The 143,316-nt window shown below is 52.1% G+C and overlaps 1 protein-coding gene across 2 annotated transcripts; it reads left to right on the forward strand.

The window, feature by feature from the left end:
• Positions 1 to 48,186: 48,186 nt before the first annotated feature.
• On the forward strand, positions 48,187 to 101,857 carry TMEM132E (transmembrane protein 132E; the record flags this gene model as incomplete). Of its 2 annotated transcripts, XM_081028179.1 has the most annotated exons (9): positions 48,187 to 49,681; positions 88,918 to 89,848; positions 91,337 to 91,483; positions 91,749 to 91,941; positions 92,812 to 92,955; positions 95,426 to 95,631; positions 97,431 to 97,719; positions 98,622 to 98,813; positions 99,747 to 101,857. In XM_081028179.1, the coding sequence occupies 9 exons, from the start codon at positions 49,615 to 49,617 to the stop codon at positions 100,791 to 100,793; spliced, it is 3,216 nt and encodes a 1,071-aa protein (XP_080884305.1). In that variant the 3' UTR covers positions 100,794 to 101,857. The 2 variants fall into 2 exon arrangements, with proteins under 2 accessions (XP_080884305.1, XP_080884304.1); XM_081028178.1 differs by lacking the exon at positions 48,187 to 49,681 and having other exon boundaries at positions 88,824 to 89,848.
• Between the last annotated feature and the right edge of the window lie 41,459 nt (positions 101,858 to 143,316).

Raw genomic sequence — 143,316 nt, forward strand, 5'->3', positions numbered from 1 at the left:
CACAGGGCAGAAGCTTGTCACCTGGTTCCGAGCCCCAGGCTGTGAGTCAGGTTCATGAGCAGTCAGCCCCGGTCCATTACTCAGTTTCCTCTCCACTCTCCTCACTGCCCCACAGCCGAGCAGTCCCTAAGTTCTGCCCATTCTCACTCTGCACCACCGCCCTTTCTGGGGATGCAGGCATCTTTTAGCTGCAAACTGGCCACTCTGCCTCCGTTATCATCCCTACTGCACCGGCTTCATGCCTGTGTACATCTGTTACTTGGTTTACTCAATACCTACTCTGTGCCAGGACCTACTATGTGCCAGCACCCATACTAGGCCCTGCATACCAAAGTGGAACATGTAGTTCCTGCCTTCCAGTTGCTCCCAGTGTAGCAGGGGCACCACAGGAGCCAACAGACGTGTGAATGAACCGTTTCAGAAAGGTGTGGTGAAAGTTAGGATATGGTAACACAATGCTCTAGGATAAAGGGGGCATCAGAAGGCATCCCAGCGCAGGGAGGGAGGTATGAGTTCAGTCTTAAAGGATGAATCAGAGTGAGGACGAATCACCTGGACTTTCTCCCCTTCCCTATTTTCCATTTGTTAAAATTCTGCTTAACCAACAAGGCCCAGCTTTTGAAAGGCCCCTGATTTTTGAAATCAAAAATTTCTTTGATTCCCCTTAACCCAAACCAGTCCCACTTGCGGTGTTTTCTCCACTTCACCATAACACATGCTTCTGTTCTTATTAGAGCTCAGGAAATAGTACAGTGCACTGCTGGCTCAGGACAGCCATTTCTAGGATGACAGGTGAGAATAGCGCCCTCTAGAGTTCTGCAGTGCACAGCCCGTACAACCGTTCGCCACAGTCCTGGGGCCAGGAGTGATTTCTCAGCCTCAGCCCCACCAGCATTCCCACAGCAGAATATCAGATTAGTTCTCACTTTTGCCACTCTGCTGCCCACCCTCCACTCTGTTCATTCCACACAACCCAATAGGCCTCTCCACTTCCTTCCTCCCTCTACGACCTTACCTCAGCTTTCAATGGTTTCTGCTGATATGGCCTACCATGTTTAAACTGGTGACCGCAGTAGTTCTGCCCCATCTATGAAGGCTTCTCCTTCAAGCATGATTTCAAAAAATATATCGATTCATGAAATCAGGAAGCGTTGGCACGTGTGCGTGGACTGTAAATGGAAAAGGGAAGTAACGTCATTGATCTCCCACTGCAGGCCGACCACCGCATTAGCTGCTTTCCATAACCAGGTACGGACTATTTTAAGGGAAAAGGAACATTACTTCTGTTTCAATGTTGAGGATTGAATGAAAGGGAGCAAGACTGGATGTATTTATTGAATCCACATGTTGAATACATATGTGTTTCTACATGGAAAAAACATTTCATGCTCTATCTTTTTCTAGAAAACTCCCTATTTAAGGACAGTGTCCTGTGGTCTCTAATGATAGATACAAGTGTGGAGTGAACCAGACAAATATGGGTTGGAGCCTGTCTTCCTAACAGTGGAACTTGAGCCAGTCATTTAACCTCTCTAGTGTCCTCATCCACACTATAGGGGTAACACTAGAAGCTCCTCGGAAGCTCGCAAGGCTTTACTGGCCTGCCTGATGTCACGTGTTTCACACGGTGCCTGTCGCACATGAAGCGATACCCATCAGCTACTCGTGTTATTACCATCATTATTTAGACACTAGCTGCTCTCCTTATGGGAGTTTCTATGTCAGCTCGCTGTGCAGTTGAGTGGTGAGCATGCGTGATGGCAGGAGCTGCGGCAGCTCCTTTCTCACACCCGTCCTCTTGGTTCCCAGCAACCTGGCCAGCGGAAGTCAGGGCGGCCCTCTGCCAGCTAACCTGGAAAGTACTCGCTGGGACACTTGTTCTGCCAAAACCACTTTGCGTGGAGCCACTGTCACAGCACCGAGGGAGTAGAAAGAAGCCAGGGGTGTTGATACAGCTTCCACAAGGGTTCCATTAGGCTGAACAGACTGATGTTTTCCAAGCTGTTTGAGATGATCAGGTGAAATTCCCTATATGAATATGATTCCCTAACGGATTCAAGGAGCAAAGGCGATGCCATTCAACTGACTATTTAACAGAGCTCTTTAAAGAGGGAGACTGTAGAGATCATGTTTTATGCATTAGCTGTGAAAAATTCTCTTTAAAATTTGTCTCAGTCATCTAAACACTGGAGTTCCAATAAAGTACCAAGGTTTATGATGTATGTTTTACAAGCATACAAACACACTCACACATACTCACAGGCTTCCCTGGCTTTATCCACCCCCACCCCCTTCCCTGGTCAAATCCTCAAGAGATGCATTTAATCCTCCCCCTTCCCCAAAATGTTCTAAGGCAAATATGCAATAGCATTTTTCATGTGTGCATTAATAATTCAAGCTTCACACCCACTTTTCAGACTGGATTGACTTCCTCAGCTGATGTGGAAATGTCTGGGTCAAATATACTTTAAAGAAAAATTCCTTTAATTAGTTTCTTTTGAACACTACACAAAGACCTAACTTGATAGCAAAGCAATTCATTGCCATCTTGACAGTGCTTCCGTGTTTATCAGTGAAATGATTCTATTGCATTGGAAATAGGACATCTCAGCTCTGAAGGACCTTGCAAGCTTGTGTATTTGCGACTTCTCTCTTTGGCCTGCTTCTTAGGAGGCTCTCGGCATTGTTCTCTCTGGTTTGAAGCAGGGAGCAGCCTGGCCTGGAGATCAAAGTGGTTTGGCCAAGGTCACAGAACAAAGGAAAACCAGAGTTAGTTTCAGAACTCAAATCTTCCTGTGTGATTTTGGCAAGTTGCTCCATCACTCCAAGTTACTGCATCACTTCATCACTGCCCAGCCTGAGTTTTCTCATCTCTGAAATGGGAATAATGTTGATAGCTCTTTGGTAGTGTTGTGTGAAGATAAAATGAAATTACGAATGTTAAGTGTCCGGCATGGTAAAGGCTCGAAAAACTTGAGCGATGATAATGATGACAATTACCATCAGTTTCCTCCCAAGATGTTTTCTCTCTCCATGCCTGGAATTCTTGCATTAAGACCCTCTCCAATGCCTTTCCTATGATGTGGAAGAAACCTGACTGCCCTCTTAAAAGAACAATATTCTGACAGCCTTGTCATCTAGCCCAGTGCTGCTCACCATTCCATGTGCACACAAATCTCCTGAAGATCTTACTAAGTGCAAATTCTGTATTTCAGTAGGTGTGGGGTGGGGCCTGAGATTTCTGCCCATCTATTGGGCTCCTAGCTGGTGCTAATGCTACTGGTCCACAGACCACATTTTGAGCAGCAAAGAGTAGCCCACAGAGTAACCAGTTATTTCTAGAAAATGTACATGGTGAAGAGATGGATGGAGGAAAGAGGAGGTGCTGGTCTTTTTTCTCTCCTTCCTTCCTCCCTTCTTCCCTCCCTCTCTCCGTCCCTTCTTTCCTTCCTTGCTTGCCTTTAGGGTGGTTTTGAGATCAGGCCTTCACAGGCTGGGCCTCCATTGTCCAAACAACGGAGAGCTGAGAACCAGTCTAAGCCAGGACAATTCAGTCATCCCATCCAAGCCTCTTTCCTTCATCTTTCAACAAACAGGAATTGAAGACACACTACGTGCCAGATGCTGCACACAGAGAGAAGGCCACAGAAACCAAATCCCCTCCTGTAATCCAAAGTATTTTTCCAGTGAAAGAGGTCTTGATGGCTGAAAGGCTCTGGGTCAGATAATTAAATGATCATCTTTCAGAAACTTGGGACCAGTAAGGAGATAAAGCCCCCAACATCGGTCATAGCAGTTATTGTTTCCATAGCCACTGTTTTCACCCGATTAGGGGGTCAGGGGTTTGCAGCCTGTTTCCAGGGGCTGTGAGGGGCCAAGGGAGGAGAGGAGTCGTAGTCACATTGACCCACATAGTGCTGTCTTGTAGGAAAAGCACTCACTGGGGACAGACAGGCCACGGGCCCCATCCCAGCTCTCCACTTTCTCACTGGTGCCTGGATCTTCCTGAGCCCTCTTCCTCATCTGTGACAAGACAGTAAGAGCACTTTCCTCACAAAAATACAGGGAGGGTGAGGCAGATCATGTGTGTCCGGTGCAGTGCCTGGTACGTCCTTCTCTCTTCATGTCTGTGCATTCCCTTCCCCATCCATCGAGGGAGCTGGGGATTTAGTCGGCAAGTGACAGGTTGAACAGCTTTGAATCATAGGGGGTTGGTTCTTTTGTTTATTTCTCATCACAAGCCTGTCTGCTCAATAATTCAATTCAACAAGCCCTGGCTAAGCCTAACCTCATTCTAAGGGCTGTACTGCACATTAGAAAGGATAGAAACATAAAGATAAATAAGACTCCATCCCTGCTCTCAAGGAACTTCCTGTTTTGGCAGAAGGAAGCTAGACACACATACAGACCCCTGTTCCCTGGAGGGGGCAACAGTAGCCGGTTAGAACCTCAAAAACAAATGTCACAGTGCATGAAATCAGCTGTGGGTATTGTAAACACTAAAACTAATTCTATTTGCTTTAGAAAAGGTTAAAATTTTCCAAATTTGTATTAAGGAAGAACGCAAAAACAGAGATTCTGAGTGGTCTCTGATTAAAAGGCCAAGGCATCCAAGATATCTAAGCATGCCTCCAGAAATATACTCACCACGTAATAACTCTGGTGTCGGGTAAATTGAGATCAATGCAATAATTAAGCCCTCCACCCAAAAGCCCAGATATTTGGTGACAATCACAACTTCGAATATTCCATATTCTGTTGTCTCCTTAGGTACATGAGCTCTTGCCAGCCCCGGTGTCCTGACTTGGGGCTGGAGAAATGTAGTTGCCATAACTATCAAGGATAGTCAATACCCCCGGCTGTCTTGGTTTGCAGCAACCTGCACAGTGTAGCATAACCTACTGCTTACCAGTCTCTCCCTGGGTTTAGGCTGGATGCTCCTGGAAGGATGGGCCTGGGTCTTTTAACAGTGGAGGCTCTGTGCCTAGGGACTGGACACAGGCTGCTTTTTAAATCAAGAAACAATTAAATCACAACTAAATGCAATAGTCAAGGCCATTGCATTTGGCATTGGTGAGTGACCAAATAAAGGGAGAAAGGTAAGAAGGAAGGCAGGGAAGGATGAAGGGATTGAAGAGAATGGAAGAGGAATAGATCCTTCCACCTGGGGGAAAGTACTTCTTTGAAGAGATGGGAGTTGTGTCCGTTTGTGATGATGATAGAGCCGACTTATTCTGGCAAATTCCCAAACCTCTGCCTTTCTCCTCCACCCCAGTACCTCCCCCTGTTAATGATTAAAGTGATCAGGGTAACAACGCTTTTCTCTGTGAGTCCTGGACAGCCAACACTGCTGGAGAGAAAAAGGCATTTAGAGACACCTGCAGCTCGCAAACCACACTCAGAGCCTGGGATGCTGGGAGATTTGTATAGCAAGGGGGGTAGGGGGACAGGCAAAAGCTAAGATCCCAGTTACAAACCCAGCACCGTGCCCTCTGTGACTCTAAGCAAGTCGCTACCCACTTCTTCTGTCTGAGCCTTAGTTTTCCCATCTGTAAAATGGGCAGTGGAGATGTGATCAGTGGGTTTCAAACTGCTCCCCACAGTTATAAGAGTTCTGCAGAGATGGCTGGAGAGACTCAAGCAGGGAGAGACCAGTTCCCACCCCACTAGAGTCAGAACAGCTCAGCTTTTATCTATCTATAGACGAACGCGGTATAAACTTTCCCTTTGAAAAAAGGGTTTTGAGGTTAAAAATAAACTGAGAATTAATGGATTGGATGTCCTCTGAGGTTTCTTTCAGCTTTGACATTCAACTTCCTGTCCTTGAATCTATTTCTTGAGTGCCTACTGCAAGGTAGGCACAATGCTGCCCGATAGGGATGGGCGGGTGAGCAAGCCTGCCCTGCACCTGAGGACCTCAGGGTTGGGATGACGCAGCCACACTCTACCTTAAAGCAGCAGCTGGTAAGTACTTAGAGGCAGGAGACAGCTCTTGAGGGCCATCACTCAACCCAGGCAAGATGGCAGCTAAACGCTTTCTGGGAAATGCTACCCAGGAGCTACTCTTCTGAAAGTGATGAGACATGTGGAAAAGACAAGCTTAGGGACCAACACATGGAAATGCCCTGACTTCCATCTCTTATTCCCTGGCATCCAGCCTTACAGGCATAAGGACATAAGGACATCAGGTGCCCACAACATACAGACCCTTTATCTGAGCTCTTCATTAACTCTTCATGATCCTGTAATCTGAGTGCTTTATCCCTCTTGTACAGATGAGAAAACTGAGGCTCAGAATAGTGACTTACTCAAGTTCAAGCAGCTGAGCCTACCGCTGCTTTACCCCTGCTTTCTATCCTCTAGGGTCAATTGCTTATTAGCAATTGGACCATGAGTAAAGTATCCCTCTCTGAATCTCAGCTTCTTTCTCTGTAAAATAAAAATGATAATATATTACAGGGTTGTTCCTCTTTTTTTTTAGCACTAGTATGTGATTTTTAATTTAACTTTTGTTTTATTCTGTTATACATGCTCACGATTTAAGCATCAAATCATTATACAAGACTTTCATGGAAAAACAGCAGCCCGTGGCCCATTTCTACCTCCCATTTCCTACTTCCCTAAAGAAAACATTTTCAACAGCTTTATTGAGATATACCGTATACCGCACAATTTACCCATTTGAAGTGTATAATCCACTAGCTTTTAGTATATTCACAGAATTGGGCATCCATCACAACCATTAATTTTAGGACATTTTCATTACTTCCCCCTCAAAAAAAAAATCCTCATCACTTAGGCACCAACTCCGTCTCCCTGTCCCCAGCCCTAGGCAACAACTAATCTACTTTTCTGCCTCTGTAGAGTTGCCTGTTCTGGACATTTTATATACTGTAAATGGAATCATACACTAGATGGTCTTTTGTGACTGTTCTTTCACGTAACATAATGTTTTCAAGGTTTGCCGGTGTTGTACCATGTATCAGTACTTCATTTCTGTTTCTGCCTAATGATAGTCTACTATATAGATATATTACATTTTATTTATTCTTTCATCAGTTGATGGACATTTGGGTTGTTTCCACTTTGGGGCAATAATGAGTAATGCAGTGTGGACATTTGTATACAAGTCTTTGTGTGGGCATATGTTTTCATTTTTCTTGGGTATATACCTAGGAGGGGAATTTCTGGGTCATATGATAGGTAATTCTCTGTTTAACCATTTGAGGAGCTACCAGACTTTTTCCACAGTGGCCACACTGTTTTTCCAATCCCACCAGCATGTCTGAGGCCCAGCGTTGTTCTTAAAAGGTTGACCAGAGATGATATTTATAAAGTTTTTAGGATGGTATCTGACAAGTGCAGGAAAAAGAGTAATTCTCCTTTCCCCTTTCCTTAGTAATACACGTAAGTGTCCTGAACACCTACAATTTTTCCTAACTAATATTTAACCTAAATCCACCCTGCTGATCTTATTCTGAATCCAAGTCAGATTTCCTCTCTCCAGTTTATGCCACATTTGGGTAGAGATGGTTTCTTTAATGCAATTCACTCCATGCACCCTGGAGACCTTCTAGGAGCACAGCACCTCAGCATATAGCACCTCACTTGTTTGTCCCCCGAACACAGTTGGGAGGGCCCGTTTTTGGCTTAGCCACACAGTCATGCGGGGCGGCCTACGGGGCCTCTGGTCCCACTCCCCACATAAGAACGCAGGACATGGTGAGGCCAAAAAGGAACACCCACAGAGCCATAGGCAGCGGAGTCACACCACTATATTCTCTCTGGGGGCCGAGCCAGACCCACACAGTAGTAGCCACACGATCCGCAGTCGCCATTCTCTTCTCTGCCTGCCAACCAACCAATCAACACAGCCCCACAGTTACATCAGTAGCCAATTAGCTAACTGGTTACAGCTGATGGCCAATCACAGTTGATGGTCATTCACTACCCTAGACAGCACCTCCCCACTTGAGGCCGAGAGCCTGGAAACTGCACTCCTGGCTCTGTCCCCACACACACTTTGTGATTATTGTTGACACTCCTCTCATTGTGTGCAGCTGCACTGCCCATGAGCACATAGAAGCCCACGTCCAAATCAAGAATCTGCTGATTTCTTGGCACTGGGGTTACAACTCAGACCACATGTGTCCTGTTTAATATCCAGTATACATAGGTAAGGCCCGTTGAACACGGCCCTTCCAGATTCCAGCTCTGACTACCTACCAAACCTCCCTTGAACACAATAGGAAGCTGTAAAATGCTCAAAGACAAAAGGACGAGATGCAAGAAATCAATGCACGCAAGAGAACAAAAGAATGGGAAATTCATTGCAAGACAACCTTTCCTGAATTTGAATCCATACACCTACCTGTACCTGGATGGCCAGTATCTGTACCTGCCCACCCCAGGTCTCTTGGAACACCTCCTGTGTAGCAGGGTTTTTATGGCCGAAAGTTAGAAAGCCCCAACTCAAGAGAGCTGAAGCTAAAAGGGGACATTATTGACTCATTTCGTGGAGGAGTCTGGAGCGGGGAGAGATGCATCTTAAATGAGATCAGCACATCAGCATTCTCTCTCTTATATTAATACATGTGCCTCTGTCTGCCACCTTATCCTACTAGAGACAGGCTTCTCCGTGAGGCTGGGTAGGTGGGTGTCCTGCGGGGCGGCCTGCGGGGTCTCTTCTCCTGCTCCCCACATAAGAACGCAGGACACGGTGAGGCCAAAAAGGAACACCCACGGAGCCATAGATAGGGGAGTCAAACCAATATATTCTCACTGGCAGCTGGGCTGGAGACACAGGAAGCAGGATCTACATAATCTGCCTAACAGCAGTCCACGCTTGCCAGCCACCATCTTCTTGCTAGCTCCCATTTCTTTCTGCTAGCGTAGCCACAGCAGTTATATTAGTGGCCAACGGCTTACGGGTTACAGCTGACGGCCAACTAGCCACAGCTGCTGGCCATCTGATCACAGTTGATGGCCATTTACTACCTGAGCCAGCACCTTTCTATGTGAGGCCAAGAGCCTGGAAACTGCTTTTTGGGGCTTTGTCCCCACAGTGGGACAGAGAAGTGGGGATAGGTGCCATGCCTCAGATATGTCTAGGCTTGAACAAATCCCATTTAGTAATCTCAGAGGACAGGGAAAGGGTCTTCTCCCCTACTGTCTATATATGAAATTCCAGGGGAGAAGTCTGATGGAGATAGGCATATGACCACCCTGAGGCTCAAATAGGGTCCTAATCCTGGGATTGGCAGCCCCACCAACACTACATGGTGTGGGAGAGGGAAGAGGGAGCGCTGTCTCCCCAAGAAGGGGATTTTGAATAGACAAACACAATAGGACTCCTTTACACAGTTTTTCAGCATTCTCAGTAAGCACCACAGACCTCTCAGTGCCTGGCTCATGTGATATTTACAGTCTGTCTCCTGATAACGATACTTTGCTCGTATCGGATGCCCAGGACCTATCGAGCACCTCTCATGGGTTTTCTCTAGTCTTCAAAACCATGCTCCAAGACCAGAGTTAGCACCCCCACTTTACAAAGAACCCGAGTCTCAAAGAGGTCAAGTCATTTGCCCAAAGTCACACAGCTAGAAAGCGGCTGGAATGAGATTCGAGCTCTACATCAGAATTGTATGCGCTTACGCCTTGTTCCTTCTCCTCGGTGGAAACCCCGCAGCCAGCCGGCATCCGTGCTCTATCTGCCTGCACAGGTGTCTTCCGTTTGCTTTCTGACAATGACTGAAAGCTTCTGAAGAATGCTCCTCTGCCTCCCTCCGTTCCCCATCATCCTCGGGCAGGCTGGTTCCCACCAGAGGAGGCTGGGATATTCATTACAAGTCTAACAAGCTTGCACATCTGTCATTCAGTCACAGCGCCTGAGTAAGCTTTGAAGACTGGCTCAGAGGGGCTGTCTTCTGCCGAGCAGGAGTGGCAGGAGGGGCTCCAACACGCGTAAGTGGTGTCTGGGTACAGCAGCAGCCGCTCTCTGGAAGAGGGGGTCTCATCCTGGGTGTCTGTGGCAATTGGTAATCATCTCCTCGGACTCCAGGCTGACAAAATGACAGTCTGGGAGGCAGGGACTTCAGATTCTATTTCGAAGAATCAAAAGGCTGAGCCAGGCTGCCTGGGTTGGAATCCTAACTCTCCCATAGATGAGACCTTGGGGAAGTTACTTCACGCTCTCTGTACCTGTTTTCTCATCTATAATATTACCATCAAGGTGTGGTCCCGAGGGAATAATAGAATAATACGGTGCTCCATAAATACTAGCCATTGCTATTCCAGTGACCCTGACCGAAGGGACAGGGAGGAAAGAGGAGGGGGGCGACCTCTTATTCTCCAGGGGAGAATGACTCGCTCTAGCTCCTCCCAGGGGCAGATGTGACATCTTAGCTAGCACCCCAGCTCTGGCTCTAAGAAGTCCTGTGACCATGGACAGTTCACTTCACCCCGAATAACTTCAGTTTCCTTATCTGCAGAGCAAAGGTAATAATAACACTTGCCCTTCTATAGCATACGCAGTACCATGTGTACTCTAAAAGATGATTAGTATTCACAGAGACGCACCAGTAGGAATGCCAGGATTGTAGAATCAGGATGAAGGTAAGCAGGACATTTGGGGCCCTGAGGAGTTGGGAAAGCTAAGACCAGGCTCTGGCATAGGGTTTTTGGGAGCTGTCATCATCATCATTCTCATCATCACCACCACCATCATCATCAGAACATTGTGCTAAATGCCTGACGGCAATGGATGGGACTATTCGTGAACTCTGCACTTACCTGTGGATAAATTATTCTCTATACCAATGGTCCTCAGTTGGGGGTAACCCCAAGGAAAATTTGACAATGTCTAGGACACTTCTGGTTGTCACAACCTGGAAGATTGTCACAACTAGTGAGTAAAGGCCAGGGACGTATTTAACATCCTACAATGAACAGGACTGCCCCAGACCAAAGAGTTATCTGGCTCGTAACATCAGTACTGCCAAGGCTGAGTCTCTGCTCAATATCTACATCCTCGGTATCGAACGTGTGACTAAGAGCCAGCATGACCTGGGAGCTTGTTTTTCAGGCCTACTGACTAAGAATCTATATGTGTATTAAAATTTAAAAAACATGGCCTTAAAAAATGCATAGAGACCACATGGCCAGCAAACCAAAGTATTAACCATGTAGGCCTAATGCAGGGCATTTGGGTTGCAGAAAACAGAAGACAGACTAATAATGGGGGATAGCAGGAAGATGGATGGATTAGTGGAATTAAGATTTATTGAACATCTAACTTATGCCAGGTACCATGCTAGATTCTTTACACAGGTTATCTCATTAATCTCCCAAACAGCCCTAGGTGGTAGGTGACTGCTGCCCACACGGGCGAAGTATGGAGGGACCAAGCCAAACCATGGCCTCCCTATCATATATCTTGAACCTTTCTAGTATCTTTCTACTACTGTTTAAACGGGATTATATAAAGACTGTAGTTTCATACATGTGCCGGCATGTAAAACTTTATTTATAGTCGGCATCTGACGTTAACTTCTTTCTCATTCAAGTAAAGGCACATCATTGTTATATGTGCAAAGATGTAGTTTTCTTCTTTGTTGTCTCTTAAAAGATCAATACACATCTTGTTTTACCTTCAACAAATGTGTGAATGCTCTACAATCCGCAATTATTTCTTTTTATTAAGAGGATATATCTAAGGTTAACAATATAATTTAGTAACATTGAGTCTTTATGGTCCAAAAGCTCAATGATTGCATCATGGGGCTATAATCACGATAATATCTCCCATTTATTAAAACACCCACTGTTTTAAATGTGCTTTAGACTAATCTGCCACACCAGCTTAGTCCTTCGTCCCATTTTTCAGAAGGAGAAACTCAGACATAGACTTGTCCACACACTAACTAACGGCCTAGGATTGGACATGAGACCTGCCTGGCTCCAAAGCCCACCTTCTCCGCCTGTCCCACGCTGCCTCTTAGTCAGAATGGCCCTTGGTTTGCCCTGAAATGTCAGCTGCCTCTAGGGCAGGTGCTCGAAGTTCTCGTTTTGCCCAGCTGCTCTCATTCCAAGCCTGAGATCTGTTTTCCCAACGCTCTTCCTCTCCTCCCTCAGCAGAGCCCACTTTCCCTCCAGCCCCACATAGCCCTGGGCTCTGAAGATGTGGCACAAGTTCCACAGTGCTAAAGCGGCCTTTGTTGACTGGGGTCAGGGGTCAGGAGACTTCTTCTGTAAAGGATAAGAATAAATATTTGGGGCTGTCCAAGTAGATAGTTTCCATCACATTTACTCAACTCTGCTGTCACAGAACCGGAGCAGCCAGAGATAATACCAAAACAAATGCACAGGACTTTGTTCCAATAAAACTTTATTGAGAATAACAAACAAGGAAGGTGAGCCAGATTTGGTCCCCAGGCTGTTTTTCTTTTTTTTTTTCTTTTTTTTTCTTTTTTTGCCAACCCCTGACCTATGTAATTTCTAGGGTTTCTTCACGCTCTGATATTTATTCTATGGCTTGTGTGTGAGAGAAAATCCCAGACTAGAAACTGAAAAATGGTGGTGTAACCCGCTTCCAGCACATCTGCAGGCTTTGTTCAGCCCAAACTGAGTGTTTGTTTTTTAAGGACATTTTAAACATACCCAGAAGCAGAGACGAGTACAATGGGCCTCCACGAACCCAGCGTTAGCAACTCTTGCCACTTTGCCGATCCCATGGGGAGCCTCACACGCATTTTTTTCCTGAACTATTTTAAAGCAAATCCAGACATCACATTATTTCACCCATACATTCTCCAATACCTCTCTCTAGCATGTAAGAACTTCTTAAGAACATAACCACACAACCATCATCACCCTAACAAAATGAAGATTAATTCCTTATTAGCATCTAGTACCTCGTGCGTATTTAAATTTCCCTAATTGTCTCAAAAATGTCTTTTTACAGGTGGTTGGCTTGAACCAGCATTCAAATAAGGTCTCTGCATTGTATTCACACAGAGATTTTAAATTCTCAATTGGTTGTCAACATGTGAAAGTTTGGATTTCACACAAACATCAGATTCTCATCTTCTCCCGGAAAAAAGATAGAAAGATTGGCAACTTGGCAGCCTCCTCCCCGTGGCAGCAGTAACGCTGAAAAGGAGGTGCCCACTAGGGTTAAGGATCTGCATTCCCCCAGAATGGCCCCCCACACTTCCCTGTTGTCACCCTACAGCACGATCCCTGCAGGCTTTAGTTCGAGCTGCCTGCTCTAGAGTTTCTAGTCTGTCTCCCACCTCACACAGGAAGTCACTTGAGCTATTCCCTGGCCCATCTTTGCCTTCACACTTAGCACCCCCACACTGTTCCTTATCATTCTTTTTCCTTCTTCACAGCAAACCTTCAGAGTCCACTCAATTCTAGGAGGAATTATGTAGCCAGGGTGAGACCCAGAGGAAAAGTTTACCCAGACTGATTGCCCAGCCTTTGGATGGCTGCCTCTAGGGCACTAGGAAAGCTCCTCTGTTCCCTGAAATATTCCTCCACGGGCTCTGTTTGTGCCTGATACTCAGAGAACACCAAGCTCATTCCCCAGGTAGAGAACAGACCAGCCTTGCATTCACTGTGTGACCTTGAAGAAATCACTCTCCCTTTCTGGACTTCAACTGCCCCTTGGACCCAATGAGGGGATAGTTGGGTGGGAAGTTGGGTAAGACAGTGGTCAAGTCGAATTCCTAGGTGAGACGTGAATAATCTTGAGCCTACAACCTTGTGCTCCTGTGATTCTGTTGGTCGTATATGGCCTCGCCACCCCATCACCAGCATAGCCAATGGGGAAAAGAGGGGAGAGGTGCCACCCAGGGCCTGAGCAGCAGGAGGAAACAGTTTGCACCCGTACTTTCCCTCTCCACTTTCTCAGGTCACCATCTTCTGACTATGGGTGCACGCTTGTTCTTGATTTTTTTTCCCTCTGGGTATTGACCGGCTCTGTTTGGCCATGTCTCAAAGGGGCACATAGAGGATATCCGCTAGGGCATGATTGATGCTGAGACATGCTCAGGCTGCCTCTGAGCCTGTGTGCATGTGTAGGGGTGGGGGCAGTCCGTGGAGAGCAGGGATGGGATGGCTCAGAGTCTGAAAAATGGGATTCCGGCAACAGCTCATCTTGGGTGCTCAGTCATGCAGAGGAGTCCACCTACATGGAAACCAGGTGGCAGTCACACATAAACTGCGGTGGGGGAGTCAAACACATAAACAAACGATAATAACAAAACGTGGTAAGTGCTAGAATAGAAACCTACATCAGGCACCTTCAGAACACAAATAGTCTACGTGTATATACGCCTCCATCTTCTTACAAAATGATTGGAAGAAGCCACCAAAGCTCAGTATGGAATAATCAAGTGAAATTAAGTAAACAAGGAAAGAAAAATCATGTAGGAAGAACAAGATGAAAGCAAGGGTAAAGTTAGTACTCAAAATAGTGGCCAAGAATTCCACAATCATGCTAGAAATGAGCCACAGGTTTGCTTCTGAGCTTCCTAGCACTCCATGCAAAAGGAGAAACTCTTGAAGATGTACAATTCAGAGTGTATCTTAAAAGAAAGCACAGGAATAATTCTGGAGATGCACCAGCCATCCTGATGCTGGCACCTGATGATCTGACGTGAGTTGGGGCATTTTAAGCTATGTCATTCGGTATCAATCATTTGACATTTTGGTCTATGTTTATTGGTTCCTGTCAATGTCATGACAAAATCAGAGAACAGAATTTAGAGTGGAACTTGCAGAACATGACAAGATTTGGGAGAACCACCATTTTGAATAAGCCCGTGGACACTTACTGGCTTTTTCTTTTTCGAAACTATTAACTGTAAAGTTACACAATAATTATTTTTCAGTAAGAATATTGCTGGCCATGGCAGAACCTTTGACAGGACATCTGACCTTAAGGCTACAAGGAAAATAAGACAATGGGAAGGTAATTATGGAAAGGCTGGGAAACACATTATGCCAAACTCTGAATTTTGTAACATCCTGACTGCCTTATTTTAGTCGCTCAAAGTCGATTATTACATTCAAAATCTCTAGTTAATTTCTAGACCAATTCAACAAACGACAGCGTAAACCTGTCACAATAAACGACAGGATTCTTCATCAGCACATGATTCTTAGGAATGAAAATATAATCATTTTTTAACATGCTGCAATGTATTATTTAGCTATATCTTTATAATATGAATAAATCTACCTGAGATTTCCAGCCTCCCACCACCAAAAAATAAGTAAATAAATAGTCCCTGGGCAATGAGACCAACGAGCAAAGGTCTCCATCACAACTGTGCACTTGACACAACAATACAACAGTAAGTTTCTCAGGGCGGGAGGAGGCAGGTCTGTCTGCACAGACCAAGGACGCCTTTCCAAAAGAGGTGGCTTTGGGCTGAGTCCTTAAGGATCGGTAGGCGTGGCCAGGCTGACGAGGGCAAGTGAGCAGAAGGACTTTCGGGCAGATGGAAAGGCAGAAGCCAGGGCACCAGATAACTTCCATTTGCCCCCACCTTGCTCTGGACCCTCTAGCTGTACCAAGATCCTCTGAGCTTGGCCAACGGTATGGTGAGGGCATGCTGAGATGCTAGTGCATTCCTTGTCTCAGCCAGGATTGACTTCCTGCCTGAACTTCACGTGGTACCCTCACACGCCAAGAGAGGTCATCTGTCTCCACATCTCTTCTTTTAAGGGCATTAATTCTATCATACAGGCCCTAACCTCAGGGCCTCATTACCTCTCAAAGGCCCTACCTCGTGTGTGTGTGTGTGTGTGTGTACATTTAAAAATTTTTTTTATTAGTTTCATGTGTACAAAACACTGTAATAGTTAGACATTTATCATTTATACCCCTCACAAAGTGATAACCTCCATCTACTACCCCTCTGACATCACACACAGCCATTACATTTCTACTCTCTATTCCTAATGCTGTACTCCACTTCTTGTGACGAGATATATATATATATATATATATATATATATATATATATATATATATATATAATTATAGTTGACATTCATTATGATTCAGCTTCAGCTTCAGGTGTACAGTGCGGTGATCAGGCATACAGCAGGCCCCACCTCTTAAAACCATCGCTGGGGATTAGGTCTTCAACATATGACTTTGGCAGCAGGGAGGGATACAAACATTCAGGCATAGCATTGAGTTGTAAACAGAGCCCCAGCCAACCTGTTCACCAAAGCTCTTAATTATGCCAACCTCAAGCCAAAAATCCCATCCTAACCCACTGAGAGGATGGAGGCGAGAGGGACACAGCCGTCTGCCTGAGTTCTAATCACAGGGCCAAATAATTCATTGCTTGTGCCGAATAGGTCAGTTCCCCAGAAAGGACTGGAATGCTTGTCTAACCCAGGAAAGTCAGAGTGGGGCCAGTCACCACACCGGAGCCTGTGGTCTCAGGGAAGCTGCTCAGAAACATCAGCGCTTCTGCTGCTCAGCCATTACATCCTCCTGACCTTGGTTTTGTGCCATCTCCCCAGATACCGCCAGGGGATGATTCCAAGACCAGGATAATAGTGGTCAGACTTTCCTGCATATCTGAACGCAGGGCGCTTGTGGACAATAGACACACAGAGGTGGTTAACAGGTGGCTCAGAGGCACACCAGAGTTTGAGTCCCCTGGACTAGAGAAGTCCTGACATGAGCTACAAGAAAGTACTTCTCTTTTCGGTGGGTATTTATTATTGTCGTTACTATTATCAGATTGTTCAATGATCGAAGAATCGGATTTTACAGCAAGGGTTTGTAACAGTCAAGTAATGGAGTGATAATAAATACCAACAGTGATAATATCGCAGGCCTTGTACCTGCCAGGTACCAGGTTCATTACATGCACTGAAACACATCCTCCTATAAACAAAATGTGGGATATACATACAGTGGAATAGTACTCAGCCTCAATAGTATTCAGCATGCTGACACAGGCTACAAGAATGAACCTTGAAGACATTATTCTAAGTGAAATAAGCCAGACACAAAAGGACAAATACTGTGGGATTCCACTAACATGGGGTCCCTAGAGTAGTCAAGTTCAGAGAGACAGAAAGTAACATGGTGGCTGCCAGGGGCTGCGGGGTGGAGAGAATGTTAGTGTTTAATGGGTATAAAGTTTCCGTTTGGGAGGATGAAAACGTCCTGGGGCTGGATGGTGGGGCTGGTTGTACAATAATGTGAATGTACTTAATGTCCTTGAACTGCACACTTAAAATATCTAACATGGTAAGTTTTACATGATGTGTATTTTAGCACAATAAGAAGAAAACACATGCTTAGCAATAAAGCTGGTCTAGGAGAAGAACCATGAACTTCAGAGTCAGGCGGGTCTGCATGTGGTTCCCAGCTGTCTCAGCGATGTTTGGCAAAGGTGACTTGACCTCTCTGAGCTTTCACTTTTTCTTCTGTGATATATGGCGGGCGGGAGGGACACAAGAACTAACGTCTTGGGGTGTTTACAACGGCAGTCATTTCACAGACATCGTCTTAAATCACAGTCCCACAGCGTTGTGAGGCGGATGGGTATCAGTAGCCACATTTTGCTGTAAAAAGAAAGCTGAGACTCAGAGAGCTTGTGTGATGTGTCCAAAGTCACACAGCTGGGGTAGAAGTGGTAAGGTTTCAAATATAAATAATATAAATAATATACATATGAATATAAATGTATAAAACTGGACTCTGTGTTCCATGCGCTGCGGTCCTCCACATACCCCTGGGAAAACCTGCAGAGTCTCGCCCTTGGATTTGAAGACTTGGGTGGTGCAAACCCAAATCTCGATTTAGGGCTTACTCTTCAGGTTCTGCTATAAAGCGTATTGTTTGTGAGGCCGTTACCCAGCATCTCTCAGTTTCTGGGCCTCTCTTATATTTACAAGTCCTATGAATGTGCAATTGACATAGGACCAAAAAATGTGTCTCTAGAATCTTAGGTGCTTGGAAATCAAAGCAGGACACAACGGCGCAGGGAGAAGTTGTTCTAAAAGCTGAAGTCTAAATTATGGGAATCACGTTGAAATCTCCGTTTGGGGCGCCAAGTTCAAAACACACCGAGAACCAGACAAGATAACCGGTATCACTGCTGACAGAAGGGAATGGAATTTCAGCAAGAGAAAAACAAACCCCACGGAATTGTCGGTGGGAGAACTAAAGCCTTCCGATGGCCGGTGCCTGCCTGGCTGCCAACGACCCCACCACTTACAAAGTTTGTGCACAACTCCAGGGGGTGCGGTGGGCATGTTCAGGAGTACAAATGGCGCGCCCTGATGGTGTGCAGTGGCGCAGTCCTCTTTGCCTCCAAGCCAGGAGGATTTCTAAGGATATCAAACACTGTGGAGATTCAAGGAGGATGGTGAAGAAAGAGCTGGGAAATATCCTGTCAACATGGACAGAACCCATGTGTGCCTCCACCTTGCTAGGCTTTCACCCATTTTGTCTCCTTTAATCCTTAGCATTTCCCGTTTCAGTGATAAGGAAAAAGGCTCAGAGAGGTTCAGGAACTTGCCCACGGTCACACAGCTGGTGAGTGGTAGAGGCAGAATTGGAACCCAGAACAGTGATGTCAGCCTCTCTGTATCCAGCCACCAGCTGAGAAGACTGAGCCAGTCTGGATTGATCTAGGCAAAACTGGATTGAAACAGCCATTGGGGGGAGGGGGAGATGTAAAGAGGAAATTAAGTCACAGAAAGGCAACCCGAAGGGTTTGGGGATAAAAAGAGTGTGAGAAGACCCAGTTCCTCGAAGCCTTGAGGACTGGGGGGACTGAAATGCCAAGCTGTGACTATGGATCAGGAAGTGTGTCTCGGGCACTTGGATCCAGAGGTAGCCTATGAGCTCAGCTCTATAAGACAGGGGTCCGAGTTCAGTCCTGCCTTGACCACTGTGGGCCTGAATCTTCCCTCTCTGAGACTCAGTTTCCTTACCTCCATACAGCAGGGGAGGCTGACTTAGATAGTATTTCTAAGCTTTTCCATCTCTAATATCTTTTTCTTCCAGAGTTCGCTTCTGCTTCAATCAGAAAAGCTAGCGGGATGCCTCCTCCAGGCGGTGGCCTCTCCTGGTCTCGGTGGCTCAGCTGTGTCCTGTCCTTCTCCCCCAGCCCCACACTCAGGCCTCATTAGCCAACGGACATGAGGAGAAGGACAGCAGGGGAACAGAGTCAGCTCGCGTTGCTTGGTCCCGACGCCTCCCTACCTTTCTGAATTTTTAAAAGTGCCTTCACTCAGTATTCATCAAAGATTCATCAGGCTTGGGACTGGCCCAAGCTTTTGCCTGAGAAGGCAAGTGGAGGTGGGATGAGGGAGGGAGCCAGGAGGCCAGCCGGCTGGGCAGGCATGTGAGGCCCCAGAGCTGCTCGGGGAGGCTGGCAGCCTCTGCCCCACTCGTTTGGTGATGAGGAGCCAGAGACAGAGGCACGCTGCCCGAGGGAGCTGGACCCAGCTCTGGGAGACCTCCCTTCAGCGATCTGGCCTCACCTTCCCCAAAGGGGAAATGTAGCCTGTCTGCCCTCCCATTTCACAGGATGTGGAGAGGATCCATGAGGCAATGGGGGGGGGGGTCCCCACTTTGTATGTTAAAGCATTTGAGGGCTGTTGGGATAGTCCAGTGTTCCAGGTGGGCAGAGGCAGGGGGCAAGGGAGAGGTCGGTGGGCCAGGCTCTCTGCTTCTGGCTTCCAAGCAGCTCCTTCCCTCTTGTATCTTTGGCTTCGACGGGAAATTCTGTTTAGAAAAAAAAGGGCACCCTTGATTTTTTAAAGTTGGCAAATCACGGACCAGTCTACCCCTTCATTTTACAGAAGAGGAAACTGAGGCCCTGAGTGACTTCAAGTGACTTGCCCAAGACCATGCAGCCAGTCAATGGCAGAGCTGGGACTAGAGCCCAGGGTCCTGGCTGCCTGGCCAGGGCCTCCCTGTTCTTCACTGGCCCTCCCTTGCCAGTACCTTTGCTGGGTGAGTCCTGGTCTCCCACACCAGCAGTGAGCTTGCAGCAAGCAGGAAGCTTGCCAGGCCACAGGAGGACATTCCCCAGGTCAGCAGGACTAGGCTGGGAGACTCTTCATCCGATGTTCATGATGGAATGTTCTGGACTCTGTGTGCCTTGCAAGTGCCCCTGTCTTGAGTCTTTCTGTGAGACACAGTGAAGTCCAGCCCCAGTGGATACTTGGGTTTCAGCTCTCAGAGCCCTGGGTCATGTGGTCCAACGGTCCAGTTTTCAGAAGAGAAAACTGAAGCCCAGAGAAGCCCTGGGCCTAATTGGCACAAGCCTCCCAGGTGCTGGGTTAGTGCTGTTTCAGCCACATCAGTGCACCTCCCCAGAGCCTTGGCCCTCCTTCCAAGTGTCCTTCGATCCCCACTGCCACCTCCTCCCCTAGGAGGTGTGACAAGGCCAGAACAGAGGTTGGACCCTCTGGGGAGTCTTCACCCCTCTGCATCAGAGAGGCTTGGCCAGCTATCAGCACCAAAACACCCACCAAGTACCTAGCGAGATAATAAAACATGATAATCACATTTTTAATAATCGCCTGGAGTTTGTTTAACATACAATCATGGCCAGCAATAAATCCAAATTAAAAGCCCAACCGGGAGGCCGGAGTTAAGCTGCCTGGTTGGAAACAAAAGTGTTGAGGGAGAGGAGGGGGAGGAAGAGGGCGGGCAGGAGGAGGCCAGGAGAAGGAGAACATCATCTTCAAGACTTGGGTGTCCTCAGGAGGGGCAGAAGTGGCCGCAAAGTCACAGGCAGGCCTGGACCCAGCATCAACCCCAGCCCTAGTGCACATCCTGCCTTCCTAACTCAAAAGGATGTCTTCAATGGCCCCAACAGAGAAAATATGTAAGTTACCAAGCCTCAGAGCTGAAAAGAAAGCATATCACCCCCCTGTCTGCAAACACACAAGCTCCATGAGGCAGGGACCTTGCTTACTCATTTCTGCATCTCCAGCCCAGGGCACCTAATCGGCAAATACCTGTTGAATAAGATGGATGGATGAATGTGAATGAATGCTTCCACCTCCATGTATTCATTCACTCAGGTTTTTTCCCCATTCAAATATCTATTGACCATCTACAGTACCGGGGGATACAGAAATGAACAAAATCCCTGCTATGTAGGAGCTCATTGCCAAGGGGGAAAAAAACACAGATGGATGATTCTAATCTGTGTGATGCCTGCTGAGAAAGTGCCCAGAGTGGGTTAGGCCAGGCCACAGGTGAAGGCAGGATTAACAAAGGCTTCCAGGGAGTTTCTGGAAGCTGAGTCCTGAAGGGCAATTAAGTGTTGGGGGGTGGGGCAGGGGGAGAAGGTCAGGGTTAGGAGGTGCTAACCTGAGAATAGTATTCCAGACCAAAGGCACAGCATGTGCAGAGGCAGGGAAGGAGAGGGGCTGTGCCCTGTTAGGAGAACTGAGGAAAATACGGTGAGATTGGAGAACAGAAATAGGGCTAAGAGAGGAGGAAGGTGGGGGTGTGGGGGGTATGAAATGAGGGTGGATGTCGGCCAGATCGTGAAGTGCCATGGGAGCATGCTAAAGACTTTGGACTTCATCCTGAGGGCAAAGGAAAGTTATTGAAGGGTTTTAAACCAGGGGATGACACGACCAGAATTACAGTTTGGAAAGAGCGCATTGGCTACAGCGTGGAGAATGGATTAGAGGTGAGGGAGCCTGGGGCCAGGCTGAGCAATTAGGAGGCTGCTGAAGTGATCCTGGATGGGAAGTGATGGCCCGGACCAAGCAGGAGCAGGGAGGTGGAGGGACGCGGCCACATCCCCTGGGAAGGGTCAATCAGGGCGGCCAAAGGGCCATGGCCACTGAATGTGGGAGAGAGGCAGAGGGGGACCCCCAGGGGTCTTGGGTGGGTGGGCAGATGGCACTGAGGGCAGAAGCAGCAGCCGCCTGGAAGAGACACTGGGTCTGCTGCAAAAGCCCCTGGGGAGGAAGTGGCCACTTGCTCCTGTGCCTGCAACTTCTAAAGGGAAGAAGGCCGGGCATAGCCAAGCCGGCAGCACAAGGCCACCGGCCTGGGGAAGGTTGACACAAGCCTTTGTGACTGAAGTAGAACCTGGGGGGGCCACTTGCCATAGTGCCTGCAACGTCTGAAGGACACACTTCCGCCTATTTGCTTAAGTCCGCCTTCTGCAGTGACTTGCCCAGGTCACCTAGTGTGTTGGTGGCAGGACTGAGAACAGAGCTCAGGTGTCCTGACTCAGAGCAGAGATGTTTCACAGTGATTGTTCCAGATCCCGGGCTTCCTGGGTCATCTTCATGCCCAGCCACACCCATGAGCACACCTGGGCTTGCAGACCTGTGCTCCCCACGGGATCAGAACACACTGACCCTGTAGCTGCACTAAAGTACATAGCCCAAGGGGCTCATTATCCTTTGGATTCTAAAGTCTAAAGTGAACCCTGGAGTAAAAAGGAGAGCGAACGGGACTTTGGGAGATCTGATCTGAGTCCTGGCTCTTCGTCTTGCACGTGCCATGCAACTTCCTGACCTTCTCTGCCTCCGTTTCCTCATCTGTAAAAGTCAAATGGGTTGGAGGCATGGAGGAAGTAAGAACATGCGTGAAAAAGGCTTTTTGAACTGTAAAACACCACAGATAGAATAGCAGCTTCGTATTTTCATTGGTATTCCTTAAACAAATATTTGGCATGTGCCTGCTCCATTCCAGAGGTGCCTCTGTACACCACGGGGGAGGCAGAGATGACGTGGGAATTGTCCCCCTCTTCATTGGCTCTGGGCTCTAGACAGAAAGAATGGGGTGCTGGAGGCTGGGGGGGTCCTCCCTGCCAGGCCTCCGTTTGCCACAGCCTCCGGGACTCTGAGATCTCACCCAGACCTATCTTCCCAGGGAGGGGACCGCTCCCCTGCCATCCAGTATTCATGCAACAAACCTTTCTCATATGCCGAGCACTGTGCTAAGCGCTGGGCTCTCTGCCCTCAGAGAACTTACAGTTGATAGGCCCGAGGTGCACAGGGGCCCCAGCTGCCAACAGACATGTTTCATTTTCAGTCAGACTTCGGATAAAAATCCCAGGCCTTCACTTGTCTTGGGGCCCTGTCAACCCCACTGACCTCATGTGCCAGCACTGCCCTTCACTTGTGTCACTCCAACTACATGCACCCCTCCTCTTTTCTTCAAAGATGCCAAAAATGACCCCATGTCAAGACCTGGGTACTTGCCATACCCTCTGTCTGGAATGCTCCTCCCCAAATACCCACATAGTTCACTCCCTCCGTTCATTCACGTCTGTGCACAAATGTCCCCTCCTTAGAGAGGGTTTCCTTGATGACCCTAGCTAAAAGCACAATCTCTGGTCACTCTCCATCCTCCCACCCAGCCTTTTTCAGAGCTCTTATCATGACTTTCCTTCTACGTTATTTAGATTCGATTTTTATTTGTTTGTTTACTACTTGTTTCTGCTAATGGAATACAAGCTACATAAGGTTAGAGACTTGCCTTTGTTCACTGCTCCACTTCAGTGCCTACAACAGAGCTCCATAAATAATGATGGACGAATGAATGAATGAGTGACTGAGTGAATGAATGAAGTCAATCCTTGTGACCTGTGTGCCATGAGAGAAGCACCGATTGCATTTCCCTGTTTCTAAAAGGTACTTTTCAAAAACATTTGCACATTTCTAAAATGTGGGTATGTACATTTAAAGCAGGGCTTCTTTTCCCCCAGAAGCTATTATTAAATCGATGGCGTATCTCACAATCGATGGCATCTTAAAATTGAGGAAGTGCACAAGAACCAGAGAGGCAGAGATTCATCCTCCCCAAGGAGACTTGGTAGAAACTTCCCCAGGCAGAGCATAGTTAGCAGAGCTGTGAGGAATGAGTGAGCATTTTCTGCAATGATATTGCGGAAAGGGCATTCCAGGCAGGAGAAACAGCAAGTGCAAAGGCACGGAGGTCTGGGACAGGGCCTGTCCATTGCAAGAAGAGACCCACAGTCAGGTGTGCCTGGGATGGAAGATATTGGGGTCAGTGACTAAAGATGACACTGGCAGGCCATTTAGAAAGGGCCTCAGTTGCTCCCTAAAGGGATACGGACTTGTTCTGGAAGCAGAAGACAGCCGTGAAGGAGTTTGTGTCCCCTCCTCGCCTGCCCCACGTTGACTCCACGTCAAACCACATTGAAAAGCATTCTTACGAATTGAGCACGACAGGAGGAGTCCTAAATCCCAGTATCAGAACCCCAAATGGATTTTTTTTCCTTCTTTCTCTCAATTATCCAGGTTATTTGTAAGTAGGCCCTGCTTCCACTTGCCTTCAAAGGCTGAGGCCACGGGGCATGGCACTCCCCAAAGAAACCCAGGCTATGGCAGAAAAAGCTGGTCCTCTGCCCACCCAGGATGGCCTTCCAGGCTCCCGGATTGCTTTCCCTTCTGCTCTGAGAAGAAAAGGCTAGCCTCCCCCAGGTGGGAGAAGGTTTAAGTTCAGGCTCTCTCCTAATAATTCCATGTATCCAGCACTGTACCAAGCATATAACATCAATTATCTTCTCTCCTTGTGATCTGAGCAGCATTATTATTCCCATTTCCCAGATGAGGAAACTGAGGCTACCCTTCCAGCACCTGCAAATGTCTGGCCCATCATGGACAATTAATAAGAATTTCATTTCCCCATAAACATTAATTGAGCATGTACTCTGTGCAAGACTCCCCCGCCCGGTCCTATTCTTCAGTAAACTCTACACGTGTCGTACTCATGCTGGTCCCTCTGCATAGAGTCCTTCACTACCTGAAAAACTCCACAGATGCTTCAAGATGCTGCTCAGACGCCGCTTCTTCTGTGATGTCCCCAAGCAGGACCTGCCACTCCCTTCTGCTTCCCTCCCACTCTGCAGGGCCCTCAGCACAGCATGAGGGGTTGACCTCTCAGGTGTCCCTTCTTCTAGAGCAGAACTGGGCCTCACACACCCTCAGGCACACTGTAGGTCTTCAAAACACATCAGTGGATTGTGTGAATGAATGGGTGAAGAACCAAGTAATCACCGAAAAGGTGCTGCCCTGACGGAGTGCAGAATCAAAAGGAGGAATCAGGCAGAGCTGACATGTGAGTCAGGGAATGCCAGCCTCCACCTCCATTCAGCCAGGCACTGGGGTGCTTTGAGCAAGGAGGGAGGCTTTCACTGAGGACGTAGAAAACTGTGCTCAGGGCTTTGAAGGGGGAGAAGGGGGAGGGCGTGGAGCACTTCCAGAGAAGAAAGGAGGTTGGGGACAGTGGACAGACTGGTCCTGACAGCAGCCACACCTGGGGAAGCAGGGGGCTGAAGCGCTCATTTAACAAATGAAGTTGGCATTTCACAGCCCTTCACCAGCAGAATAGAAGTAATCTTTGGGTTTGCAGTTAATTTGTTCTTTGAAAGGACTCATCTTGTTATCAGCTATTAAAATGGGCTTTTCCCATTAGCAGCTGGAGTCCAGGGAAGCAGCTGGATTCCCAGCCCCTCTGTCTTAACAAGGAGAGAATGGGCTGGCACATATGTGTTCAGGCATTGAGGAGAGCAGGTGGGGGGGGGTGAATGGGAAGCTCTAACTTTCCAACTCACACTAATTCAGGGGCATTTGAACCCTGTGGGCATGGGCAGTAAAACCAACACAGGATATTTTGAAAACAGAGTCGAGAATCCCACCAATGTCCACACATGAATGGAAAAGACTAAGGGATTCCTATGTGTATAAAAAAAGCAGAGGTGAAAAGGGCCTTAGAGACCATTAAGCTTAGAGCTCCTCTTTTGATAAATAAAGGGAAAGCCCAGAGAAGGAAAGCAACTTACTTGAGGCTGCACAGCCTCCCATTACCCAGAGAAGGAAAGCAACTTACTTGAGGCTGCACAGGTCTCTCATTACCCAGTTTCAGTGGTCTCCTAAACTAAGAGCTGCAGAGGCTGGTCCAGGTCCCTCAGAGGTGGGGTTCCCAGCAGTCCCCTACAGTCCCCTTTCTTATTCATTTTCCACTCCACCAACTTGTCTCCTAAACATAAACCTAATAATGGCATCACAGTTGAGCTCGCAATAGTTATAATAGTTACACTCCCTAGCATGTGTGCAGTGCTTTACAGTTTGCAAATTACTGTACCTTGTTAACTCTCCATCTCAAAGGTAGGCAGAGCTGGTATTATTTTAATCCCCATTTTCTAGATAAGGAAACCAAGGCTCAGAGATGGTAAGGGAATTGCCCAAGCTCACATTTTGGAAACATAAGGCCAGGATTCAAAGCCAGGCCTCCCAAATCCAAATCCCAGTACCCCTCAGGGCTGCTCTGTGACTATGGGTTTAGAAACCAAGGTTCCTTGTCCCAAAACTGCACTCAGGGACACAACCATGCAGGAACACACACGTGGACCCCTCCCCCCAACACATGTGCCTGAACAAATGAGCAAGGCTGGAATGCATCCACAGACAGCCTCCCTGCTACTCACATATTCCTCCCCCAGCCAAGGCTGGCCCAAATCTGCCGACACTCCAGGCACTTAATAACCAAAACATCAAGTCACTCAATCAATAAGCTCAGCTGTTGACAACAAGCAAGGGCTGAGTGCTCCTAAGAGCTAATAATGCTTTGAGCTATAAACATGGCCATTAGCCGGGCTCCCGCCCTGCCAGTTGGGCTCTGCTGCTATGGGCTGGGGCACCCGTGCCTGCAGCCAGAGGCCATGGCATTTCGAGGTTGGCTGAACCCACTTGGCCTGCCCAGACTGGACTGCTGCTGCCTCCTCCCTCCCCTGACTTCCCTGGGTATCCCTGCCCAGGACGCAAGAAGGGGCAGCCAACCTGAGGAAGCCCCAACTGGATCTGCCAGAACATGTGGAAACCCCCAGGGTCACATCCAGGACTGCTAACTTTGAAACGCATGCTAACTTACAACCACACAGTGCTGCTTGGAGAGCTGCCAGCAGATGTACCACACCCATCCCTCAAGGAGATGCTATTATTCAAAGAGGCTGCCAGACTCCTGGCTCAGACATTTACTAGCTGCAGGACCGTAGGCAAGTTCCTACACCTCTCTGTGCCTCAACTGCCTGATCTGTAAAATGGGAATAATCACCACCTCCCAAGGTGATTGTGAGGTTTAAACGGGATCACTGTGTCTAGCAGAGTGCACAGCACGTGCCTGAGATGCCTGAGAACTGAGGCAGCAGAAAAGTGATCCAAGTGAACCACCTGTGAGTGTGGGCGAAGCCAGCACAATGGGTAGTAGGCAGGAACGCGAGCCGAGTGACGTAGCTTGATGTCAAACCTGGTCAGGCAGCCAGCACAGCGTCTGCCTGTTTCCAGCCTTCTTCAGATGATGTCTGACCTTAAAAATCCTGTTCACCCAGGGCAGGTGTCGGAGGTGAGGGATTAGCCCTGGATGACCTGCGAAGACAGTGACCTTTCAGGATGCCAGCCCTGGATTAAGAAGGGCACTAGGGCCACACACCGATCCTCAACGTGGGCACAAGTTTACGCCAGCCTCTCCTTTTAAATGAATATTGGCCCCGACAAGGTTGTTGCAACATCTGAGGGTTACCCTTAATTAGCTGTTGTCCCAGAAGATAGAATCAGGGGGCATGTATTTTTCCAACTTCCCAGAGGAAAATAATATGCCTTCTTATTAAATAGGATTGTATGCAAGAGGTGTCAAAACAAAAGCCATTTGTTTCCTCTCTGGAAATCTCTCAGCATTTCTGACTTTCCAGGGGCTTCTCTTTCCTCTCTCTCTCTGTCTCTGTCTCTCTCTCCATCCCCCCTCCCCTTTTCGGTCTGTCTCTCTGTCCCTCTGTATCTCTGCCTCTCGTTTCGCAGAGATAGTCTGTATGTGTACATGCATGCATATGCAATCTTATTTCTCTTCTTACTTCCTCTTTCAGCCAGTTCAGAATTCCTGAAGACTTTTGGATAAGAGTCCCCACCTGTGTCCCAAGACGGACTCCGGAAAGTGCCTTGGAGGGATCATGGTTCAGGACCATGGACAGAGTTTCCTGTTGGCTGGGCTAGAACCTGCTGGCCCTGAAGTAGTAAGAGTGAGCTGCCCACAGTCCCAGAGCAGGGTGAGCATGGTGGGAGGAGGCTGAGCAGTATGAGAAGAAGCTTCTGGAACTGGAGAGGGAGGAAGAAGAGGAGGCTGGATCAATGGCAATGGGTGGGGCTGAGAGCAGAGTGAGGATGAATCAGGGCAGAGGTCAGAAAGGAGGTCGGGATGCATGGAAAGAGGTAAGGCTATGAGTTCAAGTGTACCTGAGCATAAGAGTCAGGTGAGCACACGTGTGAATGAGTACGTCTCTTCATTTGAGTGGAGGTGAAGGCAGATAGGCAGGCTGTGCAAATGGGTGCCACCCAGGATTAGAGCTTGCTTGCTTTCATGCTTCCTGTTTCCCTCTTCACTGCCTCTTGGGAGGCAGCAGGCATGCTGGGCTAAGCCCCAGGGAGGGTCAGAGTGTCAGAAATCTGAGCTCACACTGGGGCTCTGCTCGCAGAGGGAAGGCAGGGAAGGGAAGCAGGCCATTCCACCAGTCTGGTGGGTAAATATTGAGAGGGTTGTTTCCACGTGTGTAAAAACTCAGCCCGTCTGCTAGGCAGTGTTTGCAGAGGCTGGGAGCAGGGAGCTGGACCTAGGCCAGCCAGGAAGCCTGTTTAAACCCTCTAACTCACAGCTCCCCCTACTCCCGCTGCACCATCCTTCTGGCTGCCAGCGACACACACAGGGCACTCAGCCCACTGGCACATGTACGCTCACACACACCAGCACCCTGCCTAGGGAGACATAATTACATACACACAAACAGCTTACTGGTTCTCACATAGATGTACATGTGAGCACACACCCATGTGAGCACATACACTCACAGCCAGACAAACGCAGAGAGTACCTTGGGTGCCAGTTCTCTCTCTCTCTCTCTCTCTCACACACACACACACACACACACACGAGCCACACGGTGTCACATACACAACCAGACCACATAGCTCATGTATCATTACAAATACACCACAGTAACCCAATAGCTCACTCACACACACAGTCAGTTCACAAGGCATCACACCCACAAATGTACAAACGACTTATACGTAAACACACAGAGACCAATAATCATAGATGAAACACATACACAATGCATGTACATGACCTCTCACAGGGCCCAAGTTATACTCTAGATAGCATGTCAGGTACCCACTCAAGCACATGTGCATGCACAAGCATTTAACTGTCATGAACTTACAAAGCTTGCACATCAGCACAAATAGTGCACCACCACCTGGGAGGCTTTTACAATGTAAATATAAAATGTATGGGGTAGTGGTTAGAAGACTCACTCTGCAGCCCGACGCCTAGGTTAGAATCCTGGTTCTGCTACTGATCAGCTTATCTTGGGGGGATTAAAAGAGATCATGAAGTGAGAATGGTACCGAGCACATGGTAAACACTCAGTAAACTCTCCCTATAATTATCACAAAGTTTACATATACTCACTGTCCCCATTTCATAAGTTAGGAAGTGGAGGCCCAGAGAGCGGAGGTCATAGAATACGCTAAAGCTGGGGGTCGTGGGGATGGGGGTGGGGATGATGATGACGAGAACAGTGAGGACAGAAGAGCAGATAACTTCCTTTGCACTTCTGCCAGCCAGGCACTGTTCTAAGTGCTTTCATGATATACTGTCTCATTTAATCCTCATCGCAACCATGTAAGAGAGGTCCTTACATGGACCTCCATTACTATCTCCACTTTAGGGTTGAGGAAACTGAGGCACACAAATTTCCACAGTAGGGGAAAAGCAGGAGGTGGTCCCAGAGTGACTGCCGAATTAAGCAAGCCCTGCCTGCCTTCGTGGCCTGCTTCCTCCCCAGCCACCCTCTACATGAACTACAGGACCCTTGAGTGATGTTGGGGTTTCTCCCTGTGACTCTTGCTCTCCCCCCCTGCAGGGGCTTTTCTCACTGACTGTCAAGACCTCCTCTCTGGTCTGAGTTCTCTCCTAGGAATCTAGGACTCTGGGTCCAAGGTGTGGGAACGCAAGGGGCCTAGAGCCAAGAATTGGGATTCCACTCCCAGGTTTGTGACTCAACCCATGCCTTGGCCAAGATCCTTCACCCCTCTGGCTCCCATTCTGCCCATCTGTGAAGTGGGAATGATTGTGTCTCACTCAGAGACATCAGGCCTATTCATGAGCATTGTACACTATGGAACTACCTACAGGCAGTGAGGGCAGAGTCACGGAGCTGGGAAGCTCCCAGAAACCTTGTTTGTCAGATTCTGTACTCAGAGCCGCACTGGCATCTCAATTCCTCATTGGTGGGAATATCCAAATACCCTGGGGTCCTACTGAAGAAGTGCTCAGGGCCAACAAGTCCAGAGGCTTAGAAGCAAACCGACCTTCCTACCTTTTACCGGCAATGAGGAGATATGTCTCCGTCAGTGTCAGCTACATTATACTGCGGTAACACGTAACCCCCAAATCTCAGCGGCTGAAAACCAGTTTCTTTCTCACTCGCATTGATATCCATCATAACCGGCCAGCAGGGGCCTCTGCTCCCAGTCACCACCGGGGCCCAGACCCATGGCTGAGCAGCTGACATCTTTCCTGGTGCCAGTGTCTCTACCCTGCTTGATCACACTTTGGCAATTAAGTGCTTGGCCTGGATGTGACAGGTGTCAATTCTGCTCACAGGTCAGGAGTCAGAAAGAACAGACTCCTACTTGAGGGGACTGGGCCGTGCCATCCTACCCTGTAGGAGAGCATGGGTGGGCAGCTGGACATGACTGGATAGCAGAACTATTGACAACCAAAAGGACGGAAGACGCGGCAGCCATGACATGACTAGGGCGCCCTGCTGCCACAACTCCTGGGTGGACCCAGTCTCTGTGGCAAACATGCCCAGTCCTGTGAAACATTCCCTCCCAGTGGAGCTTTCCAGAGGGAGATGGACTATGGAGTCCCAGAGGCCTGGATTTGAACACTGGCTCTGCACCTTAATGCTGTGTGACTTTGGGACAGTCATACCCTCTCTGAGCCTCAGTTGCCTTATTTCTAAACCAGGGGAAGCTCCCTGCCAGAAAAGATACTGGATAACACCTATATCCTGCCTGCTACCACGCCTGGCACATAGAGGGCACCACATTCATGGTGGATATTTCTCCCAAGAGCTAACGCACTGAAAAGACCCACCCTCCGCCCTTGCCCCCTCCTCATTCTATCCCATCCTGCCTTTCTCCAGCTGTTATCAGGTTTCCACAGTCCCATCATGCCTTGTAGTGAGGCTGACCCAACCCTTGCTGGTGGTGCCTGCCCTGGGGAAGGAGAGGGGGGAGGCCGGCTACCTGGCAGAGGGCGAGCCAAAGAAAATCTCAGTGGCCGGTCTGCATGCTCGTTAATGAGGAAAACAGTGACCCACTGAAACCTAGGGACTGCAGGGACACACAGAGATGTTCTCAGCAGCACAGATACCCTCATCCTGAGTATCTCCCTCCTCCTCAAACTATGACTGCTTCTGGCCCCGGAAGAACTGGTGGGAAGCACCCCGCTCTCGTGGCTGGAGAAGGGACGAGTCTGTCCTCCTCAAGCCCATCCTTGCTAAGTTCCTTATCTTCTCTCTCTATTCTTTCTCCCCGAGCACATTCATCACCCCATAGCTCCAGCGATCACCCACAAGTGTGCAGCTCCCAAATCTCTCCCTGGTCCAGACCTGCTCCTGAGCTCCAGGTCCATATGCCCCTTTTGTCCTGGGCCCCTCTGTGTCCAAATTTACGGACAGCCCAAATGCTGCCAAACCTCACTGACCTTCTCTTCCCAGCCCATCCTAACCTGGTCTTCCTGCCACATTCCTGATGTCAATGCAGGAACTTTTGAAGTCATTCACTTGTTCAACACAACTTTAATGCTACCTGCATGCCAGGCCCTGTGCCAGGATCTGGGGATGCTGAGATGAAAGACTAGGTCTCGGCCCTTGGCAAGTTCTCAGTCTACAGGGGAAGATAGACAGGAACCAAACACTGTGGGGCAATTGCAAGGGCATATGGGCCAGAAGAAGGCGTGATTGACTTTGCAAGTGAGGCAGAGAGTGGTCAGAAAAATGTCCCAGAGGAAGCAACCTGAGGGATGAGTGCCCTGGGAACAGCTGGGAGGGGGCATTCCAGGCAAAGGGCACAGCACATGGAAAGCGGCTAATAACACAATGCATTCAGAGAACACAGGCCTCTGTGGCTAGAGCATAAGGTATAAAACTAGAGGAAAGTAGTGAGTGGGGAAAATGGGTGCAACACGAGCAGGGAACACGTGTTTCATGTTGCTTTGCTGGGTCCCTCCCTCCACCGATGGGAGAAAACATGGGAGACAGGTTGTCTCACCTAGGAGCGAGAGATCTCTGGGGATTTCAGAGCCCAGGCCCCCCAAGCCTCCGAGCTTCCTCCTAGCTAATGCCTTCTCTCAGCTTGTGCTGGCCATGGCCCCTTAAAACCCTACTCATTTCCCTGGACTCTTTCATACACTCTAGTCCCCTGCAGGTTTGGGTTGCCTGCCCTTGAGTTAGGTCCACTCCAGGTGCAGCCAGCTGAAACTTGCGGGGGCGGGGGGGGGGGGGTGCGGGAGGAGAGCTGCAGCTGCCCCTTCAATGGGGGCTTTGCAGACATGAGCTGGGTGTGGGTGGGGCTCCAGGCAGCTGATCAGCTCAGCCAGCAGTTCCAGGGCCCTTGGTGGAAACACTTGGACTCTATTCTGGGGGCGAGGGGAAGCCAGAGAGCAATTCTAAAAAGGGAAGTGAGGGGCGGCCGGTTAGCTCAGTTGGTTAGAACACGGTGCTCTTAACAAGGTTGCTGGTTCGATCCCCACATGGGCCACTGTGAGCTGCGCCCTCCACAACTAGATTGAAACAACTACTTGACTTGGAGCTGATGGGTCCTGGAAAAACACACTTAAATAAATAAAAGTTTTAAATAAATAAATAAATAAACATAAAAAGGGAAGTGCTAATGCTGGCTTTGTAAATTAAACAGATTATGCAAGAGCTGCCAGATGGCTTAGTTGGTTAGAGCACGAGCTCTGAATAACAGGGTTGCCAGTTGAATTCCCACATGGGCCAGTGAGCTGCGCCCTCCACAACTAGATTGAAAACAACGAGCTGCCGCTGAGCTTCCAGAGGGGTGGCCGGATGGCTCAGTTGGTTAGAGCGCGAGCTCTCAACAACAAGGTTGCCAGTTCAATTCCTGCATGGGATGGTGGGCTGCACCCGCCGCAACTAAGTTTGAAAACAGTGACTGGACTTGGAGCTGAGCTGCGCCCTCCACAACTAGATTGAAAACAACTTAACTTGGAGCTGACAGGCCCTGGAGAAGCACACTGCTTCCAAATATGTGTATATATATATATATAAAAAACAGATTATGCAAAGGTGGGAATGATGGTCCCACTAAGTGCTTGGCTGAATAGAGCTTGCTGGGTCACTCAACAAGGAGGTAGCCATGGCCCCTCTGCCCCAAAAAGCGGGGGCTTTGGGGCCCGGAGTGCACTAATGAGAGCTAGTCACTAAAGAAGTCCAGTTCTCAGACTCGCAGGAAGCAGAGCTCACCCATCCCTTCCTCTTCATGGACACAGGAGCCAGAGTCTTTCTCAAAGTCACTTTGTGAGATGGCATCTGAGCTGAGCTTGAACCCTATCCAGTCCCGTGTTGCAAAGCCTCTGTGGCTGAGAGCTGACCAGGGTGCTTGCAGGAGGAAGAAACAACCCCAACTCTCTGCGAGGGAGTGGGGAGCCCCCACAGGCTTCACCCCAGCTCCTTTATGAAAGCAGCCTAAGCCTATGACCCCACTTCCACCACATCCCATTTTTCTGGACTTCCCGTGACAAGGCCAGAGGCAGCCAAATCCGCAGCCTCACTGCCGTGAGGGCCAGGCTATAAGGAGGTAGAAGGCCATGAGCGGAGTCCCAACATTCTTCCTGGTGTCCAAGCAAAAGCATTCGGAAGCCCACAACTCCACACACAGAGGCACACACACACATGCACTCAAACACAAAGAGCCAGGCCTCCAGAAGCACCCAGAGGCGGCACTGGCCGCCCCTCCTTCAGGCAGGTCTCACTCTGGAACTGGGCAGGGGCCCTGTGTAGAGACCACCACAGAGCAGTCGCTGCTCCATCCTGCCTTTCCTCCCAGGCTTTGGCCTCTTACATCTCCTCTGACATGCTTGCCGTCCCTCCCCTGCTTTCTGTCTATCTCTATTTCTCTATCCTCCTGCATCTTAATGAGTCTTTCGGGTAGGTCTTCCTAGGTCTCTCTGGGTCTCTGTCTTTGTCTACATGTGTCTATATCTTCATCTCACTGTCTTTTTCTAGCTCTTTCTCTGCTTCTATGATTTTTTCTGTGGCACCATCACAGACAAGCAGGGTAGACAGAACCCTTACACTCCATCAGGCCCTGAAATGTACTTATGGAAATGAGGAGATTGGAGCCCAGCAAGGGGAAGGGCTGTGCCCTTGGGTATACACCTGGGCTTGTACTACGACGGCTAAAGCTTCTCCGGTTTTATCAAAGCTGGACTCTTCCTCCCCAGTTCATGCTAATGCCAAGTAGGAGGAGGAGGAGGAAGAGCAGGAGAGAGAGGGCAATGGTGATTCCACAGCGGTAAGATGAAGCAGGCAGAGCTTTGGGTCCATGGACAAGAACTCAGAGTAATAGCGTCGCCATGAGTATGCTACTTAACACTGGGCATGTCACTTACCATCGCTGAGCCTCAGTGTCCTGTGCTGTAAAATGGAAACAATCAGAGCAATCCTGCCTGCTTCACAAGCCTCTAATTTCTTATTTAAAGAAAAAGAATGTGGAAGCATTTTGGAAGAAATCATAAAGCATCAAGCAGGCATGGGGGCGCAGAACAAGTATAATGATTGATGAGTGGTGATCATGGTGACCCTGATGATGGTGATGGTGGTGATAATAATGGTGGTGGTGAGGGTGAAACTGCGATTATGATGGTAGTGATGATGGTGATGATGGTGATGGTGGTGATGGTGGTGACGGTGGGTGACGGTGGGTGACGGTGGGTGATGGTGGTGATGGTGGTGATGGTGGGTGATGGTGGTGATGGTGGGTGATGGTGGGTGATGGTGGGTGATGGTGGTGATGGTGGGTGATGGTGGTGATGGTGGGTGATGGTGGTGATTGTGTTCACAGTAACAAAATAGAATGCCCTGCATCCAACCACCTGAGGCTGAGATGTAAAACAGTGGGTATGCTTTGGAGACAACAGTCCCCCGCCACCTCACGTCCAGGGCCTTCTCTTTACCCCCTGCCGGCCCAGGCCTCCCATCCCACCTTCCCTTTCAGGTTACTCCACCCCAAACGACAGTCCAGGCTCCAGATCTTCACCACCCCATCTCCTCCAGCCCGCACCTCCAGATCCTCCTCTATCCCGAGCCCTGTGTGTCACCCCTCTCTCTGCAGCCTCAGCTCCCCTTCCCCGGCCACCTGCCCAGCTTGTTCTTTCCCTCCACTCACTCCTACGCCCAGGCAAGGAGAGTGAGCACACTCACCATTGCTACTTACACCCAGGAACACCTCACTTTCCCTGCCTTGGCCGCATTCCAGTCAGCACCGCGCTGCAGGCAGCTTTCTAAGACAGGAGGCGAAACGGACAGGGCTCTGCCGGCTGCCCATCCCCAACTCTCCCTCAACTCCTGCAACAGAACCACGGTGGATGTAAGAGGGTTGCTCGTGGGGTGACCCCACGCCCAGCTTTCGGCCACATGGGAATGAGTTGTTAGTCTCTGGGGACAATGAGAAGAGTTCCTGTCCAGCACAGATGAGGGGCAGTGGCCTCCAGACTGTTGCCATCCAGCTGGTCCTCAGCAGGCTGGAGCCAGAGAGGTGAGGGGAGGCTGTAGGATGGGCAGTGTTCTGTCTGTGTCAGGGGACAACCACACCCTCTTTCCCAACCCTCCTTTCAGCACAGGGCAGGGTCAGACTGGTCAGGGGACCAGAAGGGATTGAGAGCAAAAGTGAAACAGAGCTGTCAGCCAGAATTGAAGGCTGAGGTTTGGAGCTCGGGTGTCCCATCCCAATAATGCTTCCCATCACATCACCCTCTCTCCTTGTGCCTCAGTTTCTCCTTTGCAGGAGGCATAGCCACTAACACATACAGAAGCCCTCATTGCAGAATGGACAGGCGCTGGCAGCCTCCCATCACCCCAGCCTCCCCAGGGTCACTCGCAGACTCCACCCCCCCCCGCCCCCCGCCCCGCGCCTCCTTCCCCTGGCATGGCTGCGCCTTTGACAAGCACCACGCAGAAATCAATCATCCCAGCAGAGCTGGGCCCCAGCCCCTGACATTCCAATTAAACACTTCACTCTGACCTTGCTTGCATCATCTTGGCTTGGAATAACGTCATCTATCTTCCCCAGATGGTTGGAGCCTACAGGTCAGGCAAGGGGACCAGAAGCCCCCCTCCCCGGAGCCGGCCTCATCCCTACAGGGACACATTTCAATCAAGAGGAACTGCGGCACTCTCAGGAAGAAAAGCCGTCAGACTTCCCAGGGACAAGCATTCATCTCCTTGGGAGGAGAAAAACAGCCTTGGTCCCTCCAAGGGGAGCCCCATGTTTATGCCTCTGCCCTTCCCATTAGTCGGGCTGTCGCTGGCCAGCCAGAACTCCGGAATCCCAGGAAAGTGGCAAGCAGGGGGCAAGGGAGACCAAGACAGGGTCTTAATGGGATCTGGTTTGAGGAGGGTGAGGTCCCTGGTAGGGGAGCCCCTTGCCTGATGCGGCAGCTTCAGCCCCTCCACGAGGCAACCCTCAGTCCGAGGGGAGAGAGGGCCCCTGACCTGGGGCCTCTTCCAGCCTGAAGGGAGATAGTCTTGTTTGGGGGAAGTCCCAGAGGAGCAGGGAGTCTTCGGAACCCCATTTCTGATGGTGGAAAGCCCAGTCTTAGACACAGTCCCTGCCTAGGGCATCCCCTAGGCTTAAAGGGGAGACACAGCCCTCCCTGGTGGCAGAGACTAAGCGCCTGACTCGGGAAACTCCATCTGAAGGGCAGACATGGTCTCTGTGACATGTTGAGTGTGCTTCTGCCCCCCACTGATGGGGCCTCGGGGAAGGAGAGCCCCTCAATTCAGGGCCTCCTAAAGGAACTTTGGTGATTTGGGGCATTAGGCAGACCTGATCTGAATTCAAACCCTAAGCTTCCCTTCCTACGTGTCCTTGGACCCGTGACTCAGCCTCTCAGAGCCTCCTTTCTTTACCTGAAAACTGGGACCTGCCTTGAGGAGAAGGGGTTGAGGCTCTGTAGGAGGAGCTCCTGGCAGAGTGTCCAGCACAGAGACCCTCAGTGGAGGGCGGCGGCCCCAGGTCAGAGCGACTCACAGAACAGGGCAAAGAGGCAGCCCGGCCAGCTCAGGGACCCTGGCCCTCAACAGGGGGAAGGAAGCCCAGGGTAGTAACACAGGGTAGTAACCCCGCCAGCAGGGGGACCTGGCGTGGGGTCCCAACCTGCCACAGCCCTCCTTGGGCCACCAGAAGATGGCACAAGGCCAGATGCCAGGGAACACGCTGATGGCCTGGAGTGTCATTCTGGGGGGCCAGGGGGACAGGACAACACACTCCCACAGCAATTCTGAATTTAAAAAATTAGAATCTGTTACCCCAGAAGCCACAGAACAGATTCCGTAGACGCCCCCATCTTCAGAAAACTGCTTTTGAGCTGGTGCTGCTTCCTTTGGGGTTATTTTTAGCTTGTTTTCCCAGCAATGATTCTTTTGGGTGGATTTCAGAGTTGTAACTGTGTGCTCTCTGGGAGACGGGAGCAGTATCCATACAAAAAAGAAGAAGGCTGTTATTCATAGTAATTGGACTGGATTTGTAAAGTTATTATTAAGCATTTGTCACCACAAAAGTCACTTTGATTTGGCTTTCCTTGGAGCTGTTCTCCATGCCCAATATTGCTTCCTTATCTTACATAGGAGGCCTAAGAGTATGGGGGAGGGGACGTCAAGAACACACAGGAAAAAATGGAGACCACTCTTTTCAGAAAGGGAAGGGAGAAAGCAAACCCTTTGGGAGTTGTATCCCAGAAGGGAACAATAATAATCTGGATAATGATGAGAGCAAACACACAGAGTATTTACCGTAAGCCAATCACTGCTTCAAAGAGCTTTGTAACCCTTTGAGGTAGGTTCTATTGATATCCTCATTTTACAGATGAGGACCTGGGCACAGAGAGGTTAAGTAAGTTACCCAAGGTCACACAGCTACTAGGTAGCAGAGCTGGGATTTGAACCCACTAGTCTGGCTCCAGGAATTAGGTTCTGAACCACCCACTAGATAGCCCCTGGCAACCGCCTGTGAGGATCGGAGACAGGTGGTGAGGTGGCAACAAAGACGTTTTCACTTAGCCCGATGGGGGAGGGGAATCCCCAAGTACAGAAAACACTGCAGTCACCCCAGACTCTCTTTGAATGATGCTAGATTTTGAGGTGGGCATGAGAAGTCTGAGGAGATCAGCCTCAGAGGGCATTTATAGTCAGATGTGCTCTGAGCAGGTGAAATGAACACAGACTTTAGGGGCAGACAGACTTGGAATCGAATCACAGCTCAGGAACTTTCTAGCTGTGTAACTTGGAGCAAGGTACTTTGCCTTTGTGAGTCTCAGCTTTCTCATCACTAAATGGAGATACTGTTTATGTACCACTCAGGATTATAGTGAAGATTGAAAGAGTAATGGATAAGGAGTACCTGAGCATTGCAGGGCGTTGCTATCTAAACCATTGTTTCGTGTGCCGTTCCATCATTCCTTCATTTGATGAGTAAACATTTACTGAACACTTAATGCAGGTATGGAACTGTGTTCAATGTGGTGGGAGATTTAAAGATGAATACGATATCATCATGGTCCTTAAGGAGTTTATAAGTGAATAGGGGAAGCTAAGAGAGCGGGTGAATTCTAACTATGAGGCAGACAGTGATTGATTTCATCTGGAGTGATGACTCAGACTTCGCAGAAAAGGCTCCATCAGGAGATGGGGAAGGAGGAACAAGTTTTCCAAGCAAAGAGAAGAGCAAGCAAAAGGCCACAAGGCAGACAAGGTACAGCTTTGTTAGGGGGAGAGTGGCGAAAGGGCCGGGGGAAGGTATGTGTCAAGGGTGAAATGCAAATCTGAGGAATGTGGAATCAATCGCATAGACAGTGAGGAGCCATTCATGGTTTTATAGCAAGAATGAGACGCAAGGAAGCTGGGAATCAGATTTGGGAGGTGCGGTGGAAAAGGAAAGCAATGATTTCCATCTTAAGGAAGTAGGAAAGACCTGGGTTTTAACCCCAACTCTGAGATGTGAGCTCCCTGTGTGGAGTCAGGTAAACTGCCCACCACTCTGGGTCTCAAGTTCCCACTTGAAACACTGGATTTCCCTGAAGGCCTCTGATGGCCATACAAGTCTGTGGTATAAGGGCTTCCTCCCCAATCTTCAGCAGGCCTGTCTCCCCTCTCATTTACCCCAGCAGCCCAGCCTGGCATTCTCCACCCAAAGCAGGAATCTGGGCCCTGCCACCCCCTAGGAACCAGGCAGAGCTGGCTCAATAACTCTTGAGGTCGCAGGCAGCAGGTTGGGAGGCTCTAAGAAGAAGTCAGGCCCCTGGCCTCTTCCTCCTGCACCTGGCAGCCAAGTTGGCTAACGAAAGAAGCCGAGTAAGTTGTAGGAACACCGAGAGTTTACTGCCATTAGCTGTTGGGCTGTAGCAAGGAGAACGAGCTTGGTCACTCTCTATTTACCTCTCTCTGGCTCTGCTTCTCTATTCTCTGCTGCACGTTTGATCAGAGCTTTGTCCTGGAATTAAGTGAAGCTGAAGAGGGGTGGGGAGGAAAAGATTGGTGAGCCTCATGGCCTGAGTCCAAATCCTCCCTTGGCCAGGTGCCCAGGGGTGGTCCTAGCTTTCTGTCCACCTGTGCCAGAGGGAGGAACGGAAGGGGGACAGGTAGCATCAGAGTTTGGCAGAGGGTGGGAGTTGGAGGGAGTGTGCTGTCTGGTGAGGAGCTAAAAGTGGAGTGCTCTAGGGAAATGCGAGTAGAAGACTAAACAGACAGTTCAGGGGTCAACTCATTTTGCAAGGAGTTGGTGTGTGGGGTGCTGTGCACACGCACGTGCTCATAACATGCTTTATAAACGTCTTACTGTCTTTGCCCATGTAAGTGTGAAGTTGTGTGTAACTGAATATAATAACCCTGAATGCATGCCATACCGGCTGCCAGTCGGGGTCTCAGCTCCCACTCCCCACATAAGAATGCTGGACATGGTGAGGCCAAAAAGGAAGACCTACGGAGCCATAGATACAGCAGTCATACCACTATATTCTCGCTGGCTGCTGGGTTGGAGACACAGGAGGCAGGAGCCACACGACGCACAACCCACTTCTCTGCCAACCAACCCACCCCACTTGCTAGCTGCAATCGCGCTTGCTAGCCTAGCCACGGCAGTTATATTAGTGGCTAATGGCTCACTAGTTACAGCTGACGGCCATCTACTACCCGAGCCAGCACCTTCCCACGTGTGGCCGACAGCCTGGAAAGGGCTCTCTGGGACTCTGTCCCCACACCGCATATACCTTTGTGGGTAGGGGGTGTGCCTGCTTGCCTCTGCAGCCTCCCTTCCCAGCCCACCCCAGCTCTCAATGCTCCAGCCATCTTGTTCCCTGATCACTTTGTACCCCCCACCCCATTGCTCGGCTCCAGGCCCTTAGGAAAACCACTCCCTCTGCCTGCAACAGCCTCCTCTCCTCTCTTCTCCCAACTTCTCCAGCCTTCCCCAATTGTCTTTCCTCAAAGCTCACCTCCTCCAGGAGTCCTCCCATTTCCTGCAATACTGTCATGCAGGGTGTCATGCAGGGAGCTCTGGCTCCCCACATAAGAACGCAGGATGTGGCGAGGCCAAAAAGGAACACCCACGGAGCCATAGATAAGGGAGTCATACCACTATATTCTTGGTGGCGGCTGGGTTGGAGACACAGGAAGCAGGAGCCAAACGATCCACAACCCGCCATCTGCCTCTCTGCAATCCGCAATCCACACTCTGTACTCCGCTCTTGCCAGCCACCATTCTCTTGCTAGCCCCCATTTGCTGCTAGCGTAGCCATGGCAGTTATATTAGTGCCCAATGGCTCACTGGTTACAGCTGACGGCCAACTAGCCACAATTGATGGCCATCCAATCACAGTTGATGGCCATTTACTACCCAAGTGAGCACCTTTCCACGTGAGGGCGCGAGCTTGGAAACTGCACTCCTGCCTCTGTCCCCACAAATACCCATTACCTAGACGGCACTAGATGCCCCTCATTCCAGCCCCACAGGCCCTGGGCTTCCTTCTATGGGGCAGCACTCACAGCCATCCTTTATCCCAATCGCGTGTCTAATCTCGTGTCTGCCCACTTACCTCTTCCTCATAATGGTGAGCTCCTTGAGGGTCAGTTGACATAGCTCCAGACACATAGTAGGTGATTAATAATTCATTTGTTCAATAACCATTAACTGAGCAGCCAAAAGATGTCAGGTAAGGGGCATACAACCAGGGCAACACACAGCACCTGCCTTCCTGGGTCTCCCCTCTATAGGAGACAGACAAATCAACGCAATCCTGTGCATGCTTACATTCTGGAAACAGGGCCTTAGAGGTGCAAAGAGTAGGGATGGGGTGTGGGCAGTGTCTGAGAAGGCTTCCGAGAGGAAGAAGTGTTCAAAGTGAGATTGAATGAATGAATGAATGAATGAATGAATGAATGAATGAATGAGTACATAAATGCAATTACTAAAACTGGCGCCCAAGGGCTGAGCTGACCAGCAGCCGCACGGAATCAAGGCTAAACCCCTGAAATAATGACCCAGGGAGCCTCATCCAGGAGTGAAACTTTGGGGATGGGCATACTGTGGGGCAGGGAGGTAGGCCCATCCTATCACAGGTTATAGTCCTGTCTATCGGTACCTGGCTGTGTGACCTTGGGCCAGTCACTCTCTCTGGGCCTTGGGTTTCTTAGCTATAAAATAGGAAGGGGGTGATTCTTATCTATAGTCCTAATTGAGAACATGATCCTATCCCAGAGGGAGGATTTACTGTGTAGTGATGCCTGGGTGCTGAAGATGCAGAGAAACACTGAGCAGAGAGTTACTGAATCAGAACTTAAACCCTGACTGATTCTGTAACCTCTATTCCTTTTTTCCATGAGGCCATGTAACCATATCTCACGAGGTCTGGGAAGACTTCACAGAGAAGACCCCTGAGCTGAAATGTTAAGATGAGCAGGATTTTAATCAGTGGAGGAGAGCACTACTGAAACAGAAGGTACAGCACGAGCAAAGGTGTAGAGAGAGCAATGAGCCTGGCATGAAGAGGGATGTCCCTGGTGACGGTGGTGGGCAGCCTGACCTGGCGAGGGCAGGGGATTCACATTGGGGAACAGTAGGAGATGCCGACGGCTTCATCCTGCAGGCTCTCGGGTCTCAGCCCAAGCCCCACCAGTCACTGTGCGGCTGGCACAGCAGCTGGAAGAACTGGGAATAGGCCACAATTAGAGTTGGGACAGTCTGATGAGCATCAGAGATGACGGTGACCTGGGCAGTGGCCTCCCAGGCTCTGGAAGTTCAGAAGAGTGAGGTGCCTGGCGCAGCCCAATGGCTCAGTTGGTTAGAGCGCAGCTCTGAGCAACAGGGTTGCCGGTTCGATTTCCACATGGGCCTGTGAGCTGCGCCCTCCACAACTAGACTGAAGGACAGTGACTTGACATGGAGCTGATGGGTCCTGGAGAAACACACTGTTCCCCAATACTCCCCAATAAAAGTTTTTAAAAAAGAGTGAGGTGAGGTGCCAGGTAGGTCCCTCATATGAACTCAGACCCAAGACCTGATTATAAGGACAGGGTAAAATCAACGGCCCAATTACCAAAATAAATGATTATGAAGAAATAATCTCATCAGTCTATTGTGTTGAGCACACATGCCAGGCACCGTTCTGGGCACTAGGAATACATTGCTGAACAGTTCCTATGAAAGAACCTTGGCCTTGGGGAGTTTATATTCTATCAAGGGAGACACATTCAACCGACAAATTATAAAATGAAATGTCTGTCTAATCATCATGTTGTTCTGTAGGGTAAGAGGACAGAGCAATGGGGCAGAATGGTAGGTGTGTTATTTAAAATCAGGTGGTCAGGGGAGGTGTCTCAGAGGAGCTGGTCATTGAGTAGTGACCTGAATAAACTAAAGGAGCAAGATGCAGGGTCTAGGGGAAAAGCATTCCAGATGGAGGGAACAGCAAGTACAAAGGCTCTGAGGCAAGAACGTCCTTGACATATTCCTGCAGGGAGGGCTTGTGGCAGCAGGGTAGTAAAATAGAAGGAGAGTGGTAAAAAAAAAAAAAAATGAGTTTGGAAAAGCAGCTAGAGGTCACACCATCTAGGACCTAGTATACTATAGTGAACAGTTTGGTTTCAAGAAAGGTAACAAGTCAACATTCCAGAGCATTCCATCTGTGCCCAGTACTATTGAGCAATCAGTATACATTAAGTGGGATTTTAAAAGTGACAGGGGTGGGGAGGGGTTGGTGTGATTATCGACATTTAACAGATGAAGAAACTGAGGCTTGGATAAGTGAAGTCCTCAGCACCTGCTCTCAGCTACTGGCGTTCTTCTCACTTGAGGTTTGGTATTGGTCCTGGAATCTGAGCTGGGAGATGAGCCTGCAGGGGGAGGCAAAGTGAGCCAGCTGCAGGGTTGTTATTGTAATACCTGCGTGTACACATAGCTGTGTGGATTAGACTGGCAGTGTAGCTAATGGCACGTAGGTATAAGTTTGGGGGCTGAAGAGGAGGTGAGAGGCTGAGACAGTCTGGCGCTGTGGAGAGAATACTACCCTCTCATCAGAGGCTCCTGTGCCCCCAGAGCGCCTGTGCTGGCCGCCACAGCACTGTCTTCCCTACATTGAGTGGCCTGTTTATGCCCGGTGCCCCCACGGACTACGAGCTTCTCTAGTCATGCTCATGGTAGCTTTGCCATCTACACAATCCTGGAAACTTAACACTTCATACTAAAAGTAGTTACGTGGGTTACACACCTGACTTATGGCTCACTACTTTCTGGCTGTGTGACCCTAGGCAAGAAACTTGCCTTCTCTGAACATCAGTTTCTCACCTGGAAAACAGCAATAATAATAGTATCTACTTAACGGGGTTGTAGTGAGGACCCAAGTAATACAATACAAAAGGCCCAGGACAGAAATGCCCAGGATAGAAAGCACTTAGTTAGCTGCTACTATAACTAGGCGCCCAATATGGCTTTACGGAGCTAAGTTCTTGAACTTCCCCGTCTGGGTCTTGTTTTATTCAGCCTATGTACAGGTTGAAAGTAGAACGTTCCTATGAAACCTTTTGTAAGCGAAATGGCGTGAAGCAATTACCGTAGGACACATCTTGTTAACAGCTGCACAAAATAAATCAAGATAAAGCCCAGATGCTCACAGACACAGTTCAAAGGTATGTTTGCTTGATGCTGAAATGCTGAGAGTTATTCCCAGGGAAGGAGCTTGGCAGTGCCAATCTAGCTACTCTGGGTACATGCTGCCTCTATAACTGGCTGGCTGCAAAACAAACACTGAATGCTAGTATTGTTTTTCCGTCTTTTTTCGTAAAAGCAAAAATCCTCTTTGGATATTGTTTTGTTAGTGAGAACAGGTACTAACGTAATTCTTTCCTAAAAGGGAAGTGGCATAAAGTGAACTTTTGAAAAGTGGGGGATACCTATATTCCTGTACCGAGCACAATGCTGCACAGATTGAGTTCGACAAAAGAGTCAAAGTATTTAATAAAATGACTGAATTAACAGGCCTCAGTTTTTGCAGCTGTAAAATGAGAGACTGGCTTAGGAAAGAAATCTCTGAGCCTTTCCCTAGCTCAACCAGACTAGGCTTCCAGGGGGATCCTAGGCATGCCCCCGTCCCCTAAATGGTGAGCTCCCTTTAGTGAAGCCCCACATTGGCCTGTCCTATCTTCTATTGGCAGGAATCCTGAAAAACAGGGGCATGCTGACAGGGCAGATGCCATCAGGCCTACGGTGGCAGGTTAGGCAGAAGAGGAAGAGGGTGTCAGTTTCTGCATGGGTCTTTGGTAGATATCCATGCAGGGCACAGGGGTCTGACACAAAGCCCAAACTTGCTGTTCGGCTGCCTGGCAGGCACCTGGGGCTTTCCAGGCATCACCCAGGAGCTGGGGATTGAAGAAACCCCCAACCATTACCAGTCCTCTAGCTAGAAAGCCTCTCAGCCCTGAACAAAATGGAAATGGAAGAAAGGATATGCCACCACCTTACTGAATAAGGTGTCATTTGAGACCTAAGAGTACACACATGCCAAATCCTCTCTCCAGCCTGCGCTTCCCCTGCGGCTGCTCCTCTGACTTCCTACCCAGGTTCCAGTTGGCATTGTCAGATGGGATCCATGACTAGGTCTCACAGGTGTGGTCAGGGCAATCTGTGGGTGTGGTAGAAAAGGCCTAGGGGTTCCATCTCGTCTGATCTCGGAAGCTAAGCAGGGTCGGGCCTGGTTAGTACTTGGATGGGAGACCGCCTGGGAATACCGGGTCCTGTAGGCTTTCGATCTCGTCAGAAAAGGCCTAGGGGAAGGTATGAGCCCCTTTGCAGGTCAATGACATGTGAGGGTAGAATAGTTGGGGCAGCTGGCTGTCTTCCAACTGCTTTCTCCCTGAGCCTTAGAACTGGCACTGCCAAGAGTCCCAGGAATGGGGCCCTGAAGTTGGAGTAATTTGGGCATTTGACTTGGAAGAAGGGCATCAGCAGCCCTTTGTTTCCCTGGGGCAGGGAGACAGGTCAGCCATTTGGAAGATCAGAAGATGAGCAGACATGCTGACCAGGCCAAAGCCTCCGGGTCCATGAAAGGTCAACATAGGAGATACCAGAAGAACCTGGGGCTGAAATGACCTTCTCTAAAGATAGCAGGCTGCCCCTACCCCCAAACCTTCCTGACCTTGGGCCTCAATCCCCTCCCTAAGATGAGCAAAAATGCATGATGCCACATAACTTATCACCACTGAAATCAATTGCAAGCTTAGTGTACCTTTCCCTGGGGAATGTAAGTTCCACGAGGACAGGCTAGGTCTGTCTTGTTCACTGTTGTGCACAGTGCCTATGATGTTGGAGATATTCACCATATTGTGAAAGAGAGGGAGAGGGAAGGAAGGGAAGGAGAAAGAAAGGAAAGGACAGAGGGAAGGAGGGAGGGAGGAAAACTGAGTGGGCAAAGGGAAGCTCATTTTCCTATCACCTAAAAGCTGGGAGGTAGAGATGGGGGCAGGTAGAGAGAAGAACCAGAACACTGTGTTCAGCATCCAGAAAGGGCCTCCAGAATGGGCTGAAGTTGCTGACCCAGGCCAGCTGCCAACATCTGTGGAGAAGGGGAGCTTGGTCCCCCTCACTTGGGCAGTGGGCCATCAGCTCAGAAAACCAAACTTATCTCTCTTCTGGACTGACACCTGACAGGCTCTGTGCCCCTTCCATTTGGGGCGGGGGAGGGTAGGGATGGGAGACCTCACTGATTCCTTCCTCCTCTTCCAGGAGCCCTCCTGTCTCGGGAGATGGCTTTTCCCACCCACAGAGTCTCCTTGTCTCTCACTAGGATGGTTAATAAACTCAAGGGTGACATTAATTGCCATCAGGCATTAGGGGCCTAATGAGAATCATTTTCCTTGACGACTCCAGCACCTTCCATCCCCAGGGCCTCCAAGAGCCTGCCAGCCCTCTCCAAGCTGCACCTCTGAGCTCCAGACAGATGTGACATGGGTGAGGGGCAAAAGCTGCTCTCCAGGGGCCCCAGTACCGGAGTGGAGACAGCAACAGCCCCAAGCCAGGGAGGAGGAAGGTTTCCAGGAACGGCCCAAGCCCATTTTTCAAAAAGAAAATATCACTATCCAAGATGAACAGGAAACTCACAAGGTCAAGAGGTCTAGGAATAGGACCCAGTCAGGCTGATGGGGAACTGAAACAGCACTGCCAGCTGTCCTTGCTCTGGCCTATTTCGCCCCACAGTCTGGTTGAATGCAGAGGTATGGGGGGGAGGTGACCCTCAAGATCCACAGCCTCCCACCCCCATAAGAGCTATGCCCATAGGATTGAAAGCCCTGTCCCTCCAGAGTAGGGCAGCATTGAGACCCGGCCCCTGGGGATTGGAGCGTGATACCCAACGATGCTCTAAAATCATTGCCATTTATCGGATGCCTGCCTGGCTGACGGTTGACAGTTGACTTGTCAGGTCTGATCTGGGGTGCACTCTAGTGGAACGGGCCTGATGGTTGGAAAGGAAGCCACCCCTTTCCCTGGCCAGCAGGTGCCTGGGTGAGTGTGCAAGAGGGACAGTTCCCCACCTCCATCCCATGACCCTGTAAGCGTTTGCAAAACAACCTGTGGGAAGGCACGTCCCCTCCTCTCCGCCCACCCCCTTCCCCGTCAGCGGACGGGTTTTCCCGAGCTGCGCCCCGACCCATCCCCAAAAGAAGCCGAACCGGCGAGCTCCGGCGCGGCCCGAGAGAAACTGGGAGGGGCAGCTCCGCTGATATCCACCCAGTGCCCCCCGAAAGCCCATCGCAGGCTCTGGGGGTGGGCGTAGGGTATTCCTGCTGTAAAACACCCCCGGCTCCCGCCTGGGAGCGTGCATCCTTTAAAAAGGGACACTGGTGGCTGCAGTGGCGTCTACCCGGGGAAATGCAGCCGCCGCAGTCGGCCAGCCCCACTCGGGCCCCGCGCGAGCCGGCCCTGGGGAGGAAAAATAAAACAAAACAGGGGCGAGGGGGATCGCGATGTCGGCCCTTGGCGGAGTCTCATGAAGGAGTCGCGCGCGCCCCCAGGCTGGGAATGCGGAATGGACACGTGGACAAGGGAGGGGAACTCGGAGGTGGCGGGTCTCCGTGGCGCGCGAGTCGTGGGCCGCGCGCTCCGGGGCCACGTGACCACGGGGGATCTGGGCGGGGGAGCGAGCGCGCCGGGCTCCGTGCCCGCTGCTGCCGGGGTGGGCGCTGAATCCCGGCCGCGGGAGGAGGGCGGGCGAGCGCGAGTGTGTGTCTCTCTCGTCATTTACGGCGGAGCAGCCGGCGCGAGCGCCGAGGCGGCGGCGACCGCTGGGTGCAACTGTGGCTCCCCCCACCTCCTCTTCCTTTGGCTCCTCGATTCTCCGTCTCCCCCCACACACGTCCCTGGGGAGCCGGGCCCCCTGCCGGCACCTCCTCTCCGCTCGGCCCCGTCCGCACCAGCTGCCGCCTCCCCGGCCGCGGGCTGCGCGGGCGCCGCGTGTCCCGGCCCCTGGCGTGGTGCCCAGGTCTGGCCGCCCGCAGCCCGTGCTGGCGCGGCGCTCCGCTCGCCCCCACTGACTCGGAGACCGAGCGCCCACGCTGGGCTGCACCGAGACGGCGGGCGATCGGGCGTCCCGGGTCAGGGCGGGGGCGGCCGGGAGGAGACGTCGGAGAGTCTGAACCCTGGAAAAGTTCAAGGTTTGTGCAGGTCCCCTCGGGGAAGGCGAGGTGCGAGGTGGAGCAGCGTGTCCCTCTGCTGAGACAGCAAGACCTGGGAGGAGAGGGGTGGCGGCCCAGAGCTGCGGTGGGCAGGCTGAGCCCCTCTCCATCCTCCTACGTTTACGGCCAAGAGGCTGGAGTCGGTGGCCAGGGCAGGAAGGGCTCGGTCAGGCCACTCCCTCCCTCAGTTCTCCCAGCCCCATCTCCACGGGGCAGCCGGCTCCGGCCGCGCCACGCGTGCCCCAGCCGCCGCGCCCATGCCCGGCCAGGCGGCGCTGAGCCGGCCTGTGTGCAGCCGGCGCCCTGGTCGAGACCGGAGAGGACGCGCTGGAGTCCGGGCGCGAGCTCAGTGAAGGCACCAGCCACCGGCCGCCCGCCTCGGGCATTGCTCCCCGGCGTCGCGGAGGGTGGTGGCGGCCCGCATCGCCGGTCTCAGCACTGCACGGAAACTTTTCCTTCTCCGGATGGATTAAAGTTGCCTGGGTTTTCTCTTTCGTTGTGAAAGAAACCATTCATTTGCACCTAACCTGGGATTTTTATGCTGGAGCTGCTGCAGGGCGTTTGGAGGAAGGAAGCCGCGCTACCCAAGTGGCGTTACTACCGAAATCGAAGAAACTGAAGCTTGTGGTGGAAACCTGCACCCTAGGGCGAGTTTGGATTCGAGCTGGGCCGCGGGGTTGGGGGACCCAGCACTTGGCTCTAGGCAGCCCCGGGGACGCCGGTGGCCACCGGCCGCGGGACCGCACGTGCGGCTCCCCCCTCGCTGCACAGATCCTGCGGGGGCACCAGCCAGGGAGGTGGAGGGTCCTCCCGCCGCGAGCTGCACCCCCACCCGCTCCGAAGGTGTAGCCGGCGGCGCCCGGGACGACCCTCCCCTCAAAGTGTCCCCGAATTGCACTCACTGGCCCCTAGAGCCTCAGCAGAGACAGCGGGGCGCCAAGGCCGTCCTGAGTTGGATGTGACCAAGCCCAGCCTGGGGCCAAGTCGTCGTGGACGGTTGCCCCCTCGGCCACCAGCCGCTCCCGCCCCGGCCATGGCCCCAGGGATGTCGGGCCGCCGCGGCGCCGCCCTGCTCTGCCTCTCGGCGCTGCTCGCCCTCGGTAAGTGTTGCGGCGCGGACTCCGGAGTACAGATGCGGCGGCCGCCGCTGGAGGGGCACAGAGGCTACTGGAGAAAGGCGAACCCCCACGCCGGACTCGCAGCCGCCGCTCCTAGCTGGGCATGTCAGGCTGCAGCTCGAGGTACCTCCATCCCCCAAGCCCTTCGGCGGGAGCGGCGGAGGCGAGCCCCGCCCTGGGGACCCAGCCCGGCCCAGGAAAAGGGCGGGGTGGGGGTGGGGAATCACTCCACGTCTCGGGGTGAGAAAGAAGGGTCCCCACCCGAGTGTCCGGGGGCGTGCCCTCCCACAGAAATCTACAGGGATCCGAGGGATCTACTAGATCCTGTCCGGCCGCCTCTCCTGCCACTCCCTCCCTGGCAGCCAGCTGGGCCGGGGGCTGTCGGGGTCCGTGGGGACCGTGTCTTCCCTCGTGCCTGGCGCACAGGCTGGTGCGGGCCGCGCCGCCCGCTGCCTCGCTGCCTGAGGCAGTCTTGGAGAAGGAAAGTGGACTGACAGGGGCGCGGGAAGCCGCGGCGGCTCGCCGGCCAGCCGTCCTGTGAGCTGCATCTAAATGGCCGGCTTAGCGGAGCCCGGAGGGCGGGGGTCCGGGTGGCCAGCGCCGGCTGGGCGGCGGGCGGCGCGCCGAGCGAGCGGGAGCCGCGCTCTCGCGTTCTGCAATCTGTTGCGTCGGCTCCCCAGGCTCGCCCGGGGCTCAGCGGTGAAGGAGGTGGCAGAGGGAGGGGCCGGGTTGATGCGCTTTGGCAGTGGGACAGGTGGGGGACAGAGGGTCTCTGAACGGCCCCCCAGAGTGGGGACGCAGATCCGACGGAAGGAGCCTGCAGTGGGCCTTCCGCAAGCTGGAGGCGCTCCAGGAGGAGACGGGAGAAGACTGAAGGGGGAGGGAGAAGAATGGAGAAGAGAGAGGGGTCCTCTTCTCCCTCCCAACATGAAACCAACAGGCCTGGGACACATTTCCCTAACCAGCGCGGAGTGGGTGGGGGGAGGGAGGCTTCCCCCCACGCTGAGGCAACGTGAGGTTGCCCCACGCTGAGAGGTGAGCCTAGACCGGCTGGAGAGGTACTTGGATGGCAGGGAGAGTGGGTTCTCCGCGTGGGCGGAGGACCCTCCATGTGTCTTGCTCCGCTGTTGTCCACAACTGTCCAGCCCTGCCCTAGGAGCCTGCCTAAGCTCGCTGTGAGCGCGCCCAAGGGCGCTGAGCAGCGGCCTCTCACCCTGACCAAGGCGCTTTCTCAAGGTTGAAAGCGTAGCGAAAGGAATGGCTCTGGGAATACAGGGTCCTGAGGCTCCGAGGGAGTGGGGGCGGGGCAGGCTGACCTCCCTCTCCCGATGGATTGCTTCTTCCATGCTGCGAACTGTTTTGCGGTCAGTTCACCAGCCCCAGCCAACCTCAGTTCATTATCAGAAAAATGGGTAGGGCAGCGTTGGGGGAAGGGCAAGGGGTGTGCAGCTGGGAGCCTGAAATCTCAGTTCCATATGCAAGACTGAAGGTGGGGAGGGGTTGGGGAGGTGGGCTCTGAGAGTCTGCGCCCTGGAGCTGCGCGGGCTGCACTGTGACTGCCCTGGTGAACAGGGAGTTTGGGCGCTTGGCAGGAGGAAACTGAGCTTAGGTCTGGGTCTAGGCATGGTTCTCCCGCCTCCTGCCTCTTGCTGCCTGAGTTCCCTTCCCAAAGCCAGGCCATGGCCCCACCTCCGGACAGCTTATTTAGGTTCTCCCTGCCCACCTTCCTGAGCCCTCAACCTGGTATTAAAGAGCCTTTCCCCTCCCTCACCTACCAGAACCCTGCGTGCTTTCTAAGACCCAGCTCCAGGTGCTTTGCTGTCTTGGCTCTGCTTCTCTTGGAGTGGTAGCAATCTGCCTCATTTCCTCCTTAGATGCCTGTGTCTTTGTGCCCCGTGTTTCCTGGAGTGGTAAGGACAGAACCATGGGCTGATTCTTCTCTGTGCCTCCACAGAGCCAGTGCCCGGGGCACTCAGGGCCCAGGGTTGGCTGTTGATCAGTAAGCAGCTATTTGAGGAGGTGGGGGGGGGCCCTGAGTAGGCATTTCCCCCTCCTAATTACCTATCTGATTCCCTTTCCAAGCTCCTTTCCTGAGTCCCCATCCCATGCCTCTGTCTCCCCTTCCTCAACGAAGAGTGTCAGCAGATGCTTAAAACTAGGGGACCCTCCTCAGATGGATATGGCCAGAATCACTAGAGACCCTTCCCCCAGAAAATTCCATCTGCCATGGGGCTTCCTCTTTCAGGGCTGCCTAACATCCATCCACCCACTGAAACTGTCCCTTTAGTCAGGGAAAGAGTACATGGATTTACCCTGACATCCAGCTAACTCTTGGTTGGGAGTTCTGGGCTCTTCAGAGATGCTGGGGGGTGGGAGCAGTTGCAGTTTTTTGTGTGTCTGGCAGGCTACTGGGTTCTGCAGGGTTCTGACCACAGAGCCAGACTGGGAGCCAAAGAGCCTGGGTTTCTGTCTGACTCCGGCGCCATCAGGCAGGGTGACCTTGGGCTGCCTCCCTCATGTTTCCCATCTTCCAGAAGCAGTGTGGCCTCTGGCCCATCCCTCCCCTGCTTACTCTCTGCCAGCACGGAGCCCCACTACCTTTCAGGCCCCAGTTCAGCCTGTAGGCTGGCAGCCTGTACGCTGCTCCCAGTCTCAGGGCTTCCACCAGAGAACATCTGAGAAGGCCACTTTCCTGAATTTGGTCTTTGGGGAGGCTTTCTGATCTATTTTCAGTTTGAATAGTTTGGGGAAGCAGGGTGGTGGTTACATCTGTTGGAGAGCTGATTATGTCAGGCCCCTACTCAGTAACCTTCACTGGCTCCCCACTACCTATAGGATCAAAGATATACTCTCCACCCTGCCCCCAGCATCCAAGGTCCTTTATGATCTTGTCTCAAGCCACGTCTTCACTTCTGTAGCACTGCCCTCTCTCCATCCTCCATGCATCTTATGAGGGATTGCTTTTCTCATCTTCCTGCCTTTCTGCATTTCCACCTACCAGCCCCTCCATCTGGCATACCCTGCCTTCAGAAATCCTTACCTAGCCTTCAAAGCCCAACTCAAACACCACCTCCTCCAAGGAGTCTGCCTAGATTACCCCTTAGCTTCTCACCAATAGCCCCGATTCCCCCAACAGAAGTAATTGATCTCTTGCCCGTGTTGCCATGGCCCATCATGCTGCCTTTGCAGCACTCCTCACAGGCTGCAGTGCATGTGTGTGAAGGGTATATGTGGGCACATTTATATGTGATCCCCACACACTTGCATTTCTGGCAGGAGCCATGTCTTCTTGGTTTTGACCCACTCTCCAGTGTTTGACATATAGTGGGTGCTGAGAAGAAATTAATGGGGTGGGAAGACAACTCTGTATTGGGGGGCCCTCCCAGTGTCAATTGAAAAGGGAGTTCTGGGGTGTGGGACAGAGGAGGGGACAGGAGACAGGCAGAGACACCAGGAAGAGAGGAAGGGGATGGGACAAGGCCATGCCACACCCCACAAGTGGCACATATAGGATACCTGTGTCGGGGGCGACATGTCATAGCATAGCTCCGTAGGGTATGAATGTAGTGTCCCATGACACTCTGACACATGATCTCAAGTGCATGTGTCCTCGCCTTTGTGGTCACCAGCCTGGCACCCTGAGTTTCTCCTCCAGGTTATGTTCACGCTTTGTCCATCACAAGCTCTGGGCTCCTTGGAGATACAGGAGGGACGCAACAGAACAGGGTCAGTGCCAGGCAGTGGACAGCTCCCTCACTGCTGGAGTAAGGAAGGCTTGTCCCCGTAACCTAAGCCCCACACACACCCATCTTCTCCCCGGCCACACAGAGCCCTTTGCCACAACACACCCTTGTAATATTTAAGACCAGTAGGTGGGGATGTATTATAAACTTGGTGGCAGAAAATGAGCTTTCCTGGAATCCATTCTGAGCATAGCTGAGTGCTTGGCTGTAGGAGATAAGGCCACTGTGGAATAGGAGGGTGGGACCTCGGCATCTCCTCACTGGGGGCATGTTTGAAACTGATGGACCCCAGGCCTGATATTATAGTGAGTGCTCGTGATGCTGCAGAAATTGAGACCCCGAGAGGCACCAACTCGAACTACCAGGGTCTGTCCACTGAACCAGGGGCAGGAAGTGTGTGTTGGGTGGAGGGTCTTGCTTTGTTGCTCTACTCATAATGTCCATTCACAAGGCTGAAACTGAATGAGATCACGACCATCACATGCAACCCTGGTGTGGATGAGGAAACGGGCACTCCTAGAGGGAAAGGGGTTGGCCGAGGTCATCCTGCCAGTTGGTTCTGGAATCAGGACTAGCACCAGACTCCAAAGAGGGTTCCTGGATTGGCGGTCTGCTCCAGACCCCTCAACAGAGATTCTACCACCTCTGTCATCCCCTCTCTCCGGGGCTTTGTCCCAATATCTGCTTCAGGCCTCAATCTAGCCTCGGGTCTCGAGCAAGCAAGATAATCTCCAGTAGCTTTAATAAACCTTGCCAAGGAGGGAATGCAGAGCGGTTTGGGACCTGATTTTCCGCTTCCTTTTATGAGCTCGAAGTCCAGTGGAGGAGAAGAGAAAGGGGTCCAGTTCTGAAATTCAAGGCAATTTGAAATCAGAGTCCCCAGGACACAGGAAACGGGTTCAAATCCTAACTTTGTCATCAACTTACTGTGCTGCCACAGGAAAGTGACCTCCCTCTCTGAGTCTTTTCCTCCTCTGCCAAGTGAGAGGCAAGGGACGATGCCTGCCAAGCCCCCTTCCAACTCTCTTGTTCCGTGATGGAGAAGGCTCTGGTTATCTCCCTTATGTTTCTCTACCCCAGGCCCATGCCTCCCTCCACTGATGCCCACAGCAGATGCTGACAAGTAGATACGATTGTTCTTCCCCATTCCCTCCCAAGAGTCGCCCTTACTTCTTTTTTGCCAGCGCTCAGTACAGAATTTTAATAAGAGATGAATGAATCAGTTGTGTGTGTTTTTAAAGAAAATAAATTTCTTTTTCTATTTTCCTTCTCTGTGCTTTTAAATGAAAAGTGGGTCTCCTTATCATCAATTCGTTGGGCTGTGCCATCCCCGCCCCAGTCCCCAAGGATGGAGCAGTGTATCAGGGAGCACCAACACTCTGCTAGCTACTGCCCTAGTCACTAGAGGACACATAGATGGCCGGGGGGGGGGAGGCACTGAGACAGGTGAGGTAACAGAGAGGGGCCAAACCCCCCTCTAGACACAGGCTGAGAGTCCAGAAGTCATTATCTCCTTTCCTCTGCTGTTTGCCTCTTTCAGCTCCTCTCCTCCCCCCTGTACCTCCACAACACACACACACACACACACACACACACACACACACACACACACACACACACACACACACCCCTCCACCCCAGGTCTGCTGGCTGGCAGACAACCCAGCAGGATGAAGTGGAAAATGGAAGCAATTACCTGGATTATTCAATGCTTGTTGCACGAATGAATGAATGCATGCAAGAAGGACTAATTCAGTGCAAAAAAGAGTGGAAGATGTAATTCAAGACAATCCATTTTTGCCTAAATTATCTAGATAATCATCTGTCTTTGGAAAGTTCTGCTTTTTATCAAACTTAAATCCTTCCTATTGCATTCCCACCCACACCTTTTTGGCCTGTGAAGATGGGCAACTGGTCACTGTCTTCTCTTGAATGGGTTCTTCTGTTCAGTTCAAACTGGAGTCTGTGGGCAGGCTGTGTGCTTGCTGGCAGAATTTCTCAGCTTGTGTCGTTTCCTGGGCCCGTCTCTCAGGATCCTCAGAGCCCGGAGAGGGACATGCCCAGGGTCACCCTGGTAACTGGGATGACATTCAAAATGGTCCAGGTTCTCTGACATGGCTCCATCCAAGACTTCAGGTCTGCACGGCATCAGAACCCGCAGGGCAAGCTGCTGGTGCTGAGAGAGAACAGGTGGACAGGACACCCTTAACCCTAAGCCTGTCCCCAGGGACACGGCCAGCCCCAGAGGTGTCCAACCCTTAAACAAAATCATCCACAGTCATACTTAGTGACCTCTTGTCTGCTTTTCTGAGGGAGACGAGGGAGGAGGGGAGATGGTTTCTGCCCCTGGGGAGTGCCCAGTGTGATAAGGGACACAGAGTCTTGTCTTCAGAGAGGACCCAATCTGACAGAGGCACAGCCCCAACCTTCAGAGGTGGCCTTTGTCCCTTCACATGGTCTGATGGTGAGGGACAAGATGACCACCTTTGTCCAGAGGTTGTAGCCCCTTCTCCCCCGGCATGCCTTCCCCCACTCCCTAGGGCTGTTGGGGAGCCTGGCTGTGGGCCAGAATGAGTGTATTTTTGGTGGCTTGGTACAAATAATGCTACAGACGTGTCACAGCAGGAGACGGTGTTGGTGGGGGCGAGCCATGCGGGCACACGCTCCCAAGAGCATCCACACATCACAGGCACCCACTGAGACGCTATGCTTGAGAGTTCTCACGATTCTTTGGAGTTCAGATCCATGGTCTCAAGGGCAAAGCTGAGGCTCAGTGAAGTCACACCAGCTCTTGAGGTTAGATTTTCTGACGCTGAACGTGGTGGTCTTCTTGCCATCCTTCTCTGCCTCGCACATGCAGGGAATAAGCACTGATATGGACAGACAGACATAGGGACCCATACCCCTGAGTGAGCCCCTCCCCGTCTGGCCCCAGGGATCTCGCCAGTCTCACCTTGAGCCCCTCTCCCCTTGCTCTGTAGGCTTCTTCCAGTCGCCTGAATGAGTCATGCTCTTTTCCATGTCAGAGCCCCCGTACATGCTGTTCCTTCTGACCAGACCACTTGTCCACTCCTATCTCCTACTCAGCCTTCAGGCCAGAGTGTATCCACACTGCCTCTTGGAAGCTTGCCCCGATTGTCAGATGAACACAGACCCATTACCCCCTGATTTTTCCTGTGTGTAACTGCACTGCCTGGCCTCTCTGCCGGCTGTACGCTGGAGTGGCCCTGGAAGGTTTGTGACCCTTCCCCTGTCTCTGTACTCCCCGGGGTCTACTGGAATGTCTGGAGTAAAGTAGGCATTTCATGCTTTGTCACATGAGTCAGTGTGCACGACTTGTACACGTAGACACCTGCCCCGACACTCCACAAGTATTCAGGGAGTGCTTACCATGGCCCAGGCACTTGTTGTAATCCGCGAATACAGCAAAATCCCTGCACTCGTGAGCCTATGTTCTTGTGGGGGCGGGCAGAAGGCAGACAGTAAATAATGAATATGTTAAATAAGCAAAGTACATAATATGTCAGAAGGCAAGAAGTGCTAAGGGAGAAAAGAAAAATAGTAGGGTAGGAGGAATTGGGAATTCCAGAGTGTGTGTGTGTGTGGGGGGGAGGGGTCTGTGCAGTATTAAAATGAGTGCTCAGTTGATCAAGTGTCATTAAGCCAACTGGAAGGAGGGGAGGGAGCAAACTCAGTGACTATCCGAATATTACAGAGCACCCGGCCCTGGGCCAGGCGAGGGCTTGACCATTCAAGGTGCAACAAGGAGGCCGAGGCACAGAGCAGATGAGGAAGGTGGGGAGGAGGCTAGGTAGGGAAGGGAGGCCCTTGTAAGACTGACTTGTGGGCTGAGTGAAATGGGAGCCATAGCAAGGGTTGGAGCAGGAGTGACCTGAGCTGACCTGCAGCTGCAGGCTTTCACAGCTCCAGGACCTGCGGGGCTGGGGACTGCAGGGAGGGACCCCTGTCTGCTCTCTGCAGCCTCTCGCCCGCTCACCATCCTGGCTTTGGCTGCCTTTCCTGCCACTCTAAAGCCACCCATCGGGGGTGGGCCCAGGGCGTTCATGGGGCAGACTGCACCCAAGGATTGGCAAGCTGGTGTCCAGACCTGCTGGGCCAAACTAGCCTTGTGGCTGTCCAGGTCTCTTTGGTGGGTGGGGCTCACTGTCTGCAAAATGGGGCTGCAGCACCAGGTGCTTCCCACAGCCTCTTGCTCAAACCATCGCCTCTGTGATGGAGGCCAAATGCCAGTGTCCTCATCTCTGCTGGGGCATTCAGGATGCCGAGCAATCCTCAGTTTCCTGCGAAGATTCGGACTTTTTAATTAATTATCTACCTTTACAAAAATTCTCTGCAGAGATGAGGCGCGTTTGCATGCCCTTGTTTGGACAGTGATCTTACACCACTCTGAGTTGCAGAGTATGCCCACCAGGACGTCGGCAGGCTCTCATGCTCAGGGAATGCAAAACCCAATTTCCCTGGATCGCTGGGCGCCTGGCAGCAACTCCGGATTACCTGTTGTTTTGACCTCTCTGCCTGTCCCTGTTTTATGTCTGCAAGTGCTCAGTCGGTGACTCCTCTTCCTACCACCAGTCCCTGCCGCCCTATGACCACTGCAGCCCATGCCTCTTAGCCAAGGAGGTGACATGCCTGAGGGCAACCCACATTCTCCCCTGCCCTGTGGGGAAAGACAGGCGTATGGGGCCTCTGTCCAATAGGAAGGAAATAGGAAAAATTGCCATTTTCTCAGCTGCCAACACAACAGAGAAATGATCTCAATTTTCTGTGGCTGTTTTCAGCAGGAGAAAAACTGCCATCCACCAGTCCTGTGCATGAGAGGTCTGAAATGCTAGGGAAAGGAGGTTGGAGCCGGGGAGGTGGTGGGTAGAGAAGCAGAGGGGATTGGCATGGTACAGAGGGCGGGGCTCACCACTTGGGCACTGCACCCCTCCTGCCGGGGAAGCCCTCCCCCACCCCAGCTCCCACTCAAGACACACCTGTGTTGGAGCAGCTATTGCATTTCTAGTTATCTTAATAGTCACTTCTATTAACTGAGCATCTACTATATGCCACGCTCTGTGCTGGGCACCAGGAATCATTCCCTGGGAGCCAGCCGTAGACTTTTCTGCTTCAGCTTGGTCCTGATGCTCATAACTCTCTCAAGTGTAGGGACTCTTTCCCTACACTTGGCTCTAAAACCAAACTGCCTGGCTTCATCACTTCATGTGTGATTTGGGGCAAGTTACTTAACCACTCGGTGCCTCAGTTTCCTTATCTGCAAATGATCATAAATGTCCTCAACTTATAGGGTTGTTGTGAGGATTAAATGAGGTATTATTCTATGTCGAATGTTTCGAATAGTGACTGGCCCATATGAAGCATCCAAAAATGATAGTCGTCAATATTATTGGTATTCATATTATAAGTACATGCCAGGGACCGTGTTAAGCATAAAAATGAAGACAACACAGTGTCTGTCTCATGAGGAGTTTCTAAGGTGGTGTCCCGGGGAGAGGAGCCATTTCTACACAGATTGTGCTAAAATGCAGTCATTGACATGCTGGAAGGGATCCAGAATGTTGTGGAGGGAGAAAAATCTCATCATTGTTTGAGGGATCTGGGGAGGCTTCGTGGAGACCTCGAGGTGCCACTTCAGGAGGCCTTAACCAGGTTATAGGATTCTCCCTCTGAAGGCTAATAAGTCAGCATCTCCTGTGTGTCTGAGCCCCTGGGGAAGGCAGAAATGCCAGGCAAAAATGATCGGTGGCCTACCAGCTCTGAGCCCAGCAGGGAGAGAGCCCAAGCTGCCTGTGAAGGAGCCACAGAAGGCTCAATGCAGGACATGTGGCTGGTAATTCTTTACCTGGATCATCTCTTAAGGCCTCTCAGGACTTTGACCCTTTGTTTCAAGGCAGCCCTGGGGAGCTGTTGAGCTGTTAGGGAGTGAGGGGTTGAAGTGATCACAGCAGGGTTCTCAACAACAACATGGTTGAGGGCAATTTGCGGACTGGAGCAATGTGGAAGGAAGCTGGTGCAGCAGCTGATGTGGGAGTGAGGGCTCTTGAGATGGGCAATGACCATTTTAAGTTATCAGAGTTTCCACCTCATAGAAAGAGCCCACACTTAGAAGCAAAGAGACTGGTCTGAGTGCCGGCGCTGCTCCTTACCAGAGGCCTGATGTCTCTTTTCTGCTCCTTGGTTTCCACCTCTGGAAGAGCGAACCGGCAAAGGTAAGATGCATAGCCTGCAGCATAAATCTCAGTATGTGGAGGGGCCTTCAGCAGCGCAGGCCCAGAGCGTGGAGGGGACTTGTCTATGGCTCACAGCCAGTTCTGACCCCCCTGGGGGTACTCTGTTGTCCAGTCAGAAGTCCTGGGGGAAATGGCTGAGGGGCAGATCGGAGAGACAGAGGATCGACCTCACTCCTCACCCCCACTGGTGGCCGGAGCCTGAGGGGTCAGATCTGCCCAGGTGTCACCATCAGCATTTGGGCTCCCGGAGAGCCTCAGAAAAAGCCATCCTGTCAGAGACTGTGGTGGGCTTTCAAGTCGAACAAAAACCTAGGTTGGAATTCCAGCCCTGTGGCCCGGTAGCTGGTAACCCCGGAGCCCTGGCCTGCCTGGCCTGCCTGAGCCTCAGCAGCCCCGTCTGCTGAATGGGAGTGCTAGCATCATCTCTTCTGGGCTGGGCTGCTGCAAGGAAGAGATGCCACGGTGTGTGTGGAAGTGCCCGCATCGGAAGCTGTGTCCCTGCTAGAGGGTCTCAGCGCACGCGATGGGTTTGGTTTGTTTCCTTCCTTTCTGCCCAGCGCTGCTGGGAAGCATGTGTAGGACAGTGCCAAAGACTTCCCGGAGAGCTTTTTTCTGGTGGTTGGGTTGTTTTGCTTTGTTTAGGGTCTGATTTGTCCTACCCTTGATGCCTCCTAATAACATGTTGCTTGTTTTAAGAACAGCAGTGGCCAGCTGCTGGCTGTTCTCCCTCCCTCTCTTCTTCCCTCCTTCCCTTCCCAGGAAAACAGCCACAGGCATGGCCCCCATTCCCAGCGCCTCTCCAGCCCTGGCGTGGAGGAGGCATTCCTGGCTGGGGCAGCTGGCCTCACTGCCATGCCTGGGTCATATTGGCTGGTGAGGCCCCCGCTTCCCAATACATGTATCTCCTCCACGGCAGCCCCCAAGGTGGGAATAAAGGGTTCCTGTACACCGACAAGGCAGGCCACACCCTCCTCCCCAGGCAGCCCACGCCGTTGTCAGAAATCAGGATTGGGGTTATAGGGAGTTTCTGAAACAGAGCCCAGGCGTCCCTGAAACACGTGCTCTGATCCATCCTACAGCCTGAAAGCACTTGGAGACCCTGGTCCCAGAGCTGACCCCTCCTCTTCAGTCTCAGATTCTTCATCTGCAAACACTAGAAAGAAAGCCCACCCATCCTGCTAGGGGTGTCAGAGACCAGATGACAGATTGTGTACCTGCTGGCACCACCAGAGCTAGTGCATGGTCACCGTAACCGTTTATTATCCAGTGTGTCCTCTTAGGTGAATAAAAGTCATCTCTAATAACCCAATCCACCCAGACAGCCCTCAGCTCCCCGGCCTCCCACCACGTTCTTCCTCTGCCTCGGGTGCGTGTTCTCTGCTCCACTGCCGTTCGTTCCTTCTCTCAGCCAGCTGTGTGCCCTTGGACAAATCCTTTACTCTCACTGCAGTTTACTTTCCTTGTCTTTGAAAGCTGGGTTTACTGAGCTGGATCGGTGCTGTCCAATGGAAATGTGCTATGAGCCACATAGGTCATTAAAATGTTTCTAGTTATCTCATGAGAAAAAGTAAAGAGCAAGAGGTGAAATGAATTTTAATAATCTATTTTGACCGATATACCTAAAAGATTATTTTGACATGTAATTCGTATAAAAATGATGAATGAGATGTTTTACAGGATTTTAAAAACATTTTACATTAAAGTTTCAAAACTTTTTGTGCGTTTTTACACTTACATCACAGCACATCACAATTCCAGCTAGCCCCATGTCGTGGTGAGCAGCTGCCATTCTGGACAGCGCAGGGCTGGGTGTTTCTGAGGTCCTGGAATCAGTTCTCTGGGGACTGGTGAGCTGGGCCTCCGTCCTGTCCGCACACCTTCTTGGAGAGTCCCTGCCCAGTAGGGAGCCTGCTCACCTCCTCCCCAGCCCTGGCTTGATTCATGCTGGCCCTGGTGACTCCCATTGTGCCACTTTTCTTCCCTGTAAGCCACAGGTCAGACCAAGTCGCCTTCCTGCTCAGAACACTGCACCTCACCGAGAGTGACAGTCAAGTCCTTACAAAGCTGACGAGCAGCAAGATCTGTCCCTTTTCCCGACAATACCTCTCTGACCCTATCTTCCCTCTCACCCACTCTGTTCCAGCCACACTGTCCTCTGCTGTCCTCACACATGCCAACCACTGAGCCTCAGAGACTTGGACCTTGCTACCCCTCAGCCTGGCCTTTTCCCACAAATAAGCATGACTCATCCCCCCTACTTCCTTCAGGTCTCCTCCACCCAAATGCATCTTATTAGAGTGGCCCTCCCTAGCCAGCCCGGACCCAAAATAGCCCTGCTCAGCCTCACACTGTCCCCTCACTCGGACCTGTTTTCCTGCACCTGACATTGTATAGTTATGTGTCTGCTTGTTCAGGGACTGACAGCCCCTCTCCCACTGTAATGGAAGCCCCTGAGAACAGAGATCACATCTGTGTCATTCACTGCTCTATTCCCCACACCTGGACCAGAATGAATGAATCAAAGGTTGCTCCTTCCCCTCCTTTCACCCTTCCACCCAGGGGACCACTGGGAGAGATCTGGGAACTAAATGGGTGAGAGGGACCAGAGGGGAAATATTAATTCATTCATTCATTCATTCATTATTACTTCGCGGCTCTGTGGCTCAGTTTCCACATCTATAAAATGGGATAGTTAAAGTACCTTCCTCATAGGGTTTGTTGTCATGAATAAACAAATCAATGTACATGACATGCTTGCAGCCCTGCCTGGCTTGTAGTAAGTGCTTAATAAAAGGTAGCTATAGTTGTATTCAGCACATGTGTTTGAATGCCTGCCTACTCCACGCCAAGCACGGTGACAAACACTGAGCATGTGGCAGTGCAATGTAATTGATGCCAGGTGGCAGAGGTGCAAGTGACTGGCCTCACCTGGACTTGGGAGAGGGGCGGGTGTGGATGCCTGTCATTCTGCGGCACCCACTGCCAAAATGTCTGCGAACTGGTGAGTTGAGATCCAGCAGCCCCATGGGGTGACCACTTGTCCAGACTCTTGCCCACCCAGTTACTGCGGTGTTCTGGAAATAGTACAGCCTCGCAGTTAGGGAACCTCTGCCCTGCCACCAACCTGCAGAGGAGTCACTTCTGTTCCCTGAGCCTCAGCCTCTTCTCTGTAAGGTGGGCTAATAACAAACAGCAGCTCCATCTTACCTCAGAGCAATTCAATGAGCTAATGTATGTAAAAGTCCCCCACACAGCCTGGTGTTTAATGGACAGGAGATGCTATTATTACCCTCACCGCTGAGACACTGGCTGAAGGGAAGAGACACAGTGTGAACCTCCTGGCACGGTGCCCTGTGTGCGGCTGGCACTCCATCAGTGCTTGTTGAATGCACTGAAAGCTGGTTTGCACCCTGAAATTCTCTCTGGACTGCAGCACAGAGGGGCTGCTCAGTGAGATGCGATACGTCCAGTCAAAGAAGCTTGGGTTGGGGAGCCGGACGGGAGCTTCAGGCCCCTCTGATCCTTAAACCATCCCCACTTGAAAGATGGGAAGACTAAGGTCCAGAGAGGAGAAAGTCTTAGCCCAGCTCACACAGCAGTCAGGCCGGGCAAAGCAGGTCCCTGGTGCCAGCCCAATGGGTTTGATACTGTCGTCAGAGATGTTCCATGCAGGTGGTGGGGGGAGGGGCAGCATGGTCAACAATCCCTGGAGAAAGCTGGTGGGTCACTGGTGAGGTGCCCTCCGCCTTCTGTTTCCCCAGGGGCCATACCTGGGGCCCTGCCTTAGCAGGCATGTTTACACGGAGTAACCAGATTCCATCTCCAGTAATCGCCTCACAAACAGCATGAAATGGACCTGTGGAGAAGGCTTTGCTCAATGTGTGACTGGTTTTATTTCCCCTCAGTTCTTCTCCCCAGGACCCCCACTCCTCTCCCTCACACATCATGCACACATGCCTAAGAACACACACACACACACACACACACACACACACACACACACACACACACACAACCAGCATTCCCCAGGCTTCCAGTTCAGGCCTCTGATCCCAGACAGTGAAGGCCAGTCGTGTCGTCAGCCTTGGGAGAGTGATTTCTCCTGTCTGGGGGGGTGGGCAGGAGGAGTGCGTTTTGGAAGGTCAGGTTCTCATCCCTGAAGTTCCCCACCATTCCCATGGTGACCAAGGAGGGTGGAGCCTTTGGCAGTTCAAAAAACGGCTCCCACATACCTTCTCACACCATGTCATCACACTCGGAGGTAAGATATGGTAATTGTGATCCCCATTGTATGGATGAGGAAACTGAGGTTTAGAGAGGAAGTGGCTGGCCCAGGTCACAGACAGGAAGAGGCAGGGTGAGACTCTGGCTCCCATGACCATGTCCTCCACTCCCCCGGGGCCCTCACCTCCTGACTTGGTGGGTCTAAGTCCCAAGGCCCATCCTCCAGCCCCTCGTGTCATAAAGGAAGCCTCACACCCATTTGGCTTGATCCCAGTGCCATCAAGTCACCGATACAGGTGCCCAAATCACAAAAGGAGAAACTGAGGCACGGAATGGCTGCCTCACCCACCGGTGCTGGCTTCCCTCCTCTGTTTCTCAGCCCTCTGCCCAACATACATCGTCCACTCATCCCCTTTCCTCAGTCCCTGGAGACCTCCAGGTCTCCCAGCCAGATTGGTCAGGCCAGACCCCTGTCGGCCTTCCTGCCCGTCCCACATCCCTTAGACTAGAATCCAGGTTCTCCTTCTTTGTATCTCGGCGAAGCTGATCTGCATAAAACCATCCCTAGGCCCAGCCTTTAAAAGTCTTCATCTTTTCTCTTCTCCCTAAATGGCCCCTAAATGATTTCTGTAAATTGCTCTAAGTAGCTCAAAAAAAAGAAATAATAATAACTCAGTGACTGACTGCCTGACCAGAATGCCAATGGCTCTCCTTCCTGCTGCTTGGCCGCAGCTCCCAGCTCCTTTCCATCGGGCACGCAGACACATGGCCCATGTGCTGCAAACGCAGGGGGGGGAGCACCGCGTCTGAGGCCCAGCCTTGCCTCCTCCGTCAGGTAGGAGGCTGCCCAAGCCGGCTGCATCCCCCATCAGACAGGGAGCTACTCACGGCAGCAACACCTTTCCTTTCCTTTCTGCTCTCCTCCCCCATGCCGGGGACTCTTCCAAGGAAGCGCTGTGCCTCCCTCTTCAGTCTGGGGCTCCTCCAGAGAAGATGGTGCCTCTCTCATCAGACCAGGGGCTTCCCCAGGAGAGACTGTGCCTGCCCCATCAGATGGGATTCTTTCTGGGCAGGACTGCAGGGGGCTCTCAGAAGACCCTCTGATTCTAACTTTCCTTGTTCTGCAACCAGTTCCCCTACCGAGCCTCATTTCCTTCATCCAAGATTAGAAATCTGGGTCCTGATTCTTAGACTGGCCTCTGTTTCACTGATTTAGTCAAGCATTCATTCATTGATTCATTCTACTAAAGCTTTCTGAATACCTACTGTGTGCCAAACACTGATTGGACATGTGTCCTCTGCAGATGTGTCTCCTGTGACCAGGACCCCAGACATGGACGTGATTCTCTTTGGGGTACGGCATCCAGCCAAAGGGCCAGCTGGGCTGGCATCCCGCATGGACATGCACCCAGCCGAAGCCCCTGACTACCATCATGACCTCCTAGCCTCTTTTCAGTCGGGACCAGAGAGGAGCCCCTGTGGGGGAGCAGAGGCCAGAGCTGGGAGGGCCCCTATGAGACCCTGGCCTGGCCCACCCTTCCATCCATAATCTGCACCTATAACCCCCTCCTCACTCCCTGCCCATGGAGTTCCATACCCTGGCCACTGGGGGCTGAGCTCAGGGCCAGGAAACCTTGATCCTAGCAACCTAGCCCATAAAGTGAGCAAGTCCCTTCCCCCTTCTGGGCCTCAGTTTCCCTTTCTGCAATGTGACAGGATTGGACTGATTCCGTGATTTTCTATGTTGGAGGGAGGCAGGGAAATACTATATATATAGATAGATAGATATTACATTATGTATAATACAAATTATATGCGTATATCACACAGATCAAAGCATAGTTGCTGGTCGAATGGAGAAGTATCTCCCTGAGGTCCCATCTGTCCCACCTTCCCTCATCACCCCATGACAGCCCTGGAGACACCCCAGTGAGCCCAGCTGGCCCTTGGTCCACTTAATCCATCCTTGAGGACCCTTCTACTCTGGAGGGGGAGGATCTAGGTAATACTGCTTGATGGGGGACCATCCCTTTACCTCTCTACCCCAATTCCCTGGGTCCCCACTCAGTTTCTCAGTGGAGGTGAAGCCCATGAGAAGAATTGGCTCTTGCCTGGGCACCGAGGACCATCGAATGAGTCCAGCCCCTGATTAGAAATGCAAGCATGAGAGATGCTCAGAAGGCCGCAGGTGGGCCACCCCAGGACAGCCCTCCCTGCCCCTGATGGAGGGCGGGGTCGTTCCAGATGAGATACAGCCCATTTGTCATCCTCCCTGCACTCCCTCTGATGTGCAGGAGGAGGAAAGAGGAGAACAAACACAGACACAGCCATCCACTTCCTCTCCAATTTAATTGGAACCCAATTAAGTGAATAATTGTTACAAATGTGAAATCACCTTCCACCTACTTGGAGATGTAAGTCTGTGCGAATCCGCCTGAGTCTGGGGGATCCAGGCTGGGCCTCAGCGCTGGCCCAGCAGTTCAGGGCTTCCATGGGGTAGGGAAGTGGTGACCTACAGAACAACTGACCCTCCAGCTGGAAGAGATGGAGGTGACCCAGTCCAGCCCCTGCTGCCAGAGCGCAGCCTCCACCCTCAGACTCACACTCAGCCAAACTGTACTGACCCAAGCTAAGGACTTGCCATTCCAGATCCTGCAGACACTTGCTCTGTCCGAGTCCAGGCAGATAGCAGTGTCCCAGCTGAGGCATGGACATGGGTCCCAAGTAAAAACAGAGAGGGACGGAGCCAAATGGAACATTGCAAACCTTAGGCAAAACTTTTAAGGAGTAGCGGAGTGGGGTTTCTGGGGCTGCCTGGAGTCGGTATCTTTAGAAGAAACAGAGATGAGGGTTTCGCCACAACAAGAGGGGGTAGAGAGAAGCAGAGCAGGAATGATGAATTACTCACCATCAGGAGCATTCTGGAAGCCATTATAAGAAACACTCCACCCCAGGGCACCCACTCATGTCGCTCAACCACGCACAGTCCACGGGTCAGTGTTCAGCTGTGCGAGCATTGAGTGTGTCCTGTCCTCACCTTCAGGGTGGGTTTGTGTGATGGCGACCTCTGCACTGGGGCTTTGGGGTGTCAAAACCTCATTGACGACACCTGCCATGTGAATGCCTGAGGCTGCTTCTTCCACCTGCAGTGCAGCAGGGAGGAGCGGAAGGGGAGACAGCAGGTTTTTCCCAGCGTTTGGGGAATCTGTGCATTCCCTTTCTCACAAAAGGGAAAACTTGGGTGAGAACTAGAACCACTCAAGCAGTGGTTCTCAATCTTGGCTGCACATTCAGTTTTTTTTAAATGCTGGTGTTTCAGGTCCCAGCCCTAGAAATTCTGAATTCACTCGTCTGGGGTCTGTCCTAGGTTCCCAGGTGATTCCAAAGGGACACTACGAGAGCAAGATGGAAGCATGGCGGGAGCAGGGCAAGAGTCACCTTCTTGGGAGCGACCCAGACCTTCTGCATTAGGGTGGCTGGGGAAGGACCTGGGAACCTCCATCTTATAAAGCTTCCTAGAGTTGGGACAGCAAGCCGAGAGGTGATCCCTCATGCTGGGGGCCCTGGCGGTGAGGGGAGACTTGGCGGACCTGGGGGCCAGAGGAAAGGGGCCCTGGGAAGGAGGAAGAGTGTAGCCAAGCTGTTGACCAGGACCTGTCCTATTTGATTTGATTTGAAGGGAAATTTTTTTTTTTTTTTTTCATTTTCTATCTCCTCTTTCTCTCTCTCACTTAGTCCTCTGTTCCAGGAGCCGGAACTCAAGGTAACACTCTCAGAAGCACTGTTTAGCCTCATACACATACCAGTGCTCCATAAACATTTACTGAATGAATTCTAGATAAACTGGTGGGGGCTAGCCTGGGAATGTAACTACTACTGATAATATTGTCTCTATAGAGAAATGTGTTGCAGTGTGTTTCCTAGCTCTAATAGCCAATTTCCAAGGAACTTTTGATAAACATCTCATTTGTAAGTTGGAGTGGTGTGTGTGTGTGTGTGTGTGTGTGTGTGTGTGAGAGAGAGAGAGAGAATGTTCTGCTCTCAATGAACCTAGCATGGACGCCGGCTTCGCAAGTCTTCACTGAGGTGTAACGTCGACACTTGCATTGAACCCAATGGGAGCATTTATGGAAATGGGAGACAGAAACGCGGTCAGAAGGAGGCCTGAGTGGTGGGTGAGGGGAGAAGCAGCAGAGAAAGCCTGATGCGGCCAGAGTCTATGACCAGTGGAGCCCTGAGTCCAAGGGGCAGCAGTTGCAGTGTGGCCGGGCATCGTTGGGGACCCCGGCTGGAGCTGTGATATACACGGAGTGGGACAGTACTTTTCACAGGGCCTTGGCCACACATGCCAGGCTGGCTCTGGCAGAGCAAAGATTCTAAGCAGGAAAAACACAGATGCAGCTGGAGCCGGGGAGCTGTGAGGGGGAGGCCATGCGTCATGGGACCGACCACCTGACCCGGAGGTCACCTGCCCAGGCCCAGCTCACAGTGGGTGCTCTATCGGTGTTTGCTGTGGGAGGTGGGAAAGGATGGTCCCCACCAGGGAGCAGGCAGTAACCATGGGGGATTTGGAGTGGGGAAGAGTGTCTTTCCTGCTTTCTCACAGTGGGGGATTTAGGCAGTAGCAGCCAACAGGAATCCTGGGAACTATCACCAGAGACCAAGGAGGGCTCTGGCTCATACCTTCTAAAGGTTTTCGGGAGACCCCAATTTGACCATCACCCCAGCATTGTTAAGGAATGCTGGGGAAAGCTGAAAGTGAAGCAGAAGTGGTCCTGAGGCCCAGGCAGCCCTTTCCCTTCCGTGAGTAAAGTGCAAGAGTGAGGTAGCACCTCTTAGGAAGTTTGACAGACAGCCTGCCAGCCAGGGGGCAAATCAGTCAGCCCCAGTGAATCTCTCCCCCAGTGAATTTCTCTCCAAGGGGCGGCCATTGAATTCAGAATGAGGGGCTTGGGAGAAACCCACGGCTCCCAGGGCTGCCCTGTTCCAGTACAGGCTGTCTCTTCCGGAGCCAGGCTCAGCTGTACAGGGAGCTTTCTTTGACCTCTGGCCGGAGGCTGTCTTTGTCCCCAAAATCCCATCCCTCCTTCCTGCTGATGGAGGACTCCAGAGAGGCAGCCATTCACAGGGGAGATGACCCTGATGGCCTTGGGGGAGGGAGACCAACCCTGACCACACAGGGTGACAGTGATTAAATGGACCAGCAGCTGGGCCATGGGGCCCTCCCTGCTGCTAATTTGGGTCAATTAAGCCAATTTGTCTTTGTCGACTTGAAGTCCCTTCTCTGTAATGGTTCTGGCCCCTTTGGGGCCTGGAGGAAGGCAGTTTCCTGGCTCCAGAGCTACCTCTCCCCCAACCCCATTCCATAGCCCCCGGCTCAGGGACATGCTGAGCTTTGCGACCCCTCCCATTACACTGCCCAGGGCCTCCGCAGCTGTCATCCTTGCCGCTACCCTGGAAGGTAGGTCAGGCAGGGTTCATTCCTGTTCCACAGATGAGCAATTAGGGGTCCTCCAGGACAGAATGGCTCCAAGGTTGTGTGAGTCATGAGCCTGTCTCTACAACAGGCATAGTGAGGCGGGGCCTGGCCTCATCCACAAAAGGGTGGAAGCAGCAGCATTTCAGGCGAACACAGGGTCAGAGGCCAGATCCCCAGACTGACCCTGAGCTGGGTGAGTTTAGACAGGCACCGGCACTCCTCTGGGCCCGTTTCCCCACCTAGAGCATCGCAAGGCCTGCGGAGGAAGTTGGACCAGGACCCTGCAGCTCTCCCGTGTGATGGACGTCTTGAGGAGGTGGGGGGGGGGGGTGGAGGGGGAAGGGGTTTGTCTCTTCCACGTCTGCGAAATGGAGTGCCCCCTCTGTGTCTCTATTCTGAGCAGTGAGAGCCGGTGGGACACTTTACCACATTCAGAAACCGTCAGGGACAAGGACGATCCAAAGCTTCATAGCGTCCCTGCAGGAGGCGGCAGCTGAGATTTCATCCCCCTGGAGCCAGTCTACAGTCAGAGCAGCGTGAGGGCATGGCCCACAGCAGTGGTTTCTGAGGGGAGGTCGCTAGGAGAGGAGAATCTGGGAGCAGTGCCCCAGCAGAGGCCGCGTCACCATGGAGGGAGTCAAGCTTCTCTTCAAGAGCCCACCAATAGCTTCCTTCACCCATCCTGTAACCAGAGGCTTTCTTTGGTGTAAACTTTGGTGTAACCTTGGTGGAAATCCAAGGGCAGAAGACGGGAAAGCAGGGCCAAGCGGGAGGGAAGTCGTGGCCTATTTGCAGAGAGATGTGAGTCACCTCTCAGGAGATCTTCCTGGAAGGGCTGGTGCAAAACACCAGCGCCAGCCGCACGAGGAGGTCTTCCTGGGGCAATGCCCCCTAGTTGAGGCCTGGTTTACAAAGGACCAGGTTGAACCAGACGGCCTGTGCAGGGCCCAGCGGTAGTTTCCCGGTGTTCAGTTCTTGCACTGTCATCTCGGTGGCTGCCTCTAGGCTGCCAGAAGGTGGGATGGGTGAGGGCCAGGGTTTGGGCTACTGACGCATGGAGGAGAGCTTTACCTTCCAGTCATCTTCTGTGTCACCGCCTTTGAGGATTAGCTATGTTGCTTTGCAGTGTGTATAACCTCAGATTTTCCAGCCTGGGGGTGCCAGGGCCCCCCAGGTCAGGAGGCTGGAGGGTGACAGACTCAGACCACCAGAGCCCTGGGGCAGAGGCTGTCAGGCCTAGAAGGAACCCAGGCACAGGCCGGCTCAGCCACCTGCTATTATTCCTGGTGGGGAGACTGAGGCCCAGAGGGGTCCCACAGAGCCCCAAATCTCTTCCCTAGACCCCCGCAATGGCATCCTGAGTGCTGTACCTGGCCCCAGGCTCTCCCCTGCAGGCCACCTCCAGGAGAGCTCTTTCCAGAATGAGAATCTGACCCCCTCACCACCGCCCCTCCACCTTCAGTGGCTTCCATCTCTCATTCCTGTGTATAGGATGGAATCCTCCAAGCTCAGCTGAGTGACATCAGGGTCCCATGATCTGGCCTTGCCCATTCTCCTGTGTCATCATCTGCCTCTCTGCCCACACCCCCCCAAATACACACACACTCAGTGTGCTCCCCCACCCAGATGTCCCTCACATCTGAACTCACCACGCCCCCAAAATCCCCAGGTTGTCTCACTGACCCCCCAACCCCTGGCTCTTCGTGGCAAACCACTCACTTTCCCAGCTGAGGGGTCTCCATCTCTCCTCAGCATCTTAGTTAGCTGCCTGTGGGTCTGTCCCCCTCAGCAGAGCCCAAATGTGACCTCTCTGTGCCACACTGGGCACGTGGGAAGTCGTTGAAGGACTGAATACAGGCATGCATGTTGCGGAAGATGCAGTCCTAAGTAACGAGAATGATTTATTATTAATAGCAGTTGCTAACGTTTATTACGGAGCACTTCTTTTATTACGGAGCACTTCTTTTGTGCCAAGCACCATGAGTAGCACTTGCATTTTATCCTCACGGCAACCCCATGAAGGGTCTGTCACTGGGGTCCGCATTGTAAAGGAGAGGTGGCTGAGGCTCAGCAAGACGAACAGCTTGTTCAAGGTCGCACACCTGGAAAGAAGCAGGACTGGCATTCACAGCCCGGTTTCTCTGAGTCCAGAACCTCTACTGCAGACCTCTATTGCCTGCAATCCAGCTGCCCAGAGCTGCCCAGGATTATGGGGTTAGCCTGCAGGGGCCCGCAGACGTGTAGGCAGCACTGAGAGGGATGTGTCTGCCTTTCACTGCCTCAAGAGCTACTTGCATTTCCTTATGCAATTGTCCCTGAAGCCCTAAGTGAGCAGATTCAGGTCCCTCATCCTCGACTGTCACACGGGCAATTGGGGCCCTCAGAGCATGAACCAAATGATGAGTGAGACTCAGCCCAGCTCCAGAACCACGTGGTCCTTCAAAGCTGGGCGCAGCAAGTGTCTCCTTTAGGAATAAGGGGGGCAGGGGTACTCAGCACCCTCTTCTCAGTTGGTGGGCTCGGGCAGGAGGAGGGGCAGCCTTTCTAAGCCAGCTCCTATGGGGGTTCTTCCCTCACCATCCAGAAGAGGCCTCAGTGAGCCAGCCTCCCCCAAATACACCCCTGGCAGTGGAGTAGCCTTACTTCGTCCTGCTGTCCCGCTGGGGCCACAGACAGACAGGGGACTGCCCTGAGCCTCCAAGAAGCTGTGGGCTTGTCTACAGGCAGAAGAGAAGCTGAGACACTCCTTCCACGCCCCTCAGCAGCACCAGGATTCCATGCATCCAGGAAAGATTTATTAGCCAGCCATTGCCACGGTCATGCCGTATAACTAACCGCTCCCAAAAGTCCGTGGTATAAAACAATGTGCCTTGCTTTTTTGTGAGCCCATGGGTGTCTGAGGTATGGCTGGTTCTAGACTGGGCTTGGCTGGCTGGGCTCCAAGCTGCTGGCTGGGTCTTGGTCTGTCCATAACTCTTGCACCCTCTTGGACCAGGTGCCGCTTGAGGCTTCTCATGGTGAAAAGGCCCAATCGTGCAAGCACATTTCGAGCCTCTCTATGTGTCCCAGTCACTAAAATCTCACTAGCTAAAGCAAGTCCCATGGCCAAGCCTCAAATGAGGAGGTGGAGAGGTATATCCCACTTGCCACAAGACCATGGCAAGGGTGTGGCTGCCTCACAGAGTCTCACAGTTGGAAGGTCATCCAGGCCAACGCTCTGCCTGTTTAGAAGCCTCTGTGCAGCATTCCCAATGGAGATCATCAGTCTCAAGTGGCTGGGATGCTTCCAGGGATGGGGCGCTCACTATCCCCATGAGGCAGCCCTTCCATTGCTGGGCTTTCTTGACCCCAAGAAATCACCAACTCATTTTTACTTCTAAGTCTGCCTCCCCCCAAATTCCATTCACTGATCTTAGTTCACCAATGTTTAAAGACAACTTACTCTATGTCAGCTGGCGACTGGGGACACAGATATGAGAATCACTGTCCACAGACTCAAGGGGCCGCAGACCACAGGGAGATGGACAAGTGTGTGAGGTAACAGATGTCCCTGCAGGAGGACCCGGTACGGGACCTGGGGAGGACACATAACTTTCCTGGGACAACAGACAGATCTCTTCCCCAGGACGCCTTGTAAACGCTTTGGTGCTAGTCAAATCTGGATTTGAATTCCAGATCTGTCATCTATTAACTGTGACCTTGGATATGGCTAGGCTGCAGCAGCCTTCTGTGTAAGATTGGGATAATGGATATATGCTCTCGTGGGAGAAGGCAAGCTAGAGCACATAAAGCACTTGGCACCTAGAAGAGCTCAAGGGATGGTATTGTCATCATTACTGTTAACTGTGTGCCCCAAGACGGAATTAGCATTTAGCACATCTGCACTCAGCAAGTTAAAATTTTGACCTTCAGAAAGGGACTTTACACTTGCCCCTGCGCCCCCCTGTAGGAGTGAGCAAAGAACGGTTGGGAATGGGACTTTGTTATCTGTCTTCTTGTCACTTCCTCTCAGAAAGGAGGCCCGGAGGTGCCCGGCAATGAGACCCAGTGGTGGGTATTCAGACCACAGGCGAGTTCGAGCAGCTCTCTTGAGCAGAGACGGGGAAGTGGGCCCCCTTAGCGCTGAAGAAGATATCGTCTGCTCTTGTGCACCTTCTGTCAGAATCTGATCTCTAGTTGATTACCCCATCCGACAGTTGGAGTCAGGAGGGTAAGGACGGCAAGGACGTGACATAGAAGCTGCCGGTTCCCCGTCCACACTCACAGCAGACATCATTCATCAATTACGGCTCTCTTCTTCCCCGAGCGTGGACTCACTCAGAATCATTCTCATCTCACACTCCTTAGTGTGTGACCAGCTTTCCTTTATAGCAGCCCAGACAGGCTTCCTGGAGGAGGCAGGATTTCAGGATCTTGTTAAATGGTGGATGGATCGTAGTGAGCAGCAGTGGGGAAGGCATGGTCCAAATGTGGAGTGTGGGGTGTCTGGAGAGGCCTCTGCTCAGTTCTGCACAGGGGCTGGAGGAGAAGCAACCCCATCTGCTCTGCTCTCGGCACCCTCTTAGGAGGTGCCTGGGGAAAGCCAGAAGAAGGAAGGAATGTGAGAAAGAAAATGAGATGGACTGGAGTGGAGGGGAATGGGGATGGGAGGTGAGGAAGAAGGTCACTGTAAGCAGAAGGGTCACCAGGGGAGGTGGATGTTGGGAAGAGGTGCCCCTTCACCTCAGGAAGCTGGGAGCTGCGCCTGGTGGCACAGGGAGCCCTTTCCTTCCCAGCTGGGCCAATGACCTGCCAGGTTGTTGAGATAACATCAGCTCAGGAATTAATTATAGCACTTGCTTCTAGTGCTACATATCAGCCACTCAGAATGGCAGCTTCATCCATCTCCCCTGCTCTTGCCCTCCTGTCTGAGTGTGTGTGTGTGTGTGTGTGTGTGTGTGTGTGTGTGTGTGTGTGTGTGATGGAGACAGGGAGACAGGCCAGGCAGCACCTCATGGTGTGACTCCCCTGCTCCAGAACCCCAGTGGCTCCCCTTGCCTGTGGCATCATGGATAAACTTTTAAAGGCATAGGAGCTATTATTCATGTAGAAGCCTATGTGAAAATCTATGACTACGAAAGCTGCTCAGGATCCCGTGGAGGGCCTGGGACAGCTCCACAGAACCCCAGGGCTCCAAGGAATACAGTTTGGAAACCCCTGTGACAAAATCCACACACTCCTTTACCTGGCATTCGAAGCCCTTTGCCCCCTGATGCCACCCTCCCCACCCCGTCAGTCCAACACTTCTTTTAATCCCTGGCCCATTTGCCACACTGTTCTCTCCACCTGAAACGTCCCTGGCCCCTGCCTAAGTCTCATCACACCTAGTCAGTTGTTGAATTTCCACCCACTTTTCCAAACCCGACGACTCTATTCACTCCTCCTCCTTCAAGCATTTCTTGGGTTCGCATCTGGCTCTTCTTAGAACACCCTGGAGTTCTGAACTTCTCCAAAGCCTTGCAGCACTTCCTACCTTTTAGTGTGGTTGTTTATGTACTCATCTGGTCTCCTGGTTAGCTGGCGAATTCCTTAAGGGCAGAAACTATCTTCTTTATCTCTGTCTCCCTGGCAGTTCCCAGCAGGTTCTTGAGCAGAAAAAGGGCTGCATAAATATTTATTTATTGAATATTTTGAATATCTTTATTGAGTGTTGGTTACAAGCCCTAGGCTGTCAGGCTGCCTGGTGAAAGGCACAGTCCCTGCCCTCAGCAAGGCTCCACCTAAGAGAAAGCAAACCTGCAAACCCACAATTGTAGTAGAGAGAAAAGTGTAGAATGATGGAAGTGGGCAGCTTATAAATCAGCCTAACGCAGCCAAGCAGAGGTCAAGGAAGGTTTCATAGAGGAGGCGACACCTGGGAGAAGTCAAAGGATGAGCGTGTGGGGAACAGCATATCAGGCAGAGGGAACAGCATGTGCAAAGGCACAGAAAGCAGAGAGAGCATGGCTGGAGCTGCCCAGACCCAGGCCTGTTGGTTAGGGAGTGGAAGATGACTCGGAAGCAGGTAGGGGCAGCTAATGCCGAGCATTGTGGGAAGAAGGAAACACTCATGAGAATATTGGACTGGGGAGCAGGAAGAGAACATCCCACAGCCCTTTGCAACTGCAATGAGGCGGAGTAGTACCTGGGGCAGGAGGCAGCTGTGAGACCTTGGGCAGGATTTTTCTTCTCGCTGAACTTCAATCTTCTCATCTGTAAAGTGAGTGGTTTGAACCAGAGAGTATTGAAGACCCCTGTCCAGCACTGAGTTAGAAATGCAAAGGAGCATCAGCTGGATGAGTGCCAATCAATCCATGTGATGCCTAGAAAAACCAGGTACAATGGGGCTAGGCTTTGAGAGGCAGCAAAGGTCGGGCAGAGCCCTACCTAATCAGGGAGGGGCCCCCCTGGGGGGGAGATGCAGGGAGAGGGGGAGGAACCTGTGAGCCAGGCTCTGTGAGTACTCTGAATGGAGTCCCGTACTTTCTCTTCATAACACCTGTGTGCAGGTAGGGAGGTTTTGTTAGCCCTATTTTGTAGATGAGGGAGTTGAGGCTTAAAGATGAAGTGACGAACCCAAGGTTGTGGTTTTGATCCTGAGTCTCTCCCCAGCTGGCAGGCAGATCTCAACTTCCAGGACTCCCATCCCTCACCCCCTACATGGGAAACTGGCCCAGGCCTCATGGTCACCCTGGCACACCTTGCAGCTCTCCGTTTTAGGCCCTGTGCCCTCCCTGTGGGGCAGAGAGAGATGGAGGGTTAGATTCCTTCTTAGGCAAACTGTGCCAGTTTGCCCAGGACGGAGGGACTTTCAGTAGTAAATTTGTGACAGTCCCGAGCAAGCCAAGACAAGTTGGTCACCCTTCTCATTCTGCAGGTGATGAGCTGAGGCCCAAGTCATTCCTTGCAGGTGGCGGTGCCGTGGTCCCTGAGTTTGCCCCACCCCCCAGTGCACACACATTCCAGCCTAGGTTCCAGCTCAGGAAGCGGGCTTCCCTACCCAGCCACCCAGTTCTCAAGACTTCCTTCTACCTGGCCTGATCTGGGGCCACGGAAGACTCTGGTGAACATACTAGAGAGCTTGTAACTGAGGCAGGGAAAGGCTCTAAGCCTCAAAGCACAGCAAGAGGCCAGTTGTGGGCCCCTTCTCCACAAGTGGATGCCCTGACTTCTTGGAATGTGCCTTGCTCCTTCCTTTGTGGGTTGTTTCACTCTCTCCTCCCCAGCCAGAAACTCCCTGAACTGGGCTTTGGCTCCCATGACCCAGCTGTGCAGCCGGAGCAGACCCCCCAGCCTCACCCCAGGGATTAGGAGTCTTGAGTTCTAAACCCTGCTCTGCCACTAAACCTCCAGGACCTCCGACAAATATCTTCCTGTTGACCTCCAGGAAAACGGGGATCGAAGAAGGCTCACCTCTCAGTACTGTCGTCAACACATCGGCAACGGTTTGCATAACCATCGGGATGGTTTGCATAAATGCTCTGGGGTCCAGCGAGAAGGGCCTATCTTCATGATCTTGCTCACCTCCAGGGCAGGTCTGGGAAGATAGTTGGGTGGATCTGGTGGATCGATACACCTGGTCCCCAACTTCCAGGCTCCAATGCTCCCAGGAAATGAGCCTCGAGCAAGGGAAATCAGGAGGACTGATGGGGCTTAACCCCAGCTGTGTGTCCTTGGGCAAGCCTCTTAGCCTCTCTGAGCTTTGGTTCCTTCATTGGCAAAAACAGGAATGTTATTTCCTAGGATTATTGTGAGGAGGTGTGACACATTTAGCCCAGTGCCAGCACTCCATAAGCAGCCTCTAAATATGAACTGGGTCCCTGTTGGCCTACCCTATACCTGTAGGGCCCTGCTGTTAGCTACAGCCGAGACCCCGAGACCCCGGATGGGGCAGAAAGGGCTGGAGGGGTAATGTGGTTCCGCAGCTCTCCCCAGGCCTGGCCCTCTCAAGGCCCAGCTGCAAACCCACCCCCACCCACCACAAGCACACACTCTAACATGCACATTTCTCTCTCTCTCTCTCTTTTTTCGTTGTTTGCAGCTAATTGTTTATTAGGAGATACAGGCGGCTGCACCAGTGGGAAGGCTCCGCTTGCTCCGCTATAATTAGGATAATGCACATTAGTCATTTAGTGTAACTCTGAGAGCAGCCCCATCCCCCGCCCCCTCCCCCTCAGCTCCTGCTGCCGCTGCCTGGGCTCCCAGACCAGGCTGTACAGGTTTGCACAGGTCCCCAGGGGGCTTGGGCCACCCCTCCAGCCTCCCTCCTACCCTCCCCCCCACCCCCTGCCCCTGATCACTTCCTTCTTGTAACCCACTGGCCACCCTACCAGCCTGGGGTTTTTCTACCTCCTCTTCTCTTTCTCTCATCCTCTACTCTCACCTCCTGTTTTCCTTTTCTTTGTCTCATCTTTCTCTACCTCTCCCTTCCCTTCTCCTTTCTTGACTAGCTTTCTCTCTCTCCTTTTCTCAGCACCGCCACCCCCAGCTTCTGCCTCCTTGCCTTGTTTCTTCTCCCTCTCCCCCAAGCCCTCCCTGGTAGCCTGAATGGGAGGTCTGGTTAGGTAGGTCACCAGAGTAGGTCGAGCCTGGTTTCTAGGCCCTGGGGGTAGGGGCTTCCCCCAGGCCTGCTCCCTTGGAGGGTGACTTCCTGGCTGCTTCTCTCTTCCCTACCCCAAGGGCCCTAGCGTGTGTTTGCAGAGGACTAGATGGGCAAAGGCAGGCATTTGTCTCCAGTGGCCCTTCTCAGGAGCCCATCCGTGTGGTCTCACTGCCCGATTTGCTCATGGTCTTCCTGAAATCCAAGACACTGGGCCCTGCAGGAAGCTAGTGTGCTTTGGGGGTGAAGGTGGGGGCTCCCACAGGGCTGGCTGAAGCAGGAAGTCGTGCCTCCCATGGCCTGAGTTGGGCAGGGGGCAGCAGGGCGGAGTAGCATTATTAGTCCACCAGGAACAAGGGGCTACTCCAACAGTATCCTTTTGTCCCCCATCGCATAGCCACTGGCAGACTCCAGACCTGTCGACAAATGAACCTCCTGACCCCTCTTCCTCCATCCCTGAGCCCCCACCCTACCCTTTCCATCACAAAAGCGACCTCACATCAGGCCTATTACAGCTGGGCAGACCGTGGTCTGGGGCCAAAGGGTTGTTGCTTGAGACAGGGGTGAGGATGGGGCCCTCTTCCGATTTTCAGAAATAAATCAAAGAGCCGTTCCCAGGGGTGAGGAATGCTCGCCTGAAAATACAAGGCCTCTTTGTCTCCACAAGCCTGTTTGAGCCTCTGGTCCCGCTCCTGAGATCACCATGCAGACAGACCAACAGACAGACACACGCTCACAACTCACAAGGGAAGGCTCCCAGAGCAGCACCAGGAGGGGCCGGGGTCCTGTGTACTTGGAGGGGAAGGGACTTTCTCCTGGACCCCTCCCCAGACAAACCCTGCCTCCATGCCCCAGGCTCCACCAGCCCAGGGCCACCTCCAGCCCAGGGCCACTATCCTGAGTGTTACATCTTGAGGTCTTTGTCCCCAGGGGGTCTAAATTACCCCCTCAGCTTCCCCTTCTCGCCCTCCCCCTCTGTCATGGGCCCCAAGGCTCTGCACCCCAGTGCCCGGTATAGCTTTCTGTATCTCACAAGAGCAGAGGCTGGAGGGGAAGGGGTGACCCCTGGCCCAGCCAGTCTCTCAGGACCAGGAAACCTTTCCTCGGTCTTCCCTTGGGATCACTTCGCTCTGGTGGCAAGGCTACACAGCTGGCAAGAAAGTGTCCCTGGGGGTAGCAGGGAGCCAGGAAACAAGAGGCCTGGTACCCATGGGTCCCCGGTCCACCTTGCTGCGTACCAAGTAGGGTTTCCCTTCCTGAGCCTCAGCCACAGGACTAGATGGCCAGGTCCAGCTGCCAGGGGCTGTTCTAGCAGCGGCTTCTTAGGGTCCTGTGGTCGTTGGACCTCCTTGGGGCTCCGGGGAAGCCTTCATGGCCCCGGGGTTAGCTGAGCAGGGCTCCTGCTTTCATTCAGTATTGACTCCTCCCCTCCTGTGCCACTCCTCTGTGTCTCTCTGATTTCCTTCCTTATTCTCAAAGGTGAGAGGTCATAGCTTAGCGGCAGCATCCGTTCTGGTGGAGAGAAGGATTTTAGGCGGAGAGAGCAAAAGGAGTGGCCAAGGTTAGGATAGCTGTCCCAGGCTAGCAGGGTGTCTGTAGAGGAAGACTGGTACAGATTTCATGCGTGTGCGCGCTCGTGTGTGTGTGTGTATGTGTGTGTGTGTGTCTGTGTGTGTGTGTGTGTGTGTGTGTGTGCAGGCACAACCCCCCAAGGGCCATCCCAATCATCCTTTCATTTGTTTACAGGGCTCTATGCTGGATTCCAGGAAAAAAGAAAGCCACAGGGCTCCTGCCCTTAGTGGCAGGCAAATCACCCTCCAGAGAATTAGGGTTGGGGTTCATCCGTGGTGGGGGTGGGAGCCAGTCACTGGGTCTCAGAGGCTCTCTGGGCCCCGATGAAGATAATCATTTAATTTATTTAATGATGATGATGATAGTAATGCCCAAACAGTAGCTCACATTTAAAGAGTGTTAACTGTGTGCCAGGCATGGCTGAAAGTGGAATGCTAAACCACTTGCCCAAGATCATACAGCTAATAAATGGCAGAGCCCGTCTGATGGGAGCCTTTTGACCCTCAGTTTCTTCATCTGTAAAATGTGGGGAAAGAACCCTGACATCCCTTCAGCTAACAGAGAGGGAGTTCCCAGGCAGATGGCAGGAAATGACCCACCCAGGCCAATAAGGAGTGCTGCTGGGAATAAGCTGGCAGGAGGTTTCCTGGGAAGGAATGTAGGCCAAAGTGGCGAAGGGGTCTCCCCCTCCTGCAAGCCCCTCCCCCAATTGACTTTTCCAACTTGGTGTTCTAGCCAGGGGGGAAGGTGGGGTGGGTGATGGTACTGGAAAGCTGTCTCTCCAGGATTCACAGCCTCTGGGGGCTTCAGCTGCCCCTCTATACCCCACAGGCATCCACCGCAGGAACGGTTATTTATTACATAGGCACTGGCTGTAAGTCCTAGCCCTGGAGCTTCTGCTGCCCCCAGCCCAGCCCAGGATGCAGGCACAGACGGCCCTCCGTGTTGAGGACACAGGGCCAGAGGAAAGCGAAGCCTCCAGGTGGATGGGGGAGACACAGCCATGACCCAGGGGAGCTGCTTTGGAAAGGGTCGCAAGGTGGAGGAAGGAACTATGGAGGGGCTCTGGTGGGGGTGGGCATCTCTCTCAGGCCCGAGGCCTCAGGGAGACCCCCACTGCTCTGTTGGGCTCCTGCTCCAAGAGGTGGCTTACCGTAGCTCCAGCCTTGGGTGAGGACATGTCTATATGCACCAATGTATATGGCAAATTTGTCAACTTAGAAAAAGACAGAAGCAGCCCCACGCTAGGCACCAGGTTTGGTGAGCCGAGCTGGGGCTGGGTTATGGCCCTCGCTGGCTCCCTGGCCCGACCTCTTTGTGCAAGACCCATACTGCTGAATGGTTCTGTGGTGATAATGGCACCTGGGATGTTTGGGAGGCCCCTGTTGAGTGCAGGGGGCAATGTCCAGGCCCACCACACCCAGCTGTCACCTCCCCTTTATCCAGCTGACCCTGGTGTGGTCCAGAGCCCACCAGGACTCTCTGCACACATGTCCCCTTCTCACCTCTAGGTCTCCCATACGGCAGGTAGGGGAAGGACTGCTTCTCTCCCAGATGAGGGAACTGAGGCCCAGAGATGGGAGGAAACTGCCCAAGGTCACACAGCAGATCAGTGGCAGAGCTGCCTGGGCTAGATTCCAGGGCCCCCAACAACTAGTACTCCTTCCTTGGGACACTCTGCTTCGTGTGCCTGTCATCTCTGTATTTGTCTCATTTCACTTAACAGACATGGACAGAGGATCTGCCATGAGCTAAACAGCGCACCAAATGCCTGAGAAAAACAAGCCAGCACTTCCCTCCTCTCAGGACGAAATACCCAATAAGTGTTGACTGAATTAATGAATGAACACGAGGACTGACTCCGTTTCAGGAACTACACCAAGCAATTTGCTTATTTAGTCATGACAACTCTATGAGATAGGTTCCATTATCCTCATTTGACAGGTGTGGACATCGGGGCTCAGAGAGTTTAAGCAACTTGCCCAAAGTCACAGAGCTAGGAAGTGTCAGAGCTGGCATTTGAATGCGAGTTTGTGTGGCTCCCAAACCACACAAGTTCTTCCTTTCTTTTCTTTTCTTTTCTTTTTTAATACATATATTCTTGTGGGGTTTTAAAAAAAATTCTTGGAACGGCTTTAAACACTTTCCTTTATTTTTAATGACATTTATTGTTTTCTGTCTAATTTTATAAGCAATACATGTTCACTGTAGACAACTGGAAAATACATAAAAGCATAAAGTAAAAAATAACAATCACCCATAATCCTCACCCCCCCCAGAGGTAACCATCATTAGCATTTTGATGTATTTCCTCCCAGAGTCTACATATTTTTTATATAAAATTGGTAGCAAGCAGTACTGCCAGTTTTCCACCCTGCTTTATTTAATTCGAACTATTTTGTGAGTATTTGCCATTCCCAGTAAATATTTTAAAAAAAAAAAAGTTGACCTACAATCGCTGCATATATTCATTCTTAGGCTTTTGCTTTTAAACACTTCGGTTGTTTCTAATTTTTTTACAAACAAACATAACATTGTGGTGAATATCTTTTTACATAAATCTGAGCCGATTTCTGCTTATTAATGATTCCCGGAGGGGGAGTTACTGGGGCACGAAGCAAGAAGATTTCCAAGGCTCTTAAAACATATTTTGAAATTGCATTCTAGAAAGCTTACCCAGTTTACCCTCTGACAGCGGGGCATGTGAATGCCTCATTTCTTGAAACTGTTACTAACACCAGGTATTGCTAATTAAAAACACAAAAACAAGAACCTTTCTCAAGCCATGCGTTTTTCCCACTTCAACACCCTGCTCTGCAGTAATTAGAATATTGGTTGATAATTTCCCGTTTCGCCAGTGGGGAAATAGGGCTCCAGAGTGCAGAAATGACTTGCTTGTCCTAGGTCACATCTAACCATTAGCCAAGGAAGAGCAGGACTGGAACCCAGGCAGCCCTCCTCTTAGCCAGAGGCTCTGCCACACACCCTCAGTGGGGTGTGGAGAGCTGCAGTGGAGGTAGCTCTCCTGGGCTAGCGAGGGTCCCCTCTAAGTCACACTCATCCTATGGGTCTGGAGGTTTGTTGGGAGGGGTCACTGGGCAGAGTCCGTTCCTGGCCTCTTGATCATGGACCTTATGGCCCCTAGAATCTTCACCACCTGCACCAACCATGGCTCTTGCTCCCTCTCGTTCATTCATTCACCCATTCGCTGTTGTGGCACCTGTATGTGCCAGGCACTGTTCTGGGCTCTGTGCACTAGCTCACTCACTGTTAGCACCCCCAAGTTATGCTATGCGAGTCACAATCCCTTCAGTATCTCCCAATCCTCCCTGCTTAACCCCGTGTTGTCCAAACTTCTGGGATGATCACAGGGCCTCAGCTGTGACCAGGTCTGTCTCCTGGAAATTCCGACTGTGTCAGCCTGTGATCGGGCCTTAGAATCCGTTTGCTGCTGTTGTTTTGTTTGCTCCAGCTGATTCTTACGTTCAGGCAAGTTTAGGAGCAAGTGCTGAAGGATCCCCAAGCACACACACACACACACACACACACACACACACGCAGCTCAGCACCCTCAGGCCCGACTGGCATGCCCTGCTGTGCCCCTCAGTCTCAAATTCACCAAAGCTAATGACAATCGTTTTTTTTCTTATTTGCAAGCGATTAGTTTTAATTTGGGGACAATTAGAAGTAGAAGCAGGAGACATCTGATCTTGATTAGAAGCGGGGAGATGGCCAGAGGCGCCCCCCACCCCCAGTCTGCCTGGCCCTAGCCTCCACAAAGATTAATTTATATATTCAACAGGGGAGGGGGAAATGCTGGCCTTTGTGCCTGGGGAGAAGCTGTGAACCTGGGGGTGGCCAGAGGCCCCTGCTGTGCTCCCAGACACCCAGGGCCAGCCTGAGATGAAAAGGGAGAGCGTCTGCCCAGCCACTCTCCCCCTGACTAGAAGAATTGACGTTTGTTAAGCACCTACTGTGTGCCACACCTTGCACTATGCAATGCTGGTCCAGACCCAGTGTCTGCCCTAATCCAGTTGGAAAGGCAAAAGTGTATGTGCCGTCTGGAGGTGGATGTGGCTGGAGAGACCTCTGCACAGGCGAAGGCACATGGGCCAGCATCCTGCCCCCAGGGAACATTCAGTGGTTAATGAGACAGCTAGCGCATTGATAATTTGTAAATTGTAGAGCCAGAGCTGGACAGTGCAAAGCAGCAGCAATGCAGTACCCAAGTGGTAGCAATGAGAGGTACCAGTGAAGGCTTCAAGGAGGAGGCAATGCCTGGGCTGCGCATGGAAGGATGAAGGGACCCCTATACCCCACCCCTGTGCATGTCTTCTCTTTGGTGCTAGTGAGTCTGATGCACTTCTGTGACACCTCTATTTACACCTTAGTGTCTGAAATAAGAAGGGAAGGATGAAAGTTATTGCCACTCCACTGAGCATGGCCCTGAAGTGGCCCCGGGAGCTGGTGGGAGAGGGGACGACTTGGGGGGATGGGAGTTCAGGCCTATTGCATCCACAGACAGCCTGTCCTTAGTTCCCAGCTATGCAGAGCTGGATATGCCCTCCCAGGGTTGTGAGAGGAAGGAGCTGGCTCGGCTCAGCTGGGAAGGGTCACAGCCCAGGCACAGTCCAGGGAGGGGGCTGGGAATAATGCCTCAGCGGCCATCATTATCCCTGGGTATGAAGCTGTCTTCCTCCCCTCCCCGCTATGGTGTCTTTATATCTTTCTGGGGAAACTGAGGCTGTGAGGGCTGCCATAACAAAGTACCAGAAACTGCTTGTCTAAAACAAGAGAAATTTATGTTCTCACAGTTCTAGAGGCTACAAGTCCAAAATCAAGATGTCAGCAGGGCTGGTTTCTCCTGAGGCCTCTCCGCTTGGCTTATAGATGGATGGCACCTGTCTGTGTCTTCACGTGGTCTTCCATTTTTCCGTTTGTATGTGTCTGTGTCCCAATCTCCTCTTCTTACAAGGACGCCATCAGATTGGATTAGAGCCCACCCCAGTGACCGCATTTTAACGTCATCAGCTCTTTAAAGACCCTATCTCCAAACAACAGTCACATTTTGAGATACTGGGGGTTAGGACTTCCACATATGAATTTGGGAGGGGGGGGGGACACAACTCAGTCAGAACATGCATCATGAGCCTGAGAAGACATGGAGAAGCCCGTTCTACAGGGAGATGGCAGCAAGGGAGAGGATCCCAGGGAGAGCTGGACCCAAGTGATTCCTGAGGCCCCAGGCTGTGTAGACAGAGGGAAATCCAACTGCTGCTCCTGGGAGAGCCGAGGCCGCTGACAGGAAGACAGTGTTAAGTCTGGTCCGCAGGGCGAGCTGGGCCAGAGCACAAGTGCAGTCGGTGGGAGAACACAGTGGAGTCTGGGGAGAGGCTGAGGTTTGTTCAGAACCAAGCCCAAGGAACGGCTGTGGGGCCTGAGGGACAGGCACGTGCCAGCCTGTGTGTGATCAGCAGGTACACCCGTGCTTCCCGGTAAGTCTGGATGGTGTGACGCCCCCTGTTCTGTGGAGGCAGGTCCAGCGTGTCACGTCCACACACGTCACACCCCTGAAGCACCTCTCCCCGACCCCTGGGCCTGGCCTGACCGCAGCTGTGTTGGTCCTCCCCTCCCTCACCTGTGGTCCTTTGGGGAACCTTCTGGCAGCTTTTCCTTCCCAAGCCCATGCCATGCTCCAGGACGTCTGGAGGTTCGAGCTGCCTGTGAGAGGTAGGCCAGCGTGCATGTGGGCACCCACAAGCGTATGCACGCGCGTTCACACATAATGTCTCTGGACACGTGACCAAATGATCTGCTGACAACCCCACCAGTCTCACCTTCCTCCTCCCAGCCCTCACCACACCAGAATGCTTCTAGCCCCCCGCCCCCAATCTCCCTGGGGAAACTGAATCCCAGAGAGGTCAAACAACTTCCTTTAGGCACCACAGTAAGTGAGGGGGAGAGCGGAGATTAGTGGTGGGGTCTCAGGGACCGCCCCCCCACTCCACCACAGAGGAAGCCTCCAGGCCCAGAGGACAGAATGATTCACAGTGGTGATGGGACGGAGTTCTGTGCGTCACGACGACATAATTACTAAAATTGTAGGACCCCAATATCATCTTGTCTGGCCCCCGTTTCTGAAAGCTAGTTGTTTTCTTAATACAAGTTGCTTCCCCTTCTAGAAGGACTTCCCCTTCAGTCTCCTTATCTGCAAGGGGTCGAGAGCCCTGTGCCAAGAGCCTTTCCCCTCAGCGGCCATCCCGACTCCTCTTTGGTGCCACAGTGAGGAGGCATTCGTCAGTCCACAACCTCCCCTTCAGCGCTGGGCAGCTCATTCAGAGAATTCCACTTATTCAACCAAAATCTATTGAGGGTGAGGGGTGCATGCAGACACATTTCTCCAACCCCTTCTCCATGCCCCTCTGAGTCCACTGCACATTTGGAGGCCCCTGCCCCCACTGTGCCTGCAAGTGATCCAGATGGCCAGCCATGAGGGTGTGATGGGGAGAGGGTCAAAGACCAAGTGGCACTTCGCAGCTTCTGGGGTCTCCTGGGGATGGTAAATGAGGCAGAACAGTGGTTCTGACTTCTGCATCCCCACCTTGTCCACCTCCGCCTGGAAAGTGAGCACTTACAGGTCCTTGACCGCAGCTGCCCTTCTCCAGCCCCAGGGGGACAAGCATGGGGGCCCCTCTCCATCTCGGCCCTGGACCTCCCGCCACGTCCAGCAGTGCCCCCTCTCCACTTTGGTCTTTTAGCAACTCTAAACACTCCTGTGAGGGGCCTGATGTCACCATCTCAATTTTAGAGGTGGAAACTGAGGCTCAAAATGGAAGCAACTTACCCAATGAGCGTGGCTGAGAGAAGCCTTGAAGTTGACTCCCAAAGCCCCTGTTTGCCTGCCTCTTGCTGCTGTCAAAGCAGCGCACCTTGGGGCCAGCCTCGCCCCAGGGGTCAGAAGGACCTTCTCAGAGACTCTAGCAGATAACGAGGGGGCAGGGATTCCAAGCACCAGCCAGGAAGCTCGCCCGTCCCTCCAGACATCTTCCTGTCCTCATCTGGGACTCAGTTGCCCACCTGCATCCCACCATCAGCAGCAGCATACCTTGCAGGACGGCAGAGCGTCTAGTGGGGAAGGATGGCCTGGGAACAAAGTTCTCCAGAACGGAGGGAGCAATCTGGTGGTAAAAGCAGGGCTGCCCAGAGGTCCAGGGACCAATGGTTTCCCCAGCTGGTCCCAAGGGCTGCTCAGGAGGAGCCCCAAGGAGGCATGCTGAGAACAGGTGCCACTCTTCTTAGAACAACTGACCCCAGGGCCTTTGCCCTGCCCCAAGTCAATCACCTTGTTTTTAAATGAGGAAATTAAGCTACAGATTTAAAAAATAGGATGTAGACGCCAGAGCCTCAAAGGCGGGGAATTTTTAGCTCGTTGCCTTTATGAGGAATTGGGTGTGAATGTTTGTGGAATTGTCAAGGTTTAGTTGACAGTGGTAAAACGAAAAATGTACAGAAACTGCAAGTACCCACCACAGCACTGATTCGGAGACTTCTCCTTGGAACACAGATCTCACTCAGTGTAGACCAACCACGATTTGTTGAAGGTTTGTTCCATGCAAGGCCTTGTAGATAACGAACTCTGCTGCACGGCAGGATGAGAGTCCCTCAGAAAGGGCAGAGCTCTGAGGAAAGTTCCAAAAGTTGAGGTCACATCCTGGAGAGCTTCATGGAGGAGGTGACATTCAAGCTGGATCTTGGAGGAAGATTCAGATGTGGATGTGTGCAGATAGGAAAGGAGAGAATTTGACACAGAGGGCACAGCATGAGCCAAGGAGGGGAGATAAGGTGGCATCAGAGAGCTCTAAAGCCAGAAGTCGTTCAGTTATGCTGGCAGTGGGGTCTTGGGAAAAGGATTCCTGGAGAAAGAGGAGCTTGGAGCTCCATTCTAAAGGGCCCTGAATGCCATTTTCAGGCACAAGTTAAGTTTGGTATTATTTTAAAAGCAGAAGGGAGAGATTCTTTAAGTTACACACATCTGCATTGTGCTACACAATTTATAGAGTGCTTTCTTATTTGATTCTCAAAAGCAAAACAAATAACAATACGACATCCTGGGAGACATGCATTATTATTATTACCCTAATTTCAAAGGAGAGAACTACACCTCAGGAGTCCATAGGAAGATCCAGAACTGATTCTCAAACCTCAAACCTCCACATCTTGGCGCTTCCTGTTCTGTGACAGTATCCGACAGGTGTTGAGCTGGAAATGAGGGGCCAACAAGGCCTGATTTGTATCTGGGAGAAACAAATCACTCTGGCTGCTATGTGGGGGAGGGGGAAGCCGGGGAGTGGGGTGAACTGGGGAGAGGGGAGACTCAGGCAGTTACGTTGTCATAGCAACAGGAGTAAGGCCAGAACTGGGGCAGGGGCCTGGGGATGGAGGACAGGAGTCACCCTGGGACATACCAGTGAGTCAAGAAGAGGAATTGCTAGAACGTGGTAGGATCCTCCTGTAAGGATGGAGGAAGGGGGCAGAGATGGAAGAAGTCAAACCCAAGGCCCACATTTGGGTTTGGGTGACTGAGGAGCAAATTTCCTGTATATATAGTGTGTGAGGTATATAGAGGTAGTAGGGGGAAGATATGGGATCCCGGGGGACTCTGCACCATCTGAGGCAGCTGGAACGGTAAAGGGCTTGGGTCTGAGAGTCAGGTGGCCAGAGGTTCGAATCCTGCTGGCCCTTCTGCCCGTCACTTGGGTAAGTTACTTAAGCGCCTTTCACCTTTATCTGTAAGACGTAAGAACAGGCTCTCGAAAAAGAGAAGTTATTGATAGAAAACTGGTTGAATCAATGCAGATCCTAATCATATTTGGCTTAAAGGGTTGATCTGAGGATCAAATAAGCTAACGCCTGTCGAGTGCTGAGCGCCGTGATAATGGTAAGAATTCCTCAGCACCACCCCGCTCTGAGCCCTCACGCACAAGACTTTGATAAGTCCTCACAATGGCACCTTAAGGCAGAAAGAATTTTCATACTCATTTTACAGAGGAGGATGTGGGGGAGATAAAACATCTCTAAAACTTAACTTTGCCCCTATGTTCCAGACAAAGAAATGAAGCAGTGGTGAGAGGGAATGAACACCTCTGCAAAGGTGGGGCCAGGCTTCGAGCCCAGGCAGCCTGGCCCTGGGCCACCGCAGGACACAGAGCCAGGCTGAGCGCTGCTCCGTTTGGAGTAGATGGCCCGGTGTGAGGGTGGGAGGCTGGGGCACCCTGGGGTCCGAGTGCAGCCTCTCCTGACCACTCTGGGGTCTTGCTTCTGTCTGTCCTCAGCCTCCAGCCGCTCCCACCCGGCCAGCCCCAGCCCGCCAGGGCCCCAGGCCAGCCCAGTGCTGCCGATCAGCTACCACCTGTCACACAAGGGGCTGTCCTTCTTCCTGCGGGAGGCACGGCCCCCACCACCTGCAGCCGCCAACAGCTCCCTGCACCGTTCCCAGCCTTTTGTGGTGTTCCAGACCAAGGAGTTGCCTGTCCTCAACATCTCCCTGGGGCCCTTCAGCACCAGCCAGGTGGTGGCCCGGGAGCTGCTGCAGCCGTCCAGCACCCTGGACATCCCCGAGCGCCTGACGGTCAACTGGAAGGTGCGGGCCTTCATCGTCCGTGCCCGTGTGCCCGCCTCGCAGCCTGTGGCCCAGGTGCTGTTCTACGTGGCTGGCCGGGACTGGGACGACTTTGGCGTCACCGAGCGGCTGCCCTGTGTCCGCCTGCATGCCTTCCGAGATGCCCGGGAGGTCAAGAGCTCCTGCCGCCTCAGCGGGGGCCTGGCCACCTGTCTCGTGCGGGCAGAGCTGCCCCTGGCCTGGTTCGGGCCCCCTGACCCTGCAGCACCACCCACCGCCCAGCGCAAGTCTCCAGATGGGCTGGAGCCCGAGGCAGCAGGGGAGAGCCAGCAGGCTGAGCTGTACTACACTCTCCATGCCCCAGATGCGTCTGGAGGCTGTGGGGGCACCCGCAGGGGGGCTGGGGTTGGAGTGGGGGCCCGGGCAGAGAGCCCGACCCAGCACCCCCTTCTGCGTATAGGGAGCATCAGCCTGTTCCGCCCACCCCCCAGGAGGACCCTTCAGGAGCACAGGCTGGACAGCAACCTGATGATACGTCTACCCGATCGGCCCCTCAAGCCAGGGGAAGTGCTCAGCATCCTTCTCTACCTGGCCCCCAACTCTTCCTCTCCCTCCAGCCCCAGTGTGGAGCACTTCACACTCAGGTAGGGGGTCATGGGTCAGGGTCCGCCTTCCCTTCCAAGGTCAAATGCGTATCTGACCTTTTGGAGGGGCTCACCCAGTCTGCCTGTCCAGAATCCTGATCCTAACTCTTCCATTTATCACTTGACCAATCTCAGGAAGACACCTCACTTATTGAGCCTCAGTGTTCTCACCTGTCTAATGGCAACAGAAATCTCTGCCTGCGTATCCCACAGAAATGACATCTTGGTAAAGGAGCAATATCAGTTTTCACAAGCATGGATGTCCAGAAGGATAAAATTGGAGCTGGAAGGGCCTTCGACATTAGCTGGTCATTAGCAACAGTCCCATTTTATAGATGAAGAGACTAAGGCCAAAGAGGAGAAATGGAGATCAGAGAGCAGCTCCTTCCTGGGAGCCAAAAGATGAACAGGAGTGTGTGCATGTGTTGGGACATCTGCCCAATCCTGGAGCTGGGGAGAAAAGCTTTCAGGAGTCCCAGCTCTTTCTATACCCTGAGAAAGATACACTTCACAAATTCGGAAATGCCTAAATGGTATCACATCCCCATAAAATATAATGATGTCTCACAGTAGGAATCTGTGGTTTGAGCCATGTTGGGTGATTCATAGGAAAGGCCCCACTAAAATGCCCCCTCCGACCCCAAGTACTATGTAAGAGGACCTAAAACATCACCATTAGCCTCCAACTTCTTTAAGTATTGCCTTCTCTCCTGAGTGTACTACCTGAAAGTTCGAGTCCTCCTGGAAAGGATCATGCCCGATTCAGTGATTGATACCTGAATGGGAATATGAGTTTAATCAGTCGTCAGAGCTCTTGGGCTGCATTAATAGGAATAGAGCATGTAGAATTAGGGAGGTGAGAATCATACTGCTTTAGTCCGTGTTAATTAGCGCACAGCTGAAGTGTTGTTGTCTTTACACTACACCTTATGTGTTCAGAGGGTCCAGAGGAGGGTGACTAGGATATGAGTGACTTGAAACGATGGCGAAAAGCAACAATTGGAGGAACTGGAGATTGTAGGCCTGGAGAAAAGAAGACTCAGAGAAACCTGCTCCCCTTCCCAGCTTTCTGAAGAACTGCTCCAATTAAGATGGAGGAGAGTTGTTCTCTCTTGCCCCAGCAGAACGCAAGGCTATTATATTTCAACTCAATCGAAGGAAGAGGTTTTAGTCCTTAGGGGCTTTTGGAAAATGGAATGGGATGTATGCAGAAGCAGTGAGTCCCTTATCCCTAAGGTATGCACGTCAAGGTTAGGGAAAGACTTGGCAGAGACATGGTGGAAGTGATTACAGCTTCCACTGAGGGCCAGACGTTGTAGCTGTGTGACAGCAGACTCCCCAGATTAGTCTCGAGTTTTGAGTCTAGTGCCCAGGGCAACTTACCCCCCTGCTCCTCCTACTCCCAGCCCAGCCTAGGTGGTGGCCAGGTGGACAACCATTGGGCCGTAGGCTGACCCTCTCCCTCTTCCTTCTCCCTCTCTGTCCCAGGGTGAAGGCCAAGAAGGGAGTGACTCTTCTAGGCACCAAGTCACGGAGTGGTCAGTGGCACGTGACCTCGGAGCTGCTGACTGGGGCAAAACATTCAACAGCCACCGTGGATGTGGCCTGGGCCCAGGGCACGCCCCTGCCCCCGTGGTGAGCCAAGGTGGCGCCTCTGCCCACCTTTCCGCAGGGCAGGCACCTGGTGGGATGGGGGAATTCTTGGTGAATAAGGCCAGGATGGGGCTTAGTTTATGGGGACTCTGAGTCCAGGCGGGGCGCTTTGGGTAGCTGGAAAAGGCTCAGCGGACCCCAGCAGTCGGGCTACCAAGGAGGACTTGGGTCTCCACGGGGGTTTCAGAGCTCACCGGCTGCTCCCAGCCCTTCCTCCCCAGCTCTGCTTCCTTCCTCCCCCTGGCAGGGAGGGCCAGGGGCCCCTGGAGATCCTGCAGCTGGACTTTGAGATGGAGAACTTCACCAGCCAGTCGGTTAAGCGGAGAATCATGTGGCACATTGACTACCGTGGCCACGGCGCCCTGCCTGACCTGGAGCGGGCGGTCACCGAGCTGACAGTCATCCAGCGGGATGTGCAAGCCATCCTGCCCCTGGCCATGGTGAGCAGGGCAGGTGACCGGGCCAGCGATACAGTCTGTCATGGGTGCATGTGTGACAGGAGTGTGCATGGCTGAGTGTGCACATAGATGGAAACACGTGTGTGTGGGAGCCAGTGCCTGAGTGTGTGACTGCCTCCTGAACCCACACGTGCCCGTGTAAAGGTGAGTGAATGTGTGTGTGTGTGTACTCGCAGGAAGCAGGCAGGCCTCTGTGCCTGCTGCTGGAGTAAGACAGCAGATGCTGAGGGGGACAGAGGCCGGAGAAGACACCCACAGAGGGGCCACTCAGGAGAGGCTTCCTGGAGGAGGTGGCCATGCAGTTAAACCTTGAAGGTCACATGGGAGGAAGGGCTCATACAATCAGAGAAGATGAGGAGGGTGTTCTAGACAGGAGATCATGAGGACAGAGGTGTGGCAATGGGAATATGAGTAGTTTGTGTAAAGGAGCAATGGATTTGGGAAGAGTGCATTGGGGTGGTAAGGCTGGAATAATCGTCGGGGCCAGCCCAGGAGTACCTTGGACAGCCAGGGGGACATGGGGCAAGCCCGGAGACATCTGGAATGGCCAGGCAAATGTGTTGGACTTGACTCTGAGTCCTGAGGAGCATGGAAGCTGTGGAGAAAGGATGGGAGGGAACGGGGGAAGGGTTGTTTTCTGGCAGCAGAGTGGGTTAAACCGTGAAAGCTGCTGCAGGAGTCCAAGCGAGCAGAACATCTGAGAAGGTGTATGGCTGGTGAATGCACCACTCTGCACTGGTGTCCAGGTGGCCCCTGGGAAGGATGCTCAGCTGAGGAGTACTGGGGCCTTGATTGGTGGTCCTGGGAGAGCAGTGGTCCACAAGCAGCCCCACTTTCCTCTGCTCCCTACAGGACACGGAGATCATCAACACAGCCATCCTGACTGGCCGGACGGTGGCCATCCCTGTCAAGGTCATCGCCATCGAAGTGACTGGCCTCGTCCTAGATGTCTCCGCCCTGGTGGAATGTGAGTCTGACAGTGAGGACATCATCAAGGTGAGCTTTCTGGAGGTGGGGCCCCTGGCACGAAGGCCTCAGATCTTTGAGGGGAGCAGAGCCCCAAACCAGAGAGGAATTCACATCCCAGGCAGGTGCTTTAGGTAGGCAAGAAGACAGGAAAGTGGGGACAGGAGTGGCGATGAGCTACAGGTATCCCACGTCTATGCTGTGTGGGATGAGGAAAAGCCCTGGGTACTGCTCCACCAGTCCTGGAGGGCTGCCTGCAGGAATGGGAAAGAGACCATTTGGTAAGCCGAGGGGAGAAGGCAGCGTTGACAGCTTGAACTCAATCCAATCTGGCATGTCGTTATTGAGTCCTTGCTGTGCAACAGACACTAAGCAGGACAATGGGCACCTGGGGGGGGGACCCGTCAGACACATGCCCTGAGCCAAAGTACTGGTTCCCAATCGAGGAAATCCAGCACAGGGAGGAAGCTGCCAGAAGCATGTGATTTAGGCCAGGAGTAAAGCTGTATAAAGAAGGACCCACTCTGGGCACCCACATCCCACCTCCTCCAACTCCCGAAAGCCCTCCCTGAGCTCTTCCCCAGAGACCGACTCTGGGCCCCAGGTTCTCCACAGCCCAGCAAACAGGGCATTGATCTGACTCAAATGGCCCAGTTTGCCAGGGGGCCTCCAGATTTGCCCCTTCCTCTGGCTTTGGACAGTGGTCAGAGGTAGTGGGAGCAGGCACAAATGCGGGAAGGTGTCCAGGCCTGGTACCTGGGGGTGGGTGGGTTGTTTGCTGTGCCAGCCTCCAGCAAGTGGCAAATCAAATGATTTGACACTGGAATCTGTTCCCGGTTCCTGTGAATTCTTCGGCTTGAAGGAGAACTGGAGGAGGGGGGTGTGGGTGTCCTCCCCCTCCAGTTCCCTGGGGTGCATGCTCTCTCTCTCCATGCTCTGCCTTGGATCTCTCCAGGTCTGGGGAGCCTGAGGCGCACCTCATCCTTTCCCCCGTCTAGGAAGTTTGCCTTCCAAGTGAGCCAGAGCAAATGGCTTGGTCCCACACCCTCATCACCTCCTGGGAGTGGAAACCTTATCCGGGCCCCTGGGGCCCTCCAATGTTGGCAGACTGGCACGGGAAGAAATGGGCCTTCTCCCAAGAACCCAACACCTTCCTGTGCTGCTCATGCTGCCCCCTCCAGCCCTAGCCCCAGAGGGACCAGAGCAAAGTTGTGATGGCTTCAATACCAAAGGGAATTAGCAAAGATTCTACATGGAATTTGTTTTTGTTCTCAATGAAATACACTCAGGTTCTTTATGGAGTTTGCCAATATTCTAAATGGAATCTGCCAGCCTTCCGATGGAATGCTGTGCCTCGTGACGAGGGAAATGAGCATTTCTGGCAGGGCTGCTGTCCCATTTCACCCACCCCTCTGAGATGAGTAAGAAAGCTAGCAGGAGTGTGGGCCAGTCCAGGGGCTCATCTCCGTAGATGAACCGTAGCCCCAGACCCCTCCCCAGCCCACCCCCAGTCTTCAGGGTACCTGCAGCACACAGGCCGCATCCACACACGAGGGCACGTCCCCACGGGCATATACCAGCAAGACCACCTAAATGCACTGCACACAGTGTGCACTCCGAGGTGTGAAGGTGTGCATGTGGGCACATTTGACACGCACACCCATCTGCATCTGCTCTGAAGTACTGGCAGCGACACTTCTGTGCATGGGCACAGGTATCCACCCAGATGTGTTTAGTGGGCATATGCCCAGCCCGGAAACCGTTAAGGTGCAAATTGGTATCCAGGTGGGCATGCATTTGCAAAAGCTGCAGCCATTGGTGGCAACCATCCACCTGCCTGTGCTTGGGGTTCTCTGGTCCTGATTTTTCCTCTCCCCTTACCCTCCTTCTACCCCTGGCTAAAGCAGCCCCCTCGCCAGAAATTAACTAGTGCCCATTTTCCTGGGGCCATGGGGCCAGAGGGGCCCCGGGAGGAGCCGTGGACCTGCCACACCCCCCCACACCTCCACCTGATCTCCTCCCTGCACAGTCGAGCACCGGTGTCCTACTCAACACAGGCTGCTCTTCTCTACTGTGGAGGATTTTACCCACTAGACACCTGCTCCAGAGCCCAGGCACTCATGGGGTGGGGGGGCGGCTAGTCCTGAGGACCTGCAGCCTCAAGGCTCCTTTGGGTGTGGTCTGCCACATCGGAAGCAGCCCCTTACAAAAGCATGTGCATGTTGACTCCTTGCCAGGGAGCAAACACCTCCCACAGTAGCCCCTAAGAGAGGATGTCTGGGAAAAGAGAATGGAGGCGGGGACACCCTAAGCCCACACTTCTCAGAGAAATGAAACTAGATGCCTTCTCCCACCCAGCCCCTTCCCTTCAGCCTCATGTGACTGGCCCTTTCTCTCTCCAACAGCCTTGTGGCCCTGCTTGTCAGACTGCAGTCCCCTGCACTGCCCACAGGGAGACCTGTGGGGCAAGACGTGCCAATCAACCTCCCTCCCCCTCCAGGTATCCAGCAGCTGCGACTACGTATTTGTTAGCGGAAAGGAGTCTCGCGGGTCCATGAATGCCAGGGTCACCTTCCGCTACGACGTCCTCAGTGCCCCCCTGGAAATGACAGTCTGGGTCCCCAAGCTGCCCCTGCACATCGAGCTCTCGGACGCCCGCCTCAGCCAAGTGAAGGGCTGGAGGGTACCTATCCTCCCCGGCCGGAGGTACAGCCCTTCCACACGTGGCAGATACTTGAAACACTCGTGGGTGACACAGCCCTAGTACAGAGTCTGATCTGCATGTGTACATAAGGCCCTAGAAGTACACAGTCGGCAGGTCAGTTGCGCAATCATCACACTTTTATTGAGCAACTACTGTATGCCAGGCACTGACAGGTGCTTGAGATATGGGGTGAGTGTGGCCAGTGCCTGACTCATCCAAGCTCTGGGTCTATCAAGGAAGCCATCATGTATATGCCACAGAGCATAGGGGACACAGGAAGCCCTATGTACAGGGAATTGATTGGCACAAAGGAGAGAAGCACCTCTTCCTGCAGGAGAAGACAAGGCATACTTCCTGGAAGAGGTGACCCTTGAGCTAAGTCTTAGAGGACGAGTGGAAAGGAGTTGGCTAGGGAGCAGGATGAGACCAGTCAAGCAGCAGACAAAATGGAGCAGACACAGCAGCACAGCACACACCTGTATACACATGCCCCAGCCTGCGCACACCAGGGCACATCTGTGAGCTAATCAGCCAGGGGACCCCCTCTCTGGGGTGGGGGGCAGCTTCACACACTGAGTGCCCATCTTTGAGGCCTGTACATGTGAACTCAGTGCACCCCACTCACCCACTCTTCACTGCTGGAGAGAAAAGCCAGCAGGGAAGAGTGGGAGGGGTGGGGCTAGGGAGAGAAGCAAGTAGCCAAATGAGAGTTGGGCTTGGTTTAATTCTGCAGAGACTCGGAAAAACAAGGCAGTGTAGACCAGAGCCTCTCAAACTTTAATGGGCACACAATTTACCTGCTTAGCCTGTCAAAATACAGATTCTGTATTTTGGACCAACTCCTGTGTGATGCTGACGCTGCTTTGAGTAGTGAGGACGTAGTAAACTCTGAAGCCCATTAGCCTGGGTTTAAATCCTGATTCTGCTGTTTGCTAGCTGGGTAACCTTGGGCTACTTACATAACCTCTCTGTGCCCCAGTTTCCTCATCTGTAAAATGGGCACGGTAACACTTCCTCACAGGATTGTTATGAGGATTACATTAGTTCCCACGGGTAAAAGAATCCTCTGTGTGAATGAATATTCTGATGGCTTGATTCTTCTAAGCACTAGAAAAGCAGTAGTTACACCCTTTACTCTCTCTCCAGGGCACGCTTTCCTGACAGTTAACCTGGTTTTCTCCTTTTTGGTAATCTGGAGAGGCTGAGAATTCCCCAAATCATCACATCCTGGTTCCCTTTTGCTCACCGGTTCTTCCCTCAATTTATCTCTCTCCTCTCACATTTTACTATAATGTAAAAAGTAAGAGAAACCCAGGCTGACACTTTGCTTGGAAATCTCAGCTAAATAAACACCCAGGTTGATCACTTACAAGTTCTGCTTGCCACACAGCGTAGGACACAATTCAGCCCAGCTTTCTGGCACTCTGTAACAGGGATCCCCTTTGCTCCAGCTTAGAGCTGAGAAAAGGGCCTGGTGCACGCTTAGCGCTAAAAGCGTGGCAGCACTCGTCAGGATTTGACGCCAGCTTTTTGCAGGCATGGGTGAAGCCAAACAGAGGCCGTGAGGGACCGGGGTGGGGGGTGGGGGTCAAGAAGGCGCTTTCTAGGAGAGAAAAGCCTGGGACTCCTGCCTCTACGTTTGTCAGGGACAGAAAGAGTGAGCCAGGGAGAAGGCTTGGCATTTGCACAGCTTCCACCCACAGGAGCTGGGGAGCGGCCAGCAGAGGGAGAGGATGGGAGGGAGGGGGCTTGTGCAGGTCATTGCCAAGGTGAGGAACCCTGACCCCTGCCCACCCCCCAGGTCAGCCCGGGAGAGCGAGGATGAGGACGAGGAGGAAGAGGAGCGGCGTCAGAGCGCCAGCCGTGGCTGCACCCTGCAGTACCAGCATGCCACTCTGCAGGTTTTCACTCAGTTCCACACGATGTCATCCGAGGGCACCGACCAGGTGGTCACCATGCTGGGCCCGGACTGGCTCGTGGAGGTCACCAAACTGGTCAGCAACTTCATGCGGGTGGGTGACCCCCGAGTGGCACGCATGGTAGACAGCAGCACGTTGGCAGGCCTGGAGCCAGGCACCACCCCCTTCAAGGTAGGCACAAGGGCAGTGCCGGGAGCCTTGTGTTCCTGTGGGCGGAGGACGCAGACGTTCCTAGGACAGGATTTCCAGGGCTTCAGCCTCTGGGAGCAAGGCCAGCCAGGCTCTTTCCTACCTGCCCCTCTGCCTGAAATTCCACCATCAGAGGTCCAGGTCCTTCAGCTTCACCCTTGGATTTCCCTCTAAGCATTTATCTTATGCTTATGCGTATGAGCCTTGCATTGCTCAGTGTGGTCCCTGAGAGCAGATGTGGATGAGGATGGGGAGCAGGTGAGAGGGCTCGGGCAGCCAAGGGGCCAGGAGAGGGAGTTCCGCATTTAGGAACGCAACTCTGACCTTCCTCCTTGACAACTGCGTGCCTGGGTAGAAATCCTTTACCCAATAGATGGTACATCATGACTCCATGGGCTGGAACCTGCCTGCAGACCTCTTTGTTGGCAAAACAATTGATCCAAAATTTAAAACTTGGGAAGTTTTTCGTTTTTTAGAAATATAGATTTCTGGCTTTACAAACTATGAATCTGACAACACTGGGCCTGCCTTCCCACCTGGCAAGAAGCTGCTAGAGTCAATACTAGGGCATTTCCACAGTCGCCACCACTCCCTCTTGTCTCGCTGACATTGAGGGTGGAATATCGATTGCTGTTTATCACTGTGCAGGGCTATTGTTTTCCTTAAAACTCTGTTTCCATCCCTCTCATCCTTGCTCCTATGAGCCCCTGACCCTTGCCTGGCCCCTGGCCCCTGATTACCAGTTACACACCTAAGGCAGAGCCTCCCAGCCTGCCCCATTCCCTGGGCCTGTTTTCCAGCAGCACTGGGATTCCTTCCTTGTTGGTGATCCTGGGGGTGCTGTTTTCCTGGCCCTCACCCACCCCCGCCCCGCTCTGCCTCAGGTGGTGTCCCCACTGACGGAGTCTGTGCTAGGGGAAACACTGCTGACGGTGACAGAGGAGAAGGTCAGCATCACACAGCTGCAGGCCCAGGTGGTGGCCAGCCTTGCCCTCTCCTTACGGCCCAGCCCAGGGAGCAGCCACACCATCCTCGCCACCACGGCTGCCCAGCAGACCCTCAGCTTCCTCAAGCAGGTAACTGGATGCCCAGTCTGCCAGCCCTGGGGCTTGGGGTGTGGAAGGACTTTCAGGCTCTGGCCTGCCCTTGAGCCATGAGTCCCCCAAATTAACGGAAGATCTAGTTACCCCCCATGCCCTGCATACCTGCCCCACCCCATCCCCCTGCCATCTGCACAGGACGTCTGGCCAAGGTCTCGCTTCTGCACCTGCTGCCCTTCCTTGCTGGAGAGACATTCTGACTGAGGGTTCCCCCTCCCCGATTCTCAGAGGGCCCATCACCTCTGCCTCCACCCCCAGGAATTACCCTCACCCATCTCAGCCCCCCACAGACATACCAGGGCACTAGCTACAGGCAATGGTGGAAAGGTGACAAGTGGGAGCACGGGGAGTGAGAAGGTGGGCGTTGAGCACCAAAGCAGGAGTCAGGAGCCCGAAGTCCTCTGCCCCTAATTTGCGCTGTGACCCAGGCCAATCCCTTGTCTCTGGGCCCTGCTTCCTCATCTGCAGGGTGGGCGACTCTCAGAAGGTATTAACAGACACGGAAGACTAGGGTTAGGCATGTGTTCTCAATCTCCAAGTGCCAGATGGGGAGGATACCGAGCTCAGGCATAGAGATGTGGGGTTACGCTTGCAGCAAAAGGGACCTGAGTTAGACCCAAGGCAGAACTTACCTTTAGCTCATCTAGGGGAGAAGGGTGAAGTGGGCAAGGAAATTCTTGAAGCAGTAGGTGGCTATCACGTGCCTTGTACGCTCCTCACAATGTCCAGAGGAGGACTCCCGCTCAAACAGTTTTCCCTGAGTACCTGGCACCTGCCGGGCACAGCTTCAGCACTGGGAATGCTGTAGGGCGCCAGGACGCCTTGGTCTCTGCCCTCACAGACCTCACTCTCAGGCAAGGAAGCCAGCGGGACTAGCTCTCTGACGCCTGTCCGCTTCTCCTCCTCCAGGAAGCCTTCCTGAGCCTCTGGCTGTCCTACAGTGATGGCACCGTGGCCCCACTCTCCCTCTACAGCCCCCGGGACTACGGGCTGCTGGTGAGCAGTCTGGACGAGCGGGTGGCTACTGTGACCCAGGATCGGGCCTTCCCGCTGGTGGTGGCAGAAGCCGAGGGAGCAGGGGAGCTGCTCCGTGCCGAGCTCACCATCTCAGAGAGTTGCCAGAAAACCAAGCGCAAGAGTGTTCTGGCTACGACTCCCGTGGGCCTGCGCGTGCACTTCGGGCGGGACGAGGAGGACCCCACGTACGACTACCCGGGCCCTAGCCAGCCGGGGCCGGGCGGGGGCGAGGCCCGAGGAGCTGGCCCCCCAGGCACGGCGGTGCCCCCACCCGAGGCCGCGGGCACTGCCAGTCCAGCCGTGCTGCCCACAGAAGACTTCCTGCCGCTGCCCACGGGCTTCCAGCAGATACCACGGGGGCTGACGGACCTGGAGATCGGCATGTACGCCCTGCTGGGCGTCTTCTGCCTCGCCATCCTCGTCTTCCTCATCAACTGCTTCGTCTTCGTGCTGCGCTACCGGCACAAGCGCATCCCGCCCGAGGGCCAGACCAGCATGGACCACTCTCACCACTGGGTGTTCCTGGGCAACGGGCAGCCTCTGCGGGTGCAGGGGGAGCTGTCGCCGCCCCCCGGCAACCCGCTGGAGGCCGTGCCCGCCTGCTGCCACGGCGACCACCACAGCAGCGGCAGTTCGCAGACCAGCGTCCAGAGCCAGGTGCACGGGCGGGGCGACGGCTCCTCCGGGGGCTCGGCCCGGGACCAGGCGGAGGACGCGGCCAGCTCGCCCACCTCCAAGCGCAAACGGGTCAAGTTTACCACCTTCACCACGCTGCCCACAGAGGAGCTGGCCTATGACTCGGTGCCCGCCGGCGAAGAGGAGGACGACGACGAAGAGGACCTGGGCTGGGGCTGCCGGGAAGGGGCTGGCACCCCGCGGCCCGCTGCTGCCCCCCCAGATCTGCACAATTACATGCGCAGAATCAAAGAGGTTGCGTGAGGCGTCCTGCGCCCACGGGGTAGGCTCTGCGTGGGGCGCAGCCAGGACTCCGGCTCGCACTGACCCAGGGCGGGGCTTGGGTTGCACACGCCCGGCCCCCTGCAGCCTCCCTCCTCTGGTCTTTCTCACGGCCTCACGCTCTTACCCTCTTCTGCCGAAGCAGATCGAGGGCTCCCGCCTCCGGAACTTGCTGGGAGGAAGCAATTCCAGCCCTGATTCCACCTCTTCCAAACGTCCCCTCCTAGAGGAACGGCCTGCCCCAACAGGGAGGCACGGAGGCCAAGCTTGGGGCCAGGTGGGCTCACACGGTGCCCCGCCCCTGTCTCCCATGTCCTCTGTGGTCCCACTGTGGGGGGGGGGGGGGCCTGGGGGTCTTGTGTCACTAGCTGCACAAAGAGTTTTCTTAAACCACTATTCAGGGATTTCCATCCTGTAGGGTGGGGAGGTGGTGGCTGCCTGCCCCACCAAGGGTCTTGCTGTGGACAAAATATTTGGGATGTGGGAGGACACTTGTAGCAGCTTCTGGTTTTGGGGGTCCTCCCCAGTCCCTTCACAGGACCTGGGAGCTGACCCCAGAGAGGTCTGGGGCCGGGCCAGGCACCTTCCTGAGAGTGCAGGACTTCCTCTTCTGCCCTCACGGACTGTGGGCAGGAACCTAAAGGGGGCGGAGTCCTCTGGACACTTCCAGCCAAGCCACCTCCAGCCAAGCCAGAGCACCATGGTCTGGGTGGGTCCAGGGAGGCCTGCGTGCTTCCCACCCACCACATAGCAAAGTCAACACTTCGCCTTAGCCACTCCTGCTCTGCTGACCACTCCTTCCCTCTCTTCAGGGACAGCCACCCATTTCCCCCCGCCCGACCCTCCCAGGAAATGGATCCAATGGGAAGGGGAGAAAGGGCACCAGAGAATGCTGTGAAGAACCTTGGGATGGGCAAGGAGTAAGGGAGCGAAGCGTCTCCCTCCCCCATCCCACAGCCACTTTTCTCTCGGGTTTTACCCACCACTGTGTTGGATTTTTCTTAAATAAATGGAGGCGACCAGATTGGAGGTGGGGGCTCCCGGAGAACAGACAACATGGTGGCTAATCTGTCTCTTCCTTGTGTGCATAAGCACACACACACGTGTACACACATGCACACTAAATGACATGAAATGGAAACATTACTGAGCCCAACCGCAGCCCTTCTCTTCCTCCAACATCCAGGTCCCTTAGACCTCTGGTGCTGTGGAGATGCCCACATCAAAGCATGAAGGCTTTGCTGACCCAGAAATGTGCCCTTGCAAAGAGGTGCCTCCTCTGGGAGTCCGCCATGATTGGCTCAGGAAGGAGGGGCCGGCCTCAGGGCCTCCAGAGAAATGCTGGGGAGGGGGGGGCGCGGTGAGAGGGAACAGAAAAATAAGAAGAGAGGTGAGACAGGGTGCTAAGCACGCCTGAGCTCACTTGTTTCCTTCACTGCTTTCAGCCCTCCTCTCAGAGGAGGTTCCTCTTCATCATTGTCGCTTCCTCTCAGGAAGGCCTCCTTTCTCCATGGATTGATGGGGAAAGGCTGATGGTCTCCATGGCAGGAACCAGGCAGTGGAGATCGAAGGCTGTGGGGTGTCCCGCTCCCGTCCAGAGGGCCGTGGGCTGGGCCGTAGCCCTTCACAGGCACACCTGGCCTGTGTATGCACATGGCCTCTCCTGGCCCTGGGAGACACTCCCAGGTATAAGCAGCCCCTGGCAGCACAGAAGCGCCTGTCCCAAGAGGAAGCCCAGCCAAGGCTGCCTGACCGGCCTCCAGTGCCCTGCACAGGTGGCTACAGCAACCACCCGGGAGAGGGGAGAGGAGAAGGCACAGCAACCAGCATCTGTTGCAGAATGGACCAGGGGCAGGACCAGCTGCATTGGCACCTGGCCCAACATGCTCTTGCCACCACGGAAGGACACCTGCCTTCCATAGTCCTAGCTGCTCAACTCATCACAGCAGTCCTGGGGGCTTGTAAGGATTCAATGATATCAGGTGTGTAAAGCTCTCTGCACGGTGCCCAACTGCAGACACAACTCCTAAGACAGACCCTGGAGAACCACGTAGCGGTTCTCCACTATGGAGTTTCCCACATCCAGGCTTCATTTTCAGGTAAAGTGTGGGCCTGAAAGGAAGACTAGAGATTGGCCAGCTCTGCCCAAAATGTGTTAGCAACAACAAATGGGTGTGGCTCAGCAGCCAGGAGGGAGCTACAGGGAAGCAGTGCCCAGGGCAGAACCAGTGGGGCTTTGCCTGCCAGCTCTCCAGGACACTTATTCAAATAAGCCCTGCCAGTGACCTACCAGAGGGAGGTCTCAGTTCTTTTTCTTGATGCAGGGTGCCTGGAATGGGCAAGTGCTCAACAAACTAAAAATGGCTTTTGCATGATTGTGCATTTGGGGATTTTCTATTCTCTTGGATGTGTATGTGTGGGAAGGGGTGCATGGGAGGGGGTGTTGAAACATGGATCCATTTGTGTATTCAACACACAAAGCTCCTATTATGTGCTAAGCCCTGACGGGGAGTATGGAGGCAAAACCCTGAGCCTGTCCCCAAGGAGCACCAGTCCCACAGAGAAGATGGACCAGTCAGCTGGCCATGGTCGTCTGGGATGATGGATGCTATCCATGATAGTTTTGCCCTGGGTTGGTGGGGCACAAAGGAAGCGCGGAGATGGTCTCAAACTGAATTTACTGAGGGTGGGGTCAGAGACATTCCAGGGAGGGAGGATGGTGGGTGTGACAGCCTGGAGGCTGCACGCCTGACATGCCATGCTTCCTCTTCGTGCCATGTCTCTGCACTTGCTTTCCCCATGCCTGGAGTAGGAGTCCCTGGTGATAGGGAAACACAAACACATATATGCAAAGATATGGAGGCCAGAGGGAGTGAGGGGAGGGGCTCAGCGTGCATTTGGGAGTCAGGCTCAGACTTCTCAGAGATCCAGCTCGTTTCCCTCTCCCTGGGTGAAAAAAAAAAGAATTGGAGGATCAAGGAGACCCATTAGGAAGAGGCTGCAGCAGAAAGGTTGAGGGCCAGCACAGTGGGAACAAGAGAGCTGCAGTTTTCAGCTGCAGACTTGGCCAACTGCATTACCCAACACGGGAGGAGGGAGAGGGGACACGAGCTGCTGCTTGAGGCCAAGACCTCCTTTCAAAGGAACCTCAGAGACCAGGCCACTCCGGGGGAAACAGTGGATGCTATGCTAATGGTGTGTGTCAGCATGCAGACTTTCACAAACGGGAAAATGAGGACCCAGAGAGGGGAGCCATTGGTCCAAAGTCACACAGCCAACTAATGACAGAGCCAGCACCCTGTCTGCCTCCCCATCCTGTCATTTGTATCCCTTTCTCTTCATTCCTCACCCCCCTGTCCAAATGTGAGACTTCAGAGGCAATTGCTAGACATGGCAAGTCCTGACCCCCATGTAGTTCACGAGGGAGCAGGCTTGGAGGAATGAGGCGGGACATTAAGTTAACAGCCACTCTGGAATGGCCCTGGTACTGAACTCCTCTTTAAAAATGTGTCTTCAACCCCGAAAAAATGAATCGAGGGACCTTGTAAAGAATAGTTATTGACAGAGAGTTGCTCTGGGAGCACGGGGAACCAGGCCCATGAATCAGCTTGCGAGCAAAATGAGATTTCTCAGACAGCCGGGGCCAGTGAAGGCAGAAGCAGAGACGTGGAGAAGCCGCCTGGAGCTGTCTGCACACCGGTGCTCTGTTCCCTGTCCCATGTCCACACTGCCAGCTCCCCTCTCCGCATCAGCCCTGGACATGCCTCCATGCTTATCTTCGACAAATACTGACAGGCACCTCCTATGTGACAGTCACTGTGCCCCCCCTCCACGAGGAGGCTTTGGGGAGAGGGGTAGACACTTGGGAGCCAAACTGAGAAAAAAATGGAAAAACACAATAAATGGGCTGGAAAAGGAAACTCGCATTTGAAGGGATGAAACTTCCCGAGACAGGTGAGCAGGGCCTCCTGGGGTCTGACTGTACATTTGCTGTGTGACCTTCAGCCAGTGCAGCACGAGCTCTGGACCCTTGCTTCCCCATTTGTACAAACACAGAATTCGCCACTACTAGGCAGTGTTCACTGACCTCCCCGAAGAGGCCTCACTGTTTCAATGCCTGTGTTGCTACCAAACATCTAGAGACAGAGAAATCACCACTCCCGTTTTATAGATAAGAAGACAGGAATACAGGGCAAATAACTTGCCCACGGTCTCCAGCTTTGACGTGACCTGGTGGGCAGCTACAAACCTACTCTCTTTCTGTTACATCCTGAAGCAACAGTGGCAATGGAAGGGGAATGAGGTTGGAGAGATTCGGAGGTGCGAAGGGGATCGGGAGGGGCCTCTAAAGAGATGTGCTCAATGATGGAGGCAAGCTGTGGGGTCCCCATTTAAGGCTTAGATCATAGATAGTGTTTGAGGCAGATGGAACAGGGAGCATTCTTGCCTCCCTGCCATTGTTAGAGGGACCGTACTCCCTCCCCTACCGGGAACTCCATGCCCAGCTGACTGTCACAACGGACAACCATCTGATCCTCTCTTGGTCACCGTTTGAGCAGAGAACCAGCAGGGCCTTTTCCTGAGCAAGGTGCTGAGCTGGGCTTGTAAGGAGAGCTGGCAGCACAAGCGGAAATACCCAGCATAGGGAAGTGGGTGTGCGTCGGCATACCTGCCCTTTCCCTTGGGATACTGGCTGTCCTTTTAGCCTCTGGGGCCTAAGGAAGAGAAACTGAGAGGCTAAGGCCATCCCCTCTACCCTCACCCCTGCCATGGTAGCACAGTGAGTGCTGATTAAATCCTTGTCACAGATCTGACAGTGCCGAGCACAGGGGAAGTAAGATAATTAAATCACTAACATTTACTGAGCACTCGCTACATGTGACCACTTTAGAGCCATCATTTCACTGACTCTTCACAATAACCAAGTAGTGTAGGTGCTATTATACCCATTTTACAGATGACAAAACTGGGCCTCAGAGAAATTATATGTCTTGTCTCATGCCACACAGCAAATACCGTGTTTCCCTGAAAATAAGACCAAACAGGAAAAAAAGCCCTGGCATGATTTTTCAGGATGACACCCCCTGAGCTTAAGCCCTAATGTGTCTTTTGGAGCAAAAATTAATATAAGACCCGGTCTTATTTTTGGGGAAAGCAGAGCCAGGATTCAAACATTAGGTTCCTACAGCTCTCCTCGGTGGGGATCTGGAGTTCAGAGAATCATTCTGATGCAGTGGCCAGAGCACCAGGCTGGGAGTCCAGGGGCTCGGTGGGAGTTCTCGCTCTGCTATTGACTGGTCATGTGGCCATGAGCCTGGCACTGCCCATTTCTGGAACAAGCCAGGACTGTCAGCTAGATTCCAGGGGCCAGATAGACCCTCTAGTGCCTTCAGTCCTGATGGTTCCTGGGTCTTGAGGTGTGAAGGCCTGGGCACGACCCAGCCCTGCCAGTTCACACCCCCTCACTCCCCACCCTCTTATAGAGATGCTGCTGTGGGGTCCGTTATGGGGTATGAGGCAGGGGTATGAGGCAGGGATAACAGTTTCCGTGGCCCTCAGCTGTCCAAGCTTTGCCATCTCAGCCATCCTTTTTTTATTTTTATTTTATTTTATCAGGGGAATATTGGGGAGCAGTGTGTTTCTCCAAGGCCCATCAGCTCCAAGTCGTTGTCCTTCAATCTAGTTGTGGAGGGTGCAGCTCAGCTCCAAGTCTAGTCACCGTTTTCAATCTTAAGTTGCAGGGGGTGCAGCCCACCATCCCATGCCGGAATTGAACCGGCAGCCTTGTTGTTGAGAGCTCCTGCTCTAACCAACTGAGCCATCTGGCTGCCCTTCCAGAAGCTCAGCGGCAGCTCATTGTCTTCAATTTAGTTGTGGAGGGTGCAGCTCACTGGCCCATGTGGGAATCGAACCAGTAACCCTGATGTCCAGATCTCACGCTCTAACCAACTGAGCCATCCGGCCGCCCTACCATCCTTTTCTTGATGCTGCCATTGGCAGCTGCTCCCAGCGGTTTAGGATTCCCCATGTTGTGGGGTGGGGGGGCGCTTAGTGAAGGAGCAAAGCAAGGATGGGAATGATACTACCCTTGTGTGTACCAGAGCAGCAGTGAGTCTCGGGGCTAAGACGGAGTTTGAAAGCCCACGTTGTCGATCCCCTGCCCACCGGGAGCTCCCAATCTGATGGAGGAGACACACATTCTGTTCCAGGGGAGCTCCCAGTCTGATGGAAGAGGAACAGGCCCTCACCCACATCAGCGCCCAGTCTGAGGGGGGAAAACAATCTACCTGCCCGTGACAAATACCTAGTCTGACGGGGGAACCTGACCACGCCCTGAAGAAACAACATCATGCATTCAGAGAAACATTCAAACAGGGGCACCTATGTGAACAGTAATCTATGCATGCACTTAGCTCACAGAGCAGAGGAAATAAAGTAAATGTGGAAGCCAGGCAATTGAAAGGCAGCCTGAAGCCGGGTTGTAGGTTGCATTGCGGGGAAGGATTCGGAAGAGTCTACCAGATGGCTGGGAAGTCAGAAAAAACTACTTAAGGATTAAGAGGTGGGATGGATTTATCCTGGCTGGAGGGATGGAAGCTGCAGAGGCCTAGAGGAGAGGAGTGGGTACGGGGAGGAAGAAGTGGCACTCCCTTAGGTGACCCTGGAGAAGCCCCGGGCTGCTGGAGAGAGGGCTCTCCTGGAGAAGCCCAGAAGAGAGTCGCAAGCCTTCTCGCTTCTTGGGAAGGGACAGGAGCCTGGCACACAGGGAAGACATCCAAATCAGGGCCAAGGGCTTGGCTTCCTGTCCCCTGGGCATCCCCCCTTGCAGAGTGACCTGGCATGAGTCTCTGGTCCTCCTCTGTGAGACAAGGGATCTGGATGAGATATTACGTGAGGGCCCTCCCCAGGCTGACTCTCTGTCCCAGGCGGGAACCTAGCCATGCCCCTTCCTCCAGGTGGATCCGAGCATAGGAGTCTTGGTTCCTGATAACCCTTCCTGGGTGCTGAGCGGAGCTGGAGCAGAGTAGGTCTCAATGCTGGGTGGAGCCCCCAGCCCTCTGAGCGGGCAGCTGTAGGACCCCCTGAGGAGCCAGGCCAGCAGGGTTTGAGCCCCAGTTCTGCCTCTGCCTTCCTCCTTCCTGTGTGAGCTCAGACAGCCCCCCAGCCCTCCTTGGAGATTGTCAGTACCCTTTCCCCCAACCTGCTGTGATTCCAGAATGACTTTCTCCTCCAGTATGAAAGTTCCCAACAGGCCTTCCTGTGATGCAGAGGCAGGGGCCCTGGGGCCGCTCCCTGTAGCTTCTCCCACAAGGAGGGGCCCTGCAGCTAGGAGAGTTGACAGGAAGCAAAGGGGACGCGAGCAGGGCCATGGCAGTGGACCTCTGTGCCCCATCTGCAGTGCAGCTCTGCAGCCCAGCCCTGGCCTTGAATGTGGAATCCACTGGCAGACCCCACCTGGACCTGTGAGGGAGGAGGGCAGGTAGAGGGTAGTAGATGGCGAGAGGTGGTAAGTGAAGGAACCCCCTGGCCGCTAGTCTCTCTGCCTGTCCTTATTATTACCCTTTACTTCCGTCTGGACACACACACTCCAAGAGGCAGAGACAGTGGAGCCCGCCCCTCCCCTGGTGGGGGGCAATTCATCAGTGTTGATGGCAGCTGGGACCCTATGGGGGCCTCCTCCCTCACACACACTTGCCCACAGGTCCTCCTTCCAAAGTCTGTTCCCCTCCCCCTCCAGGCTCTCTTCAGCTTCCAGACCGCCTGTGGGATGGCTGTCGAACCCAGGTGGAGCGGAGAGAGGGGCAGAGTTAGCCCCCTGGGCAGGGACCACAGCCCTCAGGGAGGGAAGAGAGGAGGCGGGAGCACAGAACACTACAGCAGCTGCAGCTCCTCCAGGACATCTCCGGAGATGCCAGAGCCACGGGATAACCTCACCCTCCACCCCAGCAAACCCTGCTCCAGGAGCAGAAACAATAAAGCACCAGAGCATCCAGTGATTCAAGTGCGACTTGATCAGATGATGAGGACCCGGAACGTGGTGGGCGGCTGGGCAAGCCGAGCATGCGTGACACCTTCCTGACACACACAGAGCACACCTCGCAAGTGCACAATCTCCGAGCAGCCCCACTCATTCACACTTGCAGGCACATGTCCCTCCTATACACACACACACGCATACACGTACACCCACATGCATGCACACATCATGCACTCACATATACTCTCCGTATATGCGCACACACACACGTCCAAACCCGCGGTTGGAGCCCTACAGCTCCATTGCAGCAATAACCAGAAGTAGCTAATGCTTGATCACATTGTGGAGCACAGGCCTCATTGCCTGCCCACCCCACCCGGAGGGAAGACGGAGGTTGCAGTGCTGGCGGCCAGGTCCAGAGTTGCCAGTGAAGGATGGATGGGTGGGCCCAACAGAGAGGGGCAGGAGGAGAGCCAGGCAGCACTCTGGCTCTGAGCACTCTGTACTCATGGGTCCCTAAAGAGGGGGCCTGCTGCCCATCTGCACAAATCACCTTCAGGGGTGGGTGACTGGATAGGAGCTTGTTGGAGAGTGAGGTCAGGAACATATTTACTCCATACTTAAAACAATAAATAAATAGCCTCCCTGCGCTCAGAAAGTACCCATTTGCATGCAAGCCATCACTGAGTTAATTACAAAGATTCTTATCTGTTCATTAAAACAGACTGGATGATCCTCTGTTTGGAAACACTTTGCAGTTAAAGGGACTATGTTATTAACGCTAATGAAATGATTTATTTTGGACCCGTGCCTGGTGAGGTAGAACCTGGGGCCAGATGCCCTCATTCTGGGCGTGTGCCCTGGTTCTTGGGCTGACAATCTTTGCCTGGAAGCCAGAAGACTTCTGGGAGGAAAGGGACAGAGATCCTGGAGAGATGAATAAAACCTCTCCTATGGATGGAGAGAGCCCCAGCTGAGTTTGGCTGGAAGGAAAGGGCACCCCGGGTGACACAGGCTCAATCTGGCTTACCCGGGGAAGGCAGCAGAACTGATTTCTCCAGGAGCTCTGTTCCCTGAAATGGGTATACAATAGCATCTTCTTCATACGGTGCTTGTGAGGGTTACATGAGTTACTCCATGTGAATAACTGAAAATGTCCGGCCCACCACTCACCGTCACAAATGCTAGTTATTATTTTACGGTTTTCCAAGGAAAACATCTTTCCAAGGACAGATGAATTTTCTAAAGTGAGGGTGACATAGATATCTGGTCTGATTCTCCATGTGGCACTGCCTTTTCTTCCCCCCAGCTTGGGGTTTAGGACTTCCCTCTTAGAAGGAGTCATTTCTCTGGGTTCCTTTAACAATTTGGAGGAGAGATGGGAGGTCCCCAAACAAAAGATATTGACGTTTTGCTAATTTGGGGCAGGAGAGGTTCAAGCAATTCGTTTGCCAACCCCATAGAGATCTGACTCCAAGTTGGTGTCATGATACCTACATTTAAGACATTCTTCCAGACAGACCCTTTCCTGATATTCCTCGGAACTGTCCTAAAGTCGGAAGGCCCGAACAGAATCTGTTGTGTGTGTTGGGGGGGGGGGGCAGTAAATTGATCTTCTTGGTCCAGGTGACATCACAGGGGATAGGAGAGCTGCGAGAGGACAGGCCCCTAGAGCTGAGGCCAGGGACACTCAGCTCACAGAAGCAGGATCGCAGCTAAGGCAGGCCAGGGAGCAGTTTGCCAGGCCACACAGAGCCCTGTGCCCAGTCCTCCACGTGGCACAGAGCTCAGAGGACCACTGTGGGCCGTCAGCATCCAGCAGGCAGAGAAGTGCGCGGACAGCAGGGAGACGAGGCCCAGCCTAGCAGCAGGGAGCGGGTCTCCCACTGGTCTTTCTCTGGGCTCTGTTCACAGGCTGGTGAGGACAGGCCTGGCTGGCTGGCTGCCACTAGGCCCCACTCTATCCTCCCATTCCTCTCTTCTCCCAAGGCCTCTCCGTCCCCCTCATGGGGCTGTGCTCTGGGATAAGGACGTTCCAGGCATTGCAGCCTGGGCCACTCAGGACAGACGCCTTTCTGCAGTTGGGGTGACCAGGTAAGTGAGGGGTGATATGCCCACGGTAAGAACCAGGACACTCCAGCATCTTCCAGTGTCTCTGATGGCAGACGCTCCCTTTCCAGGGCAGGACACGGTCCAGCACGTCCTGCTCAGCAAGGCCCTGACTCCCCCACAATTGCTGTCTCCTTACGATGAGCCTCCTGGCTGGGTGGTGGCCCTGGTCTTGAGGGTGTTCACCCATATGTCCATGGAGATGCTCAGACTTTGGGCCAGGCCACCAGATCCCAAGGCAGGTCTAAGAAACTGTCTTCTGCTTGTCCCCTCCCAGGCCCAGATAACACCGTTGGCCCCTGAAACCAATTTTGTGAAAACACCTCCTGAAAAATTATTCCATGACCTTCGGCCCAGTGGGAAAAGCACGGATCCAACCTCTGCTCAGCTGTCACCACCTCCTCAGAGGGGCCTTTGAGACCCCCTCCACCCAGCAGAGCAAACCTTAGTCACTCTCTGCCCCGCTGGCTGGCCTCAGCATTCTTCACAGCACCTGGCCCCGTGTGCAGGTAGCATTCTGTCTGTCCCCCCACGAGAGTGAAGTCTCCATGAGGGACATTGTACTCAACACTGTATCTCCCACAGCTGGAGCAGGCCCTGGACCACGGGAGGGGCTTCATGAGTATTTGGAGCAAGACCCACACTGAGCTGGCTGTGGTTTCCCACGGAGACAGAGTGAAGGAGACCGTTCGATGAGGCTCTGTCTCGGGCAGGTCTCCACCGTCAGAAAGTATCTCCCTCGCAGGGTGGAAAGGGAACCCAACACAGAATGAGTTCTGGGGGTCCTCACGGCATCCAGTCCAGCATCCCAGCTTACCTAGGGGGCAGCTTCACCCTAGGGCAGACCTGGCTATGGGAGGAATGTGGTATGTGCCCACCACCACCACCAGGAGCAGTGGCAGGGGTAGGGCATGCGGGACGGAGACTGATGGGGAGAAGCAGCTCTGGGAAGGGAGGGCATGGCTGAGGGGAGGTGGACCAAGTATGGGGACTGAATTCAAGCCTGAGAGCAGGGCTTCTCAGCTGGGGGTTTGTGGAAGGGCTCTAGGGAGTCCATGACCTCCTGAAACGGGCAGAAACTGAATGTGTGTGTGCACAGGTGCACAGCTGTTTTTCTGGATTTCACTAGATTCTCAAAGTGGCCTTGACTTTAAAAAGACTAAGAACTTGAGTTAGGGTATGGGAGAGAATTTAGGTCATCATTCCAGGCCATGCTCACCCTCCAGGGCCCCCGTGGAACCCCCTCTCCAGGTCACACCTGAAGGGGGCTCATTTCAGCAGTCAGAGAGACCACTCACCTGAGCAGAGCATAGAAATCACAAGCAGAATAAAATAAGACCAAATCTGCAGCCCCGACGGGCCTACAGTGCATTCCCGGGCTGAATGGATATGAGCTGAGAGTGATGTTATTTGGGGTACTCCATAATCCGGGTCCCTTTGCTAGAAGGGGACAAATGTGCCGCAACTTTGCTTCTCCTCCACTAGTAGCCCATGAAGGCTGGGAGGCAGCCCAGCTGGTCCCCAAGAGACACAGTGGACAACTTCCGCGTTTCTGGGCCCACCTACAACTTGTAGTCTCTAGGCAGGCATGGCAGGAGCTGTGCTCAGAGACCAGGTTGGAAGAACCTATGTTCAATCCCTCAGGCTCACCCCTGCCTGTGCCTCTGTCTCCTGTTAAAAATAGACTCAGCTTTCTTACCTGAACAGCTTTCCCAGGGGTGGGGGTGTGGGAAAGACCTCCAATGGTTAAATAGATAGAAAAGGCATTAGGAAGGTCAGAACTTTCTTCTGGAAATAGCATAAGGAGAACTCATGCTGGCAAACCCAGACTCCAGCAAAGACCTAGAAGCAAGAGAGGACCAAGGGAGTTTGGAAACTTGTGGGGGTTCTCCCACTGAGCTCAGTGAGCAAGCTGGAAAGGCAAGCAAGGCCACACTAGGAATTTAGAGTGGCCCCTGAGGCCAGAGAGCACGAGTGGAGACCTAGAGTGGCAGAGTGGCCTGAGATAGGTTTTAGAAAGATGGCTATGAGGCTGAGGGACAGGGAAGATTGAGACCTGGTGAGAGATAGAGCTATGCGAGGTGTTAACTGAGTTCAGGAATGGAAATGCTTTTCCAAATGTCTCTTTACAGGTCCCCAAATCCCTCCTTTCAATTATGTATTTCTCTGTAAGTTTCCCTAAGGTCCAGGCCCCCATGAGTCTCTGTGCCCTGGGAGAGTCACATCATCTAGTAAAGAGAGGACTTTGGGATAACAGGGCTGGATTTAAATCTTGGTTTTGCCATTGACTTCTTGTGATTCACTTCAAATCAGCGTCTCAGTGACCCAATCTGTGAAATGGGTCTGAAGTTGGCTTCTTCCCAAGGCTCTCGTGAAGACCAGTGATCTTTTCCGTAGGGTCTAAGTCACATAGTAAATGCTCAGCAAATGGTGAAACATAAGTGTGACATCTTGAAATTCCCGGCACATCACCAATCACCAGCCCCAGAAGGTATCCATTCCAATTTTGGCAGAAAGTGGAATGATTTGCCCAAAGTCCTACAGTTTCATTGTTAAAGACGCGGAGATTCAAATCTGGATTTCGGGACCACTGTTCCACGTCCCACCTTCCCAGATGCCTCACTCCCCGGAGGACTTGGCCTTTGGGCATTTCAGTGAAATGACTGCCCTTCACGCAGTGCTAAGATTGTGTGAGGTTCTCAGGTTGGAATCAGTGCATTCTCTTCACCTCTCCCCTGACCACAGCCTCAGCCTCTCTCCCTCTTGAAGATCTGTTTCCAAGAGCTGTCACATTCCAGGCAAGAAGGCACCCCACCGGCTTCCCAGGGGACTGGGTGGATCTGGGCGGAAGAGAAGGAGCCGCACAGTGAGGATGCGAGAATGCGAAACGTTCATCTTGTCTCCACTCTCTCCCCTGGGCCCCAGAGCAGGGCTGAGGGATGGGCCTGTGTTCTGTCAGCGGCCCGGTCCACGATGGATGTGGAACCTGGTAGGATGGTGTCGGCAACACTTGGTGAGATTCATTTTCCCGCTGCTAAGGGAGAAAAATGTGGCCACTGTGTCATCCATCTGCTCTGCAGCGAAGTGGTAAACAGGCGAGCTGCACGGAGAAGAGCCTGGAGCGGAGCCCAGCTCAGCAGGCTTCCCGCAGGGGCGGGAGGCTGGGATTTGTTTCCTTGGGTACCCACGGCTGGGAGGGCTCCTTGATGGGATCCCAGGGGGTGGGACCCTCAGTGAAATCACACACACCTTCAAGAACCAAAAGGTAGGAAGTCAGATGGACCATGATTCCACACCATCATCATTCTCACCTCTGGACGGATCCAAGAATAAAATGGCTGGGCTCCCCCGTACCCCCGAAGCCCTGCCTTTCATGCTGTCCCCGAATTGGGCTGTTTCTCTCTCCACGTCACTCTCAGGATCCTACCCATGGCCAGCACACAAGTTGCCTCCAAGGAGCCTTCCCAGCTCCTCCCAGCCTTATCTCCCAGTGCTCTTAGTAGGTATCTTAGGATCGTATTTGACTTCAGACGGCTGAACAGTGTTTATCCCACATCTGCCCCCCAAAGCCACATCGGTTTTGAACCTCATTCCTCTCAGCTGCCCCTGGATTGAGTTATCTATGTTCCAAGGCAATCAAGCACGGGCTCGAACACGTGCAGAAAATCCAAGGCCATTTGCCTCCCAGGTCAGAGGCCACCTCCTGGCAGCCCCTGTCAAATGCTCTTATCAAGTACATTGTGCTTCCAGGAAAACAACTAGACACTTTGAATGAGATTCGACTCTTTCATCTCCTGACCACCCCATCCCTCCTCCCCTCCTGCTCCCATCATTTCCTCCCATACAACCTTTCTTGAGTCCTGTCAACAATCCCTACCGTGTTTCCTGGAAAACAAGACCTAGCAGGACAATCAGTTCTAATGCGTCTTTCGGAGCCAAAATTAATATAAAAGCTGGTCTTATTTCCCTACAAGACTGGATCTAATATAATATAACATAACATAACATAATACCCGGTCTTATATTAATTTTTGCTCCAAAAGATGCGTTAGAGCTGCCTGTCCGGCTAGGCCTTATTTTCGGGGACACAGGGTACATCTGTTCCCTACAAGCACCCAAGTGCTTTCATGCCCACCCTCCTGTCTTCGGGCCTCATGTGCTAAGAAGGGCTGCTACTATGATTATTTCCCATTTAACAGATGGGGAAACTGAGGCCAACGCAGAGACAAGTCTTGCCCAGAATGACACGAAGTCTAAGCAGGGACTAGCGCTAGATTTCTTCTGAACCTTCAGAAGCAATCCCTTTCCACATTTTTTAAGTTCCCAGCACCAGTGTGAAGGCCCTTCTGGCTCCTTTGTCACCAGCAGGGACAGGGCCCACTCCAGTGCTCTTACTGTCTGTCCTCCCACCCCCTTGTTCTCACCAGGATACCCCAACACCCTCCGACTGGGCCCCCCTGGCCAGTTCTCCCCACCGCAGCCTTTGGCCTCACAATCACCCTTCTAAGCTGTACTTGACTGTGTCACCCCTCAGGGAGACTGCCCTACTCCCCTCCCCATCTTGTGCAGGTGTCCTTTGGAGGAGTGCAGAGATAGGGTTTATGCTGCCCCAGGGGAGGGGTCCTTGCAGGTACTTTGAGCACCAGAGCCCCCTCCCCACCCTGGGACCCTCTGGGGAAGAGAGGAGGGCAGCTTATGTACGTGGCTTCACACACCAGACGTTGAACACCCTGGTTTCGCCTCAGCCCTTCCGCCCTATGGCCCACAAGGAGGAAGAGTACCTGGGGAGGGTCAGGAGACCGGGTTCTCTCATTCCGTGCCCTATTCAGCCAGGTGTTAGGCTGCAGAGACCGTGGGGGGGTGACCACAGTCACCACCCAGCCCAGCCCCCAAGCTCCACACACCTGTCCCATGACACTAGATGCGCCCTCCCCATAGGTCAAGCAAGAGGGAAGATCCTAGTATTTGACACCCCTAACTTGGGGTGGAGGAGTATGGACCCTTTAGAGAAGCTGATGGAAACCACAAACCCTCCCCCACCCCACCTTTCTAAAAACGTCTTACTTATACCCAATTTTACATGCTACTCAGTAGGAGTGTGGACCCCTGAGGACCCTCCCAGGGAAACGCCATGGAAGCCACTTCAGAAGCCCTTCCTTGTGAGATGGCTCCTAAGGACGTTTCCAGCGTCAGTCTCTGAGACACACTTCTGCCTGTCCAGGCAAAGGCCAGGTGGAGAGCAGCCCCTCCCCGTCCCCTGGCAGTCAGCTCCAGAAAAAGTGAGGGGAGGGGACATTTCTCCCCTCATCCCTCACCTGGGGTGTTAGTGGAACCGGCACAGCCATTACTCACTGAGCCAATCTCTCACTCCAGCTCTGGCTTGAACCCACCCCCTCTTCCGAAGAACAAAATTAAAAGAGATTTGTCCTCGAGTTGCCACAGCTCATCTCTCTTGCACCAGCAGCAACAATTGTCCTGGGCTGGTGGCTGTGCTCCAGCCCTGATTGCCAGGCGAGCCTGGGCAGGAGGCCCGAGAGCCCATCTCCTTGGCCTTGGGTTCCCCTGCTCTCAGCAGCCCCCTCCCTGCTCATATCCCCCTCCAGCCCTCTCCTCCTGTTTCACTTTCAGCCAAGGAACATTTTAAACAGATTCACTTTAAGACTCCAGAAGCAATCCATTTCCACATTTTTACAATTTCCAGCATTATACCCTCATCTCTCATTTGTTCCCGTTTCATTCAACAAGTGGTTTAATTTGTTACCTCTTTGCTGAAGCCTTCCTATCCCTTCAAGCTGAATTATGAGTGCTGTTCTTAGAGTAAGCACCTCCTGGAGGCTTCTGTCCTCCGGGTAAGTGCTCAAGCTGCCAGCCTCTTGGTCTCTTCCACTGGGGCAATGAGTTGAGGGCAGGACCGTTTGGATTCTTCCTTGTGACCCTTACCTGTGCCTGGCATAGAGCACATGCCAAGATGGCTCACTATGTCTACTGATCGTAGGTCCACCATGTGTGGAGCACTGCATGGACCCCAAGGGGCTGACCAAGAATGATGCAGCTGGTGAAGGAGACAGGTGCAGAATCAAACAGTGCTACTGTGACCAGTGTTGCAGTCGGGGTGAGCAGGCCCCACCCCAACACTATGCCCTTTATCTATTCACCCCACATCTCTCACCACATGGGCACACCCTCTGGAGCAGAATCAGGCTCCTCCAGGCCGAAAAGATGCCCAGCTCACCAAGATCCCTTGGCCATTACTAGGACACTGGGGCCAGGAGAGCTTAGTGCCAGCTCTGCTCCTTGAGAGAAGAGTGGAGGATTGTGGGAAATTCCCTGATGACTGTTCTTATAAAGAATGGGGAGGGGCTGGCAGAAGCAGGGAAGGAAACAGGACCGTTTTCTTTTTCTGCCCCAACCATGCTTACTTTGGTTTCACTGGTGAGAGAATATTATCCTAAATGCCAGGGGGATGGCAAACTTACTGCAGAAAACAATCAAAGCCCTCAGAATTGGACTTGGGGGACCTGCTCTTGGGGACTTTCCTAGACATCCTTGAAGGGGCTTGCAACTAGAGCAGAAGTCTGGACCGAATCTCCATTGCATGTGAGGTCTTGGTTCAAGGAGCTCCAAGGAGGAGAACCACTCAGACCAAGGCAAAAGCGGACTCTGCCCTCGCTCAGCAAATTTTCTTAAGGCACCAGATAGCAAACATTTCAGGCTTACAGACCATGTGGTTAGGTCTCTGACAAAACTACTCTGCTCTTGTAGCTGAAAAGCAGCCATAGACAATACCTGAGCAAATGGGGGTGGCTAAGGTACAATACAACTTTATTTACAGACCCAGGCAGCTGTCTGCTAGAACTCAAATAGCATCCTCACACATGCCCACACACACCTTAGAACACATGGGCACCTCTTGTCACGCAGGATTATTATGCTCAGCCCTGGCGTGGTACAGCCCATAATCTTAAACATCTGCTTCATGATTAACTGCTCCAGCCCTCGGGAAACGCGTCTCCACATCTTTTGTTCTAGGATTGCAAAATAAAGGACAACAGAGTCAGAATGCCTAGAAGGTTTCTCGGATCTGAGGCTGCTGCTGTCATGCTCTACTTGATGGAATGGAGAACATGGAGAGCGTTGGAGCAGCAGGAGGCCTTATTTAGGTAAGAAAGAAGATGAACTAATTAGCTTTGCAAATCCTTGCTCTTAGATAGCAGAAATGCAATAGATTCTTGAAAAACAAAGTGTCCTTTCCCAGTAATGCCAAGTGTCCATTTCCTAGCTGTCTTACTGTTCCAATGAATGGTTCTGGAAGTATTCAACAATCACCAAGTTATTATTTGTAGCGTTTGCTACAGTGGATGCAGGGAGCCACGGGACATTTTGCTACATTAAACCATTCTTTTTAATCATATGGTACATAAGTAGGTCTAGATGTAAAAAGCAGGACACTCATTCATCACATTAACAAAAATATTGGACATTTAATGCGGGAGTTGTGTGCACCGTTTCATTTTTTTTTAATAAAAATATTTGATGATACTTAACATAGCTTTTCAAAAAAGTAAAATAAGATTTCAGCTTTATTTAAATAATTTTGATTTAAATTTTTGATATTCCTTCATTATAATGTGAATTACACATTTTATTTTTAATAGATCATTTTGAACACTTTTTTGAAAACATGAAACAGTTTCATTTTTAAATTTTTCCCTAGCGCTTGAACTTAAATGTTTAAAAAGAAAGTATATTCAAATTTTGTAAACTTTAAGTAAAATGGCATTTTATTTTTAATCCATTAGCTGAGCTGTTCAACAGAATAGCCACTACATAGGACAACTTGAAATGTGACCAGTTTGAATTGAGATGTCCTGCCTGTTAAGTGTAAAATACGCACGGGATTCCGGAGCCCTGGTATGAAAAAAGAAATTAAATTATGTCGTTAATACTTTTTTATATTGGTTCCTTGTTAAAATAACATTTTGGACATCTTGGATTTAATAAAATATATTATCCAAATTAACTTCACCTGTTTATTTTTCCTTTTTAAAATGTGGCTACTGGAAAATCATATATATGACTCATATTTGTGGCTTATGTACTTTGGACAAGGCTGTTTTCGTTCATTACTGTCAGTAGAACATACATTATATGAAAATTCTGACTATAATTAACAAAATTGGTGGTTTTTATGGAGTGAATTTGTGATAATTTAAGCATTATGTGCCCCTATTTTGTGTGGTTTTTAACACTGCTTTGTTCTAAATTTCTCGTGACTCTCATGTTATTTTGTTTTGTGGTTGTCTTATTTGAGATATCATCTTCATAGAGTGTAATGTCCTCATTGTAAGTGTACAGTTGGATAAATTTGGGAATACACCCATTCTACCAACACCCCAATCTAGATACGTGACAACCCCATCGCCCCAGACAGGTCCTTTACATTTCTTTTCAGTTAAACCCACCTCCCAGGGGAACTGATTTTCTAACTTCTATCACCATAGATTAATTTTGCCTGTTCTTGAACTTTGCATAAACAGAATCAGACATTCTCTATTCTTTTGCATCTGGTTTCTTTTACATGTTTTTATTTTATTATTTGGCTCCAAATGATTCCTCTTTGAGAACTTTCTCCCAGCTGAATTTTCCTTTGAGTTCCTAGGGCACCTTCCTCTCACTTCTGTTATTGCATATGTCATGTTGGGTGGGATTCACTTGTCACTGCCTCTGTACCTCCCATCACTGAGTTCTGTGGTTGGGGGCAGGGGGTAGAAGAAGTAATGTGCTTGAGGCCTGCATTTGAGTCCTGGTTCTACCACCTAGAAGCGCTATGACGTTGCCCAGATGGATTATTGTCTCCGAGTCTCCTCAGTTTCCTCATCTGCATAATGGGAACAATGATAGTTACTTCATATAATCTTTGTGAAGATTAGGTATGTTTATGTATATATGTATGTTTATGTATTATGTATATAGGGCACATATGAGTAGACCTTGAGTAAGTGTTAGTCTTCCCACACCCCCCCTACCTTTGTTCAGGAGGCCCAGGACCCTCGGAAAGGGGAGCTGACATCTAGCCTCTCCATCCAGGCCTGGCAGAGCAGATAAGCAACTAGAACAGGGAGTGAGACAGACAGAGATAGGCTGGACGCTCAGGGATCCTGAGTTCCCTGGCCTGCAGAGCGACTGGGAGGGCCAGCTCCAATCTGTAATGTGGTTGCAGGGAGGGAAGAGACAGCTTCTCTAGGCAGCATGCAGGCTTGGAGTCAGCTGCCAACGTGGAGGCCCAGAGCAGCTGGGATCCAGGTGGGCACTGCCTGAGCAGACCGAGAATGCTGGAGCATTGCCCCACGCCGCTTCCCAAATCTCATCTTCTCCCCATTCCCAGAGTGTGGCAGCCACACTGCCAACAAGCCTGGCCGCCCAACACCTCCGTTTACAGAGAAGCCTGGGACTTGGCCAAGCCAGCCACTTTCAGGCTGAGGTGTCCTGCCTGAGCCCCGAGAGTAAAGCCCTTATCGACTCCATCACTAAGCTCTGGGCTCCAACACGTGCATACCAGCTGTTCTGGAACAAAACCCCACCCCAGGCCCACGGACAGCACCCCATTACAGACTGAGAAGGCCAGAGTTTAGATCTTGAACTCCATTGCTGACTCATTCTTTGACTTGGGCTTGGGCTTCCCTTCTCCAAGTGTCCATTTTCTCATCTATAACATTAAAAGAGCTTAAGCTCTGTCCTCCCTACCTACCTCCCTGTGGTTGTAAAATGAGACCATGACAGAGAATACATGTTACATGTTGGCCTACTCGCTGTGTGATCTTAACCAAGGTGCTGCCCTTCTCTGTGCCTGAGTTTATATGAGGCAGCTCTAGAGCAGAAGCCAGAATAGTGCTGGCCCCCTCCCCGCCCATCGCCCTCTCAGGGAGAAAGGAGAGAGCATCTCAAAGCTGGAGCTGCCTGGGGTGAATGTCAGTTTTCCCTTTTTTTCCCTTCAAGAAAGCCAAGACTTGATTCTCACACATACCCCCATCCCCATCTCCATCCATCTTCAGAAATGTCCAGGGGGGAATTCCTGTATCTTGGAGGAAGTCCAGAGGGCTCCTGTCCTGAGAGATAAGTTCTCAACCAGATGCCAGCTCTCTTAGCAGCAGCCAGCCTTAGCTGGGCCCTTCTGTCCCTTCCAAGCTAATTATCACTGTCCCTGGCAACTCCTCTTGGCAGCTCAGACCTCCACACCTTGTATAGCGGGTCTCTCCTTCTCCTTTCAGTCCTTCCGTGTCCCTCCACTTCTGTCCTCTTTTTCCAAAATCATCACATCCAATAGGGATTCCCCCTGAGACTGCTAAGGTCCTGGCACTCGACTAGGCAAGGGGACACACAAGGAAGTGAGACACAGCCCTGCTCAGGAGGCATATAGACAGAACTGGCCCGTGACCCGAGGACCAGGTGCTATCTCACAGGCATATACTAACAGCTATAATACCACTCTTGAGCGTATGCCAGAGGCAGGGCTGAGGGGCTGACAAGCATTGTTCCCTACAGGCATCACAGCACTGTGAGGTGGGTGCCACGACCAGAATGAAATGGTCCCATTGCTATTTTAGAGATGGGAACACTGAGGCTCAGAGAAGCTATTCTTGCTGATGGCAGTATGGCCACGAACCACAGAGCCAGAGTGGAGACCCAGTCTGTCCGCCTTTCAGTCCCTTGCTCCTCACCTACTGCATGTAACAAACACAGCTGAGCGACGAGGAGCCATCGATTATACCTAGGAGGGTCCAGGAATGGCAAAAGGAGGTGACTCTCGGACAACGACGGGCCTTCGTAGATGAATAAGACTTTGCCAGGCAGACAAGGAAGGAAAGGCATTCCAGACAAAGGGAACAGCATGGACAAAGGCCCAGAGGCACGAAGTGAGTGACAGGTTCCGGAATACCAAGGTCTGAAGCATGGCCAGACCCACAGTATTAGGGGGACATGCAGGTCCTCTCGTGTCACCCCCTCGTAACCAGTGAGAGGCTGAGGCCCAGAAGGGCTCCACCCTCTATGACCAGGCAGCCAGAGCTGAGCATGGCACCCCAGGCCCAGGTTTCCAGGCTGGGACTTCTGCTCCCAGATCAAGCTACCTCTGTTTTTCACATCTTTCCTTTTTTTCTCTCCTCCCTCACTCCCAGCAAACCTTCACACACCCCCATTTCCGGCATCACCCTTAGTGTGCTTTGGCACTTTCTTCCGCCAGGGGTGAGTTCCCAGGGATCATTTCACTATTCCATGTAGAGGCGCAAGCCACAAACTACTCCCCAACAGGTAAAACGCAGGGCCCACATAGGCTGCTCGATTCAGGCTGCCTCCAGGTTGTCCTGTCCGTGGAGTGGACCAGCCAAGCCGGCGGGGAGACTGCCCAGAGCAGACATGAAAACGCAGGGCCTCCTGGTCCTTTCCATCCACCCTGGCCCTGCTGTCGTTCACATCCCAACCGGTAATAGTACACATAATTACTGTCCAGAGAAATGCACTTGATTGTCGTTCTGTGGGTACGGACTAGATTTGCCAGTTTGGGCATCTATTGGTACCGTCATTTCAGCCCACCTTATTTGACATGTACTTTGAATTTCAGGTTCTGTGAATTCTCCTTTGAACAGGGTGTAACATTTCCTGGGGTCCCTCCCTCATTACTGAGTTAAATACAATCTTTGACACATGTTCATTTTATTTCTGGATGAGAGTCATGATGGTACTTTTCAAAATAAATTATCCTTGAATACTCCCAAGGTAGCTGCCAATTTCTCATCTGGAAACTAGGATAGGGGGTGCAGGTAAGGGCAAGGTGCCCTCAGGATCAGGAGTGTGCACCCCATATGTCTGACTGGCCCCTGCTCCCGGCTAGTTATTCCCTTGTCACGGGGCACGGCCAAGGGGCTGGGGGCTTCTAGTGATGTCCCCCAACAGCTGTTCCACTACATGTTTGCTGACAGAAGCACAGGAAGACTTCAGCATTCCCTCCTGAAGGGACGCCCCAGTCCCACATTTTGAGCAGAAAGGGATTTTCCTCTTCCCAGCCCCTGGGTCTCACAGAGGAGAGCTCTGGAAAACAGGGAGTTCTGGATCTTTTGTTGGCTCCTCAGTCAATCATTCAAGTGGCATTAACTGAGCACCTACTATGTACTACCAAGTACTCTGAAAGGAGAGTCAATCAGGGCTCCCCATTCTAGTCTCTCTCACCTTCCCTGCTGTCACTCAGGTTCCAACTGGCCCTGGCTCAACCCTGCTGTCACTCAGGTTCCAACTGACCCTGGCTTCAGGTGGATTCTTAAGGAACCAAGGAGGCCCTATGTTCCTACCCCTGCCCTACCCAGCAAGCCCGGCCAAAAATCCCACTATGGGAAGCAGGGCTCGCCAGACCCCACAGCAGTTGCTCCGCCTTGATGGCCACTCCCTCCCCTGGGAAAGACTTCCCACAGTGGGGCCTCCTACCTGGAGAGGAATCAGCACCTTTCCCGACCCAAGCTGCTGCGTGCCTGGAGCCCCCAGTGGGGTTCAGTGCAGACAGCATGTCAGGCAAAACGAAGGGGTCCCGGCTCTTCTGCTAATTCCTTTCTGTGTGTCCTTGTGCCATGACCTCACCTGTCCGTTTTCCCACACGGCTGATGAGCACCATGACAGCCCTTCCCTCCTGAGCTCGTGAGCATTAAATAGGACCACACTAAGGAGTCTTACCACCACACTCCACACAGTAAGTCCTGAATAAATGCTGACTGGTATTGCTGTGGTTATTAATTATTAATCTCTCCCATGAAAGGTTAAGTGGGGTCGGGGCTGTTAATGCCATCCTATAAACTGGCACACTGAGGTCCAGATGATAAGGAGATTCAAAATGTCTCTAAAGGTAAGCTCAAGTACAAAGCCAGAAAACAAGAACTGGGGGCTCCCCATCCCTGATTTGAGTTCCCCTCATCAATTCCCTGGGAAAGAAAAAGGACAGGACCATGGAATGAGCAAATGGAGCAGAAAGATGAGGGTGGCCGCAAAGGCCCAGCCCACAATCCCAGAAGTCCTGCACGCAGTTTGCTATGTCCACCTGGGTGTAGTTAAGGGGCCACATGGGTAGCACACGGCTCCTGGCGCTGCAGTTTGGAGCTCCAGGCACCCCTGCCGGGGAGCATGGGGCCCCATCCACTCCATCCCCACCCCAGCCCCCTCTGGGTACACCAGCCTGCAGGGAACAGCAAGCAGGTCTCCTGGGAAACAGGTGATCTGAAAGCCTCCATGGAAACTAATGAAAGAGCTTGTGAAGTTTCCCACCGCTAGCCCACAGCCAGATGAATGGATGGATGGATGGATGGATGGATGGATGGATGGATGGACAGACGGATGGACAAGAGAGTGGGAGGAGATCTTCCCAAGAGACCACAGGCCCACCTCGCCCAACCCTACCCTCATCCTCTCCCTTCAGTCATAGTGGACATGACAGGGATCAAGGTGAAGGACTCCCAAAGGAGGGGTTTAGGAGGAGGGGGTCAGCGTCCATGGAAGACGAGGCATAGATGGGTTCACATCCTGTTATGGGCCAGGCATCGTGCTAGTAACAATAGGTGACCGCCGTATGTTACTTACTCCTTACCAGGCAGCGGTCCAAATGCTTTACATGTGTTAGCTCATTTAGTCTTCACAACCACCATTGGAAGTGAGTGCTGGTATAACCCCCATTTTATAGATGAGGAAACTGAGGCACAGAGAGGTTAAGTAACGTCCAAGCTAAGCACAGTGCATGTAAGATCTCATTGAATTGTTCTCACAACAACTCTGTGGTGAAGGGACCATTTTAATCACCGTTTTATAGAGAAAGAAACTGTGGCTCAGAGAGGTTAAGTAACAGCGCAGAAGTAGGGGGATATGAATTAGGACCCAGAGGTTTTTTTTAGCCATCCCTCCCCACCCCAAGGCTGGACTCTTGATCACCATGTCATATTGCCATCAACCCTGAGATGTATGTGTATTATCACCAATCCCATTTTCCAGAGGAAGAAACCAGGCTCCAGGGGTGAAGTGACTGGCCAGGGCACACGGCTAGTAATATGTTAACCAGGACTGGAGCCCAGTCTACCTGTCTCCACACTCCAAAGACTTTTCCAGGACACCGCACACTCCTGCACTTGCGGAAGCTAAGTCTCCCCCCACACGGGGCACTCCTAGAATCAGGGACTGATACCTTTCGACCTCTGACCTTCTTCACAGTCTCCCTCCAGCCGAGAGTGGCTGAGTGTCGAGGTGATGCTTCCTCAGGCACCGAAGTCTAAACCAGACTGGGTGGGCTCCCAGTGGGGAGTTTCCAGTCCCTGAAGGTCTATTTCAGAGACTAGAGGCAGGGGAAGGGCAGCACTTGGTGGGCTTATTGGGTAGGTGGGGGCCTGTTGGGGAGGGCCTCGGTGGACCTGATCTCTTCCCAAGAGCTTCCCCTGGATTCCTTGACCTTGGGGAGCCTCTCATGCCCCCATAGGTCCTGCCCTTTGTCCCTGTGTGTCTCAGCTTGAAGATAAGCAAGAGATTTGGGGCGGGGGGCACTGGCTCCCAGTCTCGCCTTTTTCTTCTCCCTTCCTCCTCACTGGGTGAGCTTGGGCAGCGGGCTCTTCCAATCTGGCCTTCTTTCCCCAGGGGAAGCAGAGGGTCCCACCCTCAAGGCCCCACACATCTCGAACCTTAGAGTATCCACCCCACCCCGGTGGAGACAGCCAGGCCCAGGACATTCAGGAACCCACCCCACTGGCCACTCGCACTGGCCAGTGCGAGTATGGTCTCGCACTGGAGTAGGAGACGTGTGTGAAAGGTCCTTATGGAGAGGGGCTGCCTGCAGCCTAATGTGGTTGTCCGGACAAAGCATACAAAGTACGCAGGACAAGGCAGGAGAGAGGGAGGGAGAACAGCAAAGGTAGAGAGGGTCAGAGACCTAGAGATGGGAGAGATAAATGACAGAGAGACAGAGCAACATGGAGGGAGACTACCGAAGACAGAAGCAGAGAAAAAGAGAGAGCGAGCCAGAGAGATTCACCAAGACAAAACACAGAGACATGCGCTTACAAATCCAAATATAGACCTTGAGGAAGACAGGCAGTGAGAAAACAGGGAAACTAACAGATACAGAAAGAGAGGAGGAACGGAATGGGGAGGGGGAGAGGCAGGGAAAGCAAACGGGAAATTCCAGAAGGAAAACAGACAAGAGGCAGAAGAGAAGGGAAAAGACTGAGGCCAGAGGACTGTCTGGAAGAAAGGAAGGGAGGAGAGGTGGGGGCTCAGGAGAAGGCGCAGCGAGTAGGCAGCTAGCAGAGGTGGGTACCCCCAGTCCTGTCAACTCCACCCTTCACGTACGGCTCTTGATTTCCTAAAGGCATGAGAACGAGAACCATTAATCTCTATAAATAATTTTATCCACTGAGCCTCCTAAATGGCTTCTCTGTGTCTATGAAAGCTTTTAAAAACCATTTGCTTGGTAAACATGCAGGCAGCAAACAAAGGCCTCTTCCTAACAGCGGGGAGGGGAGGCTGGAAGACCAATTAGGCCGAGGGCGTAATTTAAAAGGCAGTGTGCCAGCCAGCCCCGTGCCCGCCTCCCTCCCTCCCAAGGCCAGAGCCAGCTGAGGCTGCCAGTCGAGCTCAGATGGGGGCAGGTCCCCTGGCTTTTCACCCCTCCCCAGACCTGCCCTGGGGCTGGGAGGGACACCCCGTGGGCACCTCAGCCATTGCCCAGGCCTGAGTCAGCACACACACACAGAGGGCATCTTATTCTTAACAGAATGCCGAGGGAGGTGACACCTTCTTGGCACTGGTATGCCGAAGGGTTCAGGAAGTCCTTCTTCGTCTCTCACCTGAGGCCCTCCTGCTTTTCCATGCCCTGCCCTCCAGCCTTTAGATTGGGCGTCGGCTCACATAGGGAGCTTCTTACCCCTGACTCTAAACCCCAATGTTTCGTATCCACCACAGGCCCTCCTCCCAAATAGTTTTCAAGGTCCAGCTTCTCCGGGTCCAGCTCTGGGTATTGACATCCCACTTTGTCAGTAGCCTTCCTAAATCTGACACTGGGAATTGGACTTGGCCCTTATTTTGGCGGCTGTTCTGGTATTAACAGAGCCCAGGAGAGCGTTAGCTGCCAGGGTACCCACACCTCTCCCACAAAGCATCCCTGCTGCCTGGCATCAGCTGACTACTTGCTAAAGCCCTTAGGTTACCATCATTCCTGCTGGGCCCAGTCTTGGCTCTTAGTACCCGCAAAGCATGATGTCCCTTATGTCCCTACTAAGCTTCAGCTTGTCAGATCCCGGATTTCACTCCAATTCACTCAGATCGGCCTTGGATCCTGATTCTATCACCCAGCTGACTCCCAATCCCTCTGGCCTCTATTCAGCCTCTAGGGGCTGGGCTCTGGAGCACTGGGGATACTCGGGGTGGTGCTGGGCACAGGGCACCCATGTCTCCCTTCGCTCTCCAGGGCTGATCCATGTGTGGGCTCCTCTGGCTCCCTGAACTGCCCACCTATTGCCATCCAAACCTCATTCATGCTGCATGTAGTCACCCAGCCATGTGGCCCCTGGCTTCATGGGACGTGCCCCCACATGGCCCAAGGCGGTCCCGTGGTGCCCAGGCACTTCCAGCCAGCCCTCCTGAACCCCAAGCAGCCCACAGTTCCCTGACTCCACGAACTTAGAACCCACACAGGCTCCCACTAGCAAACGGAGGCCTGCATCCTTCCTCCTCAGCTACAGCTGTGATTAAGCAAGAACCTGCCCAGAGGTCAGGAGGCCTTGGTAAGAACAGCTGAGGGAGGGAAGGGAAATGAGTGACAGATGGGTTTCACGGTGCTAGTATTGAACAGCTCTCCGCACCAGGCCACAGGTCGTCCAGGGAGGTGGTAGTTGTGGTGTCCCAAACTCCACCTGCATCAAACCAGAGAGGAGGAGCCCAGCACTCCAGCCAGCCTTTCCCTGAGTCCTAGGTCCAGCGGGGACGAAGGCCCCCAAAGACCAAGGTGAGGTGGGCAGGGCACTGGATAGAATTCATCCTGGATTGACTCTGGAAAGAATGAACCACCTGACAATGGACATCCTAATTTAGGGACTTGTATTGTGCCTAAAGTAGAGATTGTGAATTTTGTGTTTAAATGCAGCTCTACCACTTCGCTGGTGGGTGACCCTGGGTAACTTACTTAATCTTTCTGCACCTCTGTTTTCTAATGTTGAAAATGACAACACTACCTCCTCCTGACAGGGGCCATCTGGGCCTTTATTGAGTGCACAGTGCCCAAAGCGCCATGGGAGGAATGTTTCATTTCAGCTCCATGGAGTAGATGGTCTAGGTCCAAATCCATTTTCAAAGACCCTTGGAACCAGATTTTTGAAAAGTAATTCAGTGTTTATTTCATAACGCCTCGTGGGGTGTATTGGGAATCAAATACATTGAATGTATCCACAGTGAAACGTGACAATTTACATACAACAAAGTGAATAATCTGTATGTTTACAGCCTTATGTCCTTTCAAGTCATGACACCAAATGAGTTTTGAAAATAGTTTGGGGTTGAGGATTGATGGCTTCCTGAATTGCAGGTAAGAAATGTGGTCCTGAGTTATGTCTGGAAGCCGAGCGTGCTCAGGCAACACACCCAGGACGCCCCACGAGTGCGAGCAGGGCCCGACGTGGGCTGAGGTCTGTGCAGGAAGCCCGAGTGAGCCCTTCCTCAGCCAGCTCACCTTTGGAGGCATCAGTACATGATTTTGCCTCTTGCTTCCTACCCAGTGCTTTCATGTCAGGTCTCCCCTTCCATCCTGGTAACCTCTGAGGGGCAAATGGGAAAGGCTTGATGTCTATGAACGAAGCCTTAAGTCCCAGACCGGGACAGACATTTGTTTGCAGGTATACAGGATGTGTCCTTCCTGCTCCCCACACCTCCCTTCCTATTTGACTTCTCTTTCCAGCCCAGGCCTTTTCCTTGGACAATGCCCATGCCTCATGGTCCAAGGTCTGAGCTCACAACTTTTTTTGCCACTTAATGTTAGGTGACCGTAGGCAAGTGACTGAACTTCTCTGTGCTCCGTTTGTCTCATTCATTCAAAAAGAAAACTATGCATCAAATACCTGCGATAGGCTGGGTCGAAGGGCAGGGAATAAAGTAAGGCACTTCCTCCCAAGCACATTGCCTCCTACTAGAAGAGAGATGGAAAAGAACCAAATCAACAGATCAAATCTCAGGTGGTGGGGATAATTGTTATGGAAGAAAATAAGCAGGGGAAGGGTTTGAGGATTGACGGGTCGGGTGGGATGATATTTTAGTTAAAGTGGTGAAGAAAAGCCTCTCTGAAGAGATGACGTTTGAGCAAAATGAAGTGAGTGGACTGAGGCCTGTGGCTATCTAGGGAAAGGATGTTGCAGGCAGGCAGGAGTGGTGCATGCAAAGGCCCTGAGGCAGGACTGTGCTGGCGTGCTGGCGAAGCCCCGGGGGAGACCGGGCGGTGGAAGGCAGCAAATTGTAGGCAGTGACTTTGGAGAAGCAATAAGGGCCACAGTAAGTAGGGCCTGGTGAGCCATGGGGGCACTTTGGGTGTTATGCCAAACAATATGACCAAGTTGAGAGCAATGACTTTCAGGAATTAATGTTGTGTAAAAATGTGCAGAGTCTGACATATAACATTGGCTTAATAAACCTATATCCCCAACCTCCTGGGCAGAGACAAGTCTCCTTAGTGAGTCTGGGAGCTCCCCCAGGCTCGGCTCCGTCTCCCCCATCAGACTAGGGGTCCCCCAGGGCAAAGCATCTTCAGATTGGGCCTGCAGGGGCCTTCTCCATGCTCAGACGCTGCAGCGCAGAGCCCGGCCCTCTCCTGCCGGCCTCCCTGCTCGTGTTTGCTTAGCACTTCCTCACAGCCCCCGCTCTTCTGTTAGTTTTCGTTGCTCCTTTATTAATTAGTTTTTCTGTCCTTGGGATTATTTGATTTCCACTTAATTGCTGGATGACAGCAGGGTTTATTTTTGTTCTTTTCCTTCCCAGAAGAGGGGCACATGCTGGAGAGGGGCCAGGCGGGCTGCTCAGGGCTGTCTGGTCTCCTCTGGGGCAGTCTTTCCACTTCTGCCTGGGCCCTCAAGGCCCCCCATAAGGGCCAGAGGTGGGAGTTTGCCACAGCTCTAAGCTGCTGGCCAGGGCTGTAGGGGAGGGGCAAGGCCCCCCTCCGTGTTTACAGCCAGGGTCTGCAGCTACCCATGCAGTCAAATCCCTCTTCTGTGCAGCATGTCTCCTGAGTGGCTGGCCGGCCCTTGAATGCACTCTGTCCCTCTCTCAGCAGCCTGTAAGTACAGCCATTAACATCCCAGCGGAGGCAGCAGAGGCTCCCGGGGAACTTGCCTGGGGCCACAAGTCTGCCTTGGGTCAGGACAGGAAACCAGATGTGTCTGTTGCAAAGGCAGACCCCTTCCCCCTTTTCCAAGGGTGAGCCCTTCCTCTAGGAGCTCTCACACTATACCCATGACAGACAGGTGAGCCAATAGTGAACGCCAAAGGTAGAAAATGGCCCTGCCACACAGCTGAGTGAAAAAAGCAAGTTAAAAAAGAAACAAATGACAGTATGGTCCCACTTTGGTGAAATGAACCCTAATGTACCATGCCCAAAAATGTATACACATACATTTTTTGATGCCCAAAAAATGTATACACATTTTAAGAAAGGAAAAAACTATTCATATTGTAATACTCAATATATAGCGATAACAAAAGATGAATACCAGTCACGTTTGACTTCTGCAATTATAAGGGGTGCTCAAAGTGGTTACCATCAGCATAACTTTTTACACAGTTTTTCCTTTCTTAAAATGTGTATCCGTTTCTTTGGCACCCTTTGTATATGGAAACACTATATATAAACACTATACATATTCATTCTTTCAACAGATTTTATGAGATCTTTGTGTGCCTGCTTCCCTAGTTACTAGGGCACACAGAGTGGGGGAAAAGTTAAGGCCCTGCCCTCACGGAACGTACATTCCAGAGGAAGAAACGGATCATAAAGGAGTGAATCAGCAATTTGAAATTTCAAATAATAACACATGCTGTGAAAATAAATCGGGAGCAATATTACATGGCATGGCTGGGGAAGAGCTCTCCACGAAGGCGGCGTCTCATTGAAACCTAAGTGGTGAGGAGCCAGTCATGTGAACAGTCCGGCGCGGTTGTTCCAGACAAAAATCATGGCCTGTGCCAAGGCCCTGAGGTGGGAATGAGCTTGCTGAATTTGAAGATCAGACAAAAACACCTGGTGTGTGGGAAGATGGTGGGGACGGGGGTAGATGAGGTCAGAGAGGAAAGCTTGAGCCAGATCACTAAAAGCTTTGTTGGCCCCGGTATGAAGTTTGAGTTTTATGTTACTGGGATGCTATGGAAGGATTTTAAGCTATATATAGAAAACGGTCTGAAAGCACACCTGTGGTGCTCTGAAGAGTGGTTATCACTGAGGAGAGTGGGTTGAGGGGCCAAAGAGGAAAGGATGGGGTAACAGAGACAGCGAAACTAATGTCAAGTAATGGGGGAGGAGGCAAACTTGGGGCCACTCACCGGCTTGGAGGACCCCAGCACCAGGAAGGCAGGAGGCTTGCAGCCAGAGGTCTGGGATGGGGACAGGCGGGCGGGTTATCCAGACACCAGTGGAAGAAGCCACTGGACAGGGGAACGAGAAATAGCTGGAAGCTATACCCAGCCCCAGGGGACCCTGCCAGGTTAGGGCGGACAAGGAACTGGACTCGGGGACATAAGCAGCAAGCCAGCTCTGCAGACTGGACGCTCACGGTGGGGAGAGGGAAGAGTTAGGTGAAGAGGCAGCAGCCTCTGGGTTCCAAAACTGAGTCCCTGGGAATCATTTCTACGTGAATTCATTTGTTCAACGAGCATGTATTAAACACTCACCAAGGGCCAGGCGTGCCCTTGTCATTGGCGATGGGAGACTGAACATGACTGACTTGGATCCTACACTCTGGAAGTCACAGCACAGTAATTAGAGAAGTATAGGCTTGACGAGCCCTGCCTCCTTGTGGGGAGGAAGGTGGAGGGACCGATGTCAATTCTCTGGTTATGGACAAGGTACCAGGCATGTGCTGAGCGTCTGACACTCACCATATCATTTATTCCTCATGACAACTCTAGGGGAAATGATTATCAATCAGGATTTAGATAGATCAGGACGCTAGGGCTGAGAGAGGTTAAGGGAGTTGCTCAAAGTCACACAGCTATAAATGTGAGTCAGAATTTGAATGCCGATCTGTCATAAGACAAATCCTGGGCTCTTTTGCTGCCACCGTGCTGGGAACTGGAGAGGGGTCTTGTTTTCGTGGGCTGGTCTGGGCAGAGATGAACTTGTGGGTGGCTGGTGATCATGGGGTACGTGGCTTTTAAGGCCGGGTTACCCGAGACTGATGATACTGTAGGGAGGGGCTATGCTAGGGAATCTGACAGAAGGTACGTCCTTCATGCAGCGGGATCTGGGCCCGTACCTTACAAGGAGCACCCGGCAAGACTCTCTGAGCTGCCCCTGGCTCTCGAGGCTCTGTCTTTCTATACACTTGGGGCCTAAATTTCAGGCTTAGCCCCTTTCCTTTTTACTACTCAAAAAGTCCAGTGCCACCCCCTCACTGACCTTCCCCCCACACACACACACACACACTACCTATACACTTACAGTTGATCTTGCCGCCTCGTGGGCAAAGTCCTGCCCAACCTGGCCCCACACTCCTCAGGCTCATTTCTGACACTTGGCACCTCCCCAACACACATCGTCCAGCCAGGGGTCTTAGCCCAGGGGTCATGGGCGGCCAGACACATAAACCCACTCCGAATAACTCAAGGTAGTTTAATGGAAGCACAACAGGACACCTCCTATGCGTCCCCAGGGTTTCTATGTGGCTTCTCTCTGTTCCCTCCTCCCTTCTCCTGCTCCTCACTGCAAGCCAGCTTTCTCTGCTTACTCACAGCCCCATAACCTGGGCTGGCAGGTGGCTTTACCCTGTCTGAGGCCAATTCCTACTCCCACGATGAGCTTCCTGTTAGCTCAACTGCTCACCACCATCCAACTAGTTCTCAGGGTTCAAATTCCAAATTCCCAGGAGCGGGGACTCTGATTGGCTCAGCATAGGTCAAGGGTCCACCCCTGGTCCAACCAGCTGTGCCGACAAGAAATGGAATTCCGTGGACAGAGGACTGCCCTGTCTAAGGGCCCTGGGTCTCTAAGAATGGGCAGTGGGCCCAGAAACAATGATTGACATCAGGCTACCACCGCTCCTCAGACAGATCTGACTTGCTGAGCTCTGAGCCTTGACTCATGCTGTTCCCTCCACCTGGTACACCCTGCCCACAAAGCTCTGTCCTTTGTGGTCCAGGTCAAGTTATTTGATTCCTCCAGTCTTTTAATTGGGTAACGACCCCCACTCCCAACACCCCATTTCTTGCATATGGCCTCGTCCAGTGGTTCACTCCCAGCCTGCCCAGGCCCTTCCCCGCACACACTGATTTGGTCTTGCCCAGCCCCAGTTTGCATTGGGCACAACACCCTTCACCCCAGTCTGTCTTCCCCCCACCCCCCAGTGCAGTCCCCAGCCCTGATGATCAAACAAACCGAACAGGAAAAAGCAAATAGAAATTCTGAAGGCCCAGTCAGGCCCGTGAGGCTACCTCAGTGGGAAAAACCATTTGTCAGGCTTTTCTGCAGCAAAGCTGACTCCCTTCTTGTTATAGAGTCAGAAAATTTCTCCTCCCCAGCCCATCCTCCAAGCTAACCCTCAGCCTCAGAACAGACATATTTTGTCAGATTCTTCCAGCGCCCCCCCCCATCTCCCCCAGTTTCCCATTCTGGGGCCCATCTCCTTCCCTTCCTAACACCTAACCTAAAATTCTCATGTGTGTCTGGGGGGCTACTCCTTCACCCCTGCCCCACCCCTGCAAAACCTTTTAAATCGGAGATAACAGACCCAAATGCTCAGATGCCGAAGATAATAATCCCACCTTCCTTCAGCCACTCTGTCTGCCTGCCGAGCACCATCTCACTAGGACTTTCCATTCTAAGCCCCATTATTTTTTTCCCCTCTCTCTTCTTTTTTAAACACAGGCTAATTTAAACCCTCTTTTCACAGATGAGAGGCTTTCAACTTTGGCATTAGAACTTGGTTTTGATTTATATTTTTGATCCTCAAAATAGATTTTTCCCAGCCAGAGGGACCCCCTGATCCTCTGGGCTGAGCTCGAGCTTTTACAGAAATGATGGCTCAAGGTGACATGCCCCAGGTGGCACACACAGGTGGGACGAGAACCCAGGTCCCCTGAGCCCCTCATCTGGGCTTCTCTCTCCTTACTCTGCTGCAGAAGGTCTTTTTTTTTTTTTTAATAAAGTGCAGACGCTATGCACTTAAAGAGCAAAACAGGAGGTAGCTGGAGCAACAAGCATCACCTGAGAGAAGCAGAAGGCAAACCAGCTCCAACACAGACCGGCACAATTATAAGAACAGTCCCCATGTGACCCGCAGAGCTGGCAGCGGGGTCTGGGGAGCAGTGCTAGAACCACAGCCACCTGCAGAGCCCCCTGGTCTGGAGCAGGCTTTGGGCACTGAGAATTGTGGCTCTGGTACGTCTCCCCCTGGCGCTCCAGGTACGGCCGGGCTCCCAGCATCCAGCAGAGGTTCTGGCTGCGGCTGTAACAGAAGCCAAGGTTCACTGAGGGCTTGCTAGGTGCCAGGTCCTTTGCAGGCATTGTCACTTCCAGCCTTCCCAACAACCCCATGAGGTGTGCACCATGCCACTGGGCCCACTCAACAGATGAGGAAACTGAGGCTCAGAGGAACTCAGCAACTTGTTCAAGATCACACAGCGGGTATATGGCAGATCTGGGATTGGAAGCTGTCTGACTTGAGCCCACACTCTTCCAATACTACCTTCAGATTAGATTTTTTTAAAAAATTCCATAGGCTGGGAAGGAGCCAGGTAGAGGGGGAGCCCTCAGAGCAGGATTGTGGGATCAGATCATCCACCAAAACACAATGCTGTCTGTCAGGGGTGCCTGGGGCTGTGCAAGTCAGCAGATAGCTGATCTCATTGCCAACCAGAGTGGACCCCAGCCAGTGGGGCAAGCAGCTCAGGTGCTTACCTGGAGTCAGGTCTTTCTCCTCTTCTCCCCGAGGCTGGCCCTGCCCACTGCACAGGCCAGACACTCTAAGGCCAAGACACCTGCATGCCCCAGGACAGCCCCTGGGCCTCGGGGCTGGATGGTTTCGAGGTAGAACGAGATGGAAGCAGCCTGTGCCAGGACCATAAAAGGACCTGCCCCCGTTCCACAAAGCCCTGAATGGATGGAGGAGGACAGGAGGGGGAGGAGTCTCTGGCAGGTAGAGACATGAAGCGGCTCTGTTCTCAGAGTTGGGGTCTTAGGAGGATTCAATTCAGTTAAAACCAAGTCAGTTTATCAAAGATGGACTGAGCGTGTACTGCGCATGAGGCGTCAGGTAGGCACCTGGGAAGCCAAAGTGAGGGTGATATTTCTGCCCTCAGAAAGCAGGAGAGAAAGCGACAAATGCACCCACCCACACGTGATGTGCTAAGGGCATCAAATTCCAACAGCATGAGGTGCGTATTCACACTATTGCCAGATAGCCTTTCTAGGCGGCTCTGGCTCTGCTTCTTACCCCCTCTCATTTTCCATCGGGCTGTGGCTGCCTGTTGACTGAATATCTTTTCCTAAAATTCCCCCCCCCTCCCTGTCTCTCACACGCACACTCACACACGCACCCCTCAGTGTTAGTCTAGACCAGGGGTGTCCAAACTTTTTTCAACGTTTTTCACTAAGGGCCATATGCGGTAAAATACACAAACAGCCGGGCCACTCACTCGAGGTGAAGTACGTATTGCCTCACCTGGTTTATGTAAGTAAACTAAATATATTTTTGGAATTTGCTGCGGGTCAATTAACAATGGATCATGGGCCACAGTCCCTCTCTCCATTAGACCTTCCCTGCCTCCCCAAACCGTTGGAAGATCGATCCAGCCCCACCACTGCCCCTGGTCTGTGGGCATCATACCAGGGCATGTCAGGGACTCTCTCTGACTGATCTTTGCAGCCTCCATACACCAGCCAGGGCCCTACACACACAGGAGCTCTACACACCTGGTAGAATGGGATGCGAAGCACCCCGCCTTGGAATGCGTGCTCCCTCCAGGCCCTGTTCCAGCTCTCATGTGCCTCAACTGATTTCATCCCACAACAATCCCACGAGGCAATTCCTATTACTACCCGTTTTACAGATAAGGGTACTGAGGCTCAGGGACCTGCCTGAGGCCACACAGCTGGTAGCAAAGCTGGGGTTAGGCCTTTCCTGGCAACAGAGCCCACGTTCTTAGCTGACACATCTACTGCTGGCCCTCCCCAAGCCCCTGGCCTGACCAATCCCAGCTTCTGTTCCCTCCTAGCCCCATCTCTCCTTAGTCAGGAAGCACAGGGCACCCTGCTCCCCATCCAGGATTGAGCAGGGCGAAGAGGGAAATTTGTATGGTTGATCTTGAACCCGTGAACAGAACCAGGCAGAAGGCTTGCACAGATCAGATTCTCAGCAGGTATTTGTGAGGAAACTGAAAGGACGACTGAGTGAAAGCAAAGGTGAATGGGGTACTGAGTCCAAGTGTGGAGGGATTAAGGAGGGGAGGTGATGAGCAGTGAGGGGCAGGTCCCTTCTCTCTCTCTCTCTCCTCAAACGAATGCCAACTACACCAGCCATGCAGCCGGACACAATATAAGACGAAAGCCAAAGGACCCAAAGGGAACGTGCCAGCAAGAACAATTGCCTTCTCCCTTGTATTCAATTCGTAAAAGGGGCTGTTGCGACCACAAGTCAATAAGAGGGGGTTCTAGAAGAGAGCAATTAAAGACTCCAATGCTGTATTTACCTGACATCCAACATCTGGATGAAAAGAGAAAACTCACCATTGTCAGAGTGTTTTACGTTCTCTGTACAAAGGTCTAGACATTTAGAAACATCTGGTGATGGGCTGGCAGATTCAGCTTTTCATCCAGATGTTCAGCATTACCCAGGTTCAGTGGTTGCTGTAGAGACAGATCCAAGCTGCAGAGGCCAGGGGATGGTGAGGGAGAAGGGATGGCATTCCCGCCCTGTGGAACCTCTCTCTGTCCGTTGGCTCACCCTCGTCGTCACTACCATTCACAGAACTGCCCCTCGGCAGGGAGGACTTGTTCTCCCCAATCCCCTCACACAGCCCCCAAGTTGCATGAAGCTAAGAGACACTGACATTTATACAATATCTTCCGCTGGGAGTCAGCCGTCCCAGCACAGAATTAGCTGGCGTCTTCCTGCTCTTGGATTATGCAGGCTGCGACTGATCGAATCTGGCAACCAGATTTATGAATCAGTCGATATTTATTGCAGGGAACAATCCATCTTTATGTCTGGTTTGTGCACACAGAACCTTGCTCCGGGCACACCCAGAGCCCTTGGCGCTACATGTTGGAGAGGTCTCAGTGAACGTATCTGAGGGAGAGGACAGTGGAGAGGGGTCTGCCACCAATCAAAAAGGAGACAAGATACAACATGGGGAAGTGTAACTGGGGGGGACGGGGTAGAGAAACCCATGTTTGTCCTGGGTTGCCCTTCTCATATCTGCCCCAGTCCCCCATGTCCTATGCCAGCTGACTGGCAAGAGTCAATTGTTGTATTATTTGAAGTCAAACATGATGTAAAATTTTGATATATTCCAAAGTGAACTGAAAGTACATGTGTGTGTTCTTCTAATTATCGACTCTTGTGCTCCCTCCCCAGCCCACTGACCCATTAAAGAGCATAACTGAGCCTGAACAACGAAGCTCAGTTTTGCGATGGACCAATCAGACAGCCAAGATTAAAACTCTGCTGCCGACTAGCCAGGGGAAAATCTACTCAGGATCCTCTCATTTGCATACCTGCACTGATTGGCTAAACCACTGCCTCTTATGGTAGGAAGCAAGATCCCAGCTAAGGCAGGGAATCCAGGGATTCATCCACCCAATGGCAGTCAGCTCTTTGGAGGGCTAGGAAGAACGGTCTATTACTGCTCTGTGCTTCTCAGCCTAATTGGAAGAACAGGAGTGAGAGACAGAATTTAAGATGGGCGAGAAGGAAGTAGAATGGTCTCCCAAATGTCACCTTCTACTGCCTCCTTCTCAGCTCTGACTCTGCCTCCTGCCCCAACCACTCCTTATTCCTCTGGCCTTGTCCCCCAAAGGGACCACTCTTTTGGCACTGTGCCCACAACCTACCCTCACAAACCCTCCCCAACGTGAGGCTTCTTGCAGGAAATACAAGGTATTAAGAGGCATTGAGGAGGGAGAGAAGGGAAATGTTTGGGGAGCTTAGTGGCTCCTCAAAAATTATGGAGCAGACTCTCTACAAGCAGAAAAATGAGGAATACCCTGGGTCGTTCCTCATTTCTGCAGGCTTCGCACCACTGAGGATCACGGAGGCTGTTCCAGGAGCGATGGAGGACATGAGGGCAATGGCTGGGGTCAGCAGACAGGAACTGGCACCATCTCCACCCACCTACAAGGCCTAGGCCTGAAGTCGGGCAGAGGAATTGCTTTCTTGCCCTACAGAGATAATTGGTCTGGGGCAGGGGGAGTTGAGGGGGTGGGCAAAAGAGGCAACTTAGGAACTAACTCCACAGGTGGTACAAACAATGGGCTGGGCCAGCCCCCACCCCCACCAATGGGAGGGCCATGGGAAGCACCCAGAGGAGGTAAGAGACAAACACCCCCACCCACCCAACGGCCAGGACACCCAGCTCTTAACCTGACTCTGGGCCTCTGGTCAATTATTTGACCCCTTCTGACCCCTGCGAGAGGGGGAATCCTCTCTTCTCAGACTTCCCCCAGAGCTTGTCAAACAAGACAACACACATGAAGGGCTGGAATCTTTGTGGTTTCAAAGGACCAAAATCAGGACCAATAGGTACATTTATAAGGAACCAAGCTTCTATTCAGTACTTGGAAGAGCTTTTTATATTCAAAGTGTCCAGCAGTAAAAGTGGTTAAGAGAGTGATAAGCACAGTTCAAGCTCTCAATCACAGTCTGGCTGACCATCCGTTGTAGACTATAATTTCTGGACAGTGTCATGCACTGAATGGGAGTTTTGGCGTAATCTGTTGGCTGACGCTGACTCTTTATGATTCTATGATTCATTCATTTAACAAGTGTTTATTGGTTGCCCACTAGACCCAGTTCCAATCCTGCGGTCTGTCGCTAATGGGCTGTATGTCTACTACTTTTCCTCTCTGCAGCCAGTTTCCCATACATAAAATGAAGGTGTTGAGCCAATGGATCTCTGAGGGCTCGTCCAGCTCTGATAGGCTACCTTGCCTTAAATGGGATCAGAAAGAACTACAAGGGCTCACCCTGCTCCCCATTGTCCCCCCTACTTCTTCTGGTTCCACAACTACCCATAACTTAGCAGAGTCAGGACAGAATGGACTTCTCCTGGCCTGTGTGAAACAGATGGTCCTGTTGCCATGGAGACCAGGGAGCTACTTGTCCTGGGGGCTGGGAATTAAGTGGGGGCCGAACACAAGCATGGGTGATTTACTCCTGCAATCGCCAAGCCTGGAGTCTACATGAATGTTAAATGGGGTGGCTCTAGGCAATTACTCAGCCAGACAAATCAGAAACCACTTAAGATGAAAGACCCAGAACATTTGTACATCTCTCCACAGGGAGCCTGCAACTTCCACAGCTGCCCACCCCCACTGCATGCACAACCCCTCTCTCTGGCCCAGGTGATTTGACTCAATCGTCCCACAGGCAAAGCGGGAGGAGCACAGTGTCCTGAAGGAGGCAGATATAGGCAGTTCTAGAGGGGTCTCCCTGGGGACTGAGGGAGGCTGACCTCTTGAGCTCTCTGGGAGAAAGAGTTCTCTGGCAATCAGCGCTGCAACCAGGGATGGGGTGCCCCAGGAAGGAGTGAGCTCCCCACTCCGGGAAGCATTCAAACTGGGCTGGAAAGATCCTCCTTCGGAGATTCTCAGGACAACTTCCCAGTCAGAGAGGAGATTGAGCCTGGCGACTTCTAAAGGTGGCACTTCCAATTCTGCGGTCTTATAATAGCACAGGCAGCGGAACGCAAGGGTTATGAGCATGCTCTTTGACGTCAGACAGATCTGGGCTCAGGTCCCAGCTCTGCGTCTTTCTTGCTGTGTGACCTTGAGCAAGCTAACTTTCTCTGAAACTCTGTTTTTTTCACCCGTGAAATGTGAGGTAAGTACCGGCCAGCTTTATAGGATTTGAACGAGGGGTAGGGTTGGGGGCGTTGTTAAAGGGAAACAATGCATCTAAAGTGCTTAGTACAGTACCTCACACATTTTAAATACCCAGTAAGTGGTGGTTATCCTTATTACTGTGTAATTACACAGGAATGGGAGCTCCCCAACTATTTGGGTTGGACTCAGCCAAGATGCCTGGCTCCTGATCTGCCATTTACTGTGTGATCATAGGGAAAATTTCTTCATCGCTCTGTGCCTCAGTTTCCATACCTGTAATAGAACCTAGCACAGGACAAGTACTCAATAGCTGTCTGTGTGCTGTCATTATCATCACCATCATCCTCATCCTCAGCTCTAGGTCACCTTCCCAATGCCTGGTACTTACTAGGGCTTATTTAAAGATCAAGTCAGGTTTGGGGGAGGTTTTGTAGCAGGGGCGGGGGAGAGAACATTTAAGTTCTACTTTCTTAGTAAATTTCAGTTATGTGCTACATTAGATCCTCAGACCTTATTCATCGTATCACTGAAAGTTTGCACCCTTCTACCAACTTCTCCCTATTTCCCCCCACCCCCACCCCCAGTCCCTGGCAACCACTTTCCACTTTGTTTCTATGAGTTTGACTTTTTTTTTCCTTTAGTTTCCACATGGGTGATACCATGCAGTATTTGTTTTGCTCTGTTTGGTTTACTTCACTTAGCATAATGCCCTATGTGAGGTGACGGACATGTTAATTTACTTAATGGGGGAGATCCCATCACAATGTATACGTGTATCAAATCATCACGTTGTACACTTTAAATATCTCACAATTTTATCTGTCAATTATACCTCAATAAAGCTGGCAGGGGAAAGACAAGAGATAACAAATGCTGGCAAGGATGTGGAGAAAGGGAAACCCTTGTGCACTGTTGGTGGGAATGTAAATCGGTGCAGCCACTATGGAAAACACTATGGAGCTTCCTCACAAAATTAAAACTAGAGCTTTAATTTTCCTCACAAAATTAAAACATGATTCAGCAATTCCACTTCTGGGTGTTTATCCAAAGGAAATGAAATCAGAATCTTGAGGAGGTGTCTGCACTTCTGTGGTCATTGCAGCATTATACCCAATAGCCAAGATATGGAAACAACCTGTGCCCATCTACAGACGAATGGATAAAGATTTCATATATAATATAAAGAAGGTGCCAAAAAAATGTATACACATTTTAAGAAAAAAATCTGTATCAAAATTACACTGAGCACCTCTTGAGCACCACTTTGAGCACCTCTTGTAATTGCAGAAGTCAAACGTGACTTGTATTCGTCTTTTGTTATTGGTATATATTGAGTATTATAATATTAATACAGTTTTTTCCTTTCTTCAAATGTATATACATACATTTTTGGCACGCTGTGTGTGTGTGTGTGTGTGTGTGTGTGTGTGTGTGTGTGTATAGAATGGAATATTATTCAACCATGAGAAGAAAATCTTGCCATTCCAACATGGATGGAATTTGAGGACATTATACTAAGGAAAATAAGGCAGAAAGAGAAATACAAATACTGTATATCACTTCTATGTGGACTCTTTTAAAGCCAAACTTGTAGAAGCAAAGAGTAGAATGATGGTTACCAGGGGCTCAGGGGTGGGGGAAATGGAGTAATGCCGGTCAAAGGGTGCAAACTTCTAGTTCTAAGATGAATAATTTCTGGGGATCTAATGTACAGCATGGTGACTATGGTTAACGATACTGTATCCTATGCTTAAAAGCAGCTAAAAGAGTAGATCTTAAATATTCTCATATCAAAAAGGAAATAGTAATTATATGAGGTGATAGAAGTGTTTATTAACCCTACTGTGATCATTTTACAATATATATATGTATCAAGTCACCACATTATACACCTTAAACTTACACAATGTTATATGCTGAGTAAGTCTCAGTAAACCTGGGGGTAGAAACCAAGATCACATCAGTGAATGGGACGATAGGAGGTGATGGGAAACCGTCATTAACAATAAGGATGAAAGCATCTGCGTGTTTGCTGCCCCCTGCTGGCTGAGAGAATGCAGAAGCCCTGCCCTGGTGGGGCTTATCCAGGGATTAGGCCACCAGCACCTTCAGGGAGAAATGCGAACAGCAGTGAGTTCTGCAGGGATGCACCTCATGGTACATCCAGTCAGACTTCCTGGAAGAGATAAGAGTTTCATGGGGCTTGAAGGAGAGGTGGAAATTTGGCATGAGTCCAGATTATGGGGGTGAGTGGGTGGGGTGGAATGTAGTAGGTAGTCATTCAATGGTAATTATTGTTTGTGCTGCAAGTGGTGAAAAGTAGGGATGCTTTTTCCTGATATGTTTCAGGGAAATTAATTATTTAGTGGTCGGAAGGATGGATCGGAGGAAAGGCCCAGAGACCGATGTAGAGATAGTGATTCATCAGTGAGGTAATGCTGCTTCAAAATTTAGGGGAGATAACAGGGACCGAAAAGAAGAAAAAGGAAAGGAGGCGACTTGAAGGGAGACCCAGCAGAGCAGAAGTTGATAACTAATGGAGAAGAGCAAGGACTCACCAATGGGACTCACTATTAAGGAAGAGGTGGGAGGGCTGAGAGAACAGAAGAAGAGGGGGCTGATGAGGAAAAGGGTGGTTGGTTCCACATGGAAACGCTGATCTTCATAAAATGCAAGTGCTCTATATTTAGTCAACACACATATCTTGAGCACTTACAGTGTGTCAGATACTAAGACTAGAAATATGAACAAGCCTGGTTCCTGCTTCCAGGGACTTAGTCGTATCAGTGGGAGCAGCAAAGACATCAACAAATGCATGCAGTGAAATATAACAGATGTTTTTCTTCACAGTATCTGTCCAAGTAGACTGCAGATCAAGGAAGTGATCGATTTCAACAGACTTCAAGGAAGAAGTTACTCGTGCACTGAGTAGATGTCTTCCAGGAAGACTGTGTAGGAGAAACATACTCCACATGAAGCAGGAGCATGAGAAAAATAGCAATGAGTGAAAAGCCATGACGTGGTCTAGACTTATCAGTCGTTCTGATACTTAGGACTATCAGACCCAGAGGCTGGATCTGAGGCTGGAGATGGCTACAGGAACAAAGCATGGACAGCAA

This window comes from Rhinolophus hipposideros, assembly GCF_964194185.1.
Source record: "Rhinolophus hipposideros genome assembly, chromosome: 20".
Lineage (NCBI taxonomy): Eukaryota > Metazoa > Chordata > Mammalia > Chiroptera > Rhinolophidae > Rhinolophus > Rhinolophus hipposideros.